Source organism: Apus apus, chromosome 2 (genome assembly GCF_020740795.1).
Source record: "Apus apus isolate bApuApu2 chromosome 2, bApuApu2.pri.cur, whole genome shotgun sequence".
NCBI lineage: Eukaryota > Metazoa > Chordata > Aves > Apodiformes > Apodidae > Apus > Apus apus.
The window spans coordinates 155,640,739-155,782,431 of record NC_067283.1 but is presented as its reverse complement, the minus strand read 5'-3'; the positions used below and the strand labels follow the sequence as shown (position 1 = coordinate 155,782,431).

The 141,693-nt window shown below is 48.9% G+C and overlaps 2 protein-coding genes across 5 annotated transcripts; one reads left to right on the top strand and one right to left on the bottom strand.

The window, feature by feature from the left end:
* Positions 1-44,642: 44,642 nt before the first annotated feature.
* On the bottom strand, positions 44,643-82,332 carry RHPN1 (rhophilin Rho GTPase binding protein 1). 4 transcript variants are annotated; one of them, XM_051611037.1, is made up of 15 exons: positions 81,460-82,332; positions 70,627-70,745; positions 61,993-62,121; positions 58,379-58,472; positions 57,906-57,983; positions 56,785-56,909; positions 56,289-56,455; positions 55,544-55,731; positions 55,218-55,374; positions 53,307-53,426; positions 50,631-50,825; positions 50,275-50,351; positions 48,944-49,090; positions 47,500-47,658; positions 44,643-46,700 (listed from the first exon to the last, which is right to left on the bottom strand). In XM_051611037.1, the coding sequence occupies exons 1-15, from the start codon at positions 81,553-81,555 to the stop codon at positions 46,506-46,508; spliced, it is 2,046 nt and encodes a 681-aa protein (XP_051466997.1). In that variant the 5' UTR covers positions 81,556-82,332; the 3' UTR covers positions 44,643-46,505. The 4 variants fall into 4 exon arrangements, with proteins under 4 accessions (XP_051466997.1, XP_051466999.1, XP_051466998.1 ...); XM_051611039.1 differs by having other exon boundaries at positions 58,379-58,454; positions 81,460-82,331; XM_051611038.1 differs by having other exon boundaries at positions 70,627-70,742; positions 81,460-82,331.
* A 17,568-nt stretch (positions 82,333-99,900) lies between these two features.
* Positions 99,901-113,507, top strand: TOP1MT (DNA topoisomerase I mitochondrial). The gene is made up of 12 exons (XM_051610686.1): positions 99,901-99,981; positions 101,965-102,087; positions 102,620-102,807; positions 103,532-103,676; positions 104,672-104,815; positions 106,450-106,635; positions 107,233-107,301; positions 109,317-109,431; positions 110,441-110,568; positions 111,030-111,124; positions 112,497-112,646; positions 113,405-113,507. The coding sequence occupies exons 1-12, from the start codon at positions 99,916-99,918 to the stop codon at positions 113,505-113,507; spliced, it is 1,512 nt and encodes a 503-aa protein (XP_051466646.1). The 5' UTR covers positions 99,901-99,915.
* The last annotated feature ends 28,186 nt before the right edge of the window (positions 113,508-141,693 follow it).

Below are 141,693 nucleotides of genomic sequence, written 5' to 3'. Positions count from 1 at the left end.
GGGAATTTGATGAAGCCACTTTGAAAGAACTGGCTTTTTTTTCTATGGGAAAAAAATATGCTTATTAATGCACAGTGAAGATTTATTAGATTATGTGATTATTTATTAGAATATATGTTGTGGAGAAGGGACTATATTATCTATCTGTTTCCTGTGGTATAGCTATAGGTAGTCAATATTAATAGTGCTGCAATTTAAGATTTTATTTCAGAAAGCCACTTTTACCTACATTGTTTCTCTTCTTCAGGGAGTAGTAACATGTGCTGCAGTCAAAGATGGGAACATAAGGAAATTCTTCTTCTCTGCCTGCAAAACTGTAAATTTGCACCAAAAAGGCCTCTCCTGTTGGAGACAGGGATGGGGCTGAGCTCAAAAGATACTCATTATGAGAGGTGTAGGGTCCAGCTTTCTCTGATCTCTCTTCTGATCTTGGTCATGAAAAATTATTCATGATTTCAGTGCCTGAATGTGCCCTGCACCCTTCTCCCTATAGCCTTGCAAGGATGTGGAGAGACCTTGAACTTGCTCACAATGTGCCTGGACCAGGCTGACCCAGGTAGAACACATTTGCCAACATGCCATCTCTCATGGTCAACTGAAAAAGGACACCTCTCTTGAGGGATGTTTCTGCTTCTTCTGCTTCCCCCCCTCTTTTGCATGCAGTTGTGAGCAACACAACTTGCTGGTGCAGGCTTGGTCCCTCTGCCTTGGGCTTTGGGGTCCATCTGGGGCTTTTCAAGCAGCTTATGCCAGACCACGTGGGGCAGAAAAGGGGCTTTGTTGCCATTACTTATGTGATATTTGCTAATACTTTGGGCTGTACCTTATCATCGTATGTCTGCTTGGTGTTTTGTGCCTGGGGGACACTTAGAAGGGAGGAAAACTGACAGACATAAAATTTGATAGAGAAATTGGTAGACATCTAGAGTGGAGATGGGCAAATGACTGGAGGGAGTTTTGAGAATAGATAAATACACTCAGGAGATGGACCTGGATAGATATTACTCTGTCTCAGATAAAGATCAATACATCTATAGCTCCTTTACACCCATTGGTTTGCTATCAATGGCTACCTGACTTATTTTATCTTTTCTGATTTTCAGGCCAAAAGAAATATTTTACCTGCATCCTCACACATGCAAAGGGAAGGGAGAGCATCAGACACCCAAGAGACAGATGCTTCAGAAGCCCTAAGCTGCACATTCACCCTCTCTCCTGCTTGTTCTGCTCCCCTTTGCCCTTTGCTGCCAACATGTTGTGGTCACCCATGAAGTCCCACCAGCACAGGGGTGCCCAGATCCTGGGATACCACCTTTGAGAAGATGGGATGCATCTATGGAGCAACATTTTACCCAGGACTCTCACCCCTGGCAGCACCAAGTCTTGCTGTTACTGTAAAGTTCAAGTAATAAGCCCCTGGGAATTGAGCAACAAATTGCTTAACTTGCTGTTTTCCCTCCATCCTCTCCCCCCTCATTTCTCCCACCCCCACCCTCCACATCTGTCCGTGTCCCCCCACCCCCAAGGCTTGGCTGCTTATTGCCAGTGGAATCGATTAGAGCGCGAAACCCTTCGGGATGGTTTCCTCCCCCTTCCCTCTGCCCCCATCTCTTGCCCTCTCTTCTCACTCCCATCACCTCTTCCAGCCCTCATCAAAACCCCCTCCCACCTCCTCACTCCCCACCTTCCTCCAGCTCTGGTGAGCCCGGTCAATTCATCACCCTGTCAGACCCGTGTGACAGCCCTTCATAAATGCACCACAATGAGCCTAAATAAGCAGCAGAGCAGCCCTCAGCCCGGCCACTTCAGCAGAGCAGGCAACATCTGAGAAGCTGAGTCCCAGCCTGCTGGAAATTGAAATTGGGAAATTGGTTCTACTTTGGCAGTGCATTTCATTTATTTATTTATTTATATGTATTATTTTTTTTTAAGTACACCTATATATTCTCTCCTTACATAGATATATATTTAAGGTAATTCTCTCCCACTTAAATCTCCAGTGCTTATTACAGATGGACACTGCAGCCCCTCTCTTTCTCTCTCTCTCTCTCTCTCCCCTCAACAGTGGTAGATTATGAGAGGGTTTTATTGGTAAACTTGCTTAGTCTGCAGAAACGTGCTGGCTTCAGCAGATTGAGTCTGTAAAGCAGGGTTGGGCTCCTGGCTGCCACACTGAGCTCCCCCCAGCTGTCTCGGGCAGCAGGGAGGTAGGTTGCTGCTCAGGGAGGTAGGTTGCTGCTCAGGAAGGTAAGTTGCTGCTCAGGGAGGTAGGTTGCTGCTCAGGGAGGTAGGTTACTGCTCAGGGAGGTAGGTTGCTGCTCAGGGAGGTAGGTTGCTGCTCAGGGAGGTAGGTTACTGCTCAGGATGGTAAGTTACTGCTCAGGGAGGTAGGTTGCTGCTCAGGGAGGTAGGTTGCTGCTCAGAGAGGTAGGTTACTGCTCAGGGAGGTAGGTTGCTGCTCAGGGAGGTAGGTTGCTGCTTGGGGAGGTAGGTTGCTGCTCAGGAAGGTAAGTTACTGCTCAGGGAGGTAGGTTGCTGCTCAGGGAGGTAGGTTACTGCTCTCTCCTTTTGGATGTTTGCAATCACACCAGGCCACTTCTTCCAGTGTTGCTGAGCCTTGCAAGAACAAGCCCATGTGGGCTGCAAGCACTTATTCCCACCTGGAGGGTAGAGGATGGAGCTAATGCACATCCTCTGTCTCCGGTGGAGGCAGGGATGTCTGATCTCCCTCTGGGACCACTCTGTAGTCAAAGGGCAGGGACTCAGTGGAGATCATGTCATCCTGAAGCACGACGTCTGCACTGCTCAGATGAATGATGACCTGAGCCCCGTTGACTTGGATGCCATCAACCATAATGGGTTCAAAGATAACTGGCATGGATGGACAAACCCCTTTGTAGGCACTTAGGGGAGATGAATCCCACATGCAGTTTGAACTGAGAGCTTTTCAGAGCAAAAGTGACCTTGTCAAAGTGTGTTTCTGCAGCACTTGGCAGGAGGGGACTCCTGGTATTGCCTTTTGGTAGCTCACTGGTGGGTGAAGTCAAGGCAATGAATTTCATGGTAGCTAGATCCAAGCTGACAGACAGACCTTTTCCATGGCATGGACAGGATGGAGACATATTCCCTGATCTAGTGGGAGGTGTCCCTGCCCATGCAAGAGGGTTGAATCTAGATGATCTTTGAGGTTCCCTCCAAGCCAAACCATTCTATGATTCTGTGATTTTTTTTTGAGCTAGCAGAAAGATGAGGTTGCAAAGCCAAGCTCTCAGTGATGTTCTGGCCCCAGTCTTGGAGCTTCAAGGTTAAACACCCTGATACCTTTCCCTAGGGCTCCAGCTGTCCATGGCCTTTCCCAGTGGACATGGCATGAAATCAGGAAATGGCAGGGTTAAAACAAATGAGACAGCACACAGTTAAGCCATGGGAGTGCTTGTCCTGGGATGTTGTGGCTGGTAACACCTTCACAAGGGTTAAAAAGCCAGAAAAAAATAAAGAAGAGAAACTGGCTGGATTAAGCTGGGAAAAATCTGTGAAAGGCTGTGAAATATGAGCATGTCTCTGGCTCAGGAATTGCAAGCTGTAAGTTGTTGAAAGCTAGGATGGTGTTCTGGGGAGTTCTTACTAGGACCAGCTTGTGCTTATCCTCTCTGTGAGGTCCTGCTGGGAGATGAACTCTTAGTCTGAGCTGGTGTAGCCTTTCTAATCAGATAAGCTGGATGCCATGAGATGCCTGAGGTGTTCAGTGTGAGTTCACCTGGAAGGAGACCACTCTTACTTCTACTATCCTTATGCTGTGACTCCTGGCAATGCCACCACATGTCAGATGTGTGCAAATCTCCTCTGCACTGAAAATAATGCAAGCTGGCCACTTCCCAGCCAGGCAGGCTGAAGGACACCACTGACTTTGGTCCAAATGGGAGTTAATGTGCATGGAAAAGGCTCCATCCATCCATCTCTCCTTGGGGGTCTGGAACCAACTAAGAATAAACCCATTGGCTTTCTAAGTCATCATGTGAAGCTGACCTCCTACCAGTGGAGAGCATGGATTTGGGTCTCCTTAAGTCCTGGCTGGCACCTGCATTTCATATAATCATAGAATCATGGAATTATTTTGGTTGGAAATGAACTTTAAGATCATTGAATCCAACTGTTAAACCAGCACAGTGCCAACTCCATCACTAACCTATGTCCCTCAGCACCACATCTACACAGCTTTTATTTACCTCTAGGGATGGTGACTCCACCACTGCCCTGGGCAGCCTGTGCCAGTGCCTGACAACCTTTTCAGTGGTGAAATGTTTTTCTTTAAACTTCCCGTGGGCAACTTGAGACCATTTCCTCTTGTCCTATCATTTGTAACTTCAAAGAAAAGACCAACACCGACCTTGCTACAAACTCCTTTCAGGGAGTCCATCAGCCTCCTTTTCTCTGGCTGAACACCCCTAGTTCCCTCAGCTGCTCCTCATAAGACTTGTGCTCTAGACCCTTCACCTGCTTCATAGAATCATAAAAAAGACCTTCAAGATCATCAAGTCCAACCCTTAACCCTACTCTACCAAGTCCAGCCCTAAGCCATATGCCCAGACACCACATTTAGATGGCTTTTAAACACATCCAGGGATGGTGACTCAACCACCTCCCCAGGCAGCCTGTTCCAATGTCTGATTCCCCTTTCAGTGAAAAAGTTCTTCCTAATGTCTAGTCTAAACCTCCCCTGGTGCAGCTTGAGGCCATTTCCTCTTATTCTATCACCAATTACTTGGGAGAAGAGACCATCACCCAAGCCTCTTTACAACATCCTTTTTGGGTTGTTGTAGAGGGTGATGAGGTCTCCCCTCAGCCTCCTTTTCTTCAGAGTAAATAGGCCCAGTTCCTTCAGCTGTTCCTCATAAGACTTCTTCTCAAGGCCCTTCACCAGCTTCGGTGCTGTTCTTTGGGCTTCTCTTCATGACACTTCTCTGGAGCCCCTCCAGCCTGTCAATGTTCTCCTTGCAGTGAGGGGCCCAAAAGTGAAGCCTCACCAGTGCTGAGTACAGGGGGATGATCCCTGCCTTAGTCCTTCTGGCCACACTACTGATACAAGCCATGATGATGTTGGCCTTCTTGGCCACCTGGGCACATGCTGTGTCATATTCGGCCACTGTCAACCAACAGCCCCAGTTCCTTTTCTGCCAGGTACTTTCCAACCACTCTTCCCCAAGCCTGTAGCATTGTATGGGGTTGTTGTGACCCACTTGCAGGACCCAGCACTGAGGCTTGTTGAACCTCATAGAACTGGCCCTGACCCATTGATCCACCCTGTCCAGATCCCTTTGTAGGTCTTTCCTGACCACTCACCTTCCTCCATTTGTTATGCATGTTTTTCAAAGCATATAATGACCTGAATCAGTAGCTACCAGAGCAGGGTCGTGCAAAGAAGCTCATCACCAAAACTGCAGGATATGCTTTGTTCACCTCTTGCCATTTCAGCCATGAGACCATCAGCTTCCCTAAGAGCCCAACGGCCACTCCCAGGTAATCATTCATCCCAGCAAATTGTTCTGAGGCAGATAATGAATCCTTGAGAGTCACTAAAAAAAAAAAAGATCATTCTTTTCAGAAAATGACCATGATGTTCTGCAAGAATGTTAACACTTGCAGCCATAAAATGAAAGGTGAGCTACAGCACCAGCTGCCAGGAGAGCCATGAGTTACAATCCCACAATTGGAGGCAAAGAGGCAGATCTTCCAGACGTTTCTGAAGAGAGGGAATGCATATTCACTGGGTAGCAGTTTAGTTTTATGATTATTCTTTTCTGCTCCAGAGTCTGCAATTGACTATTAATGGCTGAACCAGGGATAAGAACAGTTTTGCTGATACCAGGTTGGCATGAAGATGTTCTTCATATTTCTTTTCCATCTGAGTATTGGGATTTTCCTCCAAACAGCTGGAAAAAAAGGACTCAGAAAGTCAGGGCAATGCTGGGCAGACCATCAGGGCTGTGTTCCCCTGCCTCCTGGGGCTAAATAGCTAAGAGTGTAAGAGCAGCAGGGAGAGAAAATCACAATTAACAGGTCTAAGAGTTAATTGTCGAGAGTTAATGATGCTTTGTATGCTTTCCAATCAATGAGTTATTGAGGGAGCTGAAAAGGTGGTCTGAACACAGTTCTTGTCCTCATATTCCAATAAATCCAACCCAGTGAGATTAAGGAGCAAATCTGATAGTTCTCCAAAGATTTGGCTTTGGAACCAGGATGACTCCTCACTTTGCATCGAGCGGAGTTCTCGTCATTCACGATGCTAATGCTGCTTATTCAAGAACCTAGCTGAGGTGGGCAGGTGTAAGGGAGGACTCATGGTGGTTTTGGAAGGCATTTCTCCTGTCTCTCTGCTAGATAAGACCTGACATATTCATTGATTTCCGTTTGTTATGAACTAGCATTTGCACCACTTAGTGTTACTCCACAAATGGAAGAAGGAGATGACTCAGGTCACAGCTGGTTTCCCAAATATGGGTTGTTTTTTTGTTCAAGAAATAGGCAGTTTCCAAATGACTAGCTCTTGGCCTGCTCTTCCATGCTTGTATTCCAGTGACTTCACTGCCCAGCAATGGGGTGGGTTTCCTGGCTGTCAGGCCACTTGCCTGCAGGGAAGTCTGCAAGTGATGCAGACACCTCCTCCCACCTCTTCCAAGCAGGGTTTTGTTTTCCCTGGTTTCCACACAGCTGGTTTTGAATCTTTCTGTGGACAGCAGATCCAGGGTAGAAGGAAATGAACTATCTAACCCCACTCCTGCAGCAGGAATCCAAGATCCAGCATCTCCTTGTCATATGCCAAGTAAAGCCACCCATCAGGATACGTTGCTGGTTGGATGAAATTTGCTGAATTGATGTTGAAACGGCACGTTTATGTCCAGGGTAAGAAAAGCACAGAGAGAAGAAGGGTTTTTGCTTTAGATTAACATTTCCCACAATAATTTCCCTCCCTCACACAAGTATTAACTTCTCTATCACTACTATCTACTGGCATCTTTCTGACAATGTCTGTTGGAAATGCCCAACTGCTGAGGATACTGATGATCAGGGAGCTACAGGGCAGCAACTAGAGAAGACTGAAAGAATTAGGGCTATTTCTCACTAAGAGAAAGGCTGCCTTCCAATCAAATAAACAAAGCAGCAAGAGGGAGGGAATTGTTTGCTCTTTGTGTCCCTGGTGGGCAGGTTTAGAAAACAATGCAGCAAGAAAGATTTAGGCTAGACATTAGATAAAACTCCCTAACTAGAAAGAGTGAAGCAATGTCTGAGAATCTCAAAGTCTGGAAGAGTTCAAGACTAGGTCAGGAGAAACACCTCTCAAGAGCAACATGGGTCTTGCTGGTCCTACCCTGAGGAGAAGGAATAACTGCATGACCCAACAGTGCCCACCTCATCCTGTTTTCCAGGGATTACAGGTTACAGTTCCAGGTAACTAGAACCTCAACTAGGAAACAGCCTTCACACAGTCAGACCTTTGGTTTCTGCTGATCAAAGCCAGGCTCAGAGGACTGATTGAGAGCTTACTGGCTCCATAGCTGATCACTCTTCAATGCTTTCAGCTTTAATGAGCTGTCTGTGAGGAGGAAATCAAGACATGAAGGTGCTCTGCCCTATTGAGGTGAGACAAACATGTCACTGATGCCTCCTTTGATGGCCTCTTACTTGGGGGATGTGCTGCAGGGAAGCCCAGCTTGTTTCAGGTTTGCTTTTTCTGCCCTTCGTCATTATCTGTCTTTGACATGTGACAGCAACAGGTGTCACCCTATGGGAACAGAAATCATGCAGAGCCACACCAGCCAACAAGCAAGGATAACTACAGCAGGAAGCCCACACAAGAAGGCCTCGTCTGCCACCCATCTACCTTCATTCATTGCAGGCAGATGGCACTGAAGATCAATAGCAATGGCAGAGCTGGCAGAGCTGGCAGAAATGCTCAAAGACAGTGACACCAACCATCACAACCAATTATAGCAGAGCTACTGAAAAGGAGCTTCTCTACTTATGCTGGTCTTCTCCAGATGGGGCAGCCCGCAGGTCCCCAGATTGTCTTCTCCACAGTGTGTCTAGAACTCTTCTCTGATATGGTAGATGTCACGTTGCTCTCTACATACACAAATCCAGCAATATTTTCAATAATTTTCAGCTCAGGACCCAGAGTTCCTGTTCCAGGCAGTCAAAGGAAGGACAGAAATGTGTTTGGGAGTTGAGGTCAGGACTTCCATTAAGTCTAGGAGAGACACTACTCCCAGAAACCCATTCAGGATACACCACGTGAAACTCCACCTATACACCTAAAGTTGGTCAGGATGGAGTGCAGTCCTACCAGAATCCTGGAAGAGCTGAAAACAAGAAACAGCCCAAGTTGAACCATAGAATGGCTTGGGTTGGAAGGAGACCTTCAAATGTCATCTCGTCCAGCCCCTCTGCAATGAACAGGGATATCTGCAACTAGATCAGATTCCTCAGAGCCCCATCCAACCTGGTCTGGAATGTTTCCACAACATCTCTGGGCAACCTGGGCCAGTGTTTCACCACCCTGTTTCAGTGCTTCCCAAAAGTGAAGCTGAGTAGTAGGATTGTGAGCCTGAGTGGAACCGTTTGATTAGAGACTGGCAGATGTAGTAATTGGCTTAAGAACACAGGAAATTGGGCAATTACAGGGCTCTTAGCCTGGTCTCAGGGGCAAGGAGCCACTTATTGAAGACTTGGAGCAAATGATAAATGAAAGGAAATACATTTAGTAGAGCTAGGTAGTGTCCTTCTCTCTTGAGATCTTCCTGGGATAACAGATTTTCCAGGAAAAGCAGAATGCAGTGGGTCTCATTTATCTGGATTTAGCCAAGCATGAGATGTGGCACCTCATGGATAATTAGAGATGAAGCTGGAGAAGATAGGATCTGTATGAGAACTGTGACCTAGGTAAAGAACTTGCAGACAGTGAGAGAACAGTGGCTGAGAGGGGAAATACCAGGCTGAAGGGAAGGGATTTCCTTAAAACTGTGTTTGGAACCCCTTTCATTTCATCATTTCATGCACGACCTCATTTTGAAGAGGAGGAGTCTGCTGATGATATGAGTTTAGGAGGCAAAACCCATGTCCAGGAAAGTGCTGGATGACTTTGAAAGATTGGAAGAGGACAAATGGGATGAAATGTAGTTATACAAAGGACAAGATTAAGCATTTATGGACTTACAATGAGATTCTTTGTTATAACCCAGGGAATCAAAACAAAAGAAAAACTGAGATTAGTCACTGACTTGATGCTCTGAGGTGTCACTACAGGTAACCATAGAAAAAGGTGGATGTGACTTCAAGATACACCACAGCAGGTATTTTTCTTAGGTTTGGGCAAGAAAGAAGGCCTTTGTTTGAGGTCACTATGGCAGAGCTGATGTTGAACTGGGACAGAAGGCTGAGATAGGACTGGGGAACAAACAACACAGCTTTAAGGAGAAACCAAAAGATTTTGGCTTGACTAGTCAGCAAAGAGTGATCTGAAAAATGTTATGGCTGATTTCTACAGATGTACTGGGGAAAAAGATGAGGAAGGGAAAAGAATTATTTGGACCGAACACTGTAAGTAACATGATTTGAATTTGAACAGAGAGGTTCCAGAGAAGTTGCATTCAGATTCTTCTTGGAGATGCACAACGATAGGAGGAGAAGCAGCAGATGGTTGTTACAGCAGAGTTCTTAACTTGGTACTAGCATCAACATTTGCTTGTGAGAGGGATCAGATGTTAGACCAGGAACTCAGAGAAGGTGTGGGATTTCCATCCTTGGAGGTATCCAGACCTCAGCTGGAGGAGGTCAGGACCATCTAACTTTGAAATTGAATCTACCTTCAACATTGATATGCTTTAAGCAGAGGATTGAACAGGAGGTTGCCAGAGATCCCTTCCAGTCTCCACTATCTTCGGATTCTCTGATTAAAAAGAAACACAATCAGAGCCTGAGAATTCAAAGTTGACTTTTTATTGCCAAATTAATAAAGAGCTGGAGTGCTGGGCCTTCATGAGTATCCTGCCTATCCCAGGTTAAAACATGTTTCCAAAATGCCTGCCCACCTCAACGTGTGACTCTGCTAATCAGTTTGTGTTTCCTCAGGATGCAATCACATCTTATTAATTTTAAATTGCATGGATAGTCATTACCCTTGTAATTGTCTGCTTAGTAAATACACTGATCCCCAAGGGCTTATTGAGGCTTATCTATTCCTAGGTGACCTGCGTGGGTATTGATTATTTGCTTGTTAGTCTTCATTAAGTATGGTTTTAATAAACAATTGGAAGATAATCAAGAAGCAAGCAGAAGCTTTTCTTGGGAAACATTGCACAGAGACTTCAGATGCGCCATCTGAATGAACAACCATGTTCATTTGCAGTTCTTCAAGGCAGAAAACCTTACACTTGAATTTGCTTTCCTGACTTTTTAGTGACCTGCGCTTATTTCTGCTTTACTGTGTCTTCAACAATGTTCCCCAACCAGGAAAAAAATCCTCAGAAATAGTACCTGAATCCCACAGTTTGCAGCTTCTTAGAAAATTTGATTTGCTTTCAGTGGGATCCCTGACCTTGCCAGGCTGGATTTGACCAAAGGTCACTGACACCCTATGTCGGACAAACTCTGCTCTGGCAATAAGGGAATATTGGTGTTAATAAGGCCCTTTATTTCAGGGATGTTATTGTAAGCACAGTGGATGTGGAAAAACTGCCATGGGAGAATAAGTGAGCTCCTCTTCTGTCCCTTGCCTTGGTCACCAGATGGTAGGACTGGACTAGGACACCCTGAGTCTGCAGGACTCTCCCTTCATTGTAACTTAGGAGAGGTCAACTCAGTTCCTGTCTTGGTATTTCCTCCCCAGAAAGCCTGTCTCTCCTTTCCTGCCCAGGACTCTGGCATTATGGACTCAATTTAGGACCAGAAGGCATCAGGTGTCATCTGAGTTGCCTGAAGGTACTTGGGACACCCTCCTGAGGCTGGTAGATGTTTTATAGGACCTATAGGGAACTTTTTTGACCTTTTCTGGATCAGAAGGTGGAGGCCAAGCAGGGGAATGGAAATGCAAAGACAATTGGGAACCCCATCATTCCTACCCCTTCTTTTGCCTCTCTCCTTCTGATGACTGGGGACAGCTGTCCTCCAGGCCAGCCCACCATAAATGAACTCAACCTTGTTGGGAGAAGGTTTGCATTTGGGCTTCACTTAGTTCACTTAGGGTGCAGGATCTGTGCACAAGCCTTTTTGGAGATGCATGGGCTGTGCAAAACAGGTGTCAGGGCTGGAGATGGGTGTGTAAGGGTTGGCAGGGGACACATGGGCAGGCTTAGAGGTGTCTGGGCATCTCCCTGCTCACTCATGTTGTGAACATGGCAGGGAGAGGACACAACACTCTGCTGCAAGTGGAGGTGTGCCGTCTCATCAGAGCATTGTTGAGCAGGGGTGGTGCAGGGTTTCCAACTTGGAAGATGAAAGAGGAGACTTCTGAAGGTGAGCTTTCCACCTCTTCCTTCCCTGTAACATTGGGAAGCACTGCCTTGCCTTGCTGTCCAGGGGTGCATGTAAAGACAGAAATATGAAGGAGTGGGGGAGAAAAAAAGATTCCTCTTCTTTTTTTTTGGCCAAATTAATGAAAAATCAATCTGGCCTCAAAAAATCCATTAATGGTGATAATGCACTGGTTACGTGGCAGGAGCAAGAGCTGCAGCAAAATCCAATGGCAGAAGTTAAAATGGACCTCTCACACCTTCCTGCAGTCGTGGTCATTTGTGGGGGATCATGCAAGGGGCAGCAGATCCAGGAGAACACAGAAGCTGCTTTGCCTCTTTCTAAGATGTCCTGGTTGTGCACAAGCCTCCCATGCCAGTTCCCTCCTTGCTCAGAGCATGATGCTGTTGTGCACGTGGGAGAAGAGTCCATGCGTGAGTCCACATGGATGCAGGGGATGTCCCTGAGCAGAAGCAGGGCTAGGACTCACCAGCCAAATTATCTGTAAGAATTCCCTCACTCTTTTTGCACAGCAGAGGTTACCAAGTCAATCCTTACTTGCTCCTTACTCATTCTCACCATGGCTGTTTCCATGCAAGCAGAGACACCTTGATGTTCATCTTCATCTGCTCAGGATGTTCATGCACATGATGTTCATGTTCGTCTAATCTCTGCTCCACCTCTATCCCTGATGATGCAGAGAGGAGCTCTTTGCTTGGCTGGTGAAGATCATTCAGGGGTATTTCCTCTTCAAGGCTTTGCTCCTCTGACCCAAAAGCCAAGTGGTCCGTGGGTCACTAAAGGGGAGATGTGATTAATTTTCTAGAGATGTCTTATTCCTGGATGTACCAGGATAGAGATAAGTCCCCCCTGCCCTCAGTTTGGGGCACCCTGACATCTGTCACAGGCTGGATCTAAGCTCTCTCAGAGTCATAGTGTGTCCCAGACACCCTCTGGAAAACAGGTCCTCATCTGTTGCTTCCTCTGCTTGGCTGAATTCTCCATGGGTGGGATACAACTTTTTGAAGGAACCAACCTCAGATGAGGGCTGCCTGTCTGCAAAGCATTTGAGACCATGCTGGGAAAAGTTATGAATCCTTGATCCTGAGCCAGGCAGAGCCTTTAACCTGGATGCCCTGTCCTAAACACTTGATTGTGCCAGGAGCTTTCACCCCTATACAGAAGCTCTGGAGGATGGAAGGTTCTGGGATGATGTGGATCACACTCACCAGCTGAGCTAGGCACATGGAAACCCTGAGTAGGTCCCACCATATCACAGCACTGTCCTGTATTGACATAGAAGATCCCCCACCCTGGGGAGACAAGGTGGACTCTGGATGCTTGGCTAACCAGAAGCTTCCCAAAATTACATGCCCATATGTCTCTATCCTCTATCCTCACTTTGTTACTGATAGAATAGTGAAATCATAGGATGGTGAAGGTTGGAAGGGACCTTAAAGATCATCAGGTTCCAACCTCCCTGCTATGAGCAGGGACACCTCCCACCAGACCAGGCTGCACAAGCCTTATCCAACCTGGCCTTGAACACGTCCACGGAGGGGGCAGCCACAGCCTCCGTAGGCAACCTATTCCAGTGCCTTCCCACCCTCATGGTGAAGAATTTCTTCCTGACGTCTAACCTAAATCTCACTTATTTCAGATTAGAACCATTGCCCTTTCTCCTATCACTGCCCTCTCTAGTGAAAAGTCCCTTTGCATGGGGACTTTCTGACCTTTGTCCCCGTGGGGACTTTCTGACCCATGGGGACTTTCTGGAGCTTTCTGATTCCACAGGTGAGGAAAACTCCATCCAGACCCATGGAGGTTCCCTCTTTCCCTCCTCCTTCCCCCCAGCCCAGCCTGGTCCCCCACACCCCACCTCACCAGACCCCTGAGATTTATGAGCCAGACTTGCATTATGAGGTGAGTGACTTATTGGTCTGTCAGGGGGAGCGTTTTAAGACAGAATTATATGGGAGAGGGAAAAGATTTTTACCAAATTAATGAAAAATCAATCCAGCCTCAAAAATCCGTTAATGGTCATAATGCACTGGTTACAGATAGAGAGATAGCACAGAATCCAATAGTGCCTGTTAAATACCTCTCCTGGAATGGAGCTTCTGGGATATAACTCATTCATTAGGCTGCCTATGTTTACTTTTTAAAGTGACACCAAGCTCTGCCCCTGCAGGACTCCATGCAGCATTTATAAGTCACATTCCCCCAGTGCCCATCTCCAGGGCCAGCCTGGCCTCTGCTCTGAAGGAACTGATCCTCCATGTTCCCATTTCTCCCTGTCCCTAGGACAATCCCTGCTGAGGCAGTGTTGGCCTGACTCTGTTCCTGTGGCTGATGGTTTCCACCCTTCCTCAAGCACAGGTTTTGACCCCAAATAGCTCTCTTGAGATCTGTCCTGCAGATGAGTGTGTCTTCTTGCCACTTTCCAAGTCTTAGCTTAGTGCTTGACTTAACCTCTCCCCCCAACCAGCCCAGCAGCAGCAATGCTGCTCATCCTGGGAACTGGCCCTGTTCCCAGCCTGGTGTCATCCAGCTGTGGAGAGTGGTGGTGTCTCTGGGGAGATGTAGTTATCTCCTGCCTGTGAACTGTTGCTGGCCCTCCCCCATCTCTCAACTCTCTGAGATACGTGCTCTCAGCCAGATGAACAACTTGACATCTGGTTTGAGAGGTGAACATCGACCGTCTCGTATCTTGAAGAGCATCTTCTCCCCCTTCTCCCATTGCTTCTGCATGTGGGGGTTGTTTTGTGTTCTTTGCCCTGCTCTGCCCCACACTTCAGACCTCCATCTATCCCAGTTGTTCCAGCCTTCACTGAGCTACTGGCCCTGACTGCCCAACATCCCATAAGTTGGCAGCCCAGAACACCCCAGCAGGTGGGTCTCAGGTGGCTTCTGATGGGAGCTGTCCTCTCCACCTCTGTCCAGCTGCTGTCCACAGCTGTCATTCACTGCCTGGTGGAAAATCTAGCAGAAGCAAAGTGCACAAGTCAGGGCCACACATTCACAATCAAACTAGGAATTGCAGATATCTGGAACACATTCCAGCCTCTCTAACATGAGCTTCCCCTGCAGTCATGAAGATACATGTGTATGAGACCTTAACTGGCAGCAGCACATACCTTGAAAGGCTGGTTCATACCATTACTCATCCATTATTTGACCACCATGGAGTGGTCCAGTCTTCTACATGCTCCAGAGAGCACTGCACAGGGCCAAGTAATGGCAAGTGCATGACACTGTGGTGGGTTGTAGTGGCTTATGAACACTGGACAGTCTTAGAGATGGAAGAGAAGGTGTCTTCTTTCTGCAGGGCACCTAATATCCCGAGGAGATAACTTCTCTAAGAAGATCACTGCTCAGCCTGGATGAACCACTCCCACTGTCCAGCATTTCCTGACCACAGGCTGGAAGGGCTTTAGAATTCTGCTTTTCCCATGAAGCTGAACCACAGTGTCTCCAAGAATGTAAGTGCTAGGCAAAGTGAAGTCAGACAGGAAGGACTCTGTAGGGCTCCAAAATGGAAGGTATTTCCCTGGAAGGGAGTCTCAGTTGTATCTTGGCCTTCTACTCATGCTATAAGAATCCTCAGGTGTCTGGAGTTAATACAACTAGCTCCAGTTGGGTGCTGACATATCAGAGCACAGCTCTGTGGACTGGTTGTGTATCATGGAATCATAGGATCATAGAATGGTTTGGGTTGGAAGGGACCATAAAGGACACCTACTTCTAATCCCCCTGCATGAGCAGGGACACCTCCCACTAGACAAGATTGCTCCAAGTCCCACCCAACCTGGACTTGAACACTTCCAGGTTGAGGACAGCCACTGCTTCTCTGGGCAACCTGGGTCCATGTCTCACCATCCTCACAGGGAATAATTTTTTCCTAATATATAATATAAATGTACCCTCTTTCAGTATGAAACCATTTCCCTTTGTCCTCTCACTTCCTGCCCTTGTCCCAAGCCCCTCCCCAGCTTTCCTGGAGCCCCTTCAGGCCCTGGAAGGTGCTCTCAGGTCTCCCTGGAGCCTTCTCTTCTCCAGGCTGAACACCCCAACTCTCCCAGCCTGTCTCCAGAGCAGAGCTGCTCCAGCCCTCTGATCATTTTTATGGCCTCCTCTGGACCCAATCCAACAACCTCGTGTCCTTCTTATGTTTGGACTGTCAGAACTGGCATTGTTATTTTTTATCAGCTCTGGAAAAATCTCTTCCTCCCACTGTCATGGTAAAGTGCAGAACATTGAATCTTGACTTGTCTATGAGTTGGGGTGTGAGTTGGGCATTTAGTGCTACTCTGATCTCTCCTCCCTTTGCTTTACAACCTTGGGATTCCTGCACCTTCCACTGATCTGCTCCTGACTTCTTCTGGGTGGGATCAGGACCCAACATGTTCCAGTGTGATGCCTGGATAGAGTCAGATCCACATATCTACCCTGTGAAATGTCATAATGCACAAGGGTTTTGTTTCCTTTAAATCTTTTAAAAAGCAATAAGAGGACCCAGAATAGTCGAAGCACCAAACATCTAGCAAAGTGACAGGCTGTCAAAGCTGCCTCACCAAGAAACCCTGGGCCCAGCAAATTTGAAGCAGGAAAATTTATTCCTGTGTCGCTCATCTCTCGGAGTGAAAAATGGCCAGGGCTCCTCTTTTGCATGAAGTCTTGAAACCACCACGGTGCTCAAACAAGCGGATCGGCCTGAAACAGAACCATTCATCATCTGGAACAGGCAGCTGCAACAAGCACCACCACCAAAAAGGAAAAAAAAATTGGAAATAAAATTAAGTTGTGGGTTTTATCCAAGCTGAAATGTTCCTGCCCAATAATATGACATGACAGGCTGTGGAACGTTCTTCCTAGTTCACTGGTATCTAACAGAGGTGTCCAGGAGAGCAGCTCTATTAGGTGGTCACCTTCATTGCCATGGGGTTGTCCAATTCCAGCCCTTCCCAGGGAGTTTTTCTAGGGGATTTTGTTGCCAGATGTCTGCTGCCCAATGGCTTGTGTCAAGTTTGTGTTGTGTTGACTTCTAGGATAGGACTAAGAACATGAGGACAGGTTGAGGAGTAAAGAAGAAGACGTGGAGGGAGCACTTTCTGAGCAGAGCTTGCCACCCCTGGGAGATGGGTTGGGAATGAATTTTGCTGGAGATGGTTTTGGATAAGCAGGATGTCTCCAGATCAGCTGTAATTTGTTGGGGTGTTTTTTGCACTCCTTGTGCCACAGTTCCAGCTTGACTTTTGTTTGCCTGTCTTCACTTTGGGATGGATTGCTTGGGGGAGATAATCCTTGTAAAACAACCAGCTCTCTTGGACCCCTCTTCTTTCCGAGGCTGTATCCCATGGGATTCTTCCAAACAGTCCTAGATCTTCTCTCCAAATGTCCAGGGCTGTGATCTTGCTTTTTGTCTTGTTCTTTTCTCCTCAAAATCCTGAACTTGGCCATTGCATTCCCCAAAGGAAATGCAATCTTCAGCTTCCTCAAGGGATAAACCATTTACTCAGAGTCTGTGTGTGGCTTGTCCATCCCTCAGATATGAAGCTCAGTCTTAATTCAAGAAGTTCGAGACCAAACAAAAGAGCTTTTGTTTCAAGATCAGACTCCAGATGTCCTGCCAAGGCACTGAAAAAAAGCCACATCATCTGCATGCCCTTGTTCTGTGGGTGCTGCTCTGCTGGTGATGACTCCTGAGCTAAGCACATCATTCTTTGGTTGGTGGCACCAGCCCAGTAACACAGCCTTAGCTGCCAACTGCAATGCTAAACTGGTGACAGAGACCCCCTGCCCAGTCTGATCTCAGCCCTTAAGCCCAGCTGAAGGCTGCAAAGCAGTGTTTGAGGTGGTGACACCACACTTTGGACTTGCACAAGGTGTTTCTAGCTATTGCTTGTGTATCCCTGCCAGTGAGCAAGAGTAAGCTCCACAGATACTGGCCAGTGGTGAAACCAGTTTGTTGTTGCTGGTGTTATGGGTTAATAGTGGTGGAGTCTGGCAAGGTAAACACAGAGGTAGAGTTTTCCAGGAGGTGACAACGATGCAAGCAGATGGTTGCAGCTGCAGCCTGAGTGCCTGACCTTCATTCCAGGCAGGGGTATGACTCCCTCTCCTCCTGCCTTGCTGGGATGTTGCCAGGTCCTCACACTCAGCTCCATCATGTGTAACACAACTGTGGCCACTTGTAGGACCGTTCTATGGACCACGGGTGGATGTGGATCAGGTTTTAATTTTAAAATGCTGACAGATAAGGAGCTTAGATGCAGCATCATGGGCATTTATATCCATCTTGGGGGTCTTAATTTCTGTGGCGGTTTTGAATGTGAAAAGGAAAGGAAAGGAAAGGAAAAGGAAAAGGAAAAGGAAAAGGAAAAGGAGAAGGAAAAGGAAAGGAAAGGAAAGGAAAGGAAAGGAAAGGAAAGGAAAGGAAAGGAAAGGAAAGGAAAGGAAAGGAAAGGAAAAGGAAAGGAAAGGAAAGGAAAGGAGAGGAAAGGAGAGGAAGGAAAGGAAAGGAAAGGAAAGGAAAGGAAAGGAAAGGAAAGAAAAGAAAAGAAAAGAAAAGAAAAGAAAAGAAAAGAAAAGAAAAGAAAAGAAAAGAAAAGAAAAGAAAAGAAAAGAAAAGAAAAGAAAAGAAAAGAAAAGAAAAGAAAAGAGAAGAGAAGAGAAGAAAAGAAGAGAAAAGAGAAGAGAAGAGAAGAGAAGAGAAGAAAAGAAAAGAAAAGAAAAGAAAAGAAAAGAAAAGAAAAGAAAAGAAAAGAAAAGAAAAGAAAAGAAAAGAAAAGAAAAGAAAAGAAGAAACTTTCTCCCCTAAAGCCCCTTCTCTCAGACCTGTATTGAAAATATTGGGTTAAAAACTGTCTATATAAACCAGGCTCCCTGAAGTACGTTATTGGTCCACCCAGTGTCAGTCAAACAAGATGAAAGGATTTACCAATATTCACCCCATTGTTTTCTCCATTATTATTTGTGCAAGAAGCCCTCTGGAAACGAGAGAGAGGAGTTGATGGGTATTTCTGGTCACTGTGTGTCATCTTGCCCACCTGGTGCTGTGCAGATGATCAGCTGAGACTTCAGTGTATCCTTCTGGCCTCAAAACCTATGACCGTGTCAGCATTATTTCTTGCCTCATGCAAGTCCCCTGCTCAAATCAGAGCCCAGCTGTGCCTGATGTTGCTCTAAACCCAGGTCCCAGCCTCACAAGCTGTCCTATACATGGTCACAGAGACCTGAGGGAGCTGACAGGGGATTTGTCTCCTGCAGAGCTACGTGCATGAGATCTTCAGTGACGTGCAGGTACCTGTGGCAGATCAGTGGTGACTTTTTGTCCTCCAGACAACGGGGACTTTCCCACATTTTCAGCCACGTGTGGTGGCCTCTTTCCCCCTTTGCAACCCATGTGTGTGTCAGATGCTCTCAGGGATTTGCACAATGATGTAAAGCCTGAATGGGAACCTGGCAACAAGTTTCGCCTGTGGGTGCAGACACATGCCCACTACCCCAACCACCCTGCTTAGGTGCTTCTTCAAGCCTGAGGAAACCCTGGAGAGGGTGTCTTCAGGGTCTTTTCTTTCCCCAGCCTGGTCTTTGTGAGCCCAAAGATTCCCTGATGACAATATGTTTTGGGCAGAGCCTGGCATCTTGCCTTTGGCTGCACCTTGCAGGGTAGAAATGCTGCCTGGGAGAGGTGGACAGGGAGCATCACCCCTGGGAATGACATTAGAGATGGGATTGCTCTATAGTGCTCTTCTGCTGTGTTAAAGCACATAACAAAAAACCCCCTAACAAACAGTCCAACCTTTTACTTTAAAACAAAATCTATACATTGGGCTGAGCCAGACCTGAGAGAGCACCTCTTAATTTTTCTTTAAATAACAAGTAGAGCTCTTGCCAAGACAAGAGGAGGAGAAAAAAGGGGGAAAAAAAAAAATCAAGAGCTGTGTTTGGGAAGCTGAGAAGTCCCTTAACACACAGTCTTAGTATCAAAAACCTTTTTCCCCACGCAGATAAAATAATTCCCTAGATCTAGTTTTAGACCATTTGCCATTTTGTGTGGAAGCTCAAAAAAAAAAATTTAACTGGTGTCTCATGAAAGTCAAATCGAGTTGGGTCTTTTGCTTTTTCTTTCTTTTTCTTTCTTTTTTTTTTTTTTTTTCTTCTTAAAGATGGTTTTTCCCTTTGTATTTTAATATGTCTTGGTCTTCTCACTCAGTGAAGCCACGAACAATGTCCTGGAGTGCAAAGTGAGCTCCTCCTTGGCTGCTTTCATGCTGTGCTCAAATATGAGAAGGAAATACATAGACGTGTAAATGTGTGTGTGGGAGCAAGAGATATTTAAGAAAGAGCTTTTCTTTTTGGAAAAATATCCATACTGAAGCTGACCAGCTCAGCTCATGACCTTGGCTCTGCCTTTTGGGCTGGATCTTGGTCTCAAAGCCCCCTTGACAGGATGAACATCTGCCAGTGATGAGGGAGATCTGGGGAGGGTCACGAGGCAGAACTACTTGATGACACTGGCCCCACATGGGGAGGTCCCTGTGGCTCCTGAAGTAATTTGTAGGCAATTGCTGGCCAGTCAAGTATTTCAATACTTTGCAGACTCAATTAAAAGGTCTGAAGGAGTTGCTGGTTTTTTTAGGTTGTTTTTTCCTGAAAGCCTTTTAAATACCAATAACAAAGTCTTAATTTGTTTCCACCCGTGTGATTGGCAGAGCGAGGGTGCTGAAAGCCTGAGGTCACTTGGTGAGCCATTAATCCTGCCAGACACAAGCTTTGTTAGCAATATTTTCTTCTCCAGCTGGGTTGGGTTCAACTGTCACCAAGAACCTGGTAGAGTCAGGCCGACCTTTGGTCTCAGGCTGGGGCAGCAAGTGTTGAGGTCATCACACAACACCGAGTCGGGCGTATCTTTATCTCGCCCTGTGAGAAACAACACAGAGCAAAGACACATGGGTGTTGTGACAGCCATTTGTCCTTGCTGGGCATTTCCTTCTCTCTTCAAGAACTGTTGCCCTCTCCATTTGGTAAACCACAAAGGTCTGGGCAAGTCTTGGCTGATGACAGAGGTGAAGTGCCTTGGAGAATCCTGAAGATGGGGAAGGCTCTACCAGTTGCTGGCTTAGCTGGTTCCATGAATTTGGGTCTTTCAAGTCACAGCTTCAGTTTTCTTTCCAGACAGTCAAATCTACAGGGGACATTTCATGTGCAACATCACATGTAGTTCACTCTGTATTGAACATCCCCGGCTTCATGGAACCAAAACTGAAGAGCTTCAGGCCTCAGTGGCTGGTTAGCACAGGCAGAAGGCAGGACATGCTGCATGATGGCTTGTGTAGCTGAGATCCTCACAGGGGCCAAGAGGTTGTTGGCTGGCCAAACATCTCCTGGAGAAGAAGGCAAAGTCTCCCAGATCCCTGCCAATCTGCCCTGGTGAGGTTGCTCCTCTGTCCCACTCCTGGGATCAGCCAGTCTCGGAGCACCTGCCAAGTGGTGGGAGGATACCCCGAGTTCACCTTAATTTCCTCTCCATGACATCATATTTCCCACTTGGGAAGATGATGCCATCATATTTCCCACTTGTTTCTTGCACTTCTGGCAGTTTTGGAGCACCTTTAGGAAAAGCAAAGCTTGCTCCTTCCCCTCCACCACCCTCCACCACTGCAGTCATCCCAGTCAGTCCAGGATGCTGTCCATAGCAATACTCATCATTGTCAATACTGGCTTTGATGGCTGAGTTCACCAGGGTCAATATGGTCAGAATTCACCCCAGAATATTTTACAGTGGTTCTGACAGATAAAATCAATCAATCCATGAATGACTCATTAGCAGCCAGCATGGGCTGGGCCTTCTGCATCCCATTGTGGTGAGACATTGTGGGCTAAATTAATTTTGCCTTATTCTTGCCCCACCTTCTTCCCCCCCTAATCCCCCACCCTTTCAAACATTCATATTTCCCACCCCAAGCCTTGGAAGGTGCCTCTAATGAGCCAGCTGGGATCCATAAGCTCTTAAGCAGCTCTGCAGATGTCCACGTCACAGAAGCCATCTCTGTGAGAGAGGAGGTGAGCAGGACAGATTTTCAGAGGAGCTCATCTTCCACTGAGATGCTCCAAGGCTTGGGCAGACATTGGATTAGGTGTTTATTATCCTCCTCCAGTTATAGTAACGTATAATCCAGGGATGATGCTTTTGACAGGCAGAGATGAGTGAGGAAACCCATCCCTCCTGCCACTGAGGTGCTTCCTGCTGCTCTGTGGCTGGCCAGACTCCCCGTCATCCATTGGGAATGGCACCCCAATTCTGCCCTGGGTTCAGCTTGCTTCTGGTGAGGTTCTCAGGAGCCTGCACCCTTGCTGCTGCTGGACCATCTCCCCAGCTTCAGCTGGAGATAATAAACCCCTTTGACCTCACACATCAGATTTATTAAAGTGTTTCCAGTGGAACTGGTGGATTTCCAGAACACACAAACAAGAAAGACCATATCTAGGCACCCTTCTCTCCCATCCCTGGGGACTGTGGCTCTGGGACACAACAGCAGGCCAGCAGCTCGTCAGATTTTTCCTTTAGTGCAGCAACTGACTTGGCACTTTTGCATCTGTGCACTAATGAAGCAGTGATTAATTTCACCAGGCCACACTGGGATCTTATTAAAGAGAGAGCAAGCACGTCCCGAACCTGTCCCCTGCTCCCCTAGAGCAGGACTGGGCTCCATCTTCTCCCCCCTCCTTGCTTTTCCACTCTGCCTTCTCTCTCCTACTAAATTAATCTCCATTGCTCCAAAGGTCTCACTCTCACACACCGCTGACCCAAGCTCAAATTGATTTTTTTCCCTTACCCCTCACCCCCTGCTGTTTTCTGCCAGCAAAGCAGAGAGAGGATTTCTTTTATTTATTTATTTATTTTTTAACTAGCATTATTTATTTTATTATTTTTTTTTTTGGAGGTACTAAACTTTGACCTTCTAGGCTGCTGAAAAAAATAATTTCAAAGAGAAAGCTCATTATTTCCATGCAGGAATGTGGGGAAGGAGCCCTTTGACTGACTGCTTAAGGGGTGAAGTTACCAAGCCAGTTGCTGGGGTTTCATTCTTTCTTGGTTGTTCCCTGCCTGCCTCAGTTCAGCTGTGGGTTGGGGTCACTTATTTCTTCTGTTTCTGAAGGATGAGGGCAGCAGCACCCTGTCCTGTGGCTCTGAGATGTTGTGATGGTTCTGGTTTTGTCAAGCCCTTCAAATTCGTCCTTTTTGGTGAATACGGGGTGGTGAGAAGTGGGCTTTGAGCAAAGTAGCCAGGTATGATGCTTTGAACGACAAAGGTGCTGGCTGTGGAAAGAGCCTGCCTCTCTCTCCCACTCTCCACCCAAAGAGGGATCTTGTAACTAGGTCATCAGCCAGGCAGCTGGGGATCTACTGCACACCAGTCTCAGGGCTACCTGGGAGATGCTGCTGCCAAGACTTGACACCATCTGCAATCCTGGTGCTGGTTGGTTTGTATGCTCAGTGGAGTTTGTCTTTGCTGCTCCCTCCATAGCATCCCACATCAATGGGGGCTTCTTCTAGTCTGGACTCCCCAACAGAGGAAGGATGTGGAGCTGTTGGAGTGAGTCCAGAGGAAGCCACAAAGATGATCCAAGGGTTGGAGCAGCTCTGCTCTGGAGACAGGCTGGGAGAGTTGGGGTGTTCAGCCTGGAGAAGAGAAGGCTCCAGGGAGACCTTAGAGCACCTTCCAGTGCCTGAAGGGGCTCCAGGAAAGCTGGGGAGGGGCTTGGGACAAGGGCAGGGAGGGATGGGATGATGGAAAATTGTTTTAATCTGAAAGAGGGGAAATTTATATCATAGAATAGAATCATAGAATCATAGAATCATAGAATCATAGGATTGAATCATAGAATCGAATCAAAATAGAACCATAAAGCAGAATAATAGACTAATAGAATCATAGAATCATCCTGGTTGGAAGGGACCTTGAAGATCACCAAGTCCAACCATAACCTAAATCCCCCTGCCATAACCTGATTTACCCAGTCAGTGCTTAAATCATGTCACTCAGCACTATATCTACTTTTTACAAGGATGTGTAGTGATAGGACAAGGGGGAACAGTTTCAAGCTGAAAGAGGGGAGATGTGTATTAGATATTAGGAAGAAATTATTTGCTGTGAGGGTGGTGAGACACTGACTCCTGTCACCCAGAGAAGCTGTGGCTGCCCCACTCCTGGCAGTGCTCAAGGCCAGGTTGGATGGAGCTTGGAGCACCCTGGTCCAGTGGGAGGTGTCCCTGCCCATGGCAGGAGCTTGGTACTAGATGATCTCTAAAGGTCCCTCCCAACCCAAAGCAATCAATGAAGCTATGACTGATTTTTGACAGGACAAAGAGAAATCAGTGCTGGTTCAAAACTCCCTTCAAGCTGAGGTGCTCAGAAACTGCCACTTAAATCCTCTTGCTGACAAAAAAAGGAGTCTGCTTTGGCAAGAACCTGCTTTGATGAAGTTTTTCAGGTCTCCAGAAAGAACCAGCAGTGGAAATGTTTCTTCCAGGAGGAAACTAAAAGTTTGCATGTCTTTGTGACAAAGGCATTTAAACATTTAAACATTTCAAGTTTTCTATAAAAGATGTGACAGGATGGTGGGGATGCCAGCTGGTCAGTCTCTACCTTCAGTCTTTCACATAAAGTACAGTTCATATGCAGGGGTGACAACTGCCTGCATGAAGGAGAAGGAAATAAAATTAGTAGCTCCGTTCAATCAGTTATGGCTGAATTAGGCAAATAACAGGTTCATGGTTGTTAAGAAAATCCACAGGACAGAGAGAAGAAGAAATGGACTTGGGAAGGGGAGCTGCAGTGAGGTGGTTTTGTTAGTCATGGAATTATTCTGCTTGGTAAAGACATTTAAGATCGTTGATTCCAACTATTAATCCAACTCTACAGGGTCCAGTGCTAAACCATGTCCTTCAGTACCACATCTCCACAGCTTTTCAAGGCTTCCAGGGATGGTGATTTAAAAGGGCAGCCTGTCCCTTGGTCAGGGTGTTCCTGATGGTTTGACACCAGCCTGAAGGAGATGGCTTTGCTGATGGGGCAAAGCTGTTGGTGGGACACATGTTAGAGGAAACTGTGCAAGTGTGACCTGATGTGACCCTGAAATACAGGGTGTCCCTACAGCACTGGCCAACAACTCCTTCATTGTCCTTGGGTGTGTTTTCTGCTGAGGCTGAGACAGACTGGTGGGTGCAGGGGAGGGAGGAGGAAAATGAAGGGGTGACTCTGATCCACTCGTCTTCACCTTGGGGTTGAGTGACCAGGAAGTTTTGTCTCCTGGGAAGTAAGAAGGAGTGGAGGGATGGATGGGGCAGCTCTGGTCCCTCAGCTCAGCTTCTCCTGGCTTGCTTTGTCAGCATGGTTGCATCTGCCTTACAAGTGTCTTCCCATTAATTCCTCATCTCATGTGAGGTCAGGTGTAGCACAGTGCGTACTGGATCCTCCTTCTCCTTCTCCTCCCCCTCCTAGGCCTTGAGATGCTGCAGGAACACATCCCATGGAGGAGCAACATGGGAGCTTTGTTTTACTTCTGCACTGGGTAAAATGTACCACTTGCCATGGTAGGACCTCCTCCCTTCATGCCCAGCAGCCCCTTGAGGAGTCTGCAAGCTGCTCCTGGACATGCAGAGAGGATGCTCTGCAGTCTGTTACATACAATGAGAGAACAGTTCTGAGCTCTATGCACGAAACAATTTGCTCACCTTGGCTAAAGAGTAGAGGCAAATGTGTGTCCATCTCTACTGTCCCTATGGGTCTTCTTATCACAGAATCGATGGAGTTGGAAAGGACCTCTACAGATCATCTAGTCCAACTCTCCCACTGAAGTAGGATCACCTGGAGCACTTCCCAGTGCACTTTCCAGTGCAAGGACAAGGATATGCTCATGATCTTGCAGTGAGGGCAGTGTCAGTTGAACCACATCAAGGTCCAAGGGGTTTTCTGCAGGATGACACAAGGGGGTCTGAAAAACAGGTGGGAGAGTTTGAAAGCCCTGATCGCATTGCAGACAGGAGCTCTGGAGCAGCATCCCAGATCTCTGCAGTGAAACTCCTCCCTGGCAGGGACAGGAAGGTCAGCCTCCTTCCAAGGGTCAGCCTGGTGTTGGATTTCAGCTCCAGGGCCCAGGTGGGGAATCTGTCCCCAAAATGCCTTCATGAGCCAATGTACCAAGTCAGCAGCTCGGGAACTGGCTCCTCAGCAGCTTCTGAGGGACATCTCAAGGACGATGCTCCTGCAGAGGCCACATATGGCTGGGATGCCAGGAGGTCACACACAGTGTGTGTGGCAGGGGTGGGGTGGAAGGAAGGGGGCCAGGAAGAAGGGCAAGAATTTTGGGGTGGACTTGTCACTGAATCTGGTCCCTGAACAAATCTGGAATAGGTAGTACCAGGCAAGTGACTCCTCTGCAAGTGTCTTGGGGGTATCTGTCCGTCAGTCCATTTGTCTTTGTGCCAAGGAACACCTTGGTCAGGGAGGATGAGGTTCAAGTCACCCCTTACTGTATCCCTAAACCAGGTCTTCTGGGCCAGCCCTCAGTGTTCTTGCAAAGATGGAGGGAGATGTGACCTTCAGGAGGGAGATAGAAGTGACTGACCCATCACACAGGGCACCAGGCATGATCACACAAGGATCACCAGAGTCCCAGCCTGGCGTGTGAGCAGATGGGGAAGAAAAAGACACGAGGTTAATCCCAGGCAGCACTGTTGTCCTTGACAGGAAGTTTTGCCCTTCTTTTGCTGGCCACTAAAGCTCTGGTGCCATGATATTGTCAAAGACAGAGACAGTCTTTGGTGAGACCCTGGCCCAGGGAAGCTGTGGGTGCCCCCTGAATAGAAGTGTTGAAGACCAAGTTGGATGGGGCTTGGAGCAATCTGGTCTAATAGCAGGTGTCCTTGTCTATGGCAGGGGGTTGGGACAGGATGGTCTTTAAGGTCCCTTCCAACTTGAACCAGTCAGTGATTCTGTGCCTATTGTACTGGTCCCAAGGATTCAGGACACACCAGCCCCCCTGAGGGCTGCCCAAGCAGACACGATAGCTACAAACACTCACGGGGATCCCATGCACGAAGATGTGTGTGGAAAAGCTCTTTCATGAGCACCCAAAATTTTGGGGCAACTGGAAGCATCACATCCTTGTGTGGCCCCAACTGCCACCCACCTCCAGCAGCCCTGGGGGGTTTGTACCCATTCTGCTGAGCTGGTTGCACCTGCAGCTGTTTGTTGGCAGGGAGAACAGCAAGCTCACAAGAGCAGAAGGTCCTTGCTCTTCTCTGGGTGTAGGGATGCATTCTTTTTCCCTTGGGATTAGGACGGAAAAACCCAGAGTGAAATCAGAAAACCTCCCTGCCCCAAGACCCCCATTGCTTCTCCACCGACCTGTTATAAACAGCCTCAAAAAATCCCAGACTGGATCAGATCAACCATATTTTGCACCCTATTTGCACTGGTGAATTAGTTTGTAAAACTGGCAATAAGGACATGAAAATCTACAGTTTTAAGGCAAGTGATGTCTTCTCTCACTCACAGAATCATCAAATCATTTTGTTTGGAAAAGACTCTTTAAGATTCAGGTTTGTTTTTGTGGAAATGCTCCATGTTTCCAATGAGAAAATGAAAATACAAAGTCTCAGCTTCCAAACTTATGATAAGTGAAAAGGCTTTTTAAAACAAAGTTTATCATTTTTTAACAAACATCCCTAAATAATACCTTGGAGTGGTCAGTGGGATTTGGCTTTTAAAAAAACCAACCTGTCCAAACACTAATTTTTCTGCATTTTTTTCCTGAGTAATAAACCCCATTTCCCAGCTCCTTCTCCATCAGCTATAGGTTTATGCAGGCTTTGGAGGGTTTGAATCTTTTTTTTCCCCTTCTCTTCCTATTTTATTTTTCTTTAGAAAACATAATCAACTTTTCATTTAATATTTCAGAAGGAAACCTATTGTTAATCTGTCCAAATACTGCAAGTAAGGGCTGCTTGGTGTGTGGTAACAGCCGTTTACCTTACAGCAATAAAGCCACAAATGGATCCCTGGGGTGACAAAACTGATATACCATGGGTCACAAATCCCTTTCAGCAGAGATGTAACCATTTTACAACCAGGCAGGATTGTGGAGGAAGGGGGGGATCAAGTTAGAAAAGGATGAGCACAGGGAAGAACGTGTTGCTGCTCTATATAAATATCTAGGATTGGGGCAGGTGCCTAGGACCTTTCTGCCCCTGGGTTTTTGGGCTTGCAGGTAAATGATTTGTGGTATGTCTATGGTGACATTGAGGGGACACTCTCCAGGCCCCTCTGGCTTAAATCCATGTAAATCTGGTCATGTCATAAACATCTTTCCTGGTTTGGGCTGGTGAGTCCTGCCTTAAACGGGGATGGGCACAAGGTGAAGGGCTCAGATGCCAATAATGTGTGGGGTTGTTAGTGGGGAGAGGGAAGGATGTTTGGGCTCATTTCCCAGCAGGGTGCCCCCCTGAAAAGGACCCCCCCTTCTGCTACTGGATGCTCTGGGAAATGGGGTTCCTGCCTCCCCTGTTCCTCAGTTGCAGAAAGGGGTTCACATCACCGGCCCTTGGTGCTGCAGGACATGCAGCTGTGTTCAACCTGCTCTGCAGACACCTCTGGGCTCTGAAATCCTGAATTTGCCCCCTCTGAAGCTGCACCCAAAGCAAGGCAGCCCCATGAGAACGTCCAGTGGTGTGCAGGTCTCTAGGACCATTTCTGGTCATGTCTTTCCTCTCGAGCTGGATCTCTCTGGTTGTGCACTCTCTGGTCTGAGTCTTGCCCGGGAACATTATACTCTCAGGAGGCAGAGGGATGACAAAAGGGTTAAGAGGTTTGAGAGCAGCTCAGGCCTCCCTGCTGTGTGGCAGGCAGAGCACCCTGCCTTGGTCACAGGGTGGAGAGGAGGGCTGAGGGTTAAGGACACCTCAGGGAAGGCTGCTTCACACACAGCCCATTTCTAGAGGCTTTTTCCAAGCTGTGCTTTATTTACCTGTTCAATATCCGAGAGCAAATTCCCAGCGCAGCCTTAACGCTCCCGGCTGCAAAGTGCTAACCCTGCAAAACACCACTTCCTCTTAAAGGAGCACAAGCTGTACCACCCTGCACCCCACCGGCTCTTGGGGCACCCGTGGGCCCCCAAAAATGCCCCACAAGGGGTCGTGCAGGGTGCACAAGAACATCTGTGTGTGTGGCTTTGCACACACAGCATCTTCCCACATGCTCCCAAACGGAGTGTGTTTGCACGCTGGGAGGTGGATGGCAGCCCCAAGTGGGCACCTGCAGCAAAGCTCTGCTCATGGTGCAAGGGTGCACTGTGCACACACACAAGCACACGTGCACACACACATGTGCACACACACACACACACAGAGCTGGAAGGGTATTTGCCCAACTGCTGTCTGGAATTTACCCAGATGTTGTTCTGCGGGCTCTGGCGTGCTCATCCCGTGCCCACCTGGCTCCAAACCTGTCCCTTGGAGGCTGCCACAGAATCACAGAAAAGTTTTGGTTGGAAAAGACCTTTAAGATCATCAAGTCCAACTGTTAACCCAGCACTGCCAAGGCCACCACTAAACCGTGTCCTGAAGCACCACATCTACACATCTTTCAAATTCCTCCAGGGATGGTGACTCCACCACTCCCTTGGGCACCCTGTGCCAATGCCTGACAACCCTGTCCAGGAAAAAATTGTTCCTCATATCCAATCTAAACCTCTCCTGGCACTTGAGGTCGTTTCATCTTGTTTTTTCACTTGTAACTTGGGAGGAGCAACTGAGCCCCACATCACCCCAACCTGCTTTCAGATATTTCTAGAGAACAAGAAGGTCTCCCCTCAGCCTCCTGTTCTCCAGACTAAAATGCTGTCCAGGGAGGTATGGAAATAGGAGCCCACTGCAGGAACAGAGTGAGGGAACAGCAGAGGACAACGCATGAGGGAGCAAGGAGATGTGTCCCAGAGCTCTGTGTGTTGCTGGATTTTTTTTTCAGTGAGTTCTGGGCAAGTTCCAGGGAGAAAAAGTGCTGAGAAGCCACTGCCAGGGTGAGAAGATCATAGAATCATAGAATTTTTTTGATTGGAAACGAACTTAAAGGTCCTCTAGTTACAACCCCCCTGCCATGGGCAGGGACACCTCCCACCAGACCAGGTTTCTCCAAGCCCCATCCAACCTGGCCTTGAACACTTCCAGGGAGAGGGCAGCCACAGGACACTACAGAATGAAGTGCCCATGCAGCCCTTTGCCACCAGCAGTGGTGCCTGTGCCCACGAGGGAGAGACAAGTCTCTAAAGACCTTGTTCAGCCCTGGTTGCTCCCTTGGGTACACCAGCCCTGAAGCCCACGGGCAACCCAGGAGATCCTGAGCCACTGGTAGATCCTATCTGTGGTGTGATATCCCTTTCCCTCCCCAGCCCACTGATTTTCCCAGCAACTGATTTGCCCAGTTGATTGCATCCTCTGTGGTACTGGCCCATGTGAAACCCAATCTCCATCCCCACCATTGACCTTGGTCACGTCCAGGGACAGGGAGGAGCACGAAGGCTCATGGAAACCGTAAGTTTCGATCCCTCACTGCAGCTCAGTCTCTCAAACAGATCCTTCTCCCTGGGAATCAGGATATTGCCCTGGGTTATCTGGTACAGGGGAGGCCCTGGAGTCCCCCCTGCCCACCAGTGACAGATGTGCTCATCTGCTGGCTGCTTGTGCTGCCAGTGGCTCCGGGGTGATAAATGGATTTACCCTGCATGAAATTGCTGGCAGCAGCTCGGCCGATCCATCAGCTGCTCCTTGCTCACCACTTTGCAGCTCCCCAGGTGAGCTGAGTGTCCACAGCCCTGCCCCGAGGCTCAGGAAGCCTGGGGATGGGGACAGGGACAGGAGCTGGGATCCAGGGGAGCAGGCACATCCTGGTGGGGTTCACCCCATGGGTTCCCCAGGATTTGGAATGTGGTTTCAGTGCTTTTGAACGAGTCACAAAGCATCTTCACATCCCTGCTTGTAATTCCAGGCTTTTAATTTGAAACACTGCTGGGTACTGTCCTAGTTAGGCCTTGTCCCATGTCCCCTTTTGGGAGCCCAGTCTGGGAGGGTCACCTCTGCCCTCCGTCCCCGAGGCTGGCAGAGGGCTGGGGGGGACAGACTTTGGGGTGGCAGAGAGGGACAGTGGGTCTGGGGGGAGGCAACTGGTCAAGGATCAAGCTGGGGAGATGGTCCCTGCCTTGAGCTTGTGCTCATGCTTGGCAGAGCTGGACTCTGTGGAGCCTGAAGATTAATGCTTGTTGTTGCATTTCTGATGGAAACCTGTCTCGTCCAGAGGAGCCTGTTTGCCTGGTACTTTTCCTACTGGAATCTGGGTGCTGGGACAGGGAAAATCCTCCCTGGGAGGATGCTGCAATGACATGGGCAAGGGGATGGGCCTCCAGGCAAACCTGGTCTTGGGTCATCCTCATGGCATGGGGCAGCAGCTGTGGATGTCAGCACTGTGAAGATGTTGACCTGGATTTGGAATGGAGACATTCAAAGGGATGGGGAGGGATGACAGCAGGACTGAAACCTTCTGCCACAGCCAGGAGAAACATGAAATATATCAGCTAAACCTGGGCCACAAAAAGGGCCACCAAAATTATCAGAAGTCTGGACCACCTGAAGGTGAAGAAGGGCTGAGGGAATTGGGGTTGTTCAACCCGGAGAAGGCTCCAGGGAGACCTTCTTGTAACCTTTCAATACTTAAAGGGGGCCTATAAGAAAGATGGGGACAAACTTTTTAGCAGCAGCTGTAGTGATAGGACAACAAGTGATGGCTGTAAACTGAAAGAGGGGAGATTCAGACTAGATTTAAGGAAGAATTTTTTTTTTACAATGATGATGGTGAAACACTGACCCATGTTGCCCACAACGGTGGCAGAAGCCCCATCCCTGGAAACAATGTCAGGTTGTATGGGGCTCTGAGCAAACTGATGTCCCTTTCATGGCAAGGGGTTGGAACTAGTTGACCTTAAAGGCCCCTTCCAAGCCAAACCATTCCATGAGTCTGTAAATCATGGATGCCTAAACTCCCAGCCAGGGTTTGAGGTTGTTATAAATGCCTCCACCAAGGGGGTGCACTACTTCACTTCCATGCTTTTCCCATCTCCTCTCACCCTACCCATGCAGTAAGAAGCTGTTTGCTGGTTGACAACAAGTTGTACATGAGCCAGCAGTGTGCCCAGGTGGCCCTGGAGGCTGACGGCATCCTGGCTTGTATCAGGAATGGTGTGGCCAGCAGGAGCAGGGAGGTGATTCTCCCCCTGTGCTCAACACTGGGGAGGCCTCACCTTGAGTCCTGGGTGCAGTTCTGGGCCCCTCACTTCAAGAAGGATCTTGAGGTGCTGGGGCAGGTCCAGAGGAGACAACAAGGCTGGTGAAGAGACTAGAGGGAAAGTCTTATAGGAAGAGGCTGAGGGAGCTGGGGTTGTTTAGCCTGAAGAAAAGAAGACTCAGGGGGGACGTTCTCACTCTCTTCAACTACCTGAAGGGAGGTTGTGCTCAGGTGGGGCTGGGCTCTTTTTCCAGGCAACCAGCAACAAGAGAAGAGAGCCTGGCCTGAAGCTGCTCCAGGGGAGGTTTAGGTTGGATATCAGGAAGCACTTCCCCATGGAGAGGATGATCAGACATTGGGATGGACTTCCCAGGGAAGTGGCGGAGGCACCATCCCTGGAGGTGTTCAAGGAAAGGCTGGAGGTGGCACTTAGTGCCATGGTCTGGAGATGTGGTGGTGTTGGTCATGGGCTGGACCTGATGGTCTGAAAGGTCTTTTCCTGCCTTGGTGATTCTGTGATTCTGGGTTTGGGAGCTGTTTCTTTCCCACTTGCAGCAGCAGAGGGGAAGGAAGAGCAAGGCCAGGGCAAGGGCAAGGACAGCTCATGGATCAAGAAGTGCTCAAAGTCCCATCTGTGAGCAAGGAGCTCTCCTGTTCCCTATGGGTGACCTTTGAGAGACCCACTGGGTTGCTCTGAGAGCTCATGAGGAGCATCCTGGTGCCTCAGAGAGGGGGTCCCTGATGAGGACCCCCCCAGAGTGCTGCACCCACACAAGCATTGTTCTTTGCCACCGGAGCATGGGGTCGGGGCTCAATCAATAGCTCTGGATATAAAGAGCCCCAGCAGCAGCAGCAGCAGCAGCAGCAGCAGCAGCAGCGTGGGCTGGGGCAGGGTAATGGATGGGAAAAGCCAGTTCACTGAGAGGAATGGAAAAAAAAAAAAAGAGAGAAAGAAAAAAAAAATCAATGGGCAGGATTGAGATGACATCATATTGCCATTATTATATCATCAGCCCCACTCTGCTGATTTATCACACGGGTAATCACTCTCCCTCCACACTCCCTGGCCTCCACTTGGTGTCTTCTGCCCTACTTACAGCTCTCAGAAAGCAGCTTTTGGGTTAAAAAGCAGAAACCAGGGCCATTACGGGCCCTAGGACATCCCTCTGGGCCCTTCATCCTCTGCAGGTTTCCCCAGGTGGGTTGGGGGAAATCAATGATGCTGGTTTCTTCACTGTTTGCCTTCTTGCCAGGGCACGCTGGTGCATCCTGGGGATGAGCTTTTGCTCCAAGGTTCCCTGAGCCTGTGCTAATCTCTTTGCTCTAATTATGTTTGCATTATTTGCCTTCTTGTGTTGTTTTGGTTTTTTTTCTGAGGAGGGAAACACAGAAAGGAGAGCCCAGCCAGCCCCCATTGAGCAGTCAGATCCACGGGGTGGGGGGGGGGATCAAAAACCTTCTTTCAGATCTTTTGGGATATCAGCTGCTCTACCTGTCCTGGTACCAGGATAGAAATTCAGTTTATTGACTCCCAGCCTCTTTTCCCATCCCTTTCTGTTGAGTTTTGGTGGAGATCACATCAACCTGGCACATCTCCTGCAGCCTTTCACTGGAAATATGGAAGGGAAAAGGCCACTGTGAAGATGCTGCCTCCAGCTACAGTTTCCTTTTAAATCACAGAAATAATGATGTTGGCCTCAGTCTGATTTCAATAAAAGGAAAAAGAAAAAGAAAGAAAAAAAAGAAGTCAGGACAAAGTAAACACGCCCCAAATCGGGTAATTAAGAAGCTCAAGTCTCTGTAGAAACATTAGCTTAGCAGCATTACACATGTATGGCAATTTTTAATGGCTGTTCAAGCAATTTAATATGCACTTTAATATATCTGTGTTCTCCACAATACAGGGCCTGGGCAGGGAGGCTGATTTCAGCTCAGCAAGGATTAAATGATTTGGGTATATCACATAAGCTGCTGAGGAAACCCCACCTCCCAACCCTCAACCTGGAGCTTAGAGTAGGTAAGGGCAGCAGCAACAAACCCAGCCCAGCCAGCTGACCCCAAGTGCCTCAGTTTCTCCTCTCCATCCATCCAACTGCTCCAAGGAAGCAGCAGCACAAGAGATTTGGGGGCTGGAGCAGGGCCAAGCCAGCAGGACATGTGAAAAGCTAAATTTTCTTGCAGGGTTGAACTGAGACCAAGCAAAAGCCCCTCAGCCCTGGGTGCTTGCAAGCCACAGAACCCTCCCCCCTGCTTTTCACAAAGCTCAGAGGCACCCTCCCAGTCTGACCAGCTGTTCCCACTGCAAGGACAGGCACAGAAACCCCCAACCCACCCAGTCCCACCACCTGCTGTTAGTTTTTGAGCTTTGCCAGGCAGTGACTCACTGGTTTTGCTCGCAGCCCAGTGCAGCCTTGGTGCAGCCACTGCTTTCCCTCTGCTGCTGATTTTGTTGCCTTGTTAACAGGAAAACCAAACCTGGGGCAACCGTGTTGGTTTTGGCAGGACTGGTTCCCTGTGAAGCCCCTTGGACTTCTTTGTTTCTGTGCTCCCATCATGGAAACAGCCCCCCTGCCTCCCCGTGAAACTGGAGTTTGTTGCCTCATTCCCAAAGTTCAGCCCTCCAAGGCTGTAAAAGTGTTGAGACTGCACAACCTCATTGCACCTGACCTCCCCCCAGCCTGTGCAGCATCCAGATGTGCAGGGCTCAGCATCCAGCAGTGCTGGAATGGGGTATCCAGCTGTACCATGCTCTGGATACCCATGCAAAACTTAGCATCCAGATGTGCTGGGTGGACTCTTCTCCTGCCTGTGTGAGATCCTGCACCAGCACCATTAGAGCTCAGAGTCAGACCTTAGTGCATCCAGATGTGCAGAGCTCAGCATCCAGATGTGCTGGATTCACTATACATCTGTGTCAAGCCCTTCATGCCTGTGTGAGACACGGCACCAGCTCACACAGAGTTCAGCACCAGGCTAAGCAGCATCCAGATGTGCTGGGTTCACTGTCCAGCTGTGCCAGGCTCTCCATGCCTGTGCAACATTCAGCAACAGCCTAAGCAGAGCCCAGAATCAGGCCTTACAGCCTCCAGATGTGCAGAGCTCAGCATCCAGCAGTGGTAGATTCATATCCAGCTGTGCAAGGCTCCTCATCCTTGGAAAACCCAGCACGACTCAGCACCCAGCTGTGCAGCATCCAGCTGTGCAGACCATCAGGGCACAACCTGCAGCTTGCAGGATCCAGCTGTGCAGCAGGACTCAGCACCTGGCTGCCTTGGGGCATCTTGGCCATGCAGGGAAATGGATTTGGCCATATGTTGGACATCCCACCAAGGCAGGAGTCCAGGGAGAGGCAGTGACAGTTCACAGCCCGTGGCTGACAGCAGGGATTGGCTCCAGGGAAAGGGCAGGGAAAGTTTTGGCAGAATGGAAATGCTTCATCACCAAGATATCATCAGGCTGAGATCTTTCCTCGGGGAACATTTCCAACAGAACAGTTCCAGTGAGCATTTCCTTGTCTGAAAGAAGAGTTCCCTGCACGTTATGGGGGGATTTGATGTCGTTTCGTTGTCTTTTGAGAAGTTGAGGACTTGGTGTTGAAAAGCTGTGTAGATGTGGTGCTCAGGGACATGGTTTAGAGGTGGCCTTGGCAGTGCTGGATTAACAGTTGGACTTGATGATCTTAAAGGTGTTTTCCAGCCTAAATGGTCTGAGGATTCTGTTCCTGGATATTAGCTCTGGTCATTGACTCTGGTTGCAGCATCCGTGTGTCTCCTCTTGGCACCTTGAAGCATCATCAGGGGATTAGCGAGGGATGTAGGGAAGACAGGAGGGACTTTTTGAGACCTCCCCAGCTTTCTGCCTGGGTGCTGACAGCTTGGACCATGCTCCCCAGCTGAGCTGGTGGCCAGAGGTGGCAGATGCCACCACCCTGCCCTGCCACAGAGCTGAGGAGGCAGCGATTTCCCTGGGGCTTGGCAGCACAAGGTTATGGACTCTCTGATTTTTAATGAGTGCGATTGACTCGGTGTGTGTTGGGAAAGGGGAGGGCCAGGGATGGGAAATTGTCCCTTCGAGGGACAAACCCTGACAACCTTGTCATCCCCAATTAGCGGGTAATTACCTCAATGACGTACATCTTTATTAATCCAATTAATAGAGCGGGTGGCGTGACCTCAGCAGATCTGCTGACTCAGGGTGATACTTGCCAGGAGGGGACACAGGAAGGGGGTGAAGGAAGGAGTGAATTCCTTGTCTTCTGACCCCTCTTCTTCATCACTAATTAGAGAGGCAGTTTGTGAGCCAATATGCTGGTATGGCTTGAGCAGACAGGGACGTCTCCCAGCCTGATCCCAACAGTTTCCTCTCTCATTCCTCCTTTTCCTGTTTTCCATCCATCTTCCTTCTGTGTCTCTCTGTCCTCTTATTCACCCATCTTCCAACAGACACTTCTCTGGGGAGAAAGAAACCTGTCTCAGCATGTTTAGCCCCAAGCAATGGGGATACAGGATTTGGGGATGTCCTGTAATGCTGGGCTTATCCCATGTGACTTCTTTAAAGGGTCACAAAGGTCTCAATCTGCAAACCTTCCCTGGGTGGAGAAAGCTCAGTGCAGGATGAGAAGATAGGTGGAGAGATAAATGGATGGACAGATGGATCAATGGAAGGGTGGAGAGGTGGATAGATATGTAGATAGACTGATAGGTAGATAGATGGATGGGTGGATAGGTGGATAGATGGACTGGTAGATAGATGAATGGGTAGATAGAAGGACAGATAGATGGATAGACTGATGGATAGGTAGGTGGATGGATAGTTAGATAAATAGGTAGGCAGATAGGTGGGTAGATAGACTGATAGAGATGAATGAATAGATGGATTGATGGATTTGTGGATGGATATTTATGGGGCTGGGGCAAAAAATTGATGATGTTGATGTGTATATGTATGGGAGCAGGTATCTAGGACCCAGTGGAGACAGCTGGACAGACTGATGGGTGACTGGAGGGCCACATACAGGTCAGACAAGTGGGGAGACAATTGGTTCCACCACCCAGGCCAGAAGTCTGGAGAGGTCACTACAGAGCATGGGCAGGTGATGCTGCCCAGTAGGACTGGTGGTGCTGCCTGGTAGGAGTGGTGATGCTGCCCAGTAGGAGTGGTGGTGCTGCCTGGTTACACTGATGATGCTGCCTGGTAGGAGTGGTGGTGCTGCCTGGTAGGACTGGTGATGCTGCCCAGTAGGAGTGGTGGTGCTGCCTGGTTACACTGATGATGCTGCCTGGTAGGACTGGTGGTGCTGCCTGGTAGGACTGGTGATGCTGCCTGGTAGGACTGGTGATGCTGCCTGGTTACACTGATGATGCTGCCTGGTAGGACTGGTGGTGCTGCCTGATAGGACTGGTGATGCTGCCTGGTAGGACTGGTGGTGCTGCCTGATAGGACTGGTGATGCTGCCTGGTTACACTGATGATGCTGCCTGGTAGGACTGGTGGTGCTGCCTGGTAGGACTGGTGATGCTGCCTGCACACGCTGATGGGTTTGGTGGACCATAGTTGCTTGTCCTGGCCAACAAGCAGACACCCTTGCAAAGCCAGGGGAGCTGCATCACAAACGGGGGAACCTCCTCCCTCTGCACAAATCAATCTCAGGGTTCTAACAGTCTCCCCCAGGGAGGCAACACTGGTCCCATGACCCCAGGCCCACCACCTGGGGTGGAATTTGCTGTTGGGCACTAACCAGGCAGGGCAGGAGCAGGGAAAACTGCAGAGATCTCTCTTGTTTTTTTCATAGCTCTCTTGTGGAGTGACCTCTCCTCTGTCTTTCCCCACAGACGGAGCCTCAATTAAATTCGGAAATACATTTTTTAATAGGACTTTCACCTCAGTTCCCTCCCGGGCTATTAAAGCCATTATGGCAGAGTTAAGTAAAGAACTAGTGGCCAGGCAATAAGCTTGAGAGCCTCTGTTGCTGTCATCATATGTTTATGGCCCAGGCAATGTTTGCTTTATTAAAGATTCAGGAGCCATTTCCAAACTGCTCAGTTCTGTCCTTCCCATTAAAGACTGGGCCCTGGCGGATGAGGCCCTTTGGGAGTGCAAGTAAAAAAAGAGGGATTCTGCTCCTGAGCTGAGGGAAAAAGTAGGATGAGCTCGTTGGGAGAGTCTGGGGACATAGCAGAAGTCACTCTATAGCAGGAGATAAAGAGGCAGAGTTGGAGAGGCACTCCCCACCACCCTTGTGCGTTTGTGGCCCCTGAGTGCTGCAGAGAAGGGTCCCTCCATATGCTGCAGAGTTGATTTGTCCTTGTCCCCAGGAGCTGAGCAGGACCCACAGGTCCCAGAGGGTCACAGGTCTGGTTTGGCTCAACCCAGAGGCACATCCGTGCCTGGCCCATCTGCTGCCTCCAGCCACACTGAGCAAGGTCCCACCACCTGGGCTTGCTGTGAGCCATTAGGGATCCCCACTGAGTACCAGGACCCCAAGAGCTCCATTCTCCCACAGCATGACCCCCTTGTTTGACCTGCAATGTCCCAGAACATGACCCTCTTGCCCCGTAGCATGTCTACCTTGCTCCACAGCATGACCCTTCTGCTCCACACATAACACACTTGCCTCCTAGAATGACCCTTCTGCTACACAGCCTGAACCTCCTTCATCACAACATGATGTCCCTGCCCCAGAGCATGGCCACCTGGATCTCATTGCTTGCTGTAGACTCAGCCTGACCTCCTAGTACATCCTACACCCTGGTCTGGCCTCAGCCTCTTACGCCAGTGGAGTCTGTGCCACAGTGGAGACTTGCCTACCTCTTGCTGCTGCTGCAAGGGGATGGGCAGAGGCAGCTCATCATGCAGGGATGCAGATCTCCAAGTGTGGCAGCTTTGTACTCTGCCTAGGGTTAAACATGTACAGATTAAAACAAAGGGGTGGGGAGTGGGAGCTGTGAGAAAGTTTCCTAACTTAGGAAAGGTGACCCATAATGCCTCAGGACAAGTGCCATGGATAAAGCCAGTAGAGGACCAGCATCCTGCCCCGTGCTCCTTTGGACTACAGAGCACAGACCCTTCAGAAACACTCGTGTCCTGCAGAGAAGAGGGTACAAGAGACCCAAGGAAGTCCCCTTTACACCCCTGTCCCACTGTCAAACCAGGTGCACCCTGACACGTGGCTCCTGTGGGAAGGTGGCTGAACATCCCCCAGGGACCACACAGGGATGGGAGGGCATTCCCAGCCCCCCTTCTGTCTATAGTAGGAAGTAGCTGAGGATGATGAGCCTTGGGGACAGGCAGGTGCCTGGCAGGTCCCTGCTCATGGTAGCTCATTGTCCCTCCTCACCTGGCAGATGCAAGACCACTTGCTGTCTTGCTAGATCAAGAACTGACTTTGGTGGGAGCACGTAGGCCAGTTTGCACAGTCACCTGCATGGAGATACATGCAAGGGGGTGTGGGACAACGTGGGACCTGAACAACATCCCACCCTGTGCTGGGGTTGCTTAGGGTGAGGAAGGGCTGGCTGGGCTGTGGGAACCAGGATCCAAACATATCCTGGGCTGCATTAAAACAAGTGTGACCAGCAGGTCTAGGAAGGAGATTCTGCCCCTCACCTGCACTCTGCTGAGATCTCACCTGCAGGGCTGTGTCCAGTTCTGGGGCAGCAACATAAGAAGGACATGAAGCTTGTTGGAGCAAGCCCAGAGCAGGCCACAAAGATGCTGGGAGGGCTGAAGCAGCTCTGCTCTGGAGACAGGCTGGGAGAGTTAGGGTGTTCAGCCTGTAGTAGGGAAGGCTCCAAGGAGACCTTAAAACAACTTCCAGTACCTGAAGGAGCTGCAGAAAAGCTGAAGAGGAACTTTTTACAAGGGTGTGTAGTGATAGAACAAGGAGGAACAGTTTCAAGCTGAAAGAGGGAAGATTTAGAGGAGATATTAGGAAGAAATTATTTCTTGTGAGGGTGGGGAGACCCTGGCCCAGGTTGCCCAGAGAAGCTGTGGCTGCCCCATCCCTGGCAGTGTTGAAGGGCAGGTTGGATGGGGCTTGGAGCAGCCTGGGCTGCTGGGAGGTGTCCCTGCCCATGCAGGGGGGTTGGAACGAGATGATCTAAAAGGTTTCTTCTCAACCCAAACTATTTGATGATTCTATGATTCAGAACGTATCGACTCTGCCCTCTAGTGCAAAGTTGCCAACTCACATCCCCACCAGACCCTGGACCTGCTGCTCTCTTCCCTGCAGCCCCCAGCACCTTGACATGAAGCCAAGCCTTGATCCACCCAACTCTGCTGTCCTGGTGGCTTCACACCCCTCTGACACAGTTCTTCTCCTGTGGCCTCATGTCTAACGAGCTTCCTAGTGCTCTTTGCTGCCATGCAAGGCCAGGTAGGAGGACTTTAGCTCCTCCAAGCTGATGCGGAGCCAGAGCCAAGAGGGGACCTTGCAAATGTCACGTGACAAAGCTTTTAGGATAAGCCCAGGGGAGCAAATCCCCCATTGCAGCCCCAGTGGGTCCCAAGGGCCAGCTTGTAGGAGCAGGATGGCTGTTTGCTACAAGCTCCAGGTGCTCTACCCCAGAGGATGCTGCACTGAAAGTTGTTTGGCTTTATTTCTTGCACACTTTCCCCATATGGACCTTGCAGGATTTCTGCTTTAAAACAGCTTTTTATGGAATCATAGAATCATTTGGGTTGGAAAGTACAAACATCAACCCAGCCCTGCCAAGGCCACCACTGTCCCATGTCCCTCAGCACCACATCTACAGGGCTTTTAAATCCCTCCAGGGATGGGGACTCCACCCCTGCCCTGGGCAGCCTGGGCCAGGCCCTGACAGCCCTTTCAGGGAAGAAATTGTTCTTAACATCCAGTCTAAAGCTCCCCTGGCACAACTTGAGGCCATTTCCTCTGGTCCTACCACTTGTTCCTTGAAAGAAGAGACTGATCCCTCCCCCCTCACCCCAAACTCTTTTCAGGGAGTTGTAGAAAGTGAGAAGGTCTCCCCTCAGTCTCCTTTTCTCCAGGCTAAACAACCCCCAGCTCCCTCAGCTGCTCCTCATAAGACACGATCTCCAGCCCCTTCCCCAGCTCTGTTGCCCTTCTCTGGACACACTCCAGCTCCTCAATGTCCTTGCAGTGAAAGGCCCAACACTGAACACTCCCCTCAAGGTGCAGACTCACCAGTGCTGAGCCCAGGGGAACAATCACTATAGAATCATAGAATCATAGAATCATAGGGGTTGGAAGGGACCTCGAAAGATCATCCAGTCCAACCCCCCTGCCAGAGCAGGGTCACCCAGAGCACATCACACAGGAAGGAGTCCAGGCGGGTTTTGAATATCTCCAGAGAAGGAGACTCCACAGCCTCTCTGGGCAGCCTGTCCCAGGGCTCTGTCACTCTCACAGTAAAAAAAAATGTTCTGATATTCACCTTAAACCTCCTATGCTCCAATTTGTATCCATTACTCCTTGTCCTATCACTGGTCATCACTGAAAAAAGCTTAACTCCATCTTCCTGACACTCACCCTTTACGTATTTGTAACCATGGATGAGGTCACCCCTCAGTCTCCTCTTCTCCAAACTAAAGAGACCCAGCTCTCTCAGCCTTTCCCTTTTCCCTGCCCTGCTGGCCACACACTATTGCTGATACAAGCCAAGATGGTTTTGGCCACCTTGACCACACATTGGTCCATGCTCTACAGGCTGTGAACTAACACCCTCAGGTCCTTTTCCTCTGGACACTTTCCAGCCACTCTTCCCCAAGCCTGGAGCTCTGCATCAGGTTGTTGTGACCCAAGTGCAGCACCATTTATGTCACGGTTTGCAACGCACAGGTCTCCAAAGCACCCCGGGGACGTTTCTGCCCAGCCTAGGGTGGCAGGGTGCGGAGAGGGGGGCCCAGCCTCTCTGGGCAGATGTGAGGTGCGGGTGCTGAGATGAGCAGGTGCGTGGGACAGGGTGCTGCTGCCCTCCAGTGGGCTCAGGCTGAGAAGGAGGACGGGTGTGAGCACCCTGCTCCACACTGAGCACACGGGTGCTTGGGAGGAGGTGAGGCTGAGGATGACACCTTCACAGAATCACAAAATCCCAGGGGTTGGAAGGGACCTCGAAAGATCATCCAGTCCAACCCCCTTGCCAGAGCAAGGTCACCCAGAGCACATCACACAGGAACGTGTCCAAGAGGGTTTGAATGTCTCCAGAGAAGGAGACTCCACAGCCTCTCTGGGCAGCCTGTCCCAGGGCTCTGTCACTCTCATGGGAAAGAAGTTCTTCCTGATACTCACATGGAACTTCCTATGCTCCAGTTTGCATCCCTTGCCCCTTGTCCTATCACTGGACATCACTGAACAAAGCCTGGCTCTATCCTCCTGACACTCACCCTTAACATATTTGTAAACACTGATGAGGTCGCCCCTCAGTCTCCTCTTCTCCAAGCTCAAGAGACCCAGCTCCCTCAGCCTTTCCTCATCAGGGAGATGTTCCACTCCCTTCAGCATCTCTGTGGCTCTGCCCTGGGCTCTCTCAAGCAGTTCCCTGTCCTTCTTGAACTGTGGGACCCAGAACTGGACACAATATTCCAGATGCGGCCTCACCAAGGCAGAATAGAGGGGGAGGAGAACCTCTCTTGACCTTCCACGGGATGGAGAGAACACTGGACAATGGACCATGAGGGTTGAGTATTGTTGCCCTTTTGGGAGAAGAAGAAAACCTGCTCTGCCCCATCCTTCTTCTGAGAAAACACCAAAGATCTCCTGGCCTAGGACCCCAGGTGCTGCTGAAGGGCCTCAGCCCACTTGAAAAACTTGCAAACTCAGTGTAGGCAGCACCTCGCATGGCTGCCATGGCCAAGAACCAAACCACACTGGGGCACGAAACCATCAGCCCAGGAGCTGCTTTCCCTCCGTTGTCCCCAGGGACAGGCAGGAATATTAATTTGTAGCCAGTGACAGCTCCAGAGGAGCCATTATGGGTTGTGGTGTCAACGAGGCATGAAGCGAGGAGGCAGGAACGTGGTCACAGCTCCCGACACAGCAGGTACCTTCTCCTCTTCTATTAAGAGAACTGTTGTGTACTTAATGGAGGGGAAAATCAAAACACCTTCCCACCGTGCTGGAAGGGCTGATATACGGGCTGGGTGATTTTTTTTACTGAGCATGAAGCTCTGAGAGGAGAAAAATTCAACCTCAAAGGCAGGAAACTGGACTGAATCCCTGTGAGTTTGCTGGGCAAACCCTGATGGGGTTTCTCTAGGATGGTGGGCACCACTGCTTTCTGTCTCCAGGGCCCTAGAAATCCATGAGGGATAAAAATAAATCCTCTTTGCATCTCCTCTCTGGTCATAAGATGCCAGTAAAAGCTGCATAAACTGTTCCCAGCCCAGGATGCTCAGACCATGGAGTTTTGCATGTGGCCTCAGCTCCTTGAGTGTGCTTGGAGCTCCTCTCCACAGGGACAGAGGTTGGAAAGACTTCAAGTTCTTGATTACTGTGAAGATATTTTTGTAACTATTCTTGTGCTTTCTACCCATCTTGTCCCCCCACCACCAGGTTGCTACAGGATCCCTCCACCTCCTAGTCCAGATGGAGAAGACAAACATGGAAGGATCCAGCTCCAGAGCCTCTCAGCAAGGAAGAAAAGGGAGCACCAGGCTCTTGCTGATGGAGCACACGTCTCATCTGAAAATGTCATCAGAGGGGGGAGGTGATCCTGGCTACGAAGTCATGAGTTTCCCTCATCCCCTGAGCGTGGGTGGGAAAAGGATCTTCTGCAGCAGAACAACTTACTGTGGGTGGCTTAAAAAACTTGAGGTTGGTGCTGGGTACAGAGATCTGATGAAAGGGAAAACATCTTAAATTACAAAAATACATCCAAAAAAATCAGACACCATTTCAACCCTGGCTTGGTTGCCAGGAGAAGAAGAGGCTCCCACCACGCTTTTATATATTCATCCAACTTTGAAAGCACTGACTCTGGTTCATTCCCATCTAAGGGGGATTTAAACCCACCTGCATGTCTCTGAAGAGGAGTTACCCTGTCCTTTCACCTCCTGTGGGGTGCACTGAGGTGCACACTCCCTGAGCAAGGGACCTGCCTGGCTGCCAGGCCCCATGGTACAGCCCCCCAGCCATGGGCTGTCATCTTTCCAAGATGGTGGGTAGGTGGGGTCCAGTGAAACACAGACCCCCAGGGGAAAAGGAGGTGGGGTGTGGTCCCATGTCAAATGCTTTGCTGTTTAGCAGCTGCCAGCGAGCTCCTCCACCACAAGTGATACCTTCATTCCAATTGATGTGCTCTTCCAAAAACAAGGGGCTTGGAAACTCTTGTTCGAGAAACCTTTGGAAACCCAAACCCAGCAGATCAGAAACGTGGTGTGAAGCAAATTGGACTTTCCTAAACATTTTCCTTTTTTTGTTGTTTTGTTTTTTTTTGTGGTGGTTTTTTTTTGTTTGTTTGTTCATTTTCAGGAGAAAAGCCCCCAAGGGATCCAACCTGAGCCCTGCTCCCCACCTCCCACCTTACTTCCATGAAATAACTCCTGTGACAAAGCCACCAGCTCCCATTACACCAGGCTGCAGATGGAGGCAACTGCTCACCAAGGGTTGATGGACCAATCCAGATGCTTAGGCGTTTGGCTTGCCTTGCACCAGGCCATGCTAGACTCAAGTGATCTCTCCCAACCTCAACAGCTCTGGATTTATGTAAAAGTGACCTAAAGTTGATCCATTCAGAAGTCCAGCCGGGGCTTGTTCCCTGTCATGGCTGGTGCACCCAGTCCCACTTGTAATCCGCAACAGAGATGCGCTGTGAAATGGTTTTGAATCAGTGCTTTTTAATCCATAAAAGGTGAGAGTCCATATACAAAACCAAACCAAACCCAAACCACTGGTGTTAGGGAAATTCTCCAACTCACACAAAACAAAACCTCTCTGCCAAGGCCAGCAGAGGGGTCGGGTGATGCTGGTGGCAACGCGACGAGCAGGGTCTCCACTTGTGCACGCTTCTTCTAAAAGGATACTGCTCCAGCTCAGGGACATCCATGTCAGCAACACATTTAAGATCGGGGAAAGATGTTGCTGGGATGTTTTAACAAGAAGATGGTGTTTTCTGTGAACCTACCCCCACCCTCACCACTCCTGTGCCAAGCAGGTGGCGAGATTACCTAGAAAATCTGCACCAGATGGTCCTGTGGTGGCAGCCGGATTTGTAATCCGGTCTGATGATGTCTCGGTCTACAGAGAGGCCTCTTGGTCAATAAGACAGAGTTAAAAGCCTTCCTTTAGTTCTCCTTAAATAAAAAAAGAATTAAAAAAGAGGCTGAAAACTTGGCATTTGGGCATGGAGCCACCAAGAAGAAGTCATGGTAGAACCCAGAGGGGATGCTCTCGTGCCGACATCCCGCTGCCAGAGCACGTTCACTTCCTCAAACTACAGCTACAAATTCGTCACAACTTCAAAAGTACAAAAATACAATTGCATCTCTGAAGGGTATTTTATACCTACCAAGATCATCCAAGCACTGAAGACCAGACAGCTCTTTAGCCTTCAGAAAAATAATGCACGAGGCAGAAATGGGATTGAGAAAATTTTGCCAATATATCTAAGCGCTCATTCGGAGTCTCCCAGCATTTCCAGTACAATTACCAAGATGTATGTATCCATCAGCCCAGTTCTGGTATGAATGCTGACAGCACAGTGTTAGGGTATTAGCAACGTGTGCAAGATCCAATACCAGCACAAATTTAATAGTTTAATAATCTGGAGGAGCTATCTTCCTGGAATTTTAATCTCATACCAAGAAAAAAAACAACCCAAGGCTCTTAGCTATTAATCTACTCACATATTTAGGGCAATCCACCTTTACTGATTAAAAAAGCAAGACAACAAATGCATGTTAAGTCTTTCCCTTTTCTTCCCAAGAAGCAGGTTGTGCAGCTGGGCTGTATTTGCTGGGTGTCTATTTAAAAAAAAAAACAAAACAAAAAAAACCAAAAAGCACTAAAAAAATAGTCAAACCCATCCTAACTTCAAGCCATTTCACTTGGACATCCCTCACTGATACCACGGCAGAGATGTGGTGCCCAGTGCTGCCTGTGCTAGACCTCATGATGGGGTCACCATGAGTCATCAATGCCCATGCCATCCCCTCTCCCAACAAAGGGGAGATGAAGGCAACATCCAGCTGGAGCTGCTGAATGATTTGGATCTGCCAGCAGCTCTTGGAGAGTGGCAGTGCCATCTTCTGCCTTACAGAGAAAGCCTAGGAGACACTAGAGAAGGTTACAGCTTTTGCTTTAATGGCTGGGGCTTGCTTGGCTGCTCCTCACACTGAGCAGAAGACACAAACCAGTCCCTACTTTATACCAAAGCACAGCTCCCCCCACCCCCTTAAGAGCAAAAAAAAAAAAAAAAAAATTAAAAATCCAGAATAAATCAGTGTTTCCCCACATGGTTTAGCTGAGGATCATTTCACCCAGAAGCTGGGAGGTGGAGGAGCTCAGCACTGTGCATCGTTTGCCTCTTCAGAGAGGATCCAACCAGCAGCACATCCCTGGGGCAGGGGGGTCCTTGCAGCACCAACATCAGCACAACCTGGAGAGGCCACTGCTGCTTGCAAGGCTCCACGGGCAGCCAGCCCCAGAGCTCGTGGGACACAACCTAGCCTGGTGACCACTTCAGTACATGGCCTCGTTGTCTCCCACTGCAGTGAAGGGGAAGCCGTAGGTGCTCTTCTTGCTCCTCTTGCTCTTCTTGCTCCAGACCAGCAGTGTGCTGGCACTCTTGCTGTTCATCAGGCTCTTCCTGCTGTTCTCCTTGTTGCTCTTCAGCAGCCCACTGCCTGCAGACATCACTGCTGCCTTCTTGTCCACCTGTTTGGGAAGGGGAGCAGAGGTGAGCGTGAAGACAGGGCAGTGTCTGAACTCCAAACATGATGCCCAGCTTCAGCCCTGCACCTCCAACCTGGGAACAAGACACTTCCCTGGCAGAAAAAGACCGGGGCGTGTTGGTGAGCAGCAGCTGAATACGAGCCAGCAGCGTGCCCATGTGGCCAACAACAGCAACAGCGTCGTGGCTTGTATCAGCGATAGTGTGGCCAGCAGGAGAAGGGCAGCCACCAACCCCCTGTGCACTGGTGAGGATGCACCTGGAATCCTGTCTTCAGTTCAGGCCCATCACGATGGGAATGACATTGAGGGGCTGGAGTGGGTCCAGAGAAGGGCAACAAAGCTGGGGAAGGGTCTGGAGCACAAGCCTTATGAGAAGCAGCTGAGAGAAATGGGGTTGTTTAGTCTGGAGCAAAGGAGGCTGAGGGGAGACCTTCTGCTCTCTACAGCTCCCTGGAAGGAGATTGGAGCCAGGGGGTGGTTGGTCTCTTCTTACAGGTTACAAATGATAGAAGAAGACAAAATGGCTTGAAATTGTGCCAGGGGAGGTTTAGAGTGGATATTAGGAAAAAAATTGTTCACTGTAAGGGTTGTCAGGCCCTGGCACAGGCTGCCCAGGGCACTGGTGGAGTCACCATCCCTAGAGGGATTTAAAAGCTGTGTAGATGTGGTGCTAAGGGACATGGGGCAGTGGTGGACTTGGCAGTGCTAGGATAATGGTTAGACTTGATGACCTTAGAGGACTCTTCCGACCAAAACGATTGTACGATTCTATGTGACTTACAGTTTTCTGTCCCTCCAAGGCCTGCAGGGTTATCACAGTGATTTCCACTCCCTCCTCCCCAGTGCTCTTCAGCAGCTGCACCACCTCCGCGTGCTTGGACCACTTGCAGTCCTTGCCGTTCACCGAGATGATGTAGTCTCCCTCCTTCAGCCCAGCTTCCTGTGGGGGAAGAGAGAAGATGCACATGTTTGAGCTCATGGACGCTGCTGCACCAGGCCTGCTCAGTGTCCACCCCACCCCATAGGTCCCAATCCTGCAAAGATATGGGCCACAGGGACAGTTGGGTTCCACCCTCTACCTACAGAACAAAATAGCTGATGCCTTCATCATCCTAAAGATTTTACTTCTGCTTTGCAGGGTGCACACAAAAGTGAGATGCTCTACAGACTAATGATCTCTTTTGGAGATGCTTGCAATGGCCACACTTCACATCCAGCAGGCTGCAAACTCCAAGCCCTGTGACATTTTGCAGCCTTGCTCTGACCCTTTGATAAAGGTTCAATGCTGCAGGTCTCCAGAAAAAAAAACAAACCATCAAATAATGGAATTATTTCCTGCAAACCTTGGTCCTTGAGAAAATGAATCAGGGTCAGCAAGGTTCTACATGTGTCCTTCATTCACCTAGGCATCAACAAGGATCTTGACATGGTTGAAGCAAAGCACGTGCCAGCTTGGCACCATGGGGACAGCATCAGAGCTGGGAGGAACCCAGCCAGGACATGTCCAACCAGTTCCAATGGAGGTTTAGAAATGTGCTCACCTAGCAACACCCACATTTGTATGTCTATCAGGAGACCAATCCCACCCCAGCCGAGTGCCATGAATGTTAGCAGCCCAGGGGACACAATCGTGGTCCAGATATGGGCCATATGTGGTCCTTAAGGGGATTTCAGTCTCCCAAAAAGGGATGTGATCCTGCTGCTAAGGACCATGTTGTTCAAGAGATGCTGGGCTCTGGATGGCAGGATTGATGCTGAGCAGTGCTGAAGGAGGGGGGAGACCTTTCAGGAATCCCACCAGGATGCTTCAACAAGCTTCTGCTGGAAAACAGAGGTGCCCTTGATACATCAGGAAGCCCATACAATGAGTTAAGATGAGTTGAGATAACACATGCTTCAGCCTTGCCATCTTGTTCTATCCACAGTCACATCCCAAAATGGGGGAGAAGGGAGCTGGCTGCTTGCCAAGGAGATGCTGCCAGCAGTTAAAAACTGAAGCCAAACCTCCATATTTTTCCCTCAGCTGTCTCCTAAAACATCCCAGTTCTTTCATGCCACCCATCTGCAAGCCCCAGCTGCAGATCCACCAGGCGTGAGTCTGGTGAACACCAATGAAGTCACTAAGTCGTACAACTGGTTCAAAACCACCCAGCACCCCTGGAGTCAACCCCTGACACCCCACTTCAACCATCCCTCCAGGGCCAGAGAGGGCCTGGGGTACTCACAGCAGCACAGCCCCCCGGGATGACGCCGGCAATGAGGACAGGGGAGTCTCCTCGCAGTGTGAACCCAAAGCCATTCTCTCCTCTCATCAGGTGGACTCTCCGTGCTGGGTACCACTTGTTTTTGGCTGAGAAAACTGAGAGGGGCCCCTGGGGTAAGGTAGAAACATGGGAAGCACCTTTAGGTACAAGAGCAACTCCATGAAGGTGTGCAGCCTTGCAAAACACCCACTGATGGGGAGGAGGCAGAGCAAGGAATCTGTCTTCTGCATTTATTTAAGGATGGGATTTTGAGCCTGCCCAGAGTTTTACCCCTGTCTGCCTGCCCCAACATGCAGATTTGTGCACTGTAAAGCTGGAGGTGCTTAAAGGTCCATGTCAGATGTTGGGTTTGTGAGCAGTAGCAGAGTCTGTGCAGGTTGGAAGGACCTCGGAAAGTCTTAGGTCCAACCCTCTGCTCAGAGATCAGGTCTGGACAACCTCCCAGCACTGCCCCACTCCTGCAGGGCAGGAGGAGGAGGTCTTGGCACGTTCATCAAGCTGACACCAGTTTAGACACTGAAATCCCAGAAGAAATTAAACAGAAAGCTCTGGTGGTCAGAGCTGGCCCCTTAATTCCCTCATTCAACAAACAAAAGCCAACACCAAAGGAGGGATGATGGGGGTTGAGGCTTTTCACCACACCTGGCTCTGGGGGATGCAGGCCAGCTGGGGTGGTCCAGCAGCAGGTTACAAAGTAGTGGGACAGGTCACCTCTTCAGGATCAGATTTCCCCCACATCTTCCCTATTTTACTTTTTCCTACTTCCCTCTTCCCACAGGAGCAGAACTGTCTCTATCTGCCCTGGGGTTGTTCAAAAGCAGAGATGCCCAACTACTCCTTGAGGTGCCTGAGGAACAAGGACAGCAAAGCCAGGTCTCACAGCATCCCCAGGGCTCAGCCCCGTTCCCCAAAACCCTGCAAGCCTAAAGAGGATAAGGATAAGGGTCTGGTGGGATTTTCCTAGTGCCTCCCAGCTGGTACCATTCTGCTGTGCTCCCCCCAGAAGCTTCCTATAAGGGGTCCTTCTCACGTAAAGTCCACCTAAAATGCCTGTGCCCACTCCCCCATGCACCAGATGAGCTTTACAAGCCATTTTGGTCTCACAGAGACAGATCTGTGTCCTCCCACCCTTCCTCAAGGAAGCAGCTCATCTTCCTTGGAAAGCCACCGCAGCAGCTGCACCAGGAGAGGGAGAAGTGGTTGCAGGGAAGAAGGAAACCAAGCAAGCAAAGCATGCAGGGGAGGAGGAGGAGATGTCTGCTCCCTTGGGGCAACCTCCATCCTTTACGTACCAGCCTGTGGAAGAGGTCGGTCACCTTCACCTGAGAGAAGTTGGGGGATTTTATCTCTGGTTTCTGGTGTGTTTTGGCTAGTGGTAGGAAGAGAAAAAGCACATATCAGGTAGGATCAGGTAGCTGCAGCAGCTGCTGCCACTACATCTTGCTCCCTGAGGAGAGATGGTGTGACCCATAAGAGCTAGGACCTGCTCAGGCAGCACGGAGCCCCCACTCCCACCCAAGATTTTCCACCACTGTTTCAGGAACTCTTGTTCACAGCAACATGCCACAAACTCACCCTGGAGTCTGCCCACCCCACACAACCTGCCACAAATCCCCTCTCCAGCTGCATGCCCAAAACCCCCACTTACGGTGAATGTCGGGGGCATCACCCGTTTCAAAGAAGTCCTCCTCGTGGTCGATTTCCGAGTATTTGCTCAGCGAGCGTTTGTGGGCAAAGGAGAGGACCTCCTGGAGGATATCCATCTTCCGTAGGATCTTGCACAAACCGTGGATCCTCATGGCTTCCTCATGCTTCATGATGGCTTTCTTCAGATGAGCTTTTCCTGCAAGGGAGAGGAGAAATTGCAACCTGAGCAGAGCAGCCCCGTCACCGTTCCGTCTCTGCTCGCTCGGCTGCCCACGGATGACAGCAGCTTCCAGGGCTGTGTCACCCAACGTGAGTCAGGGACAGCCCAGTCACATTTGCAGTCTGCCAGGCATTCAACGTGCTCTAAATGGAGTAGGTCCCAGCTGTCAGCTCCAGCCCTCGATGTAGGGCTGGAAAGGGACCTTGAAGGGTGACCTACTTCACTCCCCCGGCGCCGGCAGCAGAGCTGGCAGATGCTCCCAAAAACCACTGGTGAAGGAGCCGCCACCACGTCGCGCCGCCCCCGAAGTCCCTCCAAATGCTTAACCTCAATCTTCTCTGCAAATTAACTTCTCTCCATTGCCTTGCATCCCCTGGGGTGGGACATGGAGGACAATCGAGCCCCGTTCTCCTGGTGACAGCCTTTTAGCTTCAGAAAGACGCAACACATCTCCCTCTTTTCTAGGCTAGGCAAAGACTTCTCCTTGCCCTGCGGGTCCTGCTTTCCACCCTCTGCAGCATCTGCTCTTGCTTTGCTCCACTCAACTTGCCTTCAGTGTGTTTCCACTCTCTTGAGTAAAGAGTGGCTGAAAAATATCCAGAAGAGATGAAGCTATGATGACCCACGAATATTGATGCAAACATGCTTCTTGCAAGAGACTGCAACCAGGATACCCGTATCCAACGCTAAACTACCAAAAAAGGGTACATACATATATATATATATATTCATGTATCATAGAAACACGTGTGCCTGTAGCATTTGCAGTTTTAGGACACACGGTGGCAACATAACCCAGAGAGATGATCGGAGTTTGCTCCAGACTCAGGAGGACCACAGCCAGAGGCGTGGAGACCTCTGTTTTTCCCCGTGAGGAGTCAAAATCTGGGGAATACTTTGAGGCTGGATGGAAAACAGAGAGGAAGAAACTCTCCAAAATCATTGTGTCAAATACATCAACTATATTTTATTAAAACACCCACTGCAAGAAAGCAGCTTGGTTTCAATGACTATCAACAACTCCTGCTACTGCCAGAAGATTATGAGGAATAGAGGTTGGGTATGGATGTCGTGCAAGATTTTGGCTCCACTCTACTGAAGATGATGGAATATATCATGTCTGACAAAGCAGAATTTTACATGACTAGGAAAAAAAGGAAGGGAAAAAAACATATTTTCAGGAGATAGTTTTAATTCTGCAAGTTTCTTCCCTTCCTATAAGCCAAACCCAGAGCTGAGCCTGGAATCTGCACATTCATTTTTCACCAGTACATGATGGACTGAGCCCATTCCCCCCAGAAGAGCCAGCAGAGCTGGAAGCTGGGCAGATGCAAATCAGGAAACCAGGTGGCAGCACCTGAGGGTGTTGGGGTGATGTTACCATAACATTTGGGGCTCATTTAAGGAGTCTCCCCATGCAGGTCCTCCACTTCCCATCCTCAGCAGTGAAATCTGGAAGGACTTTGCTGGAGTTGATGACGTAACAAACTCTTTCCTGGTGAGACCTGCTAGCTTTCACATGTGGGCAATGAAGGGAAAGAGCACCAAGAGGCAGCTCGTGGGGGAGGCAAACAGGAGACACCCCGAAATCAAGGTGCTGAGCTTGATCTTGTTGCAGCCTCATCAGGGAGGGGCTGCCAAGAGATGACTTCAACTGAATAAGCAACACTCTGTTTTCCCCCTGAAGGTGAAAATCTGCATGAGAGGAAGTTCTTGCCTCCCAAGTCTTTTGATGCAGCTAAAAAAGCCACCCCCTAGCATCTGTTATGTCTTCTTATTATCAAGCCAAGTCAGCTTCAAGCCCAAGCCAAGGAGCTTCCAGGATCTCCATGTGGGTCTCTCTGTGCTGTATCAGGTGATGTTACCTAGCTCAGGACATACTGGTGCTCAAGGATTTATGGTCAAACTCAGCTAGACAGGTTGGTGCAAGACCTGTGACTTGGTCCTCAGCACCCTCATAGGAAACTGTGGTGCTTTCCTGCCTTTCCAAGAGAGGCTTTTTCCAAATAAAGGCCAAAAAATTATGTCTTTGCATGGAGAGATCCCCCAACAGCTCATCACACACCTTTGTGGAGACCATGCCTACATGAGTAGGGTCATGATAGGGTTCACTGCCTTTACATTGAGGTTTCATTGCAAGAATTACAGAATCATAGAATCATTAAGGTTGGAAGGGACCTCAAAGATCACTAAGTTCCAACCCCCCTGCCATGAGCAGGGAAGCCACCACTAGATCAGGTTGCACAAAACCTCATCCAACCTGGCCTTAAAAACCTCCAGGGATGGGGCATCAACAACCTCCCTGGGCAACCAATTCCAGTTCCTCACCACCCTTAGAGTGAAGAATTTCTCCCTAATATCTTACCTCAATCTCCCCACTCTCAGTTTAAAACCATTCCCCCTTGTCCTATCACTGTCTTTCTGATGAAAGGGCTTTGCCCCAATGAATGTGCTTACCCAGCTTTCTCCTCTCCTCAGGATCCTGCAGCAGGACACGGAGTGATGGTCCCTCTGGCATGGTGACATGGAACTGGATAAAAGCCTTCTCATGCTCCGGCAGTTCCGCATCAGATGCCGCTGTGTGAAACAAATGGGTGGGGATGGGCTTAAAATGGTGCTGCTTGGCCACTTGGACCCCCAGGGTCATGAGGACAAGGCAATCAGTGGCAACTTCCTCTCACCCAACCACAGCCTGCGATGACCAAGACATCAGTGACAAGAAGAGAAGTTATCCCATTCAAGGCTGCACTAGGCTTTGAAGCCAAGTGCATGAGTATCCAGCTCTTTTCCCTCCTTCCCACTGGTTTGGAAGCAGGATTGGAAATGAAGAACCCTGGGTTTCTTCTCTGGAGGTTAGTGACACAGAGCCAAGTCAGACAATAACTAAACCACAAGAGCAGAGCAGATTTAATTGTAATTTGGGAGCTGAGCCCTCCTTGCCATGCCTGGGAACCCTGCATGGGCAGAGAGCTTGTGGTGCAACCAAGGAGGTCCTTCAAGGGGATCCAAAGAAGGGCAACAAAGCTGGTGAAGGGTCTAGTTTGTCCCCATGGTTCTTACAGGCCCACGTGCCAGCCCCTCTCCATGCCAGCATTCCCAGGAAATCGAGCTCCAACATAAGAAGTTTATTGCCAGCTGGTTACGGAAGCAAAGGGTTTGTTATTCTGAACAAGGGGGTCATGGAACACTTGGAGAGGCAGCAAGTGGACACATAAGATCTCAACAGTCTGCTCTAGATGGAGTGGAAAAAAACAAAACCAAATCCCCAAATTAGGGATCTCCTGCAGGTGTGTTTCTTCCAGCACTTCAGGTTACCAGAACAGACAAACGGCCTCAAAATCTTAGGGGAGAGTTTTGCTGTGTCCCTGGAACCCCATGAAAACCCATCCCTGTCACCATCCTCTGCCATTTATTTCTTCAAGCTGCTCCAGCCCCACAGAGCCCCACTCTCTATCCCAGGAGCTCTCCTTGCTCAATCCTGCTTCTTCAACACCCACACAGCACAAGCCCTGCAGCAAGATTTTAGGCAGGCTCTGGAGTGGGGGAGGATGCTAGGACAGTCTGGCAGCCATCGTTGTCACTGGCATGTTTGGCAGCCATCCTCCAAAAAGTCCCCCAGCCTGTACTCAGCCACCCCACCAAGTGATGGGTCAACATCTCAGGTCACAGCATGCATTGGCTGCCCGCCCCCAGACCCTCTGCTTGACCCAAAATTGCTTGCATGGGTGTCAGTGATGGAGCAGATGGAGATCATGGGTCACATCCCACGTCCACACTCCAGCTGGCTCCACAGAGCCACGTCAGCTCAGCTCCAGCACAGCCACGTGCACCTTCCTGCCAGCAACCCACCACCCTGGCATGTCCAGGACAGCCCACCATGAGGCTGGTATTAAACTGGAGTAGCCCAGACCAGTTTGTCAAGGGATATCCTGGGTGGTTTTGCTTTTATTTTTATTTCTTGAAGCTCCCAGCTGGCTCACCACACGGACCAGGTCCCTCTGGAGGATGCCAAGTCAAGGACACCAGCACACGTGTGGTCAGCAGGCAGCTGACCCCCTATTTACTCACCTAGTCCCAAAGGGGACAGCAGGTGACATCTCTACAGCACCTTTTTACACAGCTTCTTGGAAGGACTTCACAAGTACTGTGTACACCAGAAATATGGGGAAAATCTGTCCTGTGCATGAACTGAGTCAATGAGCAAGATCAACACTTCAGAGCACCCCAAAAGGTTTAGATTTTGTCTCTGCCTACCCTGTGCACTTCTCCCTTCACCTCTTTTTTCTGCAGTCCCTCCCAAACATCAGGCCACCACATGGAGCCAGCACTTGGCTCAGCAGGCAGATGTCCCTGAGCTGTCACACTCACCAGGGCAGTCACAGAGAGCAATGGCAGCGAAGTAGTGGGAGAGGGCTTTGAAATGCTCCGACTTGACATGGACCATGGTGGTCCAAGAGAAGGGAACATAATCCTTCACGTGGGCCTGGGTCATTGTCTGGTGCACCAGCGAGTAGACGTCTTCCACCTGCGGGGTGTCAAGAGATAAGCTGCTGAGCCATGGGTTGAGATGTAGGACATCCATGAAGAGACAAGGATAACAGGCTGTCCTCTCCTGGGCTGTTCTGCTGACCACAGAAGGAGCTTCTCCAATGGTGACAGTCCCACCAAGTAGTTTAGTCCCCCAAGGTACTCACCCTTGCTGCCTCCTGGGCAAGCTGCAGCCGGGTGAGGAAGTCATGCTGGGCACGTAGGAAGGACATCTTCTCAAAGACACACTCCTGGACCTGGGCAACCATCAGCCGCACCAGCATGTTCAAGGAGGCAGTGCTCATATCCAGGCTGGGAGCATTGGAAAAGTTTTCCTTCAAGTAGTTAAAGGCACCTGTACAAGGGAGAAGCTCCTGGTAGCAGCCAGGCTTGCAAGCAGGAGGGTCAGGCTTTTGGAGCATGAAGGTATCCCCACCAGCAGTGCAGCAGAAGAGCCTCTAGCTCAGCTCACTCTTCAAACATCTCATAACCAGCGATGATAACCCAGGGAAAAAGCCCCAGGGGTCTCTCCCTTGCTACCTAAACCATCCTTGTGTCCACAGCTTTCTTCTCCAAAGCCCTGACTGATCATAGTGCCAAGGTCCCTTTTGCCCCAGCCACTCACAGATGGATCAGTATCTCTTCTCTTCCAGCTGGGCCATTCCAACTGGTGTATGGCAAGACAGAGCCCTTTGGGTGGCTGTTGGGTCATCCCAGCTCCTCTTCGTGACTCACAGAAGCAGCGTGGTGCCAACTTGCCCTTGGTTTGTCATCCCTTGGAGATACCCTGTCCCCATCCCTCTTTGCACGACTGCTCCCTCCCCTTCTTGCAGTCATGAGGATTAATCCCACCCTGTGGAAATGCCACCTGCATGCTCCTGGAGAGCCAAGGAAGGAGGGAAACCCACGTACCAGCTGCCTTCTGAAAGGCATCGATGGCCTGGTTGAGCCCCGGCAGGGCCGCGCGGTCCTGCCGCGCTCCGATCTGGGTGTGCAGGGCTCCGATGTTGAAGAGCACACTGCCCTTCTCGAAGGCCAGAGCTCTCTGGTGGGATGGGACCCCTGTCAGGGAGTCGTACCTGGGGAAGGGAAGAGTCATCTGCTGCCCATCACTGGGTGGCCATGAGTGCAGAAAGAGCCCGGAGGGTTTTCAGCCCTCTGCGTGGGCTCGCAGCCACCATTCCCAACAAAACTCATCCCCATGGGGACATTATTTTCCCCTCCCTAATCCTCCACCCAGGGGAACAGAAAGCTCAGAGCAAGAGGAAAACCCAACTCTCTGGGGGAAAACCCAACATCTTCCGGCTACAGCTTTGCTGCCAAGGCAGCGATCCCATTGTAGAAGCTGGGTCTCAGCTCCCTACCCACTCGTGGTGTCCCAGGTGGGATGGGGAAAAGCTGCACAAACCAGTGGAAGAAGACACCCAGGCTTTTGGTTGGAGGGAAGAAACGGCTGTCAAAGAAGTAGAGCTGGTTGTAATATTCCATCAAGAGCTCAATCCCGGCTTCGTTCCGGCTAGGGGTGCGCATTGCCTGCAGGGATGGGAGGGGAAACATGGGGGTGGGAAGAGAGGAAAAATGGGAAGGAAATGCTGGATTTACAGAGCTGCACATGCTGGCCAGCCCAAGGGGAAAAAACACTTCCCCTGAGTTGTGAGTTCAACAGGATCAGATTAATATAATACATAGAATTAGATCAACAGTGGACAAGAGGAAGAGCTCCAATAGAGGTTGAGCCACAGGAAAGGTCAAGGAAGCACCAGTTTGGTGCTGGGGCACCCAAATCCAGAGCCAGCAGCTTAGGACCTGTGATGGAGGCAACACTCATCTAAACCAAGCTGGGATTATTACTTTTTTTAAAAAAAGAGAAACTAATGAAAAGTCTGGTGCTAAGGGAGAAATAGGATTTTTTGCTCTTAATAAAAAAGTCCCTGAGATTTTAACCTGAATGAGGAGGACAGTCAGAAGTCTCGTGACTCCCATCTTCTGGCTTTTCAGGACTCCTCTCCCACGGCCTGAAGAGCAGCATCAGGCCCTTCACAAGGCCTTGAGCAAACCTCATTTTTCCTGCTCTCCCAGATCAAAGCTTCACAGCAAGGCAAAACCTGAAGTTACTTGTGGGAGCCACTTGGTAGGAGAGGAGAAAATTCACCTTTACTGGATTGCTTTAGATTTCCTCTTCTCCAAGTGCTAGCTGGAGAGAGAGGAGTGATTGAGCCTTGCCAGGGGTGAACTAATATTCATCAACAAGTAATAGATTGCATTATAACTTTGGTTGCTTTTCAGTTCTAGGTTAGCAAGACATTAAAGGAGAGGGAACGAAAACAATTACTGAACAGTCTGTAATATTTTGTAACCTAATGGACCAAAGCCAAAGTGCTCTAACGTGGGAATCCCACACCCTGAGACACAAGGATAAAGGTGCAGCTTGGAGAGAGGATGAGGGAACACCTGGAGCTAAGTGTGGCACCTCCAGCAAGTGTTTCTGAACAAGCCAAAGCAAGACTATTCAACTCAAGGGACCCTGACCTGCCGTAACTCCATGAACTCTTTGATTTCTTTTTCAAACAAGATGCCCTCTTCTCTGTAGTGGTCACTGATGAAATCCTGGATGGAAACAAGATAAAAGAAAGCCCTGAATCACTCTTAAAAACAGATTTTCATTATTTAAAGGGTGACTTTGGGCAATTAAGCATAAGCAACTTGCCAGCTCTCCCTGCAAGGAAACCTGTACCAGGAAAAACCACCTCCTCCCCTGCCTGACTCTTGCTCTCCACCATCTCCAGACCCTCACCTCCCACTTCCCATGTTTTAAGTTCAACTCCTCCCCATAAATTTATATTTTTTGCAGCTGTTACAAAACAGAAAATGTTTTCCAGCTGCTACAGCATCTCCTCTACAGCACCCAACTGTACCCATGTGCTAGAACATCCCTCAAAGTGCATGGTCACTCCCCTCCACTGTCTTGCATCACACCAAGTGTGCAAAACCCCAGTGCTCACCTTTAGTGGTACCAGCAAATCCAGCTCCTTCGTCTCCTTCAGGCCCAAAGGGATCATGGGGACACTGATGGACTCACTAGAAGAAGACAACCATCTATTTGGCAGTTGGTTTAAAAGTCTTGGAGAGACCCTGCACGTTAGGGACTAAAAAGAAGCAGCTCTTTGCCCTGGGCTTCTGCTGCTCCTGTTATAGGGTAAAACCAGAAAGGATCTGACTGCACAGCAGAAGGATGTTCTTTCCAATGTGATGTCAGGAAAGGCAGCATGAGAGGAGAGGTGCACAGAAAATGACTTAAAACTATCACCCTTATTCCCTCAACTTCTGTTTTTCTCTTCATAACAAGTACAAGAATAACCAAATAGACTCCAGTAATGAAGCTGCTTTAATTACCTGCCCTTGGGAATGGAGCATGATGCAAGCACAGGTCCCACATTCACCCACTGCTACGTGCTAATCTAGGCTTTGGTGCTGATAAGGACTTGCTCAGGTTGCAGCACTGGGCCTGCTGTTGAAATGTTTTACCTCTATTAAAAGCAGTTGTCTAATAATAGCTCTTATCACAGAGTCCGTTCCATATTGTAAAATGTTGAAGACCACAACGACTCTGGGAACGCCCCGTTGGGAGGGGTTTGTGCTCAAGATTGAAACAGGGAAGTTGTGCAGCATGGAGGAAGAAGCACTGCAGGATGACAGCCAGGAAAGGACCATCTTTTGGGGGACTTAGGAGCTGTTAGGTTTTCATCGAATCATAGAATAGTTTGGATTGGAAGGGAGCTTAAAAATAATCTAGTTCCAACCCCCCTGCTGTGGGCAGAGACACCTTCCACTAGACCAGGTTCCACTTTTCTGCTGACAAGAAGTAAAAGAAGGTCTGTAAAAGCATCAGACCCTGGAGCATTCAGAAAAGAACCTCAGAGCTGGACCCATCATCCTACAGAGATGGGGAAGGGGAACCAGAGGTGGTAGCTGCAGATCACATTGGCCCTGTAAATTCTTTCCCCAGTACCCATCTATCCCTCAGGGATGTCCATGTAGGGGGGCTGGACCTAGATGATCTATAAGGTCCTGTCTCATCCAGACCTTTCTGTGACTCCATTCTGTGTCCCCAGCCCCAGCACTGAAGCATGTTACAGCATCCTCATACACTTGGCCTTCTGGGGTACTTGTTTAAAGCAACAAGAATATTTGGCAGAGAGTGAGATGGGAGGTGGGTGAGGCAGAATTAAACACTTGCCAACCCAGGTTGGCAGAACAGGCCCCCCTTGTTACCCCCAGAAACTGCTGATAACTTACTAGCACATCACTAGTTAGTCCAGGGAGAAAAAAAGAGGCAAAGAAAGTTGCAAAACTGTGGGGAGCAGGGGAGGAAGGTTGCACCCCCTTTTTCATCTCTTCATACTTGAATAAACAGCTTCAAGAGCTATAATTAGTACAGAAAAGCCATTACTGCTTGTTTCCTAACAAGATTTCTGCTTGAATCTAATGATAGAGTAAACAAAGGGGCTTTTGTGTTGGCCTGGGCAGGGTTTTGAGTTTGCTGACATTATTTTCTATTTAAACCAGGGCAAACAAGCAGTGGGTTGGGAAAGCCAAGCATCCCTGATAGGGAAGAACTTGGGGAGGAGCACAGAAGTTGGGGAGGAAGAACATCTCCCATGTTGCATACAATCCTACTTCTAGCACACAAGAAGAAGGATCAATGTTCAGGATTACATTCAGAGACTGCAACAGACTCCCTGAGTGTAGCAGAAACTCAAGGGTGGTGGAGACATGCACCCCCTTGGCTTTCTCCTCATTGGAGACCCCATGATTCTAACACAATCCTGCACCCAGATCATCCTGGTCCTACCTTTAATATAAAGGATGGAGGCATTAATGCCCTCCTAGTTTTTGCAGGGTCTTGAAAAAGGATACAGATGGACATTGAATTGTAGAATCATAGAACAGTTTGAATTAGAGGAGACTTCTAAAGGTTATCTAATCAATCTCATTGCAGTGAGCAGAGACATCTTCAACTAGATCAGGTTGCTCAGAGCCCCGTCCAACGTGACCTTGAAAGTTGGGGCATCTCCCACCTCCCTGGGCAACCTGGGCCAGTGTTTCACCATCATCATTGTAAAAAATTTCTTCCTTAGATCTAGTCTGAATCTCCACTCTTTCAGTTTAAAACCATCACCCCTTGTCCTATCACTACAGGTGCTACTAAAAAGTTTGCCCCCATCTTTCTTATAAGTCCCCTGTAAGTATTGAAAGGCCACAAGTTCTCCCCAGAGCTGTCTTCTCCAGGCTGAACAACCCCAACTCTCTCAGCTTTTTTTCTCATAGCAAAGGTGCTCCAGCCCTCTGATAATTTTTATTGCTTTGGACTCTCTTCAACACCTCCATGTCCTTTCGATGCTGGGGACCCCAGAGCTGGACATAATGCTCCAGGTGGGGTCTCGTGAGACCAGAGTAGAGAGGAAGAATTCCCTCCCTTGAACTTGACCTGCTGGTGATGCAGCCCAGGACATGGTTGACTTTCTGGGCCAGGAGTACAGATCGCCAGCTCATGTCGATCTTTTCACCCACCAGTGTCCCCAAGTCCTTCTCCACAGGGCTGCTCTCCATCCCTTCATCCCCCAGCCTGCATTGATATCAAGGGCTGCCCTGACCCAGGTGCAGGACCTTGCACTTGGCCTTGTTAAAACCTCATGAGGTTCACATGGGACCACATCCTGAGTTTGTCCAGGCCCCACAGAATGGCTCCCCAACCCTCAGGCGTGTCAGCCACACCACTCAGCTTGGTGTCATCAAATTCCATCCATCTCAGGGAGAAATGGCAGTGGCTCCCACGTTGCTGCAGCATCCCTGGGCTGCTCTCCCCAGGGGATTCCTGCTTTTCTCACCCAGTGAAATGGTGCTGCTGAGCTGCCCCAGCATGTTGGTTTGCTGCTGATGAGCATGCTAGGATTACTTCTCTGGTGAGTCAAGAACAAGGTGGCTGGGTAAACATTTCAAGGTCAAAGAACATTTCAATTAAAAGGTCTAACCTCAGAAAGAGAGAAAAATAACTTCATACCCTCAATGGGAAAAGAAATCGGTGAGTAATCTGCTCTGGGAAGAGCCAGAACAGGAGGCTGGTCACCTGAGTTGTGCTTTTAATTTCTTCTGCTAAATACTCTGTTTCATCTACTGAAAAAAAGGCGTGCTCCAGTGGGATGCTCAGGGGAGGGGGATGATGCAAGTTGAAAAGGTTGTTTCTACCATATTCCTCCTGCTTTGGGACATCAGTGTCCAGACAATGCCCAGATGCTTCCTAAGAATCTGCTAGAAAAAGCTGTTAAGTTTGCTCTCCTTGCAGCTCCATTCATGAAACATGGATGTTCCCAGAATGAAAAACTGTTTCCAGCAAATCTGGCCCATGCCCATGTCCTCTCCTATTCTCCAGCCACCACCCTGTGGTCCCTGCCAGAGGGCCAAGCCAGGCACAGAGCAGGGAGGCAGAGCAACAGGTATAAGGTGAGAGGCTGCCTTGCTTCCAGAAAAAGCAAAAATGAAATCACAATTGTAATGAAAATGAAAACCCAATTGAGCAAGCTGCTCTTCCCACCCTGCAGCTGCCCTCCTGGTGTACCTGTCATTCTGGTAGACATCCACACTGCTGTTCAGCTCCTCCAGCTCTTCCTTCAGCAGCTGCAGGTTGGAGTTCACATAGCTCAGCTCCAGGGCTACTGTCTCTTTGACCTTGTGGTTACTGGTGGCCCTGCAAGACAACACAGTGGGGATCCAGGCTCCTCTGTTTCATTAACTAATGCCTTTATTTATCAACACTTGACTGTTCTGATAAACAGGGATTAGGTTATCCAGTGGTGTGATTATGTGCATCAATCCAAACCTTCCCACAGAACCTCTTGCTCTGCACATGATGGGGACTGGGGAAGCCAGAGCATCCAACCTGCTGTGTGGTGGATGTTGAGGCCAAACACAACTCATTGCAGTGTTGCACCCTGATATTTCTCCCCCCCAGCAGACTTCCCCTTGCCCACCCACACTCACACCTCCAGTGCAGCCTCAGATTGGGTGATAAGCACACAAAGTGACCTCCCACACTGAATAAAAGTGTTTTGGGGGCGGGTTTGAGGAAGAAAAACTTCTTTTTGGGTGCAAATAACCCTTCTGCAAGGGCAGGGGCTCTCTGTGCTCACCCGTTAGTAGGGCTGGACCCTGCCCACCCTTCCACGTCAGGAGATGTAAACACCCAGGACTGATTTCAGCTGCCTGTTCCCAGCATGACAAGCTCCCAGGCTGATCACACCCTTCTTATCTGCTCTGAAGGAAGGGGAGGAGATAACCCAGAGCTGACAGCAAGCGGTGTCAGCTGAAAGGGGCTTTGGCTGCTCGTGCTAAATCACACCAGGATCAAGGGAAAAACAGCACATAATCGAGTTCTGCTTGCTCAGGGCACAGATTTCCTCCAGCTTTTGCAGAGCATGCTGCCTTCAAGTTGTGTTTTTTATGGATAGCATCCTTCAGAGGCCTTGCCCTGAGCCAGGTCAGGGCACTAGAAGGAATTATGCTGCTTTTCTTTTAAGATGCCAGTCCTTTAGTGTCTCCTCCTCTGACTCCCCTTTGCTGGGATTTCCCAAGACTGATGCATTTACTTTTATTATTATTATTATTATTATTATTATTATTATTATTATTATTATTATTATTTAAAACAAAGCAAAACCACAGTAGGTGCCAAGATCTCCATGACTGCTTCCATTTAAACATCTTGCAGCATTTCTGTAGTTCCCTGTACAGTATCAGGGCAGTAATCACCCTCTTCCTATATAAACCAGCATTGAGTTGCTATTTTAATCCTCCACGCACCACAGCACCTCCAGGACAGGAGTTGTGTTGCTGCCACTGCTGCAATTTTCTTGCAGTGTGAGTTAAAGAGTTTCCCCTTGTTGCTCCCACGTGGCAACAGCATTTATTTTATCTTTCTTTAATTTGTTTTATTCCCAATAGCAGATTTGTGCCAATTTGCAACTCAGTGATACCAGGGCAACATACTCATCAAAACTTAATGGATACATTTCTCCCCACAATTTGTGCCACTTTGCAACTCAGTGATAACAGAGTAACATGTGCATAGATACTTCATTGCTACATTTCTGACCAGAATGGGTGTATTTCACCCTTCCCCTGCAGCAGAAAGGATGCATCACCCTGCAAAACCTGATTTTGCTCTGCAGGATTTTGCAGGCACGTGTTAGATCTCCCAAGACTTGTCTCCAACTTCATGTTTTCAAGCCCGTTGCTGCTTCTGGGCACTTCAGCTTGCACTTCAGTTTGTACACTGCAAGTGCCACATGCAGCAATTAAGAGCAAAGTACCTCTCAAAGAGGTAATTTAGGGGAGCACGGAATTATTTCCATGAACAAACCCATGCACTTTGTGCTACTTGTCCAGGGCAAGCACCAACCTCTGTATGAGCACACAGAGCCTCTGTGTCTCCATCAACCTCCTCAGTGAAGTTATCAGCTGTTTGCTTAGCTAACACCAAAGCTGTTTCATTGCTTGGGTTCTTTTTTTTAATGTCTTTTTAAGAAATTGGTTTATAGGTGCCACCTTTATCTCCCCAATTGCTTCCCTCAGCCCCAGGATTTGAACAAAAAAAAAGGGAAAAGGTTTCCACTGCCTCTGCCCATTTATTTGCACAGCAAACAAACCCTCTTAACACTGCTGAGCAAACACCACGGGGTTTTTTTCCAACACACCATTCATGGCAACCTCTCCAGGAAAGGAGCCTGATATGATGAACAGAACAACTCAGAAGATTTTTTTTTGTTGTTGTTATGCACTGAATTGGGGTGTATTGTTGTTTTTTTTTTTTGTTTGCATAGAAACCAGCCAGTTTAGCTGCAAAGTCTGCTCCAGGCTGGGCAACCCACAGCTTTTTCTGTTGCATTTAGCATTAGCCTAGAGAGATGCAAAGGAAGTTTTGCCCTGCAACTCAAGTCTATAATTTCTAAGCAATATCCTTCAGACTGACAACATAACCCCCCCCACCCCCCCCCCCTCCTGGCTCAGCCTTTAATTTTAGGCACCAGCTTGATTATTTCCTTCCCCTCCCCCTCAAATTTCCCATGTTTAATAAGTTCTGAGCACCACAGAGCCCAGAAACCCACATTATTGCTCAGCTGCAAAGTGGACCTGTGGGAGGGAGGAAAAGTGGCTGCCACAAAAGGACACCCCAACTGCTGACCCAGCAAGAAAAGAGCCCCATCAAGTGCATTTCCCTGGCTGAGTAATTAAAATATGTTTTGCATCACATTTTTTTGCTCGCTCCCCCCTGCACACAATTTGAATTCCTGCTGCTTGCACCAAAACCCTAGCCAGGCACATTTTTGCTGAGCCAGCATGTTTGCCCTTCTGGGGAGTTGTGTGGAATGGCACATGTTGGGATTTCATGTTTGGTTTGATGGGTTTTTTTTTTAATTAGATGAGACACAGCAACTTGATTGAAGCAGCAGGATATGGGGGCTGGAAGCTCATCAGTCCTCGGAAGCCTCATTGTCCTCTCCCACCAGTAAAATACCATTTATTCCATTTCTAGAGTTTGGTGGAGCAACTATTTCTCCCTTCTTCCAGGTGCACATGCCACTGACGTTGAATCATTCAAGCTCAGAAGTGAAAAGTCAGTCATATTTTATTGGGGGAAAAAAAAAACCCAACTGGTAAAATATGCTAAGAAAAGCTATTTTAGGGCAGCCTTATGATTATTTTTTAATATTAATGGACCTGCTCACCCTGCACCTGTGGCTCCATTATCCTACAGGAACATGAACTACAGAAAAAAAAGCTACAAGAAGTTTATCCTTGGGTTAAAAAAGATAAAATAGCTCCATCATGAGCAGTCTGCAGAGGAAGGCACTGATGCACTGGCTCTACTTGTCCTGGCCCAGCTGCAATCTGAAAGCCATGCAAAGGTGCTGCCATTCATAGAATCATAGAATCATAGAATCATAGAATCCTAGGGGTTGGAAGGGACCTCGAAAGATCATCTAGTCCAACCCCCCTGCCAGAGCAGGGTCACCTAGAGTACATCACACAGGAAGGCGTCCAGGCGGGTTTTGAATGTCTCCAGCGAAGGAGACTCCACAACCTCTCTGGGCAGCCTGTTCCAGTGCTCTGTCACTCTTACAGTAAAAAAATTTTTCCTGATATTCATCTTAAACCTCCTATGCTCCAACTTGTATCCATTACTCCTTGTCCTATCACTCGTCTTCACTGAAAAAAGCTTAACTCCATCGTCTTGACACTCACCCTTTACATATTTGTAAACATTGATGAGGTCCCCCCTCAGTCTCCTTTTCTCCAAACTAAAGAGACCCAGCTCCCTCAGCCTTTCCTCATAAGGGAGATGTTCCACTCCCTTAATCATCCTTGTGGCTCTGCGCTGGACTCTTTCAAGCACTTCCCTGTCCTTCTTGAACTGAGGGGCCCAGAACTGGACACAATATTCCAGATGTGGCCTCACCAATGCAGAATAGAGGGGGAGGAGAACCTCTCTTGACCTACTAACCACACCCTTTCTAATACACCCCAGGATGCCATTGGCCTTCTTAGCCACAAGGGCACACTGCTGACTCATGGTCATCCTCCTGTCTACCATGACCCCCAGGTCCCTTTCACCTACACTGCTCTCCAGCAGGTCAGCCCCCAACCTGTACTGGTACATGGCGTTTTTCTTCCCCAAATGAAAAACTCTACACTTGCTCTTGTTAAACTTCATCAGGTTTTTCCCCGCCCAAGTCTCCAGCCTGTCTAAGTCTCTCTGAATGGCAGCACAGCCTTCTGGTGTGTCAGCCACTCCTCCCAGCTTGGTGTCATCAGCAAACTTGCTGAGGGTACATTCTGTGCCCTCATCCAGGTTGTTGATGAAGATATTGAACAACACCGGTCCCAGTACCGACCCCTGAGGGACTCCACTAGTCACAGGCCTCCAACTAGATTCTGCCCCATTGACTACAACTCTCTGACTTCTTCCTTTCAACCAGTTCTTGATCCACCTCACTGCCTGATCATCAAACCCATACTTGATCAACTTATCTACAAGGATGCTGTGGGAGACGGTGTCAAATGCTTTACTGAAATCAAGATAGACCACATCTACCGCTCTACCATCATCTATCCACCTAGTAATTTCCTCATAGAAGGCTATGAGGTTAGTCAAACATGACTTACCCTTGGTAAAACCATGTTGACTGCTCTTGATGACCCCCATCTCCTTGATATGTCTAGAGATAGTGCCAAGGACAAGTTGTTCCATTACCTTTCCAGGGATGGAGGTGAGGCTGACCGGTCTATAGTTACCCGGGTCCTCCTTCTTGCCCTTCTTGTAGACTGGAGTGACATTTGCTATCCTCCAGTCCTCAGGCACCTCTCCAGTTACCCATGACTTACCGAAGATGATGGAGAGTGGACTAGCAATGACCTCCGCCAGCTCCCTCAGCACCATTCAGAGAGACCTAGACAGGCTGGAGACTTGGGCGGGGAAAAACCTGATGAAGTTCAACAAGGGCAAGTGCAGAGTCTTGCACCTGGGGAAGAACAACCCCATGTACCAGTACAGGTTGGGGGCTGACCTGCTGGAGAGCAGTGTAGGGGAAAGGGACCTGGGGGTCCTGGTAGACAAGAGGATGACCATGAGCCAGCAATGTGCCCTTGTGGCTAAGAAGACCAATGGCATCCTGGGGTGTGTTAGAAAGGGGGTGGTTAGTCGGTCAAGAGAGGTTCTCCTCCCCCTCTATTCTGCATTGGTGAGGCCACATCTGGAGTACTGTGTCCAGTTCTGGGTCCCTCAGCTCAGGAAGGACAGGGAAGTGCTTGAAAGAGCTCAGGGCAGAGCCACAAAGATGATTAAGGGAGTGGAACATCTCCCTGATGAGGAAAGGCTGAGGGAGCTGGGTCTTTTGAGCTTGGAGAAGAGGAGACTAAGGGGTGACCTCATCAATGGTTACAAATATGTAAAGGGTGAGTGTCAAGAAGATGGAGTTAAGCTTTTTTCAGGGATGTCCAGTGATAGGACAAGGAGTAATGGATACAAATTGGAGCACAGGAGGTTTAAGGTGAATATCAGAAAATTTTTTTTTTTACTTGTGAGAGTGACAGAGCCCTGGGACAGGCTGCCCAGAGAGGTTGTGGAGTCTCCTTCTCTGGAGACATTCAAACCCTCCTGGACATGTTCCTGTGTGATGGGCTCTGGGTGACCCTGCTCTGGCAGGGGGGTTGAACTGGATGATCTTTCGAGGTCCCTTCCAATCCCTAGGATTCTATGATTCTTTTGCATCACCCTAGAAACGCATCTTCCAGCAGGTGAAGAGCCACCGGACTGGGTCCATCTGCAAAGATTTGCTTGAATTTTCAGATTCTGCTCTGGTGAAAACACTGGGATGTGGATTCACCCACTCGCTGGGAGTATCAGGCAGGAGATACTGCCCTGCAAGCTCAAGCCCAGTTCAACAGTTCACAGAATCACAGAATGGTGGGGGGGTTGGAAGGGACCTCTGGAGATCATCGAGTCCAACCCCCCTGCCAGAGCAGGATCCCCTAGAGCAGATCCCACAGGAACACACCCAGGCAGGTTTTGAATGTCTCCAGAGATGGAGACTCCACAACCTCCCTGAGCAGCCTGTTCCAGTGCTGTTACCCTTGGAGTAAAGAGTCACAGAATCACAGAATCACAGAATCACAGAATCACAGGTGGGAAGGGACCTCAAGGATCACCTGCTCCAATCTTTCTAGGTACTTCTGTAGCTTCCATGAGGTGGCTCAGCACCCTGTCAAGCTGAGACTTAAGACTGCCCAGTGTTGGGGAATCTGCCATTTCCCTTGGGAGACTATTCCAATGTTGGACTGTCCTCATGGTGAAACATTTACCTCTTGTGTCCAATCAGAATCTCCCCAGGAGCAACTTGTGCCCATGATCCCTTGTCTTTTCCATGGAACTGCTTGTAAACAGGGAATCTCCATCTTCTTGGGAGCCATGCCTTAAGTGCTGGAACATGTTTATAAGGTTTCCCCAAAGCCTTCTTTTTTCAAGGCTGAACAAACCCAGTTTTCTCAGCTTCTCTTCATATGGCAGGTCCTCCAGTCTTCTGGTCATCCTTGTGGCCCTTCTCTGGACCCTCTCCAGCCTGTCCCATCCTTTTTGTAGAGCAGGGACCAAAACTGAAGGCAATACTCCAGGTGTGGTCTGACAAGCACCAAGTAGAGCAGGATGATGACTTCCTGATCTCTGCTGGTGATGCCCTTGGTGATGCAGCCCAGCACCCTGGTGGCTTTCTTTGCTGTTGCAGCACACTCTTCCCTCATGTTGAGCCTGGTATCCATCAAGTGCCCCAGATCCCTTTCCACAGGGCTGCTCTCCACCCAGGTGGATCCCAGTCTGAACTGCACTCCTGGGTTATGCATTCCCAGGTGCAAGACCTTACACTTCTCCCTGTTGAACTTCATAAGGTTCCTGCTAGCCCTCTCCTCCAGCCTGTCCAAGTTATCTTGGAGGGTGGTTCTCCCTTCTGGAAAGAGCCTCTTCACTCATCTTGGTGTCATCAGCAAACTTCATCAGGGTGCTCTTGATGCCAACATCCAGGACACTTAAACAGACATTAAACAGCACTGGGTCCAATATCAATCCCCAGGGGACCCCACTTGTGACCAGCTGCCAGTTTGAGGAGGAACTATCTACTCTCACCCTCTGGGTATGGTCTGTCAGCCAGTTCCCCACCCACTGCACAGACCACTTTTCAAGGCTGTAACAAGTCAGTTTCTCCAGGAGGAGACTGTATCATAAAAGCCATGGCTGTATCATAAAAGCCATATCAAAAGCCTTGGACAAGTCCAGGCAGATGATGTTCATCACTCACTCTGCATCAACAGAGCAGGTGACTTTGTCCTAGAAGGTGATCAGGTTTGTCATGCACAACTGGCTCCTGGTAAATCCGTGTTGGCTTTTCCCAGTCATGTGCTTCACTTGACCTGTGACAGTCCCCAGGAGGATTTACTCCACGACCTTTCCAGGGGCTGAAGTGAGACTAATGGGTCTCTTAATTACCTGGGTCCTCTTTTGAACCCTTCTTATAGGTGTGGGTAACATGAGCCTTCCTCCAGTCTTCAGGGACTTAAACCTCCTGTGACCAGTTTGTGACCATTACCCTTCTTCTGTCACTGGGCACCACTGAGAAGAGTCTGGCCCCATCTCCTGACACTCCCTTTAGACACTTAAAAGCATTAATGAGACCCCCCCTCAGCCTCCTTTTCTCTCAGCAGAACAGCCCCATCTCTCTCAGCCTTTCCTCAGAGGGCAGATGCTCCAGTTCCTTAATCACCTTAGTGGCCTGTGCTGGACTCTTTCCAGTAGTTCCTTGTCCTTGAACAGGGGAGCCCAGAACTGCACACAGCGCTCTAGGTGAGGCCTCACCATTTGTTCCCCTTATTCCCTTTGCTTAAACCCTGCTTTATACCAGGCTTCCATGTCTTTTAAATGACCATTTGTCATCAGAACACACAGCACCAGCATTGCAGCAAACACAGGGCAGGCGTTTCTAGGATGAATGTTGCAAAGTCAAGGGAAGACTGAGCAAACTCCAACCATAGCCATAGCAGGGCCAGCATCAGTTGATTCACACAGAATCATCATGTTTGGAAAAGACCTCTAAGATCACTGCATCCAACCAGCAACCCCCACTCCCCAAATAAAAGCCCACTAGAGCATGTCCTGAAGTGCCTTATCTACTACAATGCTTAAATACCTCCAGGGTTGGTGACTCCACCACCTCCCCAGGCAACCTGACTACTCTTTCAGTAAAGAAACATATCTAGTCTAAATCTCTCCTGGTGTAAATTCAGGCCATTTCCTCCAGCCTTGGGAGAAGAGGCCAACACCCCACCTCCCTACAACCTCCTGTCAGGTAGTTGCAGAAAGCAATGAGGTCTCCCCTCAGCTTCCTCTTCTCCAAACTAGATAATCCAAATTCCCTCAGCCTCTCCTGATAGAACCTGCTCTCCAGCCCCCTTCACCAGCTTGGTTGCCCTTCTCTGAACTTGCTCAAGCAACTCAATGTCTTTCTTGTAGTGAGTGGCCCAGAAATGAACACAGCACTCAAGGTTCAGTCTCACCAGTGCCAAGTACAGGAACCTCCTAGACATCAAGACCACATTTCCACCCCCAGCCAAATCCCTGGACCAGAGGGATGCTCCAGGGACCAGGACTCACCTGAAGAGGTTTTCTGCCCCTGCTCTCATCCTCATCTCCTTGTTGATCTGCTGGTTAATCCGTGCCCGGCGATGCTGCAGTTTGCTGCGCTGGGTCTGGGCAAAGGGGTCACAGCCCTGCTGGGAGAGAGGGGCAGAGTCTCACCAAAAAACCCCACCATTTGGAGCATAAAAAGGGCACTTTTCAGGGCCCGGCCTTGCACTCAAAAGAAAAGTTTGATTTTCTCACACCACATGTTGCTTACAACATTTTCTAAGCTATTCAGAAAATAATGAAAAGAAAAAAAGCTATTCAGAAATGCAACTGTGAAGGGATTGAGGAATCAAGCTTCCTCTTTCCAGGGTCTCACCATCCAGACACAGGACAAGACCCAGGGGGCTGCAGATGAGCTCAATATAACCCTGAAGCTTGGAAACAGATGTTATCCTCCACCTGTAAGTGCTCCCATCTCCTGCTGGCTAGAGAGGATCAAGCACAGGCAGCAAGTCAAGAGTTCATGAGGGTAGAGAAATGAGTTGCATAAAGCAGTAAATTAATTCCATCCTTCCTTGGCTTTGGCTGGGACTTTCTGCAGACAGGGAACCATGTTTAATCTCAGACTTCAGGAAATAACAGACAGCAATATCCCCTCTCTGTCTCGTGGGGGCAAGAGGTTATTACAGGATGCCCCAAGCAGAGAAGCTGCCATGAGAAGGGTCTCTGACTCCAGGGTCACAAAGGCTCTGCCCAAGCAGAGCTGATTTCCATTGTGCAAGGAGACATTCAGATGGATGAAATGAGCCTTGAAAAGACCCCTGGATAAAAAACCCTACCCAGTTAGGGAGGGAAGAAGGCTGGGAAGTTTAAGACAATGGAGACCTCTAAGCCTGCTTTTCATAAACTAGTGCAGAGCATGAGAAGATCACTCCAAGAACATATTAATTCCCACTGTAGCACTAAAAGAAACTACACAAAGCCACCATTTCACCCTCTTGCTTCCCTTAGAAAACTTCAGTTTATTGTGCACATCAATCTTACCCTGATCCCCACTGCTTTCCCTCCACCAGAGCTGGTTGACCCTTTTGCCTCCACATCAGGAAGGGATTTTGCCACCCAGAAGACCCTACTGAGTTCCAACAATGCCAACTTACTTCTAAGAAGTGATTTGATTTTTCTGGGAAAGTAGGAAAGGGAAAAAAAAAAAAGAAAAAAAGAAATTCATGCTCAGAAAAGTAGGAGACTGACTTTGAATAGTAAGTAAAGAATGGAAAATTTTCCATTTTCATGGACTTCAGCTTCCTGAAAATTAATTTATTGTATTTGACATCCACTAAGTGGTGCCCCCTTTAAAAAGAGCCTGGGATTAACATTGACATTTTCATTTAATGGAACAATTTGAACTCCTAATTGATACATTGGAGACTGAGGAATCAGAGTCATTCCATCTGGACCATAAATCTGCAGTAATTTACAGTAATCCATTAATGTGCTGAAATTACTGAAGGAACAAGCTGGAAGCAGGAGGTCCTGATTATCCTAGAAAAGCAATTAAGTTGAACATGAAGGAAAACACCCCAACAGCTGCAAAAGTTTTGGATCTGAAGCAAATACAGGAAAAGCTGAACCAGAAACTGTCATTTCTGGATTTGTCCCGGGGAACCCATTTGTCCTGCACACAGTTGGCTCCCCAGGAAGAAATCCATGAATTTGAAGGTAAAAAAAAAAAAAAAAAGATGAGTAATCCCACACCATGGAGACCAACAAGAGGCCATGGCAGGTTTTCTCCAGCAAGAAGGAGCTCAGTCATCAATGAACACGGCCCTTGAAGGAAAATCCAACCCAACGATGCAAGTGTTACTCAAATTCAAGCAGCCAGAGGCTCTCAAATCAAAGGAGACAGCACCAGACTCTTGTCTAGAAAGTAGCTGCTCATGCAGATGTAGTCCAAGATATTGCACAAGTATTTCTTTTATTCATTAAAGGCTGACTACAAACATTGGGCCTCCAATGATGTTTCTCCATACAGTGCAAGACAGGAAGCTACATATGGAAGCTAAAGCTCAAGGGAAGGAAAAGGAGCTGCAAAGAGAAGATGGTGTTCATTAAAATTTCAACAGCCCCTCAGGTTTATAGATGAGACCCTGACACGCAAATCAAATGTATATGCAAATATGTCCAAATACATGCAAGTGAGCAGGATCTAGGTCCCCTCTCTCTGCCTCCAGAGCCATAAAAAAAATCCACCCAAAGATCAACAGCCCCAGTAGCAACAGTTAGAGGTGGAAAGCACCTCTTCTCTGCCTCCAGCTCTTTCTACAGGAGCTTTCATCACCTTTGAGATCTCACCACTTCTTGTAAAGGTTTGCTTGGAAGCTGACAGAGGTGTTTCAGATTTTTTTTCAGAGGTGAAGAGCAACAAAGATGATCTGAATACATGAGCAGGAGGCCAGAGGAACTGCAGGTTTGAGATGATTGAAGAAGCACAAGTGGAAGGACTACCCAAAACCACAGAGAATGTCCATGAACACCTCCTTATCTGGAGGCAAGGCAAGAAGAAACTAAGTAAGAAAAGAAGTGAGATGCAAAGTGGCACAAGAAGACACTAGGGTGGCTCTACAAGACATTAAAAAACAGTGTTTAAACCTCTTCATTGCAAAAGCAATTAAGGGGTTTAGCTAATTGACTTGGCAGCTCCCCAATTCTCCCATGTCTGGCTTGAGACAACACCAAGGGCCAAAATTTGAGTGGCTACAGTACCAAACCTGATAACCAAGACCCCTCTCAAGTGTGCAAATGAGCAGCACTGATAATTGATAATCACTTCAGCTTTCTACAAAAGCACAAAGGAGCTGCCACACAGCAAGACCTGCAAACCCTCATCAGCTGGGGACCAAACATGGTTCAACAGCAACCAGGACATCACACCATTTAGATCTGTTTAGACTTGGAGAAGTAGGTGCTGAGCTTTTATCCCTCCAAACCAGAGAAAGGACACATGGGAAGACTTCAAAGCTGTTCCAAGGGAGGTTCAAACTGGACATGAGGAAGCATCTCTTTACCAAGAGGGTGATCAAACACTGAAACAGGCTTCCCTAGAGAGGTGGTCAATGGTCCAAGCCTGCCAGTGTTGAAGAGCCATTTGGAAAACACCCTTACCAACATGCTTTCGTTTTTTGGTCAGCCCTGAACTGGTCATGCATCTGGAGTGGATGATCTTTGTAGATCCCTCCCAACTGAAACAGTCTGTTCTATTCTAACTTCAAGAGACACTAAATCATTTGAAGACCTGCAAGAGTTTCTTTTTCCACTCCATCTGAACACCAGGTGTCTTTGCAATCTGATTTAATGAGATAGTTATCAATTCCCATCCAGGCTCCTAAGCCAACAGCAAAAAAGTACTGGAAAGTCAGGTAGTGGAGCACCTGATGTAACACCAAAGCCTTGTGAAGATGTCGAGTCAGGATCAAGACACTCAATGCCCTTAAGGACTTCATGTGATCTCCCCACACCTTGCTTTCCTCCTCACCTTTTATGAAGTTGGGTAACTGCAGTAACCCATGGGACTGCAGCACATCAAGAGGATGACAACCAAGATGATCCTCCATTGGTCCCAAAGCATCTTCCCTGGCTGACATGGACCTATATAAGCATTATGCTAAGGCCACCATGAGGAATGACCAAGTCTAGTCTGCAACTGCTCTTGGAGCACTGCAGAAATATTATTTCACAAATATTGGACTAAGAAGGAATTTCAGCTCTAGAATAAAATGTGTTCAAGGCCAGGATGGATTGAGCTTGGAGTAACCTGGTCTCACAGAACTATAGTGATTGGAAATTACCTCTGAGATCACAGAGTCCAACCAGCAACAGAAAAAGAACCCCAAAACAAACTAACACATCCAGCCACACACACCCCACCAAAGAACACCCACAAGAAACCCTACAACCTTAGCCACTAGAGCATTCCCTGAAGTGCATCTGAAGAAACATCTACATGTTTCTTGAATACCTCCAAGGATGACATTGACTCAACCACTGGAAGGTGTCCCTGCCCATGCAGGGGGGTTGAAACCAGAAGGTCTTTAAGATCCCTTCCAACTCAAACCATTTTATTATACACATGAAAGGAAACACCAGCAGAAGCAAGAACTTAAATATTAAATCTAAAGCTAGATAGGGGAGATAACGAAGAGGAGAACATGCCCATCCTCCAGCCCTTACATCCAAAGGAACCCAAAGCTTCACCTGTGCCTGTACTTCTCAAGTCATAACCCAAAGCTAAAAACTACAGCACAGGACTTCTAAAGTAGAGACAGATTTGAGCAGGACTTAAGGGCAGCATAGAGGAAAAAAACCCAACACCAAAACCCACTGTTAGGTTAGAAAAGGGATTTCCTGTGTTTATTTCTTCTTTGTACAAGCACCTTTAAGGTAAAAAACCAAAAAAAGTGTTATTTCACCCAGCTTCTCAGCCTTTGAGGTGCACCTAGAGACATTGACAGAAGAGCAAAGTTTGGTGTTTAAGAGGTAGCCAGGTTGAATGTGGGTGGGTGGGGTTTTTTGCCTTTGTAGTTTGAAGTTTCTACAACGGAGAAGTGAGCACATAACTCTTCTAGTAAGAGGCCATAAATGGTGTAGCAGCCAGGGAATGGCACAGTCTGTATGTACACAGAGTACAGTGTATGCTAAGCTGTGAAAATGAATGAGGTGTGGGTCATGAAGTTGTGTCCAGCTCTGAAGTTCATTGCCTCTGGCAAAGCAGGATTAGAGGCAGTATTATTGTAGCAAGGCTCAATGTGATGCTCAGAACACATCTGCCAAATAACATTGTGTTCAACCCTCGGCGTGGAAAGATGACAGGGTTACAGAAAGTACTCAGCCAATGCCTCCATGAAAGAAAAGGGAAGAGGTTAGAAGATCCCTTCCAGAGGAGGCCAAGACAAACACATTCCCTTTGAGGGATGTCAAGGTTGCTGCCAACTCAAACCCTATCTTTGCAGGGAACATATACAATGATGTAATGGTGTTGGTAACTCCCCAGCATCTCTTCCACCTCAAGAACAACCATCTGGGGTGTTAAGTAGGGCAATTACGTGGTTAGGGTTCCTTCTACAAGCGAGTCCTTAGGGCATGTTTGTTTAGAGATGATCACCCAGTGTACTTTGCACTTCACATCTCCAGTAAGCACAAGGAGATGAAGCTTCCGATACGTCTGGGGTGACGAGGCACACCTAGAGCATTATTTCTGAGCCCAGTGACAAAACAAGGTCACCACCCTCCAGTTTTCTCAGGACTAATGAAATACAAACTTTATCACCTGTAGGAAGAGGTGGATGCCAGCAAGTCCAAAGGGCAAAGCCACACAAAGGGACTAATTTCTGCTTTCATTTCTGCTAGAAGAACAGGAGCTCAGTCTCTGGAAGCAAGTGAGCAAAAGCAAAACTGAAGCATATGAAGAGATCAAAGGACAACTGTGAGCTGTCAGCTTGTAGCTGCCTTTCAGTACCTAAAGGGCACCCACAAAAATGCTAACTAGGGACTTCTTACAGGGGCATGTAGTGATAGGATGAGGGGTAATGGCTTTAAACTGGAAGAGGGGAGATTTATATATTTGGAAGAAGTTCTTTCCTGTGAGGGTGGTGAGACACTGGCACTGGCTGCCCATGGAAATTGTGGCTGCCCCATCTCTGGAAGTGTTCAAGGGCAGGTTGGACGGGGCTTGGAGCAACCTGGTCTAGTGGGAGGTGTCCCTGCCCATGTAGTGGAGTTGGAACCAGATGATTTTTAAAGGTCCCTTTCAACCCAAATTATTCCAGGATTCTGTGTGTAGCTGTGAGTTTACTTACAGCCCCAGTGAGTAGTGCTGCAAGAGGTCCTAGCTACCTGCAGAGCTTGACTGGGTAATGGATGATGCTCCACAGCCCACCTGCCAAAGCGCAGACCAAGCTGTGCCATCTCCAAGACTGCCTTTAGCCACAAAACAGTCCCCCACCAAGTTTATTGCCACATAGAGCAGCTGGAGTACCCACAGAACAGCAGGAGAAACTAAAGAAGCTTAATTTGCACGTTGACCAGGGACAGCCATAACACAACAGTGGTGAGTTGAGTTGTCACCTGATGCTGACCTGGTTGTACAACCAGACCCACCACCAGGCAGACAACCTTCCCATGTTTAAGGATAGGGAAGTTTAAAGAGAAAGCTGCAAGTTGAGCAGGCACCAGCCAGTGCTCTATCCCTGCCATGTGGGTACAGAGACCCTTGGTGCCAGGCAGTGAAACATCTAAGGGCTGAGCTGCTGCTTCAGGGAAGTCAAGTATTTTCCCTCCCAACACCTCCCTTCTTTTTCATCAAGGGAATGACCCGATTTGATGGAAATCAAAGACTTCAAAGACTTGTCTTTAAGTTCATGCACTACACTGCAGTGCTGCTACCCCATGTCAGAGAACACATGCCTGGATCTGGTCTCACAAGCCAGAGTGTAGTTGACATCAGACAGCCAGAGCTCAGGGACATTGCTGAGGACTAAAGGTGGGATTAGCCCCGTCTCACCTTCCACTGCTCAGACCAGCTCATTGATTCTATGATATCATGAATATGTTAAGCATAACCCAGCTGCATTTAGCAAAGGGACTAATGATGTTCATCTGCTACACACCTTGAAGCCTCAGCTGCCTTCAGCATTATCTCAGGCTGCTGCTTATGTTTCTTAAGGCCTTAAGAATTGTTTTAATTTTATAGTTTATCCCTACCAGAGAACAGACAGTTTATTGCTTTTACGGAAGGGAGTCAAAAGGCATCAAAAGTGTTAGTATTTAACCCTTCCCCAGGGAAGGAAGAGGACATGTTTCAGCTCTTCTGTTGGGCAACCCATTGGGATTTCACTCCTTTGACCTTTCCAGGGCTGCCTTGTCCCTCCTCACACCAACCAGTTGCTGAGGCTGGTTGCTCAGGGCATAAATACACCTTCAGACAACACAGCAGGAGTTCTGCTGCAGCCTGGCTCCCCATGACTCACCCCCTTTTACCTTCTTCTACATGGGCAGTTCCCCCCACATCTAACCCAGGTGCTTCTACACAGAGAGAGAGATCTGGCCATCAGAATAAAATAGTACACAAACATTTAAAGCCAAAGGCCAAGCCAAGCAAGGCTACGAAACACGCTGGAGATATCTCAGTTTGACACCAGATAACCACAAGTGCTGTGCTCCAGAGAGTCATGGCAACCTTTGGACATCACAGAATCACCAAGGCAGGAAAAGACTTTTCAGATCAGCAAGTCCAGCTTATGACCAACACCACCACATCAGCCAGACCATGGCACTAATGCCACCTCCAGCCTTTCCCTGAACACCTCCAGGGATGGTGCCTCCACCACTTCCCTGGGAAGCCCATCCCAATGTCTGATCACCCTCTCCATGAGGAAGTGCTTCCTGATATCCAACCTCAACCTCCCCTGGAGCAGCTTCAGGCCAGGCCCTCTTGTCTTGTTGCTGGTTGCCTGGAAAAAGAGCCCAGCCCCACCTGACTAAACCTCCCTTCAGGTGGTTGTAGAGAGTGAGAAGGTCCCCCCTGAGCCTCCTCCAGGCTAAACAACCCCAGCTCCCTCAGCCTCTCCCTATAAGACTTTCCCTCTAGTCCTTTCACCAGCCTTGTTGTCTCCTCTGGACCTGCTCCAGCACTTCAGTATCATGAATCATCCCATCTATAAACTGTCCTCTCATCCAGAGGGGGAACTCCATTCCTGGGCAATGCCAAAGCTATGCCAGATTGGGTTTGTTACTAACCTAAAGGTCCCCAGTCTTTAGAGTTCTCTGCTTACTGAGTCCTGGGTGGTGAGCTCCCACAGCCTTCACAACCACCAAGTGAGAGACCAACCAACCCTTCCAGCATGACCAGTCTATGCTCTTGATGCAAATCAAGAAAACGGCGTGTGAAGGAGCATGAGGTGCTAAAGCAGAAGGAAACCAGAAAACATGCCCAGGAAACTATCAGCACCTGCAGAGATGGTGCATGAAGAACCAAAGATCAGTGCTTGGGAAGGTCAAACACCAATCATGTGTAATTCAGGCAGAGGTGGGCAACTCCATGAGAGCTGCTCAAGTTCAAGCTGTGTTTGCTCTCCACTAATTAATCCATCTTACCTGAAGACACACTCCAGAATATCAATACTTGCTCTGTAGTAAAAGCTAGAGCAAAATACCTGTGCAGAGACAAGGAACTGCCAAAGATTACAACAATTTCTGCAGCTTTAGGAAGCACTGACACACAAACCACCTCTGTCATTAACAGAGTTACCCTTGATCCATGACACCAACCCTGAGCACCAAGGGTCTCCAGCTGGAACCTCAATCCTGCAGGTTGCACCCAGCAATTGCTTACAACATTTCACAGGCAGGTAATTATTTTCACCCACTCTCAGGAGCAATAATATTTCCTAATATAGTTTTTATCCCCCCAAAAGAAAGATGTTTCCAAGTGGACAGATGATCCTGCAGTTGGAAAACTTGCTGTAGAAATAGGGAAACTGGAGCACTCAGCTTTCAACACGGGTTTTATTTCCAGAACCACACTGGTCTAACAGATATTTTGATAAGAGTCAGAGCTGTTGAGTGCCATTATTTCTCTTTGCAAGACATGAGGTTTTGAGACAGGCCAGCACTGGCCAAGTGACCCTGGTTTAGCCCATGGAATAGAGAACAAAACAAAAGCTAGGGAACCAGTCTGCACACAAAAGCAGGCTTTAAAATTCTCTTTTTTATAAAAAGTTAAAAATATTACCAATAATTGCCTTCTCCTGGCCAAGGCATTGCAGAAACTTATATGGGTTATTACTAAAAGACAGCCAGTAGGTCACAACTAATATTTCTGCTCCCTGAACATTTATTTATGTATAAAAAGTTCCTGTCATGAAACTAATCTCATGAAGCACTCCAGCTGAAAGCTGTTTTTCTGTGGGAGACATTACCAGCTAAAACCTCTAAAACCTTTTATTGAGAGTATGGTTACATCACACAGCCTTTTAACAAATGAGTGGAGGATTAAGGTTTTAAATTTCCCAGCAAAGTGCCCTCACTGCTGGGTAATGCACACAGCAAGAGGAAGGAAAAATAACATGAGGGGGTAAAACCAAAAAAATACAGGGAATTAGGGTTTTTTTAACAGCAAAACCTGCTTGTAGGGTTTGAATTTTAGGAGAGGGAAACTGCTCTGGGGAGCTGGGGGAGGCACAGGGCATGATGAGAGCCAGGGCAGGGTGCCAGCAGGAAACAGATGTATTAAATCTTCAGCCCCAGTACATGAACCTTGGCAAAACAAACAAAAAATCACCATCACAGCAGTGTTGAGGATCCCCTGCAAGGCAGCACACATGCAGTGACTCCAACCACAGCCCCTGATAGGGTCAGGGTGAAAACAACAACTAGAAGGGGCTATTATTGATAGTTTTTTTTCTGAATAATGAATAGAAGATCTCTCAGGAGTTTTATTTCTTCAATTAAACAGCAATCATGTTATGACAGATGCTGCTTATCCCCTGCCAGTTTTTCCCTCCCCCCTAAAGCTTTGCAACATTTTCCTATGTTGTTCTCCTCTGTGCTACCATCCAACAGATCCAAACAGGGCAAACTGATTACAAGAGAAGTGGTGTGTCTGTCTGCAGGAAAAAAAAAAAAGGGGGGGAAAAAATATATATCTCCTGTTAATCTTCCAAGCAGCAGCACCTGCTCTTTAGCCAAGGCCCTGGGTAAACTCCAACCTGGTTTAAGGTTGCAACCTCTTTAGCTGCAGTCAGAGAGGCCAGGCTCAAGTGACTCAAGATCAGATTGTTCCTTGTTCAGCCAAGGTGGAGACCTCAACCCTCACTCTGGAAAAAAAGACATTAAACACTTCCAGAGCCTGGTCAAGTTCTGCTTTTTTTCCTAGTTGGGTTTTTTGGAGTGATTTTTTTAGTTTCTTTTTTTGCCAAAGGGCTGCAGAAACACAGCTCTCTGCTGGAGAACAAGTTTTGAAAATTAGAAACTTGCCAGAAGAGATCAGATTACAGGGTGAATTCACTGCAGGTTTCTCAGGCTGGCTGCCTGTGGCCAGACCTAACGGGAGACACACTAAAACAGCCCCAAAAATTAATGTTTACCCATCTTTTCTTCTTTTTTTTCCCCACAAAAAATGTATTCTCTAAATCTCTAAAGCCTCCTCAACCCCAGGAATATTCATTGATTTCTAAGGGATGGTGGGGAAAGTCAAGCAGCAGGGTCCGTGGCAGCCTAAGGACAATCCTCATTGGTTTCACCTCATTGTTACTAATTAAACAAGTGATTGCCATGAAGTTATCAGCCCCATCTCACACGCATAGTCAGGCTGCCTTTGCACCAACTTTCCTTGTGGGCAGCTCCTGGGGGTGAAGCTTGCTGGTGAGGAACACCCTGCTCTGGTACCTCTGACAGTGAGGGAGGACAGGCAGGACCATCTCCCTAGGGGCAGCAAGGAAAAAAAGCCTAAACATAGGAGAATTTGGTTAAGAGGAGTCTCTGGGAAGATTGCAGATGGAGCCAATGGAAGAAGGTGTGATAAGGGAGTGGAGTTTAAGAGATGTACTATGAGACAGTTGTGTAGGGCAGCCTAGAGGTGCTACTGGACCCATTTCTACCCCATACCACACACCAAACCCTTCCCCATCCAGCCCCTCACCATGTCCTGACTTCCTCAGCACAACTTGATGGCCAGGATGGACCTGCACTCCCACCCACAACCTGCAGCATCCATGGGGACCCCCAACCCCTGGATCAGACAGGGATAGCCAGCAGGGTGCTCTGCCATCCTGGCCCCCACCCCAGTACCCCATCACCCTGCCTCACCTTTCGGGTGCTGCTGCTCTTCAGGGCTTGCAGGAAGACAAAGCCACTGTCCCCCTCCCTGCTGCCAGCCAGGCTCTCCTCCTCAGGGGGCATCATCTCCAGGGGTGCAGCATCCACAGGTTGAAGGGGGTGGGCCCACAACTAGGGGCTCCCACGTAGTGGCTTTTGGGGCTCAGTGTCCCCTCCTTGGGCTCCTTGTCCTCCTGGCCTGGCCCCAGGCTGTACTAGCCCCCAGGGGTTCAGAGCCCAGCCCTGCCCTTCGTGGGGGCTGAAACCCCCACCAGCACCCGCCCTCTGGTGCTGCAAAGCCCCATGCACCTCCCCTCAGGCTAGATGCAAGCCCCCAGCCGCTTTCTCCCTTGCAGGGCCACCTTAGAAGGGGCAGGACTTCCCCAAGTCAGAGAGAGAAAAGCCCACAGACCCCCCTGTAGAGCCACCCCAGCCACGAGGTCAGCAAACCCTGAGCACCCCCTCGAAGAGGTGCCCTACCTGGGGCAAACCTCACAGAGCCCCAGAGCTACCCCAAGCGGGAGAGGGGGTAAAACCCTCCAGACCCCCACCTTACAGAGCGACCCCAAGTTGGGGGAGAGGGGGGCAGGGGGGGCAAACTCTCACAGACCCCCCCCCTCACGTTACAGATCTAGCCGAACCGGGGGAAGGGCACAACCCCCCAAAGTCCCCGACTGAAGAGCAGCCCCAGTGAGGGAGTGAGAAACCCCCTCCCCTCTTATAAAATTACCTCACACCGAGGGGGCAACAAACCCCACAGACCCCCCTTACAAGACCTACCCCAGATGGATGGGGTGGGTGGGGGAAGGACAACCCCCCTTTGCAGTTCTACCCCAGCCGGGGGGCAACAAATTCCCCCTTTCCCCCCCCCCCCCCAAACTCGCTTGCAGAGATGCCCCGAGCAGGGGCCAATCCCACAGACCCTCCCCCTCGCCAGGGCAACCCCTTCCAGCCCCTCTGCAGGTGGCTCAAGCCCCAGCGTCCACCTCAAGGAGATGCAGCCCCCGCTCAACCCCCCACGGGACCCGCTCACCGGCCCCGGCGCTGCGGGAACGATCGCGGCTCCGGCCCCGGCGCGACTCGGGGCATAAGGAGGGCGGAGGGGAGGGACGGAGAGGGGCTGTAACCAATAGGAGAAGGGGACGGTGCTGATGGGCGGCGGTACTATCCAATGGGAGTGGGGGATGCCGAGAGAGGCGAGGAGGGGGGCGGGGGGGGGGGGAGGAACGGGGCGGGCAGGGAGAGGAGGGGCGGAGGGGGATGTCGCCCGTGGCAACCGTGGGAATTAGAACGCTGATGACATCACGGGAGGGGTGGGGCCCGGAGGGGCACCTCCCCCTCCCTCCTGTCCACAGCTGGATGCGCGTCCGCTCCGCCCCCGGCCACATCTGGAGAGCTCTGCCTCCAACTAGCGAAGCCCTACCCGTGACCCCCTCCAAGCACATCTGGGTGACCCCTCCTCCAACTAGGGATACCCTCCCCCGGCCACATCTGGACAGCTCTGCCTCCAACTAGGGGCATTCCGCAAGCTCCCCAGACACATCTGGACCACTGCACCTCCAGCCCTTCTTGGCCACCTCTGGCCACTCCTCTCCTGTGCCACCTCCTCAACATCTGGGCTGCTGTGGTGGTGATGGGTATGATAAGGAAGCAGCCGTCATGCACCCCACCACCCAGCCAGTTGCCTTCTGCCCCAGCTGCTCCCCTTTGGGTGGCCACTTAGCTGCACACCCTCCCCCCTTCAAACATCTGGATGGTGACACTGCAGGTCACACAGCTGCCAGAAACAATTCTGCAACACTTCTGGCCTCAGCGACCTTGCCCTGCTATGGCCATTAGATCCTGCTCCTGTACAAAATCCTACAAAATAGAACAGAAAAACAAAGGAATAAATAAAATTCCACTTCCTTTTGGTTTCCAGCCAGATGCAGGCAAATCCTGCCTCACTTTCCCCTCTTGGAGCTGTCTCCTGAAGCCATAGCAGGGTTTTACTTCCAAGGAAGGTAATAAAATAATTCATACATTAAACCTCTTATATTACAGGAGTTTATTTTGTAAGTGCCTGACTACATGAAAACATTTCCACCTTCCCCAGCCAATTTTTCCTTGTTGGGGTTTTGAGGATATCATGGGATCCCAGGAAAGGGGTTATGTTAGGGTGGACTTTTCTGTCCCTACTGGATTTTCCAAGCCAAAAGGAGCTGCTGGACTAGAAGGTGGGTCTGCTGTTTAATCTGGAAGGGCAGTGATGGTTTCCTGGGTGAATATTGCAAAGAGAAGTGCTTTAGTTTGCTGCCTTCACACCCGGGAGTGCACGGGATGAGGTATTTCCTCCTCGGCTGACAAGGGAGCTGCCTTCAGCCTGATTGCAATCAATGTCTCTCAGGATATTGTCACAGTTGTGGCCCTCAACACCTTGCCATGCTGTCACCAAAGCACCCCAGGACCTTATTTCCAGTCTGATTTGCCCAAGGATGAGCCAGAACCCCTTTGTGATCCATGTTCCCCTACTGCAGAGCCGTCCCACCCCCACGTCCCCCGTTGCAAAGAGTGTCTGCAAAGGCAAGATCAAAATACATAGAATTCATCTTAATAATTAATTCTTAGCCCGGATTGTGCTTGGACAGGATGTATATCTGATCTGGTGGGAAGTGTCCCTGCCCATGCAGAGGGGGTGGAATTAGATGATCTTTCAGGTCCCTTCCAACTCAAACCATTCCATGATTCTACAGGCAAACTGGAGCTGCTTCGGATTGAGCCAGGTTTTTCCTGATTCACCCACCCTCAAATCCCTTTGTTTCCCACCATGGACATCCCAGCTAGCATGGAGAACCTGGGAGGAACCTTCACCAAGCATCAGGCCTGAAGAAATCCATACAGGACCCAGAATGAAAAGGGAAGAAAATCAAGCCGAGGTTCAGCAGGAGGCAGCTGAGACAAACAAGCCCCGACACGAAGTCGTCCTTTCCTGCTCCTTGCCCCGGGGCTGGCTCCCATCCCTTGACAACTTTTACTCATCCAGCAAGAAAGGTGGCTTGGATGCTTTTTACCCCGGGTGGTGCACCAGGGATCAAAGAGGCTTTCCCAGAGCCAGCCCTGCCTCCGGAGGTTTCCTCTCCCGGCCACGAACCGGGCGGCACCTTCCCAGGGGAACGCCAGGCCCCGCTACTCTGGGGATTGCACCATGGAAGGTGTTCCTGCCCATGGCAGAGATGTTGGAACTAGATGATCTTTAAGGTCCCTTCCAACCTGAACCATTCTGTTTGGGAAGGGAGGCCATCCAGAAGGACCTTGACAGGCTGGAGAGGGGGACCAACCTCATGAAGTTCAGCAAAGCCAAGTGCAAGGTCCTGCACCTGAGTTGGTACAACCCCAGGCACAAATCCAGGCTAGGGGAAGAATGGCTGGAGAGCAGTCCTGAGGAGAAGGACTTGGGGTGGTAGTTGATGAGCTCGACATGAGCCACCAGTGTGTGCTGGAGCCCAGAGAGCCAGTTGTGTCCTGGGCTGCATCCAAAGAAGTGTGGCCAGCAGGGCCAGGGAGGGGATTCTGCCCCTCTGCTCTGCTCTGGGCAGACCCATCTGGAATACTGTGTCCAGTTCTGGGGCCCTCAGTGCAAGAGAGATGTGGACCTGTTGGAGAGGGTCCAGAGAATGGCCACCAAAATGATCAAAGGGCTGGAGCAGCTCTGTTATGAAGACAGGCTGAGAGAGTTGGGGTGTTCAGCCTGGAGAAGAGAAGGCTCCAGGGAGACCTTAGAGCACCTTCCAGTACTTGAAAGGGGCTCCAGGAAAGCTGGGGAGGGGCTTTTCATCAGAGAAGACAGTGACAGGACAAGGGGGAATGGTTTTAAACTGAGAGAGAGGAGATTTAGGTTAGATATTAGGAGGAAATTCTTCACTCTGAGGGTGGTGAGGAACTGGGATGGGTTGCCCAGGGAAGTTGTTGATGCCCCATCCCTGGAGGTTTTTAAGGCCAGGTTGGATGAGGTACCACCCTACCAAGTGATGGGTTCCCTGCTCATGGCAGGGGGATTGGAACTTGGTGATCTTTAAGGTTCCTTCCAACTTTCATGATTCTATGAATCTATGGGATAATACATATTTTTTTTGCCCCCAAGACTCAGAATTTTTTGGGAAAAGACAAGGTTCCAGAGAGGTCTTAGAGCACCTTCCAGTATGTGAGGGCACTATAGGAAAGATGGGGAGGAACTTCTGATAGGGCCAAGAAGTTATCAGACAAGGGGAAGGGTTTCCAGTGGAAGAGGGGAGATTAAGGGGAGATCTGAGGAATAACTTATTTCTTGTAAGGGTGGTGAGACAGTGGCTCAGTTTGCCCAGGGAAGCTGTGGCTGCCCCATCTTTGGCTGGATGGGGTTTTGAACAACCTGGTCTCATGGAAGATGTCCCTGTCCCTGGCAGGGGTTTGGAACTAGATGATCTTCAAGGCCTCTTCCAGCCCCAACCATTCTGTGATTGAGCTCGTTTTGAGGCTCAGCTGTGCTGAGGAGCTTGATGGCAACATGGGCAGGTGAAAGCAATAGACTCACTTGCATGAATAGGGCTGGAGAGGAGTGAGGTGGGTGAGTCCTTCATCATGAGGGTTATAGGCCACGATATGAGGCATATTGCAGGATTTGATCTCTGCACCCACCATCTGGGCTTAAAGACCTCTTCAAACCTAACCATGGGTCTCTAATAGGTAAGAAGCTGTTGAAAAAAAATGGAATTTGAGGACTAATTTAATCATAATTGCAGAGGGGACATCTCTTGGAAGATGACACCTCACCTAAGCAGTGCAAAGTACTTTCTCCCTAGTAGGTCTCCTTGGCAAGGAACTTCTGGCTAGGGGTTCTACTCAAATTCAGCTTTTGGGCCAAAACTTCATTTCCCAGGGTGCAGCTTGGGCTGGGAGGCTCCAATCAGGCTTGAGGGAGTCTTTAAATAATCTGCCTGCAGAGGGGTATTGCCCTTATGGAGGCAGCTGGGCAAGAGGTGAGGTCTTCTCCAGCTTGGGTGGCTTTGGGGGAGCAGCTCACCCAGCACTGAGTGAGTGTGGTCCCACCAGGAGCTGTAAGTGCTGATGTTTTGGTAAAGGCTGGTAAATAGGAAGGTTTTCAGTGTGTTTTCTGCTCCTTGAGAGTTTGCAGGGTGTCTTGTGATTCTCTGTAGCTTGTCCTCAAAAAGTTCTCTTTTTCCTCAATGGTGAAGGTCCTTCATGGACAGGGACCACCTTGGATTTGTTTTAATATAATTGTTATTTCTTGTGTCCTCTGAGGTCTTGAGTTTTCAGGGGAGTAGAGGTGGTTTTTTTGGGGGAAAGGGGATGTCTGGTTTCTCCAGCTGTGAGGAGGAGAGATGATTGCTGGGTGAGGGTGGCCCAGGTGTCCCCTTTAGGAGGGGGGAGTCAATATCTCCATTTTGCTCTTGTTCTTTTTCCATCGTGGTGGCTTTTGGAGTGGAACTGGGGCTCAAGTAATGTGCTGAATAACCTGGGCAGTTCTGAGGATGCAAATCTACCCCAGCACAAAAACCTTAGCTACCTTCATACACCTGTGAATTTCTACACTTTTGGGGGGCTGGTCCTTATATTTTAGCACTCATGGTATTTTTACCCTCTCCCAAGGCAGGTCAGGGACTGAGCTCAGGGCTTTTCCACTTGCTCTTCCACTTGGGACCTTAAAATCTGAGCTTAACTGTGTAGCTGTTGTCTTCAGGGTTGAGCTGTGGAGTGAACATCTGGTGGGGTTTCCTTGGAGGGCAAAACTGGGGTGCCAGTGGCCATACACGTTTGCTGTCTCATTGCAGTTGTTATCTTTGAGGACATTGCCTTAAACCTGTGTCACATCTTGAAGTGCTGGTGGTGACAGAGCCATGGGAGTCTCAAGAGCCCATGGGGCAAAGAACAGCAGCAGCAGGTGGGTACCATAGGAGGTGGTAGGGGGTTTGGGGGGAGTCCAGCATGATATTATCATATTTGCTGCAGCTGGCTCTGTTGGGTGGTTCAACCTTGAAATAGTCAGCAGGGGAATTCATCTAAATGTCCTTTTAGGAACGTGGTTTTGGTGCTGCTGGACATAAGGGTTAGGCAGTGTGGCATCACACCATGGCTTATTTTCATCACTCAGGTTTTTGCTGGAGGTGTTGCATGCTTAGCCTTGGTAGGACACATTTACTCTTGTTCCCAGGAAGCACAAGAGTGAGTCAGGGCAGGAGCAGGAGGTGCCCAGGGGAAAGGCTGTGAAGAAGAAGCAGGAGGAAACTCCATGCAAGGTGGAGGTACCAACCAGCCTTCTCCATCCCCTGATGTTGGGGTGACCCTTGTGAATGTCACCAATGTTTTGTGGGCAACACATCCATTCCACGAACTTCCTTCTCTCTTACACCACTCTGTCCTGTTGTGCAGCCCTCTGCTGTGAAAGGGAAGAAGAAGAAATCACCAAAAGCCAAGGAGAAGCCACTGCAGGAAAACATCATCAGCAGGTAACCCCTTGGCTGGGTGGAAGGCTCATGGTGGCAGCCAGGGAGGAGATGGCATCCATGGGGCTTGGCCCAACCATCTTGGTTAACCCAGCATTGTGCCTGGGAGCCCTGCATCCAATTCTGCTTGCCTTGGGTTGTTTTGATCATAGAAGAAGTTTCTTTATCGGGGAAAAAATTGTGTTTCTTCTCTTGTCTCCTTTTTTTTTGGCCAAGAAGCTCTCTGAAGCAAGAAGCTGCAGGAGGGAAAGGTCTCGGCTTGAGCCTGCAGGATGTGGAGGAGGGAGGAGCCACATCTGGGTTGGTATGTGATGGTCTCCACAGCAAAATGTTAAGGAGCATTCATGAGGTTTGCTTTTGAGGGAGCTGTGAGGATGTTGTCTTAGAGCTTCTAGTCATCTGCAAGCCCCTAAAAGGGATCCTGTGAACATCTGAAAGTAAATTGTCCCAAGCTCGTGTTCTCCACCAGCAGATGTACGTGGCTTTGGGGCTGAATCATAAAATCACTGACTGGTTTGGGTTGGGAGGGACCTTAAAAATCATCTAGTTCCAACCCCCCTGCCATGAGCAGGGACACCTCCCACTAGACCAGGTTGCTCCAAGCCCCATCCAACCTGACCTTGAACACTTCCACAGAGGGGACAGCCACAACTTCTCTGGCCAGCCTAGACCATTGTATCACCACCCTCCCACTAAAGCATTTCTTCCTAATGTCTGATCTCAGTCTCCCCATTTCCAGTTTAAAGCCATTTCCCCTCATCCTGTCTCTTGATGCCCTTGTGTCGAGTCCCTCTCTAGGTTTCCTGGAGCCCCTTCAGGCACTGGAAGGTGCTCTAGGGTCTCCCTGGAGCCTTCTCTTCTCCAGGCTGAACACCCCAATTCTCTCAGCCTGTCTCCAGAGCAGAGCTGCTCCAGCCTCTGATCATCAGTCACATTTTGATGTTGGACCAAGAGAGTGAGCTGACACAAATGGAGAACCCCAGGACAGAGGTCAATCTATTGCTTCCCAAGCACAAGTTTGGGATTGGCTCCATCCTGGCAGCTTCCCTTTCTGGGCCATTTGAGCTGTTCTTGGGGTGATGCCAAAGAGCATCCCTGAAAACAGCATCCTTGTTCATTCCCTGTGGATTTTGTTTTGCCCACATGAACATATTGTCCCAGGCCTCTTGGTGTGTAAAACCACCAGAGAAGCTTTTCCTCTTCCCCATGGGGTGTCTTCATCCCTCGTGCAAAAGCTGCATCTGAAATGTCAGCAAAGCCTCCTGCATGGATGAGATTGGAGCTGCAGCCTTGAAACCCCTCAAGGGTGCCTTGTGGTTGAAGTCCTGGTATTGCTGGTGTTCTTGGTGCAAATGCCAGGGATTTGCATGCAGGTTTTTTTGTGGTTTTTAGGGCTTTTTTTGAAGATGGTGGCTGTCTGCTCCTGAATTTACCAGCCTGATTTCTGGCAGCAGCCAAAGGATTGTGAATTCGAGAGCAGGCGTATTCCCAGGGAACAAAAAGGTATATTGTCAAGCAGCCTGTAATTAACTCTGGGCTGTTGGGTTTTATTTTCCCCTTAATGAGTTAAGCCAGCAGCTGCTTTCAAGAAAAATTCCTGTGTGGTTTCTGGCCTCCCTTGAAAGCCTTCGAAAGAGAAACTGGGGAAGTCAGAATTCATAAGGAGAGCCTGGATGCTTGGCGAGCGTGGGGGTGAAGATGGGCTGGGTTTCAGGGTGCTGTGTGGTTAGATGTGGCCTGGAACAGCCAGGAGCAGAAGAGTCTGGCTTCAGCTTTCAAACTGGGTGTGATAATATTTCTGGTGGCCACCACTGGTGAGTTTTTAGGGTTCTGAGTCCCTTCTGAGCTCGTTTTCTTCTAGGTCCCATCTCCATTTCCCATATGCTTTGCTTTTTCTTTCTCCTTGCCTTCAGTTCATCTTGGTTGTATTTCCCATCCTGTGGCTTGGCTCCCCACCTCTCTTTTTTTCTCTACCATCTGCTACAAGGGTCATTTAATCTTCCAAGGGCCAAGTTGGCATGCATGCATGTAGGCTGTCATTTGATGTATCTTTGTTTTGGAGCCCTCCCAACCCTTCTGTTGTTCTGGACTGGTATCCTTGAGAGCAGCAATCCATCTAATGAGCAGGTGGTTGAAGACAGATGATAGTTTTTGTGTCTTTGCTCTGTAAAATATCTTTTCAGTGCTGTTGGAAGGAAGACAGGGATTTCCTAACCCCATAAAATCTCAAAGTTCAAGATAGTCTCCCTCTCTACTCTGTGTTTTTGAGGCCCCATCTGAAACACTGTGTCCAGTTCTGGAGCACCCAACACAAGAAACACAGGGGGCTGTTGAAATGAATCCAAAAGGGGGCCACCAAGATGATTAGAGGGCTGGAGCTATGAAGATAATAGGCTGAGAGAGTTGGGGTTGTTCAGCCTGGAGGAGAAAAGACTCCAAGGGGACCCTATAGCAGACTCAGAGCCCCTGAAGGGGCCACATGAAAGCTGGGAAGGGACTTTGGGCAAGGGCAGGGAGTGATGGGATGAGGGGTAGAGGCTTTAGACTGGAAATAGATGGAATTTAGGTTAGATATTAGGAAGAAATTCTTCACTATGAGGGTGGTGAGGCACGGGCCCAGGTTGCCCTGAGAAGCCGTGGATGCCCCATCCCTGGAAGTGTTCAGGGCCAGACTGGATGGGGGTTGGAGCAACCTGGTCTAGTGGGAGGTGTCCCTGTGCATGCAGGGGGGTAGGATCTAGATGATCTCTAAAGTCCCTTCCAGCTCAATCCATTTTATGGTTCTATGAAAGCCTGCTGGTTCAGGCTTCTGGTTTCTAGCCAAGGTGGCAAAGGAAAGGGAAGGTGATGTCAGTGGGACATGGGTACTGTGACCTGGCTGGGTGGCTGCTTGGTCGTGGTGCTGCTCTTGGGGTACCCATGACATTTCTGCCTTTCTCACCCCTCCCAGATCAACGCCACAAATCTCTCTCAGGATGACACTGAGTCAACACTCCACCAAGGACCATCAGTGGGGCTGAATGACTCCCCAGGGTATGCCAAGCCATTTTTCTGAAAGCTTTTTTGCTCAGACAACTGGGAACAACTCGTTTCTCTTCTTGCCATGGGGTTGCACAGCCTTGGTTTTCCATCATGCATCACTGAGACCTCTCTGCTGCTGCTGCCTTCATGATGGGACATCTTGGCCATGTCCTGAGTGCCTCGAGTGATTTGAAATCTTGCAAGAAAACAACATCACAAGTGGAATGTGAGGCCTCCTGTGGGATTTGCGGGTGGGTAGGGAGTAGCCTGGTCCCATCCAACCTCCTCAAGGATGCTCGAGTCAGCAGAGCACGAGCCCTCAGATGCACATACCTACATAAATAGAGAGGTAGGCGGTGGGGAAATGCTGGTGGGGACAACCAACCTCAGCAAAGCCTGAGAAAAGGGTGTGTGTTTCCCTCACCCCGTGCTAGATCTGGCCAGAGATAGGAAGCTAAATTCATAAAGCTGCCCCTTAACACGCTAATCCTCTCTGTATTGTAGAGGCAGGGGCTTTCATGTCCAGCAAGAGGCCTCTAATAAGACCTTCTGGGCAAGAAGATGATCCCAAAATGGGGCAGGACTTTGCCTTCTGAGTCATGAATCTGTTGCTAATGAGATTGGAGGGGCTGAGCATGTTTTGTCGGGCTGGCTGCCCTAATGAGTTTAGTGGAGATTGTGCAACACACACTCAGACTGCCTGGAAAAAAACATGCACTTCTTTTTTTGGGAACTTGCTGCCTCCATTCTGAGCAGGCTCAAAGGTTTTCCTGGGCCTTGTGTTGCTCTGATGTCCCATGGTTTGATAATTTCAGCATCAGCTTAAAGGAGTTTTCAGAAAAGGGTCAAAAATCTCCCTTTGTAGAAATGTCTGTGGGATGTCTTGGCTGAAAGCAGAAATTGTCATAGAATCATGATAATAGAATCACAGAACAGTTGGGGTTTGAAGAGATATTAAACATCATCTAGATCCAACCCCCCTGAATGGGCAGGGACATCTCCCACTGGATCAGGTTGCTCAGAGCCCCATCCAACCTGCCCTTGAACACTTCCAGGGATGGGGATTCCACAGCTTCCCTGGACAACCTGGGTCAGTGTCTCACCACCCTCACAGCAAAGAATTTCTTCCTGATGTCTCACCTAAGTCTCCCTTGTTCCAGTTTTAATTAATTTTAATGCAGTTTTGGGTACCTCAATTCAAGAGAGGTATCGAGGTGCTGGAGCGAGGACAGAGGGGAGGGCAAGGAAGCTGGTGAAGGGCCTAGAGAATCAATCTGATGAAGAACCCTTGAAGGAGCTGGGAATGTTTAGTCTGAGGAAGAGGAGGCTGAGGGGAGGCCTCATCAGTCTCTACAACTACCTGAAAGGTCATTGTAGAGAGGTTGGTGCTGGTCTCTTCTCACAGGTAATGAGAGACAGAACAAGAGGGGAGGGCTTCAAGCTGCACCAGGGGAGGTTTAGACTGGACATTAGGACAAAAAAATCCACAGAAAGAGTGGTTAGACTCTGAAACAGGCTGCCCAGGGGGGTGGTGGAGTCACCATCCCTGGATGTCTTTAAAGGTCATTTGGATGTGGTGTTGGTAGAGATGGTTTAGTAGAGAACTTTGTAGAACAGGGATGATGGTTGGGCTTGGTGATCCCAAGGGACTTTTCTAACCTGAACAGTTCTAGGATTCATCACCTCTTGCTCTCTTGCCCATGTCAAAATTCCCTCCCCAGCTTTCCTGTAGGCCAGAAAATTGTTCTTTGTACTCACCTGAATGTGCAGGAGATCTGTCGTTACCCTCCTTGGGAGGAGAAACTTGGCTTCCTAGATCCTTCCTGAGTGGCACTGGGGCATCTGGCCATGAGTCCAAACTGACTCTGCTTCAGGGAGCCAGGGGAGGGGGAAAGGTAGGCAGTGGGTCTGACCCATGGGCTGGTGCAAGACCATGAGCTCTGCTCTGAGGCTGCCTGGCATGGGCTGGAGGAATGTGGCTCTGGTTGATTTGCACCTGCTGGCCTGGATAGGTTGGCGTTTTCTTGTGGTGGTGCTGATCACAAACTGGGGATGAGTGATGCTCTGCAGCCTGGTGGACATCTCATTTGGTTGAGTGGTGGCAATGATCCTGCAGGGGCAGCCCCAGCTTTCCCTGTGTGCAAAGGGACACGCACCATCATCTTGACCCTGTGGGGATGTAGGTTTGTCTTAGAAGATCTAGGCTTGGTTTAGGCTGTGCTTGCTGCTGCCTCATGAATAACTTGCTTTGCTTTTCTGGAACATAAGCAGCCCAAAGGTAAGGTTCCCAACTCCTGACCTGGCTTGGGGAAGCCTTGGCAGGAAGCATTTTATAAGAGCAGGTTGGTGCTTTATAATGGTTCCATGTCCCACAGAGCTCCCTGACCTGTTTGCTGACCAAGGAACTATTCCTCTCTTCCCCACTCATATTCCTAATGGTGGAAGTCACAGATCTGGCCATTCCTGGTCCTGCAGTTTGTGATGAGGAGGCTGTGTCCTTCCCCTTTGTGCCTCCTCGGGGGAGGGTAGTGGGGGAGCCTGTCCCCACAGTCCCAGGAGATGTTCCATCACAAGGTCTCCTCCACCATGTCCATGATGCTCAGCCCAATGTAATCTCTGTCCTGCTTTTTGTTGGTGCTACCAAACTTTGAGACTTCTCCTCCTCTCTGGGCAGAGGTGTCTGGGGACATTTCCTTGGAACTTCACCCATTTGGTCTGGACACATTGGGGACTTGCTCATTTGAGCTTCCTCATCCCAAAAGCTCAACCTGGGGCCACTTCCTTTTGGGGCTGGGCTCTGTGGCTTTGGGATATCTCCATCCATGGCAGCACCTGGAGTTCTGCCACACTCTAAGGGAAACATAGGGGATCATTCTCAAATTCTCCCAACTTTGCATGCGAGAGGTGGAAGCTGTGACTTACCAAAGCAGTAAGAAGTAGCTGTGATGTTCTTCTAGGTCACAGTGCAAACCTCTGAGACCTGGACCTGCAGCAGGGCAGCAGCTCTCAATGACCAAAGCTGGAGTTGAGGTAGGAAACCAAGGGGGGGAATGTCACCCTCTGGACCAAATCCTGCATGGGACATGTCCCTTAGCACCTTCTCCATGTGCCTGAGCTTTGGGATAATCACTCTCCTTTCTCAGCTTCAATGTTCTTTTCTGGATTCCTTCCACAGGTCCCAAAGCCAAGTGATGGTGTTGCTGGTGGGGCTGCATCCCTTTCTGGAGAGCCTGGGGATTTGGAGCTAGATATGGGGGTCATTGCTCTGAGAGAGGGTGAGGAGAAGAAGTTGGACCCCCCCGTTCTGCAGCAGAAAGGAGATGCTCAAGACCCTAAAAGGAAAAAAAGAGAGAAGAAACAAGTGCAAAGGAAGAGGCGAGAAAAGGGATTGCTGAGAAGAAGAGGGAGCAAGAAGGATGAATTAGAAGAAAGTCCTGGAGATGAGATGGAGGGCATCAAGGAGGAGGGTGCTGGTGGGGGCAGGAGTTGGGCAGTGGGACAGGGCAGAGCCAAGATAGGGAGCAGGACCAGCCAAGCACAAGGTGATGGGAGGCAAAAGCAGAAGGGAAAAGCGGAGAAGCGCAAGAAGGTGAAAACAGAAGGGGAGGAGAAGGTGGGGGAGAAGAAAATAAAGACAGAAAAAATACTGGAAGAGCAAACAGAGCTGGAGAAGGCAAATGAGGAGGAAGAAGGGAAAGGAGCGGGAGATAAACTGGAAGGGAGAGGTGGGATGGGAAAGGAAAGTGAAGATGGAGTAAAGGAGGAGGAAGAGGAGATGGATGAGAATGGGTCCCTCCCCATCCTTCATCATCTGGGAGCAGAGGCTGGGCAGGAGGTGCAGGAGGAGGCTGTGTCAGGGAAAGAGAAAAAGCAGAAAATCAAGGAGAAAAAGCCAAAGAAGGGAACAAATCAGAAGGGGGAGGAGAGCAAAGACAAGAATGAAGAGCAGGACACTGGGAAGAAAACCCGGAAAAGGAAATCTAAGGAAGAAGGAGAAGAGAAGAAAAGCAAAAAGCCCAAAAAAGAAGAGAAAGAAAAGAAAGAAGAGACAGGAAACAAGTGGAAATGGTAAGTGTCCTGTGGGCAGGTCTGACACTGATATAATTGGGGATTTAGTTTTATTTCTTAGGCTGAAACTGTGAAAACTCTTTTTATTATTATTTTTGGCTGCTCTGCTGAATATTCTTAAGCCTTGAACTCGGTGCTCTTGGCTGGAAGGAGGGAAGGAAGGACAAGAGGAGGTTCTGAACACACAGAAGTATTTGTATAATAAGTTTTTAATTTTTATAAAACTGTATACAATATATATTCCTCCTGCAATGGCTTTGCTGGTGCCAGGGAAGGGAGATGCTCGTGGTTGTTGGAAGATGTTCCCAACAAACCCCTGTAATAAAACAGCTTCTAGGATGGCAGGAGCCACATCAGGGAGTTGTAGAAGATACAAAGGGGTTGCAATTCCCCCCCTCCCTTTCCTCCCTCCTTTTGCAGCAAATTTTTGGATGATTCAGCCAAACTTGTTGGTAGGAGAACACTAGGGAAAGTGTATGAGTGAGGGTGATGGGTGATGTATTTATTTTTCTTGGGCATGGTGGCTTTAGCCACTTGGTGTCACTCTCTCCCATAGCACCCCAATAGCTGGGGAAGAGAAGAAGCATTTAGGGGGCTGGATGCTTTGGAGCAAGCCTGAGTTTTAGGGAGCTGCTAGGGTGTTATCCCAGCCAGGGGTGCCCGTGGGTGCCTGGACTTTCAGGACAGCTCTGGTGGGGCACAGGGTGGCATGGAAAGTGGGACTGTGCAGCTTTTCAAAGTACTGCCCTGTTTTGGGATGGGGGTCTTGAGCCTGGCATGGAGCCGAGAGGCCAGTATGTCCAGTATGTAGCATCAGCTTGATTTGGAGCAGTTTTACCCCAAATCATGTGCAGGACTACATTTCCCAGAAGGCTGCACTGCCCTGGCACGTGGGGAGTTCCACAGCCTGGGCTTCTTGGACACAGGTGGCTTGTCATGGTGCCACCTTGGGTGCCACCATCACCATGCCCTGGTGGGTGGTGGGGTCCTAGGGCAGGATGCTTAAGATGACCTGGGTACTCACCAGTCTTGCTGTGTCTCTGGGTGATGGGTGGCATGTACTGGTGTCTTGTCACCTCCCTGCTTGGCCAGAGGGTCTGTCACTCCCAGTTCACCCCACTTTGCCTCCAGTCAGACTCAGGGGCTGCAGCAGCTGAGTGTGGGTGATGCTCTGCTGGGATGGGGGGGTCGTGTGGGTTTGGGGGAGAGACAAAGCTCCTGCAGCAGCCTGCAGATCACCCCTTGTGGCTGCCTGCCTCAGATACTTTTAGCCAGTTTTTCTTGTAACTGGTTCTTTTTCCCTTTATGTGTCTTTTTTTTTTCCCCTTAGTATTGCTCTCTTTTTTCACCTTAATCTCTCTCTCTCTTTCCCTTAATCTCTCTCTTCTCCCCCCTTAATCTCTCCTTCCATATTTTCCTGACACACAGCACCTTCTCATGTCACTAATTTATTCCACCCCACTTGCCATGGGGAGGAGAAAGTTCACTAACACTTCCAGGGCTCTGCTGAGCCAGAAACTCTGGGGTTGGTTTTCCTCTTCCCTGGGGTGGAGTCTTGCTGTATTTCCCCAACAATCCTTCCTTTTTCCAGAGCTGCTGGGGCTTGGGGGTCAGTGAGGGCTGGTGCTGAGCTACAGGGTGCAGCCTCCCAGGAATTATTGTCAGAACCTCCCTTCCAGCCAGACTTCTTCCTCCACCTGTAACCTTCGTCACCTCTTTTCATGCTTTTCTGATCTTCAGGGTGGATGTTTTCATTATTTTTATGATTTTTTTTAAACTTATTTTAAATGTCACAAAAGACCTTCATTTCACAGCCAAGACTTGCAGTGAATTTCAAATCCTGTTTGCTCTGGAGAGGGGTGGGGAAAGTGCATCCAGATCTTATTTGCATGAAGATCAGAGGTATAAGTAGTAATGAATGTTGTGTGTTGCCCACCTCTGGCATAACCAGATGAACCTTTGAGCCTCTCCTTTTTTTGGGTGCTCCTTCCAAAAAGGAGGCAGTGAGGGCTGGGGAGGGAAGGTGCATCTGAAAGAGCAGGGAAGCTGAGACAGTAGCAGAGACAACAGGAGTTCACTTGGGGTTTGTGACAACCTTCTCTGCTCACAGAGCATCATCTTCCAGTACCTGAAGGGGTTACAGGAAAGTTGTTGAGGGACTTTTGATGTGGGACAAGGGGGAACGGCTTTAAACTGGAAGAGGGGAGATTTAGATTAGACATTAGGAAGAAAGTTGTGCTATGAGGGTGGTGAGACACTGGAACTGGTTGCTCAGAGAAACTGTGGATGCCCCATCCCTGCAAGTGCCCAAGAGCTGGATGGGGCTTGGAGCAGGCTGGTCTAGTGGAAGTTGTCTCTGCCCATGGCAGGATGGGTTAGAACTGGATCATCTTTAAGGTCTCCTCCAACCCAAACCATTCCATGGTACGATTCTATGATTCCCGAGATGACTTGAAGAGAAGGCCCCAGACCCCAGGGTTGGGATGGTCTCATGGATCCCTTGGTATCTATCCCAGGTGGGAAGAGGAGAAGAAAGAAGATGGGGTAAAGTGGACACAGCTGGAGCACAGAGGACCCTACTTTGTCCCCCTCTATGAGCCTCTGCCTGATGATGTGCAGTTTTATTATGATGGTATGTCCACCTTGCCATGGGACCTGGGACATGTGGAATTGCCCCCTGCCTGGCTGAGGAGCTGCCATCTTCTTTTGGATGGGGTGGGTGGGAAGTATTGCAGACTATGAATTCAACTGCTTAAATATTCTATTGGATAAATCCTGAACCTTGAGTTAAAGCTGGAGGGGTTTGCATGTGGGGTTACTGGGGGGCTCTTGGAGTGGGTCCAGAGGTGGCTAAGGGATGCTGGAGATGGGAAGGGACCACAGTCCCATGGCATCTTGGTCCTTCTCAGCCCCCTCACTGAGCCTTCCTATGCCTTGTGGGTTTTTTTTACAGTAGAAAAATGACCAATTTGGGAAAACGAGGTGACTGATAATGCTGTCACCAGGGGGCATCGCTGGGACACTGGTGGAGCTATCTGAGAATTTTTGGCTCTATGAGGAGGAGCCCTGGTAGCTGTGTGTAGCTCTGCATAGAGTTTGGAACTTCTCTGGCCTCTGAGATGCTGAAGAACCATCTGTGAGTTGTGTGCATCTAGGTTGGTGGTTTTGGCCTGGGAATCTTAGCTGATGTTGGCTTGTTTGCTACAAGGTGTCACTACTCCTGGATGAAAACCTGTTTGTTGACAGGCAACAGCCCAGGTAGGAAGGGACCATGGCTGAGCCTGGTGCTTCCAGGTTGTGGTGGGGCTGCTATAAGGCTGTGACCCACCATGCCCTGCAGTTTAGGCGGGGCACAGGTACCCCAAAAAACCCAAGTGGCTGGTGCAGGTAGGATTGAACCATCCCCTGGAGCTTTGCTGGTGGCTTTTGCTTTAGCTTGCCCAGAAAAACTATTTTAAAGTATTGGTTTCCTAGGAAGAGCCAAGGTCTTTCTTGGATTAGGTAGACTTTGTTACTTAGTCTAAGCTCAGGAGAGGATGGTGGCTCAGTCACCTCCAAGAAATGACTCAAGATCCATTGGACAACCCTAAGAGGTTCTGGCATCTCTATCTGTTTCACAAGTCAGCTTTGAGTTTCCCATGATTGATTGCTCCACCTGTGTGGGAAAGTGGATGAGATGAAACCTCTCCAGGTAGGATCCTGACTATTCAGCATGGTCCTGGAAGTGATCATGGTCAGAAAGCAAAAACTTGTGTTGTTCTGTGGAGCCATTAGCTTGGGACCCATCATGACACGGTGGCTGCTGAAAGCCCTGTGGCTCAGAGCTACCAAGCTGGTGAGAGGTCTAGAGAACAAGACCTGTGAGGAGAGGTTGAGGGAACTGGGATTGTTTAGTTTGAAGAAGAGGAGGCTGAGGGGAGACTTCATTGCTCTCTGCAATTACCTGAAAGGAGGTTGTAGGGAGGTGGGATCGGCCTCTTCTCCCAAGTGAATATTGACAGGATGAGAGGAAATGGCCTGAAGCTGCTCCAGGGGAGGGTTAGACTGGATATTAGAAAGGATTTCTTTACCAAAAGAGTGGTTGGACAGTGGCACAGGCTGCCCAGGGAGGTGCTGGAGTCACCATCCCATGGAGTGTTTAAAAGAAATGTAGATATAGTGCTGAGGGACATGATTTAAGCACTGAATGGGTAAATCAGGTTATGGCAGGGGGATTTAGGTTATGATGGGACTTGGTGGTCTTCAAGGTCCCTTCCAACCAGGATGATTCGATGACTCTATTGTATGATTCAGTGACCTGGTTGTAGACCAGGGTTTCCACTGTCCTGAAGCGTGTGACTGCAGGTGGGCTGGGCCAGCATCCTGCTCTGCCAACTGCTCTGGTGTTTGATGTGCAGGCAAAGCTGTGCTGGTGCAGTGAGGGTGCTGAAGTCCTGCCAGCCTCTGTTCTCACACCTTGTCATCCCCAGGCAGACCCTGGGCTGCAGTGTGGGATGGAGAGGATGAACTTTTTAATGGAGTATTTCTTTCTTTATCATAGAAGGGTTTAGGTTGGAAGTTCATCCTCTCCATCCCACACTGCAGCTGGGAGGGTGGTGAGACCCTGGCACAGGTTGCCCAGAGAAGTTGGGGCTGCCCCATCCTGGAAGTGTTCAAGGCCAGGTTGGATGGGGCTTGGAGCAATCTGGTCTAGTGGGTTGTTGAAACTGAATGATCCCTGTTTTGGCACCATGCTGAGCACAGGGACTGGCCAAACAACTGCCTGGGCCTGTGGGGTTGGGGCTGTCTCCATAACCAGTGCTAAAGGTCCTCTCATCTCCTAGGCCAACCCCTGAAGCTCAGCTTGGCTACGGAGGAAATTGCCACCTTCTATGCCAAAATGCTTGATCATGAATACACAACCAAGGAGATCTTCCAGAACAACTTCTTCAATGACTGGAGGAAGGTACTTTCCCTGCAGGGGCTTCCTCACTGCCTGTCCTCCACATGAGAAAGTCAGCATTAGACCTGTCATCCCCAGGCAGACCTGAGGCTGCAGTGTGGGATGGAGAGAACAAACTTATTGTGTCTTTCTTTCTTTGTCATAGAATCATGGAAAGGTTTAGGTTGGAAGGAAACTCAGAGATCATTCAGTTTCAACCCCCTTGCCATGGGAAGAGGCATGACCCACTAGATCAGGTTGCTCCAATCTCCATCCAATCTGGCCTTGAACACTTCCAGGGATGGGGCAGCCCCAACTTCTCTGGGCAAACTGTGCCAGGGTCTCCCCACCCTCACAGCAAAGAATTTCTTCCTGATGTCTAATCTATAACTCATTTCCTTGCTTCTTGTGTTTGGGCTGGTGTTTGCTGCCTGCAGTCTCCTTCAGTGCCTCATGCTGCTCCTTCCAAGTTTGTGAGGACATCTGAGAAAGGAGGGAAGGGATGGTATCCAGAGGGACCTTGGCAGGCTTGAGAGGTGGGCCCATGGGGAACTCATGAAGTTCAACAAGACCAAGTGCAAGGTTCTGCACAAGACCTGGGTCAATCCCAGCCCAAATACAGGTTGAGTGGAGAAGGGATTGAGACCAGATCTGAGAAAAAGAACCTGAGGATGTGGGTTGATGAGAAGTTCAACATGATTTGGCACCATGCACTGGCGGCCCAGAAGCCAACCATGTCCTGGGCTGCATCAGCAGCAGCAGGGGCAGAGAAGGGACTTTCCCCCTCTACTCTGCTCACCTGAGAACGCCCTTGAAGTGCTGTGTACAGTTCTTTGGTCCTCAGTAGAAAAAGGACATGGAGCTACTAGAGCAAGTCCAGAAGAGACCACAGATTATGTGAGGGCTGGAGCAGCTCTGCCCTGGAGACAGACTACGAGAGTTGGGGTTCTTCTGTCTGGAGAAGGCTCCAAGGAGACCTTTGAGCATCTTCCAGTGCCTGAAGGGGCTCCAGGAAAGCTGGGGAGTGAGGTATTTTACAAGCTCATGTAGTATTAAGATGAGGAGGAAGGGTTTTAAGGTGAAAGAGGAGAGATGAGGATATTTAGGAAAAAATTGAGGGTGGTAAGACACTGGGACAGGTTGCTCAGAGAGGTTGTGGATGCCCCATCCCTGGAAGTGTTCATGGCCAGGTTGGATGGGACTTGGAGCAACCTGGTTTAGTGGAAGGTGTCCCTGCCCATGGCAGGGATGTTGGAACTAGATGATCTTTAAGGTCCCTTCCAACCCAAACTATTTTATGAAAGAAAGTACTGGGTGTTGCAGGTGGCTTTGGGGCATGTGTCCCCCCTTTTCATGGTCCCACAGCACCTTGGCCTAGTCCTCAAGTAGAAGAGAGCCTCTTGTTAGAGCAAGTTACGCACTCCAAATACCTGGGGTGCATTTTCTTCAGCCCCTACAAGCTGCTGCAGCCCAGCTCACAGACCTCTTGTTTCCACAGTAGAAATGAGAGCTTTCTCCATCCCAGAGCTGGTTGCGTTTTGCTTTGCTGTGGGTGCAAGCTCAGGTGTTCAGATGGAGTCTGGAATTCCTGCTGTGGCAGCTTGGTCTGTCCTTGGGTGAATGTGGCTGGGAGAGCTGGTGTGGCTGCTTCCTTCTGCTTTTTCTGCAGGGGATATTCTGGTGGGACACGAGAGGTAAATATTTCCCCATGAGGACAGTCCAACACTGGAATAATCTCCCAAGGGAAATGGCAGATTCCCCCACATTGGACAGTTTGAAGTCTCAGCTTGACAGGGTGCTGAGCCATCTCATATCAACTAGAGTAGTGCCTAGAGAGGTTGGACCAGATGATCCTTGAGGTCCCTTCTAACCTGGCATTCTAGGATTCTGTGAACTGGCATGTGGGTCTCCACTTCCTTTTCTGTGAAGAAGAGGTATTGCTGACAGCTCTGTCTGGAGACACCTTTGCCTCCTGGCTTTACCCAGCCCCTCTCGTCTCTTCCTCAGGAGATGACCTCAGAGGAGCAGAATATAATCAAGGAGCTGGAGAAGTGTGACTTTAGGGAGATCCACAAGTACTTTGTGGACAAAAATGAGGCACGGAAAGCACTCTCCAAAGAGGAGAAGCAGGTGAAAACTGTTTCCTATGACATCTGGGGCTGACTGACAGGTTTTGGGACTAGCTTGGGATATCTCAGCTTCTGCTTGTTTCTTTTATGTCCTGACCTGGAACTTCTTTAGCCTCTGGCCCTGGCCCATCTCTCCATGACAAACACACCATCCTCAACCCCTCCATTCATTTTACCTTCAGATGCTGGATGTTCCATGGCTCTGCAGGGTACCAGTCATCCTCAGGCCATGGTTTGAAGCCCTGCCCTGTCCAGGGCATGGTGGACCTTGCTAAGGGACAGGTGGCACATAAGCTCATTCCATCAGCTTATCATGCTGGGATGGCATCATTGTGAAGGTCTGCAGGGTGGGTGCAGGTAAATCACGTGTTGAGAATGGACTTAGACCTGTGCTCACATCTTCCTCCAGTCCTTTGGTCTCTGCCCTTCCTGCATTGTTTTCTCTTTGGAAAGGAGGGTGGTGATGGACAGACACAAGGAATGAGGCTTCAGCTCTGTCCTGTGACGTGGTGATGGGATGGTGCTTGTTTCAGAAACTGAAAGAGGAGGCAGATAAGATCCAGGAGGAGTATGGGTACTGCATCCTTGATGGGCACCGGGAGAAGATAGGCAACTTCAAAACTGAGCCACCAGGGCTTTTCCGTGGCCGTGGTGACCACCCGAAAATGGGCATGCTGAAGAAGAGGATTATGCCAGAAGATGTTGTCATCAACTGCAGCAAGTGAGTTGCTGTGGGAAGAGCTGAGCTCATGGGGCTGCTTTTGGGACTGGGGTGAACAACATGTCTCTGCCTGGAGCTGCCATGGGCTTTTGTTGTCTCCTGCAATCACTCCTTTGCACACCTCGAGGCCTGAACTCACTGCAGGCCTTCTGTCACCTCTAGATATTTGCTTTGTGGTTAGGTCTGATGGTTAGTTTCTCTGTGGATGTACAGTGGTCAGGAAGCTGGTCAGAAGTTCTCATCTTTCCCAGGTGTCCACACTGCTCACTTGACACCTACTGCAAACATTGCAGGGCTCCTATGGCCTCTTTTGGAGAAGAGACAGCTCTGTACTTCTCACGTGCTCCTCTTCTGAACACACCATTCCCTATTTTATGGGTCTCTCATGCTGGCTGGAAGCACCAGGATCCTCACAGGAGGGAGAAAAAGCAGTGATTGGGTTAAGAGTGTTTGCCTTCTAAATTATGTGTGTTGGATTGGTCTTTAACCACCCTTATGAAAACCTTGTGGCCTTGATCTAAAACACTCCTCACCAGCCCAGCAAGTTCTCCCGTTGTCTAAAGTATAAAGACCTGATCATGTTGTAGAACAATCTTGGGCAGGCTCTGTGCTTTCTAAGTAATGCTCCAATGTGTTGACCATCCTTGGCTCACTGAATAAGCAGTTGAGCTGATGACCTCTTCTCCTTCATGTTCTTAGAACTGTAACCCTGCTTTACCCACAGGGACTCCAAGATCCCTGAGCCACCAGAAGGACACAAGTGGAAGGAGGTGCGTTTTGACAACACGGTCACCTGGCTGGCCTCATGGACAGAAAACATCCAGAACTCCTTGAAGTACATCATGCTGAACCCCAGCTCCAAGTTGAAGGTTGGAATGATGTGGTTGTTCCTGTAGCAAATTTGGGGGGGCTAACTTCTTGACAGGTGGAAAGATCAGGGGGATGTAGACATGGCACATCAACAAAAATGTCCTTTTTTGTTCCCTCCCACTAAAAAAACAGAGTAAGCTGAATTAATTGGACTGTCATTGGGTGGCAAGGGGACAAGTTACAGAGATGATTGGGAAGCATTGAACCTATTCTAGAGAACAGATTGCAACTGGTAGAGACTGGTCCTTGTGTGTGTACAGGGAAGGCTGTTGGAAGCCAGGCAAGGGCTGAAAAGTTCCACAGGGATCAGAGTTGATGGGTTTGAATTAGTTTATGCCAGTCAGCAAGAGGGTAGGGGGAGGTGGGATCACCAGCTGTAGTGTGGAGGGAGTGAAGACTGTGGGGAGGGAATGGTGATTTGCCCCAAGAAGCTGCAGATGCTCCCTCCCTGGAGGTGTTGAAGGCCAGGTTGGATGGGGCTTGGAGTAACCTGTCCTAGTGGGAGGTGCCTCTGCCCGTGCAGGAGGTTAAAACTTGGTCAGCTTGAGGGTCCTTTCCAACTCAAACCATTCTGTGATTCTATGATTTAAAGGCATTTCCAGTCCTCAAAACAAACAAGGAACCTGTGTGCAAACTGGGCACAGCTGAGCATGTGCTTCGTCACTCCACAGTGGTGGTGTCCAAGCAAGAGGAGCCATGGCCATGCAGTGCTCAACAGCTTGGCTCCTCACTTGTTGTGTGCCTGTCGAGGACATTTCCAGACTGAGCAGCTCAGTCTTGGCAAGGTTCCCAGGCAGCACAGCCAGCAGAGGGCACAGAAACCCTACAGGAACTGTTTCTGCTCTGAATTTTCCACTTCACAGATTTTTTTTAAGGAAACCATCGGGTTTGAGCAGTATTTATCTGCTGGAGGTGTTTTCAGAACAGAGTTTGGCTAGTAGGGCTGAAAGAAAGATGGGGCACGGGGTGGAAATGTTTCTGCCTCTGTTTTCAGGGGGAGAAGGACTGGCAGAAGTATGAGGTAGCCCGGCGATTAAAGGATGTTGTCCATAGAATCCGTGCTCAGTACCAAGCCGACTGGAAGTCCAAGGAGATGCAGAAGCGGCAAAGAGCAGTGGCCCTCTACTTCATTGACAAGGTATCTGCACCCTCATCCTAGCCCCCAGGCCTCCCATCCCTGTTGAGGCTTGGATTTAACTTACTTGATCCATCCCATCCTGAAGGGTTTTCTTGTCTGCTGGTTGTACAAGCCAAGGTTGCTCCTCATGAGGATGAGTAGCTAGAAAGATAGGCCACCAAGATGATCAGAAGGCTGGAGCACCTCCACTAGGGAGACAGGCTGAGGAAGTCAGGGTTGCTCAGCCTAGAGAAGAGGACGTTCTGTGGTGACCTTATAGCAACTTTCCAATACCTGAAGGGGCCCTACAAGAAAGCTGGGGTAGGGCTTTTTACACAGGTGTGTAGTGAGAGGACAAGGGGCAATGGTCTGAAGCTTAAAGAGGGGAGAGTCAGGTTGGACATTAGGAACAAGTTCTTTCCTGTGAGGGTGGTGAGATGCTGGAACAGGTTTCCCAGGGAGATTGTGGATGCCGCTCCCTGGAGGTGTTGAAGGGCAGGTTGGATGGGGCTTAGAGCAACCTGATCTAGCAGGAGGTGTTTCTGCCCATGTAGGGGGGTCAGATCTAGATGATCTTTAAGGTCCCTTCCAACCCAAACCATTATATGATTCCATGAAAGCTAATGGAAAAGGACCTGAGGGTGTTGGGTGACAGCAGACAAATATGAGCCAGTGTATGCCCAGATGGCTAAGAAGGCCAACAGCATCCTGTCATGTATCAGCAGTAGCATGGCCAGAAGAACCAGGGCAGGGATTGTCCCTCTGTGCAATGGTGAGGATGCACCCAGTATCCTGGGGTCAATTTTGGGTCCAGCACAACAAGGACATTGAGGTGTGGGAGTGTATTCAAAGAAGGGCAACAGAGCTGGTGAAAGGTCTGGAGAACAAGTCTTATGAGAAGCAACTGAAGGAACTGGTGTTCTTTAGTCTGAAGAAGGCTGAAGGGAGACCTTCTTGCTCTCTACAACTCCCTGAATGAAAGGAGGTTGGAACAAGGTGGGTGTTGGTGTCTTCTCCCAGGTAACAAGCAATAGATGAGAGGAAAAGGTCTCAAGTTGTGCCAGGTGAGGTCTAGATTGGATGCTAGGAACAATTCCTTCTCCAAAATGGTTGTCAGGCCCTGGCACAGGCTGCCCAGGGCAGTGGGGGAGTCACCATCCCTGAAGGGATTTCAGACATCAATGTGATGCTCAGGGACATGGTTTAGTGGTGGAATTGTCACTGTGCCAGGTTAGGTTGGACTCGATGATCTGAAATGATTTTCCAACCTAGCCAACCAAAACAATTCTGATTATGATCTGGCAGATATCATGGAATATGGTGGCTCCTACTATCTGCTGATGCTGTTGTGAGGATGTGGTTGTGTGGCAGTGCAGACTCCTGGACTTTACCTGTCAGTGAGATGCCAAAGACCTCACTGGAGAGCTGGATATCTTTATTTGGGGGGATTATTTTAGGGTTTCTTAGATTGACAAAATATTCTCCTGCTGGAGGCAGTTATTTTTTTTATTTCCCCCAGGCCTCTAGCAACCATTCAGTGAATCACTGTCCAGAGAAAGCTCTCTTTTCACCTCTGGTGTCCACATCCACTTTTAAGAAGCTTGGAAAGGGGAACTGAGGTGGGCTGGGCTGGATGTCTGACTGTTTCCTTCCAGCTGGCCCTGCGAGCTGGCAACGAGAAGGAGGAAGGGGAGACTGCAGACACAGTTGGCTGCTGCTCCCTGCGTGTGGAGCACATCAAACTGCACCCCAATTTGGATGGGCTGAAGCACGTGGTGGAGTTTGACTTCCTTGGGAAAGACTCCATCCGTTACTACAACAAAGTGTCAGTGGAGAAGCCGGTGAGTGGAGAAAGAAGAAATGGAGGCAGAAATGTCTCCAGCAGTGGGGCCATGGGGGTTATCTGGGTGGCTTGGGTCATCAATCCCAAATCAGCATTTGAAATCCATTGCAAAGATGCCTCCTGTGCTTTGACAACACACGTGGGAGATGCATCAGTGCTGGGTGATAAGGACACACACATGCTGACCCTGGCCTGGAGAAGGGTGGCTTTCAAGGTTGTTGTAGCTCATGAACCATGAGAGTGAAGTCCTGCCACCTGGGGCATCCTCAGTTAATTGGTAGGCATTAGGACTTCTACTGTCTTCATTAGTATTTTATGTTTTGTTTTGCCCACGGGATAGATGATTTTAATGGTGTTTATGGGGAAATTGGAGTGCCAGAGGTAGTAGAGATGAGGGAAATCAGCCCTGTGGCACCAATGGCTTTGAGGTCCTGGTGACAGCTTTTGCAGTTGAGAAGGTTGGTGATGTGGTAAGATGTGTACAACATGAGTCTGAATCAGAGTTTATCTAGATGAGGAGACAGATGAAGATGGAGATGTCTGGGAGCAATTTGCTTCTTTTGCCTGACCAGGGCCATTACTTCCTCCTTCTTAGGTGTTCAAGAACCTGCAGCTGTTCATGAACAACAAGGACCCAGCAGATGACCTCTTTGACAGGCTCAATGTGAGTTGTCACTTCTAAGTTCTTGGAACAGTACTGTTGGCCCAGAAGGGAGCAGAAGCTAACCCATGACACCTCTGTGCAGCCTGCAGGCTCCCAGGCCGTGGTGCTGCCTCAGTGTCACCCCTTACTCTGGTTTTAACTGTTTCCTCTCTGGAGACACCACTGTAATTGTCTGAACACCCTGTTGGGATGCTGTGATGGTCTTCTTCCACCCTCTTTCTGTGCTGGTAGCATCTCTGCTGCTCTCAATGTAAGCTTGGCTGCCTGCCTGCACCCACAATTCACTTGTATCCCTGCTAAGGAGGTGGCTTTCTGCTCCTTCCCTCCTCTAACTCATCAGCTTGGGCTTTTTTTATCTTGGGAACACCTGCCCACACACATGTTGTTTGAGGTGTTGTGTCAAATGTCAACCGTTTGACACTTCAGCACCAGCTTGACAGAAGTGTGAGAGGATGCTGGAGATGTGCTGTAACCTTCCCTCCTTAGCTACCCTCCTGGAGAAACATCCTTCCTATTTCCATGATGAGGAAGAGAAGGGTGTTGCCACCCATGCTTCTCCTCTGCAAGTGTCCTTGACAAGGCCTGGATTAAATAACCCAGGAAGGTTAGAACTGGACCCCCTTGCTTTCTAGACTTCCTTCAGAGAGGAGCCAGGTGCAGCTGGGCCCAAAATCCTTCTCTCAGACCTGGTCTTTTCCCAGAGAGAGTAAATGTGTTACAGTCAGAGTAAAAGCTTGACCCTCCAATGCCCCTTGATCAGATCCAGGTGCAGCGACACACAAGGTCTGGTTATAACAACTAACACACTTATTACACTAGTAGGAGTTAATACTGAACAACCTAAATAAAACCACCCGCATGTATATATTAAGGAAGGAAAAGAGGATGGGAAGAAAAAGGTGAGAGGAAGGTGGAGGGGGGGAGATGGGAGAGAAAGAGAGGTAAAGAGAGAGAGCTGAGGAGGACAGGAAAATCACTGCTCCTGGATCCAGCGTCCTTGCTCCAGCCAACAGGGGAGGGTGGGTGTTGGTGGAACTCCCGAAGCCCACCAGCAGGGTTGTCCACTTGAGATTTACAGTTTTCAGTATTTAATGATCTGTTAATCACCTGATCAAAAATGACTTGGTTGAAACAGATGTTTCTAAAAATAGAATAAAAAACCCCAATGAGTCCTGGTCTGTAGGAGTGACACAAAACACTGTGACTTTGTCCTTCAACAGCAAAGTCACTGGTGGAACTGAAAGACCAGGGAGGAAAGAAGCTGTGACTGTCTCCAACATTCCCCCCTGTCCCACTCCACTATGGGAGTCTCTCCTGGAGCCACCTTCCCTGGGGGCACCTTGAAGAGTGGACAGGGAGAGCAGGGGGTGGTCCCCTCCACCCCTCGATCATTGTTGTTATCCCAATCATTGTTGTTATCTCATCTCTGCAGGCCCCAGGCCTGTGCAGCCATTCCTGCAGTCTCCATCCTCCCAGACAGGCCTTTTGGGATGCATATGAGCAGGGGCTACAATGGGGTTTCCATACCTTTTCCCAAAGTAGGTCCTGAGGGCTGGTCCCTCACAGTCCTCTAAAAGCCACTTGTCCATCTTGCTTCTGAAGAAGCTTCTCCTCTCTGGTTCTGTGGGACTTACCAGTGATAGGCTTTCATCGTACAAGTTAAGGCTTCCTTGAAACCCTGGGTAACTCTGAGAAGAGTCTTCTTTTTCCAGTCCAACTGCAGCCCAGTATGCTCTGTAGAACAGAGAAATTGGATGTGACACATGGATGTGGATGGGCAGAAACTGCTGATGTCTGGAGACATTTTTTGTGAGTTTGGGTGGAATTTGTGCCTGGTTTTGGTAGACAAGAACCTGACTCAACAAGCAGACCTGCAAGCTACAGGAGAGCTAATGCCTGCTTTGATTGCTTAGGCAGAAGATTATTGTCTGAAAAGGAAATGTTCTATTGTCTTGGATCCTCCTTGATCTCTTCCTTCCTTCCCCCTCTACTTTGTCCTATCTTCATTGTTGCAGACAAGCATCTTGAACAAACACCTCCAGAAGTTAATGGATGGTTTGACTGCCAAAGTGTTCAGGACCTATAATGCCTCCATCACCTTGCAGGAGCAGCTCAAGGCACTCACTAACTGTGAGTTACTAACAGTGTTCATGGTATCACTGGTTACGTGGTGGGGAAAATGGGCTCTGAGATGTTCATCTGTTGCCTCGGGGTCCCTAGAACTTCCTGTCCCTCTTTGGCAGGTCATGTACCATATTGTGGAGTGGTTTGTAACTTCCAGGGGCAAGTAGCAGGTTGGGAACCATCCCAAATAAGAAATTAGTTACCTGCTTGGCAATAACCTAACTGGTAGGCAAGATAGGAATGTTTTTTGGCTTTTTCCCTTCCCTTGCATTGTTGATTGGTTGCATAACTTTTCTACCTGTTTCTGCTCTGGTGAGATCCCACCTGGAGTACAGTGTCCAGTTCTGGAGTCTCCCCGACATAAGAAGGACTCCTTAAGTGTGTCCAGAGGAGGCCACAAAGATGATCAGAGGGCTGGAGCACGTCCCCTAGGAAGACAGGCTGAGGAAATCCGGGTTGTTCAGCCTAGAGAAGAGGAGGCTCCTTGGTGACCTTATAGCAACTTTCCAATACCTGAAGGGGCCCTACAAGAAAGCTGGGGTAGGGCTTTTTACACGGGTGTGTAGTGAGAGGACACGGGGCAATGATCTGAAGCTTAAAGAGGAGAGATTCAGGTTGGACATCAGGAACAAGTTCTTTCCTGTGAGGGTGGTGAGACCCTGGCCCAGGTTGCCCAGGGAAGCTGTGGCTGCCCCATCCCTGGAGATGTTGAAGGGCAGGTTGGATGGGGCTTGGAGCAGCCTGGGCTGGTGGGAGGTGTCCCTGCCCATGCAGGGGGTTGGACCTAGATGATCTTTAAGGTCCCTTCCAACTCAAACCATTCTATGATTTTTATGAACCTATGAGTGATGAGTCACAGGATCAAATTTTTGTGTCCTTCACAAATTTCCACAAGCAGTATTGCTCTTCCCTGTGAGAGGGTGGGACAGGTCAACAACTTCCTGCCTTTCTATTCTGTTCCCTGCCCTTCCCAGCTCCCAGGAAGGGAGATGGTGATGCTTCCATTTATTTCCAGCTGAAGGCAATGTTGCAGAAAAGCTCCTCGCCTACAACAGAGCCAACCGAGCCGTGGCCATCCTGTGCAACCATCAGAGGTCTACACCAAAAACTTTTGAGAAATCAATGCAAATCCTTCAAACTAAGGTGAGACAGACTCAGCTGAGAGCTCCCAAGCTTTATCTTAACTCCAATATTTTGGAGGGGGGCTGGGAAGAAGGAGGGGAATAACCTGATGCCTAAGGAGATCCCACTGGTCAAGCATGGCAGGGAGCTGAAACCCTGGATGAAGCACACTTGACACAGGGTTACTTGGGGTTTTTTTGTCACTTGGTGCCTTCAAACCAAGCTGAGTGCCCTTTGAGATGGCACAGTCTTGGGTACTCACAAGATGAACAGATAAGGGTTGCAAATGTTTCTGGCATCAGTATTGTGAGGAACTTCTGCAATCTGTTAAGAGATGCTGGAGCTCCAGCAGGTGCTACGGGGGCAAGTTGTTGGTGCTGGAGTAGGGCTGGTGAGAAATTGAGGAGCAGTGTGGCAAAGGGGAGGTAGATGAGACATCCAGGGAGGACAGGACCATGGTCTGACTTTCTTTACCTTCACAGATTGATGCCAAGAAGAAACAGGTGGAAGAAGCTCAGCAAGAGCTGAAAAAAGCTGAAGATGAGTTTGAAGAGACAAAAGATGCCAAAGCAGAAGTGTGAGTGACTCTTCCTTACAATCCTCTTTTGTAGAGGGGTCTCTGTGAAGACAGAAACCTTGGGGATGGGGATGGTGGGGTCCAGCATCCTACATGTGGCTCACTGGAAGTGAGATGCTCACATTGGGTACCAGGTGTTTCCTGTCCCATGGCAGTCTGGCAGATGGGTGGAAGCCTTGTGAAAGGTTCTTGCCAACAGTAGGATTGCAACGAGCTCCTTCAGGGGGGTTTCTTCATGATAGGGCACATCTTTTTGAATACTGTCTTCAGCCCAAGCTTCTGGCTTGGAATCATCTAACAGGTGCCATGGTGCAAAGGGTGCCTGGTTTGGGGTTGAAGCTGGGGATGCAGAGACTAGCCCTGGTGCATGGTTTTCTCCTGGGATGCTTGAGTGGTGTGTTGTGGCCTGTCTCATCAGTAGGCATTGAACGATGTCTGTCCAAACTGGTGCCCTCTCCCAGAGCCCAGATGGGACTTGCTGCCCAGAAACATGTAAAGGCTGGAGGAGAGATACAAGAGTTGTACTTCCTGTTTAATCTGAGTTTTTAGGAACATTGTTTAAGCACCAGACTTGGTACAAGTAGGTTAATGGTTAGACTAGATGATCATAAAGGTTTTTTCTAACCAAAACACTTCTATGATTCTTATTCTCTTCTCATGTTCCTGAGATGCAGAGGAAGCTGTCAGAGCTGGTGATTGTTTGTGGAGCCTAGATTTAAGGTGGTCTTTGGGTGCTGGTTTTTGTGCTTGCCCCACTTTGGTGGTAATAAATCTATTTTAAGAAGTGCTTTATGATGTCAGGGTCCTTGAGAAAAGGGCTAGTGCTGAAAGCCATGTTCTACTTGGCCTTCTGCAGTATTTCTAGGTTCAAACCTTATAGGACTTCATGTGGTTTTAGAGCCTACTTTGGGCTGAAGCTTGTTGGCTTCCCTTCCAATACCTGAAGAGGCCCTCCAAGAAAGCTGGGGTAGGGCTTTTTACATGGGGGTGTAGTGAGAGGACACGGGGCAATGGTCTGAAGCTTAAAGAGGGGAGATTCAGGTTGGACATGGGGAACAAGCTCTTTCCTGTGAGGGTGGTGAGATGCTGGAACAGGTTGTCCAGGGAGGTTGTGGGCTGTGGACGCCCCCTCCCTGGAGGTCTTTAAGGCCAGGTTGGATGAGCCTCTGAGCAACCTGATCTAGGAGGAGGTGTGCCTGCCTATGAAGAGGGGTTGGACCTAGATGATCTTTAAGGTCCCTTCCAACCCAAATGATTCTACAATTCTATAATCACACTCTCAGGCAGCAGCAGAACTGGACTGCTTTATATTTCACCTCTGCTGCTTCTTTTCCCCCTTATCATGCTGTGTGTATTGCTCTTCTGCTCTCAGCAATGTGGAGAAGAAAAAGAAGCTGTTGATGAGGTTGGAAGAGCAGTTGGCCAAGTTGAATGTCCAGGCCACAGATAAGGAGGAGAACAAACAGATTGCTCTGGGCACATCCAAGCTGAATTACCTGGACCCCAGGATCAGCATAGCTTGGTAAGTCTTGGACATGATACGGGCAAAAAATTTCCTGTAGGGATGTGCAGATTACCTAGGGGTTCACTGAGGTGGGAGAGAAACAGGTCTGAACCTTCAGGGGAAAGGAATAAACTTTGTTTCTGCCCAGAGAAACCTGCCCAGACCCCAAAAGTGTTGGAGGAGGATGGCAAAAGCCAAAGCTAAGGCTCCCATTGCTGCCAATAACTGCTTACAGGAGGCCCCTTCTGAGTTTAGGGCAAGAAGGGGTCACTTTGTGCCACTACTGATAAAGATGTGAAGGGGTAGTTTTGTAAGGAATTTGGGGCTGAGGGGTTTGCATGGGTAAAAGGTGCTGCACCCAGAGCAGAGAGAACTTTCTTGCTCTCTACAGCTACCTGAGAGAAGGTTGGCACAAGGTGGGTGTTGGCATCTTCTCCTAAGTAACAGGTGATAGGCCATGAGGAAATGGCTTCAGGTTGTGCCAGGAGAAGTTTAGATTGGATTTGAGGAAGAAGTGGTTCACCTAAAGGGTTTTCAGGCACTGGAACAGGTTGCCTCTAGGACAGTAGTTGAATCACCATCCTGGAAGTATTTTAAGTACTTGTAGATGTGGTGCTGAGGGACGTGGTTTGGTGATGGACTTGGCAGTGCTGGGTTAATGGTTGGACTTGATGGCCTTAAAGGACTTTTCCAACCAAAATGATTCTATGACCCCAGTGGTGGGAGCAGTGCAGCATGAGTAGCACATCCCTACTGTTGTCTTGTGGTCTGTTCAGGTGCAAGAAGTTCGGTGTGCCCATCGAGAAGATCTACAACAAGACCCAGAGGGAGAAGTTTGCCTGGGCCATCGACATGGCTGATGAGGACTTTGAATTCTGAGAGAGTCCATCTCACATTATCTCACACCTGTTTGGTGCTGTTGAATATTTTTTTTGAGTTGTTGCAGGGGTGGGGCTGGGAGTTACCTAATGGAGCAGTTTGAGAAGGGTATTTTGTGACTCCTTCTGTGTAGGAAAGAAAACACCCAGTTTCTAGTTGAAACTGCTGTTGCTGACTTGTGACACTGATCATGACTGCAGTGACTTTGATATGAACTTTTTAAATTCCTCTTCAGAGTTGCCAAATGCTTTGGATCTTTTCTTTCCTCTTCTGGAGTCTTGGGAGAAGATTAAATGAGAACCTTAATTGTGCTGATAAATGAGATTAGATCTAATGGTGTCTCCTTGGTGTAGTGGAGCTGGGCTGAACTTCTCAAACTCTCTGGATTGACTTGATGGGAAAACAAGGCCACGACAGCACTGAAACCTGCAGGTGCAGTAGAACATGTGGACTTGGGATCAGGGAGGCACTGGGAGGAAAGGAATAAACTCAGTTTTGCATATTGGGGGATCTTGTGCCCTTTTACTTCCAGGAAAGAAGAAAATGGTGCAATTACACAAACATAATCAACATGGAAAAATGTTGTGGGAGGGAGCTGAGTGTCGTGACAGGAGAAGATGCTGGATTAAACAGCAGGTTTCACAATGCAAGGGTGAGATTGACCTTGACATGAGCAAAGCGTATTTAAATCACACCCTTATGTGGTTAAACTTGGTCTGGGAGAGGACATCTTATCTGGGACTATGTTTTCTTGCCTCTTCTTGCTTCAGTTGGCTCAGTTCACTGTATCCATAACAGAAACTAAACTGTCCAGACTGGATTTAGCCCTGGGAAAGGATGATGCTGGCTGTGGGGCTGGACCAGACTCCAGTGGGGTCTGAATGTGCTGAGGGAGACCAGTCTTGCCTGAGCTGTTCCTCTGTGGGATGGCAACTTTGTCACCCACCAGGCTGCATTCTCCCCAGTCTGCTTCTGTTGGGCATGAAGCAGGCAGAGACTGGTAGCATGAACTGTTGGTGTTTGCTGCCTAATTGGCTGCTTTTCAGGAAAAAACCAAAAATCTTCTCAGCATGTACCTGACAACAGCTTTCCTACATGCCAGTGAACCTCAGGTGTGAGACAAGCTGGTGCACTGGCAGCAAAGCCCTCTGGCATCTCAGGGCTGATGTTCAGGTTGCTCTAGTCTAGAGCTCTTTGTGCTTCCCATGTGTTCATTTGCAGCCATTCGAGTGTTTAAATTCTTGTTATTTTGTTTAGAAGTCAGGTGCCTGAAATGCATTTCATTAAAAGTAGAAGTGATGATTTTTTTTCCAGAGTATTGGTGGCTGGAGGCTTTTTCCATTCAGGATGTAGTTCTGCTGGGAGCTGATGGGCAGAGCTCAGTCTATAATGGGGTCTCTCTGTGCTCAGTTGTCTGCAGGGGATTGGGTTTGCTAGGAAACCCTTTGCCTTCAAGCAAAGAGCCTGCCTGCAGATCTCAGAACCCATTTGTGCTTGGCTCCTCAGGGCCTGTGTGCAAAACTGAGCCACCAAAATGGAATTGCTGCATGGCAGGAAAGTCATGACAAATGGAAGAGGAGGATGCACGAGTGTAGCCAGTGCTGGTTTATCTCACATCCACACTGGGGTGTGCTCCACCACTGGCCTCAAATCAGAGAATCACAGAATGGTTTGGGTTGGAATGGGCCTTAAAGATAGTTTAGTTCCAACCCCCCTGTTGTGGGCAGGGACACCTCCCACTAGACCAGGTGGCTCACAGCCCCCTACAAGCTGGTCTTGAACACTTCCAGGGAGGGAACACTAACATCTTCCCTGGGCAACCTGGGCCAGTGTCTCACTATCCACACAATCAAGAATTTATTTCTAAAATTGTATCTAAATCTCTCATTTTTCAGCTTAAAACTATTCATCCTATCACTCTGTGCCCTTGTACAAAGTCCCCCCTCCATCTCTTCTGTAGCTCCTTCAGGTACTGGAAGGTGCTCCAAGATATTCCTGGAGCCTTCTCTTCAGGCTGGACAACCCCAACTCTCTCAGCCTGTGTTCAGAGCTGCTTCAGCCCTCTGATAATCTCTGCAGCCTCCTCTGAACTTGCTCCAACAGCTCCATATCCTTCTTGTGTTGGTGGCTCCAGAACTGGACACAGCCCTGCAGGGGGGAGGTGGTCTTAGGAGAGTGACACAGAGGAGAAGAGTCACCTCCCTTGCCCTGTTGATCATGCTGCTCTTCATGCAGCCCACAATATGATGTTGCATTTTATGAAACTATGACTGAACTCTTTCTGCAAACTCCAAGAACTCATGTTGGTTTTCAGGAGGCAACTGCCTCCTAAAATGGGCATCTAAATCCATCTGAATGGGGGTAAGATTTATTTTGCTGGCAAAGGCAGCTCAGTTACCAGCTGCACAAGCAACAGGCAGGAGCTTCCAAGCTTGCCCTGACCCTTGTCTTGGATTTGTACTGGTGAAACAGAGGTAACCAGTTTGGTCCCTGTAGACAGAGATGTTTTTCTGTCCATCCTCCTATAAATGCTTTCTGGTTTTCCAAAGAGGTTAAAGTGAATATTTACCACTAAGTGTGGTGGAAAGTTTTGTTCCTTCCCAGATGAGGCATTAACTCCTGCCAAACCCCCAGTGAACCAGTGCTCCTGTTTGCCAGGAGCAGAAGAAAAGGAGCAAGATGCAATTGGATGAGATCTGTGGGTGTTTATATTGATCCAATAGGATATTTTCTGGAGGAAGAAGTCTCCCAAGAACCATGTAAGAGAAAGGAGCTGCATGAGGAAAAGAAACTTCAGCAGTTTGAACAGCAGCTGGGGGAGCAGGGGAAATCACCCCAGAAAGCAAATCCTACTGCAGCTTTGAGGTGAAATGAGTAACTTGGGCCTCCAGCAGGTTCCCATTAGTGCTGTGATCTGCTGTGGGGTTAATGGGATAGCAAGGCTGGGTAATTGCTGTCCCACATAGTCCTGTCCATCTTCATCCTCTTTTTTTGCTGGGGTGGTGGATCCATAAAGTGGGTGCTGACAATATTTCCTGCTTACAGGGTGGGGTTTTCCTCAACACCTCCCTTGTGTCTACCAAAGCACCCTGATTCTCTCCAAAAAGACCATGCTTGGAGCAAAGTGGAGGTGGCTCAACTCCAGTGAGAACTCAGCTAATGAAGCTGGAGAGTTTGTGTTGGCCTCTTGTGCTGCAGCAGATAAGAAGGGTCAGGCTGGCAGGTGGGGTCTATGTAGTTCTGGAGGACTCAGCCGTGCTCAGATGCTCCCAGTGTCAAGGATGCCAGTGTCAGCTAAATAATAATTCATGGCTATTCTGTAGGAGCTTAAATGAAGCATCCTTTTCACCAAAGGGTGTGTTACCCTCCAAACCAGTTCTACAGGGCTTGACCAATTCTGGTAAAAAAAGCTGAGGGGGCAACCAAGTGTGGAAATCCAAGTGCATGGGAGGTATGAAGTCAAGGTGGGAAGTTCATGTGTTTTGACAGATGTTGAATAAGCCATGTTGGGGTGAGTAACATAATCTGTTTGAAGCAGTTAAGCTTTAAAAAGAGGTTGACAAATCTGGAGAGTTTCCTCATGGGCATAAGCAACTGAGACACAGGTTGGAGAAGTTGAGCTACTTGCCATTGATGTCACAGTGGCACAAAACAGCAATTTGCCTAATGGCCAATCTGACAGGGATCTTCCACTGCTTTAGGAGGATTGTGGCCCATCATGGACACCTCTGACAACAAAATCTTTTCCAGACCAGTGTTTTGGGGTTATTTTAAAGAATGGTTGGAAGAGGCCTTTAATGTCATCTAGTTCCAACCCCTATCCAGTGAGCAGGGCCATCTTCAACCAGATCAGGTTGCTCAGAGCCCTGTCCAACCTCACCTTGGATGTTTCTAGGGATGGGGCATCTCCCACCTCTCTGGGCAACCTGGACCAGTGGTTGACTGTCCTCAGCATAAAACATTTCATAGAATCCTAGAATGTCAAGTGGAAGGGACCTCAAGGATCATCTGGCCCAACCTTTCTAGATAATATTTTTTCTCTTAATATCTAGCCTGAATCTCCCCTCTTCCAGTTTGAAGCCATCACCTCTTGTCCTATGATTACAGGCCTGGTCCCAGTACCAGTGACTCCAGCAGTACTGGCACACTTGGATGAATCCTGCCCCCCTTGGCCCTTTCAGGGATATTTTCAACTTAGTTTGTCCAATGAAGTCCTTCTGTAGGCACATAAAAGCCTGTGATACTTAAGACACTTGGTAGCCTAAAACCAAGATATGAAGAGTGAAAACTTCAGCATTTTTCCTTTGCAGTCACTTCCTTTTTATTATTCCATTTTGAAGCACACCAAAAAAAAAAATAGAAAAGGGAAGATCTGATTTCAAGCAAGAGTAAAAGTGGTACATTCCCCTCTAACTTCTTGAGTTACTAAAGTGCTTTTGGTAAAATTCTGTCCTTCGTAGTGGTTGGGAGGAGACCTCAAGGCAAATTTACCAGGAATAAAGTTGACTGCTCACACTGGTACTGGGATGGGCTTCAGGTTGCTCTAGGTACATAATGAAGCTTAGAAGAACCCTTGTTGAGGCCAGAGAGTTTCTCTCCCTGCCTGTGGGCTAGGGATGTCCTCTCGTGTGTGATGGCACAAGGGCAGCTCTGGTACTGTGGCTGTTTGATAAGAGAAAGCTCTGGGTGGTAGGAGATAGTCAGAAGCTCGTCTTCTCTTGCTGTAGCATCTGTTGTCTGTCCTCTTTCCAGGCATGCTAAGGTTGGGAGGGTCTCTGGAGGGCTTGAGTCCCACCTCCTGCCAGTTCAGGGCTCTCTCAACCAGATTTCAATCTCTCCAGAGAGGGAGATTCCTCCATCATCATCTCAGGGTCCCTATTTTAGCAAATAATCACTTCCCTAGGCAAAACTTTTTCTCCTGATATCTGGTTGGAATGTCCCTTGCTGAATCTTGTAACCAGCTGCTTGTCCTTTCCCTCTGCACCTCCAAGGAGAATCTGGATCTGACCTCTCTATAGTCACCTCCTGTGAAATAGCTGAAGCCAGCAACTCCTTCCCCTCCAGCCTGCTCTGTTACGTGTGGTCATTCAGCCCCATATCTGGGACTTAACTGAGCTTCATGAGCTTCTCTGAGCTTCACCTTCCACTGAACACCAGCCTGCTGAGCCTTGGGGGGATGTAGCAGGAGGTTGTGGCTGAAGGAGGTAGAACCATCTCAAGCAGTAGCTTGGGGCTGCATATGAGCAATACCTCTTGCTGCACAGGAAGTTGTTTGAGCAGCTGGAGGCTTTGATGGGGCTCCATCCCCACCTGTTTCTTTTGCACCACCATCTTGGAGAGATGGGAACATTAAGACTGCACATTGGCACCTTTTACAGGCACTAAAGCCCTCAGATATCAGAAACCTCGGCTCATCAGAAACCTTCCCACATTGGGCTTTCTCCTGGGAATGAGTCCAGCTCTTGATGCAGAGCCAGCAGATTACTGCTGCTTTTTGATGAAAAAAAGTACTTCAGTCTCCTGTTTCCAAAAGTTGCTTTCCATAGGGATTGAGGTTGGCAGGACTGTTCCCCTGCCCATCAGGGCTGCGTGGGATGGAGAAAGGGGTCCTGGGGGTTGATCTGAGGAAGGAAAGTCATCAAAGCTGCTTTGCTGCTCTTTCATGTGCTCCCTGACAGGGCCTTTGCTCACCCATAGGTGGTTGGGAGCAGTAGGTTCTTGGCTGATTCATCTTCATTGGTGCAGAGAGGGAAGTGGGTGTGATGGAAACTCCTCAGCAAGGAGACTTTGCAGTTGAATTGCTGTTTATGTTCTGCATCTGCTCCCTGGTGAGTGATCAGGTTAAGGGGAAAACAAACCAGCTGTAGTCTGGCAGACATGAGAGGTGGGAAACCCCTGTGGGGATGTGTGGAAGAGAAATGGGAAAGGTTTCCAGAGGGTTTTTCTCCCCTCCTTTCTTCCCTTGAGATCTGATGTTGCAAAAAATGAAAAAAAAATAATTGGGAAAAATAGAATGGAAATTTTAGAGGGAAGTGGTTTTGTCAGCATGAGAAGAAAGGGGTAGAAGAATATTTGAGACTGTCACTGCTGGGCTTCAGACCCTCTGAACACAACGAATGGGGACATTTCCTTTTCCCATGCTGTTTAACAGCAGAGAAGATCACATCTGTGGTTTGGCATAAATAAAACATCTGTTTAAGGAACTCCCTGGGTTTAGAGAGTTGTACTCTGTGTCTATTACCAGTTGACCAAGTTGAGACTGCTGCAAAATCAGCTCAAGTTGGGCAGACATTAGTCTTTGCCATGTGTTTGTAAATGAGGCACTGCTGATGCCAGGGAGGGTGGCTGCAAAAGAGAGCAAGCAATTAACCCCCAAGAAACAGGAACCCTGTGATAACAGGAAGGACTGTCTAATGAGGAGCAAAGCAAGTGCTTCCAAGGTGAGGATAAAACTCCAGGACATCAGGCTCATGCCCTGCAAATGAGAACTCCTGACACTGGCTCCATGTGGCTGCAGAAGGAGGATGGCTGCCCCTTGGGGGTGTCTCACAAGGAATGAGTAGTTAACACACTGGTTGGTTCTTCCTATGATTTCTTTTCAGCCAAGGCACTGATATTTTTGGCCAGCTGAGCACATGTTACTCAAAAGTAAATAAAGAATCAGGAAGAGCTCAGCTCAGATGAACTTGTCCCAGGCTTTGAGAATGGCCTCTGTAGACACTAATCCTGAGCCACTGCAAGATGAGGCATGAGGAATCCCAAAAAATTGCTTAATTAATGTTCTTAATCTAAGTCTGGATTAAGCAGCAATTACGAGTGATGGGTTTGACTCAGAAATAAGCCTTTGAAAACTGCTTTCGCAGATGCAGGAGGACTCAGAAGTTCCTTCTGCTGCCATGAGAAGAGCATGTTGCAAGGTCTCTGCAAACTGAGGTAGCCTCCAGAAGTTTCCTGGGGTTGCCCTGTTATTGCAGAAGGGATGGTGAGGCAGGGAGCTGATGCCTTGCAAAAAAAATGCTGTGTTTCTAGCTTGGTTGCATACAAACTACCCCTTCTCTTGTAAACTGGGTGGATTGTCTGTCAAGGTGGGCCAACCAAGGAAGTCTATAATCCCTTCCCTGAGATCACCTTTGGTTTTGTTTCTTTTTAAAGCTGTTTTGTGTAATCTCTTCTATTTTTCAAGCTATACCTGAACTCTTCAGCTCCTGAAGGCTTAGTTTGCTCAAGTGGAAGAGAATGGGGTGGCAATTATTGCAACTGGTTTTAATTAATGCTTGTGATTCATTCATGGTAACACCCCCCCCAAGGCAGAAATAGATCCTGACTTCCCATAGCTCATTCGTGGAGCTGCAAACACCACTGATGGTGGAGGGAGGAACTGGAGGGGTTAAGTCTCTGCCCATCTGCCCTGATCCTTTGCATCCTTGGACAGGGCACTATTCCCATTTCTTGATGCAGGATTCCCTACAAAAACAAGCATAAGATGAATTCATGTGCCTGCAAAGACAAACTCTGCTGATGTCTTTCTAGGAGTGAGATTTTAGGTGGTGAGAGGAGATGAAGGACAGGACTCAGAAGGTCTGGCTGGTTTTCCTACATAAAAAAGGGCATGGAGCTGTTGAAGCAAGTTCAAAGGAGGGTTATGAAGATGATCTAGAGGGCTATGCCCTATGAAGACAGGCTGAGAGAGCTGGGTTTCTTCAGCCTGAAGAGGAGGATGCTCTGGAGAACTTCAAACACCTTCCAGCACTTGAAGGGCTACAGGAAAGCTGGACTTTTGACAAGGGAAGGGAGGGAGACAGTCAGAGGGAATACTTTCCAACTGAAAGAAGAAAGATTTAGGTGAGATATTTGGAGGATGTTTCTTCCTGTGAGGGTTTTGAGACACTGGCCCAGGTTGCTCAGAGAAGCTGTGAATCCCGGAACCCAGAACTGTCAGAGTTGGAAGGGACCTCTGGAGATCATCTAGTCCAACTCCCCAGCTAAAGCAGGATCTCCTAGAGCACATTGCTCAGGGCTGCATCCAGGTGGGTCTTGAATATCTCCAGAGGTGGAGACTCCACACCCTCCCTGGGCAGCCTGTCCCAGGGCTCTGGCACCCTCACTGTAAAGAAGTTTTTCTTCATGTTTAAATGGAACTTCCCATGTTCCAACTTGTGCCCGTTGCCCCTTGTTCTGACACTGGGAACGACTGAGCAGAGTCTGGCTCCATCCTCCTTGCACCCACCCTCTAGATACTCATAGGCATTAATAAGGTCACCCCTCAGCATTCTCTTCTCAAGGCTGAATAGACCCAGCTCTCTCAGCCTTTCCTCACAAGGGAGATGCTTCCTCCCTGAAAGTGTTCAAGGCCAGGTTGGATGGGACTTTGACCAACCTGGTCTAGTTGGAGGTGTCCCTGTCCATGGCAGGGAGGTTGGAATGAGATGAACTTTAAGGTCTCTTCCAACCCAAACCATTCTGTGATTGTTTCCTGGCCTAGGAAGTAGACACAATCCCATTTTTTATTTTTATTTGACTTATCTTCCTTCTCCCTTAGGACTATGTATTGGAGAGCTACAGCCTCATATCTCATCCAGCTTTTGGCTTCATCCTCATGTCTTTCACGGTGCTGTCACCAACCCCAAGTTGAGCACTGGAATAGGCTTCCCAGGGAAGCAGCAATGACACTAAGCCTGACAGTATCAAAGAATTGTTTGGACCACACCCTCAGGGACACCGTGTGAACTTTGGGGTTGTCCTGTTCTGGGGCAGGAGTTGGACTGGGTGATCTGGGCTGGCCGAGGTGGTTGATCCACTGTCCCTGGAGACATCTAAAAAGACAAATATGGTGCTAGAGGACAGGATTTAGTGGTGGATATGGCAGATTTAGGGTGGTGATTGGACTCGATCTTGAAGGTCTTTTCCAACCAGAGTGATATCAAGATACATCTGTGAGCTTTGTCCTGATGTAGCCACATGGACATGCCATGGTATCTTGGCAACACTAGCAAAATGCTGAGCATCTTTGCAGTTTGATGTGCAGTCTGTGCTGTGATAAGCTGTGGTTCAGTCAGGGCTCCTTCCATGATGGTCTCTGTTAATGCTCTTAGTGATGTTTGATTCAGTTCCCCTTTCCTTGCAGCCAGCTGGGCAGGCTTTGCAGTGTTGGCTCCTTCAGCAAGGAACGTGCCTGGACTGTGGCTGCACAACCTCTGACTCCCTTCCTGTGCAAATAGGGTTTGTTTTTCTCCTTCTCTTTTTCTTCTCCCTCCCCTCTAGCTTCTACAAGGGGCTTTGCTGTGTTGTCCTTGTGGTGTCTTCCTACGTACTGGAGAAAAAAACCCCACACAAACCAAACCATTAAAAAACCTGAACCAGAAAATATAATTCCAGAAATAAAACAGAGAACAGCTCAGTCCAGGTTTTTTCTCTGTGAGAGTTTTAAGACAAGGTGGTTTTTTATCCTCTAGCACTTTAATTTGCTCTTGCCATTGCTAGGAACCAGCTGTAAGCCTTGTCCTGAGTCTGCAAGACCTCAGGCTTCTTAGGTTTCCTTTGAGCTTGTCTTGACTTGCCTGAGGCTTTTTTTTTTTTTTTTAACTTGACTGAGTGGTAAGAGTTATTTTTCTAATTGACCAAGTGGATCTGACTGATTTGTTTTCTTGTTGTACCTCTGGATAGTGCAGCTGTAGGTTTATTTAGAAAGCAGTAACGAGCCAATATTCTGTGCAGAATGAGGTGTTCATGACTTGGACTCAAGGACATCCTGTAGGGAAATTCAGGCTTGGTACAACAGCAAAGGTGCTGAGAAGTGGAGATGTGGGGTGTGGTGCAGATGCAGGTATGGGGTGATGAGATGAGATCTGAACTGGAAATGGAGACCCCTCAGCTCTAAACCATTAAGCTGAAGAAATGCTGGAGAAGACCTGGAGCTGGACTGTGCTGGTTTTAGAGGTAACAAACAATACAAAAGTAGGGCCTAATCCATGTTCAAGGTACTCCATATAGTAAATTGAGATGTAACAAACAGCTACAGACCAATGAAAACAGCAGCTTAAAAAAAAAAGTTACTAAACATAATTAAAATTACTCTGAGTGGATCCTGGGAAGAGGAGGAGAGAACCAACATGAACATCTCATTTTTCCTGGCACAGAGCTCCAGGTGTTGACAGCTCACTGGAATGCCACCAGCATGAGACCCCCAAGAGTAGGAAGGGTGAGGTGTGCAGAGTAATGTTAATAATACCATTCTGTGCAGGATTAGGCTGTTTTCCTTTAGTAGTTAGATCTAGACCAACATTGATTCTTGGATGAAACTTAAGATTTCAATTATAATATAGGCACACACATATCTGGTGTGGTTTCTGTTTGCCCTTAAGATGAGATTTTTGGGGTGGTAGCAACAGCATAACATCTTTCTCCCAGTCTTCCTCAGGTTCTTTTGGGCTCCCCTGATCTTGCTGGTGTCATGACAAGCTTGAAGTTATAGTAAGAGCTGGTAGGAGCAGCACTTGTGCCAAATTGTGGGAGGGAAATCCCCACAACTGCAGGGGGAACAAGCCTTCCCTGTGCTTATCCAAGGCTCTTGGCTTGACCCCAACTGGGCAACAAAAGGTTGGTGTCTTGGTCTTCAGAGTGGCTCTTCCTTGTTAGACTCAGTAAGCATATCTCCTTCCCTCTAAGACCAATGCATGGCATGTAAGTCCAAGAGTTCCCATCTGCCTTCTTGGGTGGCCTTGCTTCTTCCTACTCTGGTCAGCACTTTCTACCTGCCTTCTACCTCCTGCCTTCATTCCAAGAGGAACCACTGCTCTCAGTAGCAACTGCTTTCCTTTTGGCTTATTTTGAGGTGTTGAGTCACATCTGTTCAGGCAAAGGCAGCACACACAACTCAGAGAGCAGATGTGAGTAGTGGGCTGCTGCAAAGCTCCTCAAGAATGGGTCAGGCTCCTGGTCTGGGCTGTGCAACACATGGCTTGACCTCTGTCAACCTTTGCATCAGCCACCCTCCCAGCTGGGACTTCACGGAGGATTGGGAAGAGTTTATCTGAAGACCCTGCAAGTAGAGAAGAGCAAACAGAGACAAGGGCTCTCCTGCTGGCATTAGTGGCTGCTGTCCTTTGCATGGACATTGATGAGTTGTTCAAGATTACTGTAAGGCTTGGGCAGGGATGAAGGAAGTTGATATTCTGGGGGGAGAAGGCACATCTGTAAATCCAGTGGTCTTTAAGAAGTCATGAAAACACAGAATAATTGAGTCATTTGGGCTGGAAGGAGCCTTAAAGATAATCCAATTCCAACCTTCTTGCCATGGGCAGGGACACCTGCCACTAGACCAGGTTGCTCCAAGATCCATCCAGCCTGGCCTTGAACACTTCCAGTGAGGGGCCAACCATACCACAGGATCATGGAATTGTTAGAGTTGGAAGGGACCTCTAGAGATCATCTAGGTCAACTCCCCCCCAATAAGCCAGCTGAATACCAAACACCAATTGGAAAGTAGACCTGGAATTGTCAGGGATGGTCCTAATTGTTTAGGTCAAACATGTGCTGAGGCATTGCTAAAGGTGATGACCTCCTCTGGATCTTGTGACACCTGGGCATCACTGCTGGATACCCTTATTGATGCCCCAAAGTACAGGTACAACCTGTGTATGTGATTTAACTCAAACCCATCTGAGAGCTGGACAATACAGGAGTCCAAGAAACACCATAAAAGCAGATTATATTGGTAAATAGACATTTGGAATGTCCTTGGGGCACAATTTTCCTGCTCTTCTTGACAGAGACGAAGCTAAAGGGCAGGTTCTCAGGAGTATTTCAACACCTTGGTGTAACCTGGCCCCAGGCTACCCATGCTGTGTTCTTGAACCTGAGTATCTCCACCCCAGAATAGGGCTCCCATGATGACCTTCACAGCACCCAGTCATGGGGAGTGTGTGGCATGTGGGGTAGGAGCAGTCACAGGGTAAAGGACTTAGCATGCAAAGGATTTAACTCCATGTCATTTTGCAGTAAAGCCATGGATGGGATTAGGTCCAACCTCTCCTTGGCTTCTCTGGGAGTTAAACATGTAACATCTGTAAAGGTCTGAGGTGGGAAGAGATCTGTGTCAAGGAGGTGGTGGTGACAACTCACTTTGCTGTCTTGACTTTGAGGAGGTCCCAACTAGGAAGGCTACAAAGAACAAGTCTTGCAGGACCAAGCACAAATATACCCTCAGGGAGGAGGAGAAAGATGGAGAGAAGGAGTCAGAAGGAAAAATCACTTTTTAGCCCACTCCATTGGACTCAAAACTGGGAAGAGCTGGAGCTTGTCCTCACCCAGGGATGCTCAACACAGACAGATGTCTCTTCTCCTAGGGCACTGTGTGCTTTCAACTATGATTTTCCCTGCCAAAAACAGGCAGCACTTTGTTGAGCTTGTCTGTTCCTCCCCCACTATCCCACACAAACTAAAGGATGGGCAACATGACAGGGTTAGGTTTTGCAATTATTCAAATGGGTTTTGTTTAGGGTTGGAAAATCCCTGGTGGTGCAATCATACCTGATTCTGAGAACCTCTTCAGTCCTGCAGCCCCTCGTGTACTAGCAGCTGGGTGGCAATTGGCAATAAATGCTGACTGGGATGATGGTGAGATATATAGAAATATTTGGGAACCTTTGGAGATCCCATCAAGGCAGGGATGAGGCAGATGTCATGCTCTGACCACAGAGAATCTGAATAGTTAAAAACTTCAGGGCAAATAAGAGGAAGAAATCCCATGAGACCAAGCCATGATGTTTCTGTCCTTTCTTGTCTCAGTGGTTCTGTATGTGGACACTTGTCCTGGGGCATTTTGTGAGAAGAACCCAGTATGAGGTTCCCAGAAGATAAGTAGATCCTTGGCTTACTTCTGCTCATCTGATCTCTGTTCTCCATCCAGGAAGACTCACCAGCCAGAGCAGGGCAGCCAACCAAAGTGCTTGCTAACCAGCTCCAGCCTGATGTGTGTGGTGCAGTGTGACACAGCCAACAGCAAACTCAGGGACCAAGCTCTCATCGTCATGCCTGCAAGTTCCAACCCATCTATTTCCAACCCCCCTGCCATGAACTAGATGGTCTTTAAGGTCCTTCCAACTTTAATGACTCTAGGATCCTGAAGGATGTGATTCACATGCCTGCAAGGGACTGATCTCCAAGGCTGATCCCAAGGGAAATAAACAGCCTGGGAACATTCCCTGATCTGTAATTCCATCACCCAGCACATTTAGTTAATAATTTTAATAGCTAACATGTTCCCTGGCAAGGTCCTAACATGGACCGACCACCACAGTCCCATGCAATGCCTGGAAAAAAACAGAGGAGAAAGCACAAGAGAAGGACTATTCACAGAGGCTCTGTTGATGTCCACTTCTTGGCCTCCATGCTGGAGATGTTCCTGGACATGTTTAATTTACTGCTACAGCTGTAGCCTCATTTCTGCCACCCAGGGTGACACCAGCATCCTCAGTTTTACAGGAGCCTCTGAGGAAATGCCAGCCGTGGCAGTCTCACACCTCACACACGTGCATCAGCCATACCTGAGGCCAGGATGATAACTTCCCAACTATCTGGCTCAATGGGCCACCAGCAACCCTCAAGAAGTCAAGCAGCCCACCATGCACCTTTGACCTCCATCACATTTGTCTGTCAAATGACTCCTGCCTGCAGACCAGTGGTGGACCACTTCCCATGGCCTTGCAGATCATCTCCTTGCTGTCAGTGAGGAGCTGATTTCAGTCCCTGGACCAGGTGACTCCTGTCCAGCTCTCTGTGTCAGAGAGGAAACATTCAACCCAGCAGTCCTTGGAACTGAGGGAATAAACTGATTCAGAGACATTTCTTTGTTTTAAAAAAAATAATAAACAATGCGCCTTGTTAATCGTGCTGAAGAGTAACAACGATTTTTCCCTTCCTCCTCAAAAAAACACTGTGAAATCTGGTTCAAATCAAGTGCTTTATCACCACAGACCTTTGCCAGGGTGTTCCTGCTGCTGCAGGGCACTGGGTCCTGGCTTCCCAGGTCCAGGTTCCCTGCAGAAGGACACAGGGCAGTGAATCCCACTGACCAATCCTTATTCCCTGGCATAGGTTGAACTCTTTAGTTGCTGTGAACCCTTCAGTTGCTGCCTCACGACAGCTGGGAGAACTGACACACCTTCTCCAGCATCTGTGGTGACATGTAGGCCTGGAGCCTGGAAGAATTTCATCTATTGGGCAAGTGATGTGGCTTATCCTCTCCACACCCAGCAGGTGTGTGTCCATTGGAGAGGAATGGCTGGTGATCCTGGCATTATCAGGGCTGACTTCACCATCCTGTTGTTCCTGCTTTGTGGCAGCTCTATTGGCTGACCCAGTGGTTTAAAGTCAGTGGCAAAAACCTCAAAATATCTGCAAACCAACCAAAAAAAGGTCACCCAAATAATACCCCCTCCTTTTCTTTTTCTTTTTTTCTTTTTTTTTTTTTTTTTTCCTTGAAAAACTGTGGGTTTTGGTCTCCCTTTGAATTTCCTCTGGCTGTGCCTTCATGTGATGAGCAATTATTAGTCCCACCAGATGCTCTAAATGTGTCTGAAGAGCATGACCCCTGTCTCAGGGATGCTTGCTCATCTGACTTATCTCCTGCCCAGAAACTTATGTTGTCTCACCATCATTTTAGACTTCCCCCCATCCATCTGATCTCTTTCTTCCACATGTCATCTGGGCCTCTGCCTCTTCTTCTTCTGCATCTCCATCTCCTAAACCCCAGCTTGTGCAGCTGGTTTTCTGTTCTCTTTCCTGCAGGCTGAGCCTTGCAGGGTGGAGAAGGAAGGGGCAAGTAGACTGTTGATTGCTCAAGTGGCTTTGCTCAAAGGGGCTGCTCCTGCTTCATCCTCTCTGCACTTTGGTGGCTTGGAGAGCAGTGACTCATGGAGTCACCTGCTGATGTCTAGCACCAAACTTCCTCTTTACTCCTTCCTTGGAAGAAGAAGTGGGACAGGCAGTCAGATGGAGGCCTCAGAAGGGCTGAAATTATCAGCCTCATCTCCCCCCAAACTGTAACCAAGCAGGGAAATTGTAAAGGCTGGGAACGTGATATCTGACTGGTATCTAGCAGGACTTTGAATTGGTTGTTCCATAGAGAAGTGGTGACAAAGGTGTTTTTATCCTTTGCTCAGATGTTGCAAAGCTGGAAACCAACCTCTGGTGTCCCTTCATTTGAACCCCAAAGTCATTGTTCTCTTGCTGCAGCTGCTCTCAAAACCAGGAGGCAGAGCACTTAGGACTTTGTAAATAACCAACAGCTTTTATAGGCAAACAAGAAATGATAGGACATTTCCTATTTGTATTGCCAGCCATGAATATAAATCTAGATCTACTCTGACTGTAGACATTGGAAGTTCTCCAGGTCTAACCCTGGAAATGCACTTGGCAATGATCCACCTAGATGAAGCCATTCATTTATGCCACTTATTACCATTTTGCTTTGAGTAGCTCCCTCCACTGAACTATCTGGCCACAGATGTGATGTTAGATTGGAGCTAAACTGTACAAAAACCCCACTTAGACATTGCTAGAGCTTCCAGCCTGACCATAGGTAAATTAAAGTATTAAAAACAATACATGGAATGAATTGCCTTAGTGCTTTCACTCCTCTCTGGACCCATCAGACCAGCCTGAAGGCAATACCAAGGTGAGAAAACAACCCACATGCATTCCTAACCTCTCTAATAATGCATGATCCCTGCCCACTCTTTCAAAACCCTTGTCTTCATCATCACTCTGTCCAAAGGCAGACAAGATATATATGTCCTGTTCCCAGGGGATGGTGCTTTTCCTGGGCTGTGGAGACAACTGAGAGAAGATGAAAGCCTTTCTCCTTGCCCTGCTGGTTTTGATCCTATGTGCAAATCAAGGTGAGGTGTCATGGTTTGTTAATAGACAAAGAATAGTTGGGTGTTTTAAAGTCAGGGAGGCTTCGTAGCTAGGAAAAGAAATCATGGGAGAGGGTGCTTCAGCTCTTGGTGAAGCTGAAGGCACCAGGGGCTTCTTATCTGTAGTCTTAACATGGAGGTGTAAAAGGTTTCTTTTCTGCAGGGCAATTTCCCTGTGGACACAAGTGTTGCTGGGGTTTTATGAAAGCAAGACAGAAAGAAGGAAGCACTTGACACTGTTCCACCTTTGTTAAGAGGCTTTCCAGTGAGTTTGTCTGTTGAGATGGTGCAAGGCTGTGGTTATTTCTGAAGCTTGATGATGAAGAAGTGCATCGAGGGCTTCCTGATGCACTTAAGATAGCACAATATGATACGATACTGTGCACCATGACAGCACAATCCATCAGCAACTCTGTGCACCTGGTTCCTACTGCTGTTTCTAGCAGCAGGACAGGGCCAGACCTAAATCTGGCTTGTGCAGCTGCCTGCTGAATGGCCCTGATTTCTGCCCATCTCAGAAGCCCAAAAGGCTTGCTGATGTCAGAGATTTTGGGACAAAATTGGTGAATCAGGAAAAGTTGGACTGAAGACTAAACGGGTTAAGCAGCCTTACGCTGCAATATCAAGTGGAGATGTGTATTTGCATATGATTTGCATTACAGATGATGTATTTTATTTCACTGCAAGATTGCAGATGAAATCAGAGTCTTCTTAAAGTGGATGATCTTATATCCTCTATAAACTAGACAATTAAGCAACCAGAGAGAATAAGGTTTATCTCCATTTTGTAAAGAGAAAGGGGGTTTGCCAGCACTTGGAAGTTTCCCACGTTGTCTCGTGCATAAAAATAATTTCTTGGAATAGTTATTTCTGTCTCATTGTGGCCTAAGAATACCTTTCTGCTCTTTAGCTTTCTTCATGATTCTGACAAATTTCCAAGTGTTAACAAGGCCCAGGGAACAGAGAGACAATCTCCAGTGCCATGACTCCCTGATCTGCATTAGAACATCTAAGCAGGAAAAATGAAGTGCTAAACTGCTCAAATTCACTCAGCAAATTGTTAGAAGCCCTTCTCCTCACCTTTTTTTTTTTAATTATTAATTTGTTTTTTAACCCAGATAATGGATGGATGTTTGAGGATTTTGAAGTCCCACCCAAAGCCACAAGGGTGGGAGACTGACTCCTTCAGGTTATGGAGGTTCTAATAAATGCTCTTCAACTGCCAATGCTTACTGCCCACTTAGGCAATAGTCTATGTTATAGTGTCTCCAGCACCTAGAAAGAGTGACCACAAGCCTTGTAGATTCTTAGAGAGGACATCCTTGTAGATTCTTAGAGAGGAACTTGTCCTTCCCAGCTCCCTGTATCCTATCAAACCCAGTGCTCTTGGCCCATCATGTTTTTTGGAGACCACCTCATTGTCTGAGAGAGTAGTGAGATACTGGAAGAAGTTGCCGAGAGAAGTTGTGGATGCTCCTTCAGTGGAAGTGTTCATGGCCAGGTTGGAGGAAGCTTGGAGCAACCTGTTCTAGTGGAAGGATGTCCCTGCCGAGGGCAGGGCAGTTGGAACTGGCTGATGTTTCAGGTCCATTCCTTCCAAGCCAAACCATTCAGTGTTTCTATGTTTGAGTGCAGGGCAGGAAGGGCAGACTTGCAGCATGGACACGTGCATGAATGTGCCTGAGTACGTGTGTTGGGTGTAAGCACAATTGTGTGGACAACAGAGCAGGTTGGAGCTGGAACCCCATCACTTTCAGCAGACCTACAGCTCATGGATTCAAGAGTCAACAGAAAAAAGCTGGTCATTTTTGCCCTCAGGACTGGTGATGTTCTGTCTCCATCTCCATAACTTGTGTGTCCATCTCCATATCTTGTGTCTCCTCCTGCAGCAAATGCCCTGTATTGCTACACCTGTGACTGGCAGCAAAACAACTGGAGCTGTCTGAAAGCCAAGAAGTGCTCAGACAAGGATGAGTACTGTGTGACCAACGTTGCCTCAGTAGGAATTGGTATGTTCTGGTTGTGGATCCTCTGATGGGGGCTCAGGAATGGGATGTGGGGGTTTGACTGGGTTTGTTATGGTTGTCCTTTGTGGATGGGTGGGCTGAGGAGTCACAGGAAAGCACGTGTGGGAGGAGGAGCCATTGCTAGCCCAGAAGTTTGCATGGTCTGAAATCCTGCTTCCCATCACACATTGAGATTGTCCTCTTCAGCCTTTGTTTTATGCCTGTATGGAAAGGCAAGGGACACTGAAGGGAGAAGAAGGACAAAGGGAGGATCCTTCAAAGGAAGAATAAATAAATTTGAACCTTGATTGGACGAGGAGATGAAAAGAAGCAGGTAGCCGAGATGAATGAGAAGGTCTAGAGAGATAGAAGGGAATAAAATTACTTCCTTCAAGCAGAGAAGTCTGGAGCTGTGCTTTCAATCCAGGCGTGAACGTTGTCTCATGGATGCCATCTAAGAAAGCCTTGACTTGAGGGTAAGTGGTGGGAGGTGCCAGATGCCCAGAAGGGATATTGAATAGCACCTCTCCTATGAAGACAGGCTGAGATAGTTGGGGTTGCTCAGCCTGGAGAAGAAAAGACTCTGGTGAGACCTCATAGCAGCCTTCCAGTATCTGAAGGGGGCTTACAGGAAAGCTTGTAGCAAGAGGACAAGGGGTAAGGGATTAAAACTGGAAGAGGGGAGATTTAGGTTAGACATTAGGAAGAAATTCTTTAGTGTGAGGGTGGTGAGACATTGGTGCAGGTTGCCCAGAGAAGTTGTGGAAGCCTCATCCCTGGAAGTGTTCAAGGCCAGGTTGAATGGGGGTCTGAGCAACCTGGTCTAGCAGGAGGTGCCCCTGCCCATGCAGGGGGTTGGAACTAGGTGATCTTTAAGGTCCTTCCAACCCAAACCATTCTATGATTCTATTAATGTCTTGTGTAGCAGGTCACCAGCAATTATTGGGCTGTGGTGGGATCAAGGTGTGTCTCATTGGCTGTGCTGGTCCTTGGGGCTGTGAGGGACAGTGGGACTCATTAGCCCACCTCCCTTCAGTGCAAGATAGAGGACCACTCGGTGAACTCATTGCTAATGTTGCTCTCTCCTTTCTTTGGGCAAGGCTTTTTGTCTTTCTGGAAGAGAATCACCAAGAAGTGCTCCGCGACCTGTCCACGCCACAACTTCAGCCTGGGCCTGGCTTCCTACACCTCGTACTGCTGCCAAAGCTTCTTGTGCAACCTGAGTGCATGCCCAGGACCCAGGCTAGCTCGGGACTGAGATGGCAGAGGGGTCCTGTGCCACTGTCCTTCTTCATCTGCTCAGTGTTGGTGGGAGAAAGAGGCTCCTGAAGGCCTGAATAGCGTGGTCAGATTCGTCCAGGAGGGTATGGACACCAAGCATGCTGCAGAGTAGATAAAGTATTATGGTCACCACCTCCTGCCCTGTGTTGCCTCCTAACCTGTAGCTTCTCACTCGTTTCTAAGCTCTGTTGCCCCAGCAGCTGGATGGAGAAGTGGTCATGCTATGTCCTGCAGCCTGGGGAGGGAGATGCTGCTTCTGCATGTCCTGCAAATCTCTGGTGGGGTTTCTCCTGCAGTCTTGCCTTGGGTGCAGCTGGGAGACACACAGTGGCAGCTTCCAGGCTCGGGAAAGGAAGTGGGCAAAAACAATAACCTCTCTCCACCAACTCAGAAGGGAAGTTGTGTAGACTCACAGGGTTGCTGCTGGGGAAGGGGAAAAGCAAATCCTGTGTATAATCCTGTGTATGACACTGAGCCTGTGCTGGGTGTTGACCACAGCTCTTCTCCCCTGCACCCCTCACCTGCTCCATCCAGCCTGTCACTCCCAGTCCCTGGCTAGGGACAATGACTTCCTTCTATGCCCCATTAGCAGCCAGTCAGCCCAGCCACATACCTCTTCCTGTTGGCTCTGCCTGTGGTGCCACATTTTGATCAAAACAGTGCTTATCTCTCCAGCCTGCACACCTGTGGACATCTGCTTATCTGCAGTCTTTGTCCCCACCTCCCTTTCCAGCAGGAGTCCTTGGCCCTCCCTTTCTTCACCTTGCCTTGCTTGCTTGTGGCTGATGTTGAAGCCAGGTGCCCTTACCCAGAGCTAACACTGCTCTGGACCTTCTGTTTGCCAACTTGTCTTCCAACAAGCTTGTCTTCCAATTCATTTACCCTTCGACACCCCCCAAACCAACCACAGGGTAATGAAAAGCATTTGGGTCGAGCTGGTGAAGAACAGTGGAGGGGTTTACAAGAGAAGACTCCAGATTTCAGAAAGGCAAAGTACTTAATGTAACTGTTTCCAGAAGCTGCAGTGAAATAAGGGTAGCAGGAAGCTGAAAAAATGACAAGAGCTCCCAGATTTTTCATTGCCAGAGGTGCTGCTGAATGCCTCTCCCTCCTCCCAAGCAATGCTTTTTTGGAGGAGTTTTGTGGTGGGAAGAGCATGGAAATGTTTAAACTCATGAGCTTCCAGATCTGCAAAATATTGCTCAGCCAAGGGATGACACACTGTGCTGCTCTTCCAACCCAGCCCTGGTAAACAACAGGGACAAAAGGGGCTTTGAGCCGTGCTGAGCAAGTCTGCCTTGACCTAGTGCCCACGGCTGCTCTGGATAAATGCCTTCTTCTGAAGTGCTGCATAACAGGAGCCTTCAGAGATGTGTGCTCTCATTTATTAATCAACCTCTACTTTTCCTTTGCCCCCTCCTTCTCACAGTCCCACCACGCTGCCAGGGCAGATCTCCGTGCTGCAGGAGCCACCCTGGGTGCTGCACCTCCCTTCACCTCCTCATTACTCCGGGATCCCTTCCATCCCCTATTTAGGAATTTGCATTTTTTGGCCCTGAAACAATCCAAGCCCCATCCTGTCCCTCAGCCGGAATGATCCAAAGCTCTAATTTACCCTTCACACAATATTTCCTCATTAAACCAAAAAAGACTTGTGTGGTGTGTTGCTGTTTTTTTCCTGTGTGCTGGAATTATTCAGCTCTCTGAAAGCAGGAAGGAATCTCAGTTGGGCAGACTCTAATAATTAATATTTCATTGTGTTGGATTTACACATCCTGCAGTAGCAGAGTCTCCCACAGCCTGCAGGAAAACACAGCTGGCTGGGTTTTTTGGCTGCTTTCAAGCAAAAGTGGCTGGTTTTTGCTTGGTTTGCTCTGCCTTTGCTGCAGAAAAGCATTCTTGTATCCCTGTATAACGGGAACTAAATCATCCTGGGTATAGTTGTAGTGTAATTTCCCTTGCCCAAGGGCAGTGCAGCTCAAGGATGTTGAAAACTGCCCTCCTCCCACGGTGCAAAGCTACTCTGGTGGCAATTGCCTCTCTCCAATCCACCCAAATTCGTGAGAGTAAGAAGAGGAAAGGATTCCTAAACACTGATTTTGACCAGGAATTAGGGCTAACTGGGGCCAAAGGGAGTGAGCCTCGTGGATGAGACTGGCCAGAAAATGACCAAGTCTGTGCCCCTTGCTGTGTCACTGTGCAAAGCAGCCCTGACCCCTCTGTGCTTGGAGGACTCAAAAGCGACAGGGGTTTTGCCATGGGTGGAAATGGACTAGTTGTTACCATCACTACAGGCTGCACTGAGCTTCTCTCATCCCATTCAAAGATGTGATGGTGATGGGAGAGCTGGGAGAGAGATGAAGGAGCCCTTCTCCTGTGAAGACAGGCTGAAATAGTTGGGGTTGTTCAGCCTGAGAAGGCTCTGGGGAGATCCCATGGTGGCCTTCTAGTACCTGAAGGGGCTTCAGGAAAGCTGGGGAGGGGCTTTCTACAAGGGCTTGTAGTGAGAGGATAAGGAGTAATGAATTAAAACTGGAGGAGAGGAGATCTAGGTTAGACATTAGAAGAAATTCTTTAGTGTGAGGGTGGTGAGACACCGGCCCAGGTTGCCCAGGGAAGTTGTGGAAGGCCCATCCCTGGAAATGTCCAAGCCAGGTCAGATGGGGCTTGGAGCAGCTTGGTAAAGTAGAAGATGTCCCTGGCAGTGCAGGGGGGGATAGATCTAGATGATCTTGAAAGTCCTTCCAACCCAAACCTTCCTATGATTCTGTGGTGCTGCTCTCCCCAGCACAAGGAGTGCAAACACCTGAGCAGTTTGGGGCACTGCAGGGTGCAAAAGGGACAGCTGGGCTTGGTATGGTCCAGGGCGGAGAAGAAAGATGCTACAAAGTCTGGATTACTGCAGGGATTTGCAGAGCAGACACCCAACCAGCCAGCTATGGGAACAAAGGGGAGAGAGGGCTGTTGTCCTCCAAAGGGGGTAGAAGACCCCAGTGCAAGGCACGAAGAAAGGCCCAGGGAGAAAAGAGTGTCCAAGCATGGGGCTTAGAAGAGGCAACACAAAGCAAACACAGAGTCCTTTCAGGGACTGGAGCTGGCAGGCACATGGAGCATTGAGATGAAGCAACAATGACAAGAAATTGCCAGTTGCAGATAATGACAGTTTAAATACCTCAGGGTACTGAGAGGTGATATAACAGCAGTTGAAATACCTAAGGGACTTGTCAGACTGACGTCAGGGGGACTTGTGACATGACACCATCAAGTCCAGGTGATAGGACAGTTGCTGTGTGTGTGGTTGTCACCCTTCACCTCTGCTGGCAGAGCTACCAGCTCACAGGCTCTAACAGCCAAGCCAGGTGATAAGTTTAGCCCTGTGCCAAACTATGCACGTGGGCAAGGCTGGAGGAGTTCTGGGAGGGGGCTGGGAGAGGGATGGAGCCATCAAGCTTTGCAGAAGGGGGAGCAAGAGTGCCCTGGGAAGGGGTATCCAGGAGTGGGGATGGCAGATGAGGACAGTCAAGGCTTCCTCGGCTTGGAGACGAGGCTGCTCTGGGGAGACTTTTGAGCACCTTCCAGTACCTAAATGGGGCTACAGGAAAGCTGGGGAGGGACATTTTACCAGGTCATGGAGTGATAGGCCAAAGGGGGGATGGTTTCCAACTGAAAGAGGGGAGATGTAGGTTAGATATTAGGAAGAAATTATTTCCTGTGAGGCTGGCGAGACACTGACACAAGCTGCCCAGAGAAGTTGCTGCTCCTCTCTTGCTGGAAGTGTTCCAGGCCAGGTTGGATGGGGCTTGGAGCAGCCTGGGCTGGTGGGAGGTGTCCCTGCCCATGCAGGGGGTTGGATCTAGATGATCTTTGAGGTCCCTTCCAACCCAAACCATTCACTGATTCTGTGATTCCTTTGGTCAGCAGCCACCCCATGTGTCCCATGGCCACTGAGATGGGTATCACATGAGGCAGGAAAACACCAAGCCACCCTTCTGATGTGATGGTTAATTTTCTGCAGATCTCAGGGTGGGGGCTGAGGTCCATGTTTCATTTGTGGGGTGGCCAGCATCATGGGGATGCTGGTGAGACCTGCTGGGTCACACAGCCTAGGAGATAGGAGAGGGGGGAAGCAACCTGGCTGTCCCCAGCAGGTACCTGGGTGTGTGCTGCAGGGTGGACAAACATTTCTCCAGGCTCCCTGCTGGGAGGTTGGGTGGAAATGTTGAGGAAAATTGATCCCTGGGAAAAGTTTTCAGCTCTTTGGGGAAACCAGGAGTTTTCCAAACAAAAGCCAGAAGCTGAAATGACATTTCCCAGGCAATGTTTAGGGTAAAATCATTTTGGTTTTGATGGTACAAATCAAAAGGGGGCTTTTAAAATCATAGTTATTGTCTTTTTCTTACTTGAATTTTTTAATTTTATAGAACATACTTGATTTCAAACATTGCTAACTGAAAAGGCCTTTGGGGACTCCTGCTGGAGCCTTCATTGATGGATCTAAAAGCTGGATATACCAGCCTGTGCCTGCACCCTGAGTTGGAGAAAGCTCCCCACTTCTGGGGGGACACCTACCCTCCTAGGACAAGAATTGAAGGTGGGAGTTGAGGGGCTCCAACTCCTTCCAGCTGCCCAAGGCAGGGAATCAGAGAGACCTACCACACACATGCCTAAATTGGTTGCTTTGAATCCCAGCCTCACAAAGAAAATATAATCAATAAAACAATAAAATGGAATAAGATGAAAATAATAAAATGAAATGAAATGATAAAATAAAAGATGGCAAAACTATATATAAAAATAAAACCACCCACAAGAGGAAATTTGATGGAAGTTGGTGCATTTCCATAAAACTTCCATGTCTGGTGCACTAACCGATATTCTGAATGATGAGGGGGAGGGAACAATAAAACCCACTTCCCTGGGAAATCCTGGACGAGTTCCAGCATGGAGAGCTGGACTGAGCCCACGAGAGGGAGCTGGTGCCTCTGTGTGCTGCCAGATTGGCCCCAAAACTCTATCTGCCTGCAGAGAGCCTGTTCTCCTGGAGCAATATCCATGGGGAAAACCAGCAGCCACACGAGGGATGAGATGGTTAAGCTGGAAACAGTCCAGGGACAGGCTGCAGGACAGAGCTGCTGGTGCCACTTGTGCTGAGCTCTGCTTGGTGATGGCAGGTCCTGGCCAGCCTCCAGTGTCTGCTCACTCCCACGCTGATGGCAGCTGAGGGTGTTTGGTTTGGCTGTGCAGGATAATTCTGAGGCATCTAGCATCAGCTCCTAGGGTGCCTGTGCTGGAAAAGGGGACACTTGGCTTGTCAGGCCCTGGCACAGGCTGCCCAGGGAAGCAGTGGAGTCACCATCCCTGCAGGTATTTCAAAGCCATGTAGATGTGGTGCTGAGGGACATGGTTTCGTGGTGATTTGGCAGCGCTGGGTTAACCGTTGGACTTGATGATCTCACAGGTCTTTTCCAACCAAAGTGATTCTGGAATTCTATGATTTGCTTCCGAAACACAAAGCTGGTACCCAGCCCTGCAAGGTTGCAGTCCAGAGGCTGTGGCCATGGAATTGGGGTGAAAACCTCTGTCCTTCCCTCTTCTGCAGCTGGAATTCCCAAGATTTCCCAACCTGAACCATTCTAAGATTCTATGATGGGCTGAGGTTGCTCAGGAAGTCTGATGGGGTTCAGGACCCCTTGTTCAATTCCAGGTCTCCTGACAGTGAAAAGAGAGAAGCTCCAGGGCCATGACTTATTCCCTGGAATCTTCCCAGCACCAGGATGAGATGCAAATCCCTGTCCTCGGGAAGTCTCAAAAGGCAGCAAGAGGGCAACATGCTGCCACTGACCTGCCTCTCCCTGCAGCAGGGACCCTGCCCTCCTCCCCAGCACTACCATGGGTGAGAAAGAGGGCTGAGCACAGCACTCCTAGAACAGACAGGAGAGTGAGGAGAAGGCTTGGGGATATTTCGCACCCTGCAAAAGCTGGGGAACTAGCTGATCACCCAGATCCCAGCTGGATGTCAGCAGTGGTGAGAAGGGAGGATGGTGTTTTACCCTCTCCCCACAGCACAAAAGCTTTCCCAGGCTGCTCTGTGTCTATTTTTTCCCATGGTCACAGTAGTGCAAAGCTTTCCATGAGCATGCAGACCTTGCTTCTGGGCTGGATGTATCTGCAGACATGCTCTCCTCAAGGTTTGCTGCTGGCTGTGGGGTTGAAGGATTCAGAGGAAGCAGAGCTTGATGAATTTCTAGGTGTGATCATATTACATTTCCCAAAATACCCCCCATCACCAAGGTGTGGGGACAGAAAACCTGTGCCTGTGCTTCCCCTAGATGCTCTCCTCCTTCCAAGGAAACCAGCAGGAGTGGTGTTCAGCATCTCCCAGGCATCATTAAATGGTCCTGCCTGATCTCTTCTTCTTACTTGGAGCAAGAAGGAGCTGGGTGGGAGGTTGTCTCAGCAGCATCCCCACAGATAATCTCACCTCCCCCTACAGGACCTTAATGCCAAATGCTGCTCTGCTGGCACTGGCAGGAGTGTGAAGAAGCAACGGGTGAAACCAAGTCCCTGAGGCTAAATGTTGCATACAGGAAGTGGTTCCATCCAAGTTACAAACTGAAAGACGATTAGTTTAGATTACATATTAGGAAGAAAGTGTTTGCTGTGAGGGTGGTGAGACCCTGGCTCAGGTTGTCCAGAAAAGTTGTGGCTGTCCCCCCCCCCCGAAGTGTTGAAGGCCAGGTTGGATGAGGCTCTGAGCAACCTAGTCTAGTGGAAGGTGCTGCTGCCCATGGCAGGGGGGTTGGCCCCAGAACTGGACAAAGCACTGCAGAGAGGGTCACCAGAGCAGAATAGAGGGGGAGAGTCACCCCCCTGGCCCTGCTGGTCATGCTGCTGGTGATGCAGCCCAGGATGACCTTGACTTTCTGGGCTGCAAGAAACACCCCGTGTGTGTGCTGTGAAAGCCAAGCCCAGAGGACAAGGAAGGAGGTTTTGGCTGCAGAATGGGCCTCGTGGTGCTAAGCCAGCCCCAGAGCTATTTCTTTTGGTCCTTCCTTCATCCCATCTCTCTTCCAGCTTTAATGAAATTGAGTTTTCCTCCAGACAGGAGAGAGTGGCTGTGAGCAAAACCAGGGCCTGATGCCAAGTGCTGTGTTTACAGCCCAGGAAGGGGAGGGCATGGCCCAGGGCTTTGTTTACAGAGGAATAAAAACTTCGTGGGCCTCTTTCCTCATCAGAGATTCTGTTTCCTTCTGCTCCTGCAGCAGTGGTCTGGTTGCAGAGCAAAGCTAGCAGCTGCAGTGACTGCATCTGCTGGGTACTGCCGAGCAAAAGCCACCTCTGTCCCACGCCTGTGACTTTGTGTAGGACTCTCCTCCCTCAAACTCAGTTCTGAGGCTTTGGAAGACTTTGCTGAAACGTTACTTGGCACAGCTGAGGCCACGTCTTGAATCCTGGGTTCAGTTTTGGACCCTTCACTACATGAAAACCGTTAAGGGGCTGGAGCATGTCCAGAGATGGGCAGCAAGGCTGGTGAAGGGTCTGGAGCACAAGTCTCATGAGAAGGAGCTGGGGGAACCAGGGTTGTTTAGCCTGGAGAAAAGGAGCCTGAGAGGAGGATTCTCACTCTCTACAACTACCTGAAAGGAGGTTGGAGAGAGGTGGGGGATGGTCTCTTCCCCCAGTAAGAAGAGGAAATGCTCTTAAGGAGAGGTTTAGATTGGATATTAGGGAATTAAAAAGTGTTGTCAAGCACTGGAACAGGATGTGCAGGGCAGTGGTGGAGTCACCATCCCTGGAGGGATTTGAAGGCATGTAGACAGGGTGCACAGGGATATGGTTTGGTGGTGGACTTGGTAATGCCAGGTTAGCAACTGGACTTGATGATCTTAAAGGTCATTTCCAATCAAAACAATTCTATGATTCTGTGGTTCTACAATTGTTAAGTCCATTCAAGGTATCGTTGCCTTTTTACTGACATTTTAACACACTGGGAGTGAGTGAAAGCCTGGTACAGTGTGTGCAGTCAAGATGGGGCAAGTTGTTCCTATCATGCCCTTTCCTTGGCAAGCAGATTATCTGCAAACCCAAGGTGGCCTTTCCACCTTTGTGTTGCTACCTGGATCAGTGTGGGTGGCTTTTGGTTCCCATGCCTCTCCCAGGTTCTCATCTGTGAGGTTTCCAAGCCCTTGTTTGCTCTGAGTGGCTGGTGAGATGGGTTTGGAGGGGCCACTCACGTGTGGATGGGATCAATCAAGGCATGTTAGCTACCCTCCCCATGTCCCATAAGGGGCAGTGATGGGGTGAGAAGAGCCAAAGCCCAACTGCAGGGTGCAGGGAGGCTCCTGAGGTGGACCCATGCCTTTCCATCCTTCTGCCTGCCTACCACTACAAACAGAGCCTGGCAAAACCATGCCCTGCTTTTCTAAAATACTTAGAATTCAAACCAAATAAACCAAAAGAAAATGAAGACATCTTGAAATGTTTGGCTAACCCTCCTGGGAAAATACCCTTCTGCTCGCCCAGTGAGGAATATGATTGTGTTCCCAGATATTGTCCTGCTGAACACACCCATCAGGTTGGGATTGTTCCAGCCAAGATAATTCCTTGATCTGCAGCTCCTTTACCTGCTGTGGGCTCTGCTCCTCTGGGGACAGTCCTGTTCTCCTTGGTTGCAGTTGCAGAGGTTTCAGCATAGCTATTACCTGAGGTGTGACTAGTTTCAAGACGTAACAAGGGTTGGTCCAAGCTCTTGTTCTCACCATGCAACTGGGATTTTGATGCAGTACCTGGTTGGGACAGCAGGGGTGGGTCAGGAGAGAAACTGAAGCATCCTGATCTTCCCACATGTGTGCTGAGTTTTTCCATTCAGGATGAGTTTTTTTTTCAATCCCAGTTGGGGTTCACTTAGAAAAAAATCAGACCCAGAGCCCCTAAACCAAGTGAAGAGTAGAGAGGCTGACTGTGGAGCTCATCACTGATTTC

What these genes read in the sequence shown, in the direction of transcription:
- TOP1MT (XM_051610686.1), top strand. Translation starts at nt 99,916, where the DNA reads ATGCTTGATCATGAATACACAACCAAGGAGATCTTCCAGAACAACTTC. An exon ending in AAGTGTCAGTGGAGAAGCCG is followed by an intron (nt 106,636 to 107,232) that starts GTGAGTGGAGAA and finishes CCTCCTTCTTAG; the next exon opens with GTGTTCAAGAACCTGCAGCT. An exon ending in TGCAAATCCTTCAAACTAAG is followed by an intron (nt 110,569 to 111,029) that starts GTGAGACAGACT and finishes TTACCTTCACAG; the next exon opens with ATTGATGCCAAGAAGAAACA.
- RHPN1 (XM_051611037.1), bottom strand. Translation starts at nt 81,555, where the DNA reads ATGATGCCCCCTGAGGAGGAGAGCCTGGCTGGCAGCAGGGAGGGGGAC. An exon ending in GGGGCAGAAAACCTCTTCAG is followed by an intron (nt 62,122 to 70,626) that starts GTGAGTCCTGGT and finishes GTTGTCTTGCAG; the next exon opens with GGCCACCAGTAACCACAAGG. An exon ending in TGATGCCCCCGACATTCACC is followed by an intron (nt 50,352 to 50,630) that starts GTAAGTGGGGGT and finishes TCCTACCACTAG; the next exon opens with CCAAAACACACCAGAAACCA.